This window comes from Phoca vitulina, unplaced genomic scaffold (genome assembly GCF_004348235.1).
Source record: "Phoca vitulina isolate PV1807 unplaced genomic scaffold, GSC_HSeal_1.0 scaffold126, whole genome shotgun sequence".
NCBI classification, from domain to species: Eukaryota; Metazoa; Chordata; class Mammalia; order Carnivora; family Phocidae; genus Phoca; species Phoca vitulina.
The window spans coordinates 71,585-215,462 of record NW_022589829.1 but is presented as its reverse complement, the minus strand read 5'-3'; the positions used below and the strand labels follow the sequence as shown (position 1 = coordinate 215,462).

Sequence of the window (143,878 nt, the reverse complement as noted above, 5' to 3'; positions counted from 1 at the left end):
TTTCTAGACAATTCCTCCATGCGGTCAACACTCAGCTCCTCTCTGAAATCTTCCCTGCCTTTCTAGAGGGGAAAAATGGATGCTTTTCCCCCTTCCTCCCATGGCACCCCGTGCTGTAAATATCTGGGTACATGTCTGTGCCCTCACTCAGGGTGAGCTCCTCTGACTCATCTCTCAAGCCCAGTCCCAATGAGAGAAACTGGAATACACAATGGAATTCTATTTGGTTATAATAAAGATGAGCAAACTACTAATTTATGCAACGATGTAGATGAATTTCACAGACAAATGGTGGAGCAAATAAAGCCAAGTATAAAAGAGAAGATCTTGTAGGATTCAGTTTATCTGAAGTTCAAAAGCATGCAAAACTCATCTGTGGCGATAGTGATAGAAGCCAAAATAGTGTTACCACTGTGGGCGGGAGGGTGGGGCTACTGCCAAGAAGGGGCAAGAGGAAGCCTACTGGGGGGTTGCAAATATTCTTTATCTTGATCTGAGTGTCTTATAAACATACAAATTCTATGAGTCATACAATAAAGAACTGTGCACTTTATTGTATGCATATTAGAGTTTGCAATACAATTGTTTTTAATTTTAGAGAAAGGCCACCAGTGCCTCCCATTAATGAAACCAGTTGGAAGCCAAAGGGCAAGGCACCTCTAGTGCAACCCCAAGGGTCAGCGTCCTGGAGCCTAGGGCTGGGCAAAGAAGAGCAGAGAATGGATTGAGGCTGGGGTGCGGGATAACTAGGGCAATGCCCAGTAAATGTTTGCTGAGTGGGAGAGCAATCATTATACCTTAGTATAAGTAAATATATGGGATTTTTTTTTCTAACAGTAAGCTTTCCTGGAAAGCAATATGGAAATAGGAGAATACTGGGCACTTTGACTATGGGAAGTGAAAGAAATTCTTTGCCTTACTGACAGTTCTGCAGAAGATGCCCTGGTTATGCGGTCAACAGAATTCGAGTTAGCCCCTTTCCAGAGCTCAATTTCCTTATCAGTGCCATAATAAGACCTAACACTTTCTAGTGCTTGACAGCTGACGATGTATTTCAAAAACTTATCTCATTCAACCCTCATTGCAACCCCGTGAGAGTTGGTAAGGAATACAGATGGTCAGGGATTACTTGAAATAAAGAAAGTGAAGCTCATAAGAAAAGCAATGCAAGGAAAACTTGCCCACAATCACAGAATCTGGACGTTGCAAGTCCAGGGTTCCGACTCAGTGTTCATTGTTTTATCCACTTTGTTGTAAAACACATGAAATCGGGTTAGATGCTTGCTCAAGTGTCTCTGAGCTTTAAGCACCTGTGTTCTCCGTAATGTCGTCCAGCTCCGTAGCAGGTTCTGACCCTTGGCTGGGAGCGGAAGTCCAGCTGGCCGTCACCTGCATCACGGTGGCCTTGGTCACCGCACTGACAGAGCCCTCTGGCGGGCACTGCGCCTGGGCAGCCCTTTCCTCACGGGACTTGATTCTCCCCCCGGCCTGATGAGAGAAAGAGCCCTGCACCTTTTTACAGATGAAGATTGTGGCCTGAGAGACATTAGGTGACCTGCCCACGGTGGCACTGGAACGCGGTCCGGCCAGGCTAGGAGCCCGTGCTCCAGAGCGGGTGCTCGGCCAGGACTCGGAGAGGGAGAGGGAAGGCCCACCTGGGAGAAGGAGACCAGGCTGCATGGACCCCCAGAGGGAGCCGGGGAGCCAGGGAGGCCAGCCTCTGGAAGCCCGCCCTGAGGCACGACGCCAAGGGGGCACCGCACACAGACTCTGCAGGGACTCTGTGGACAAACAGTGGCCGAAGTCCGCACAGAACACTGGATTTCTGATCTTGCGCGTTCTGGGAGCTGGAGTGATTGACATCACCAGCCTAGGCAGCGTGGCCAGATGGGCTGTTGGTGGAACATAGGTTGCACTGGAACATGGGAGTTGCTGAATAAAGGTGTATTAAATTATGTTGCCTGAGAAAGGAGCTTATCAGTGGAAATGTGCTAGAAAGCACTTTCCTCACGGCGGGCACATGCAGTCTCTCACCCACTTTCTTCTCCACGGTCTCCTGGGCTTGGCCGCCACACGCGGAGGAACAACACATGCCCCTGCCCTCCACTCCCTCTCCACACGCCCTCCTGGGACCACCCACCCACTTGTATGGCACAGGTCCCCACTTAGGAGCAGATAGGTAGCTGGCCAGCCTTGGCTTCCAGCCGGGTCCTCGCCCTGAGGGCCACCTGAGTGTGGGCCACGGGCCGAGGGGCCCACCCCGCATCTCTGCCCGGCACAGCCCACGGGCCAGTGCGTTTCAGCATAATGTCCATCTCAGCTACAACCTCGCTGCCCCTCCTGTGCTTCTCCTCCCAGTAAGGGCTTCGCTGCCTTGCCAGCTATCCGATCGGAAATTTTATCAGAGTCTCTCCAGCTGCTTTCCTTTTTGTCCATCACCAGGTCTTGTGAAATGTTCCCTGCCCCCTCTCCACCCCTTCCCCTCCCCCACACTGTCAGTGCCCTTGACATCTGTCACGTGGGTCACCTACAGGCCCCCTGGCCCAGTCCAGCTTCTGAGCCACCCCAGAGTGGTCTTCTCAGATCTACGTCTGAGCAGGTCACCCCACCACCTCTGCTGGTTCCCCACTGAGAGCAACGGTGGCTATGTGTTCGGAGCTGTGCAAATTCACTCCAGCATGGCTGCCCTGAGTGGTCACGGGGCATTCTCCTCTAGAAGTCCCCACACACCCACCCAGGATGCCAGACACGCCAAGCAATGCAGGATAGCACCCCCGTGCACCACATGCTCTCTCAAGCTTCAAGCCTCAGCTCCAGGGTCCCTTCCTGGACACCCTGCAGGCAGAAGTCAACATTTTGTTCCCTTTGTAATTTGCATTCACATATTACCATGAACATAGCACCTCATTCATCCATTCATCAGTCCTTAACAAGCCTACCCTAAGTGCCTTAACATCCAGATGCCTCTCTAGACCCTAGAAAGATGTAAATTAATTGCACCTATTCCCCTGATTGGTTATTGGTGTGTCAGAATCTCCTGTGATCTTAACCTTCACTGTTCCAGAACAGGTCTAATACATTTGTCTCTCAGGCACAAGAAAAGTGCCTTATACATAAGGTGGGGATGTTTGGGGAGCTTGACTATAGACTGAGTACTAGGTGTTATTAAGAGATCATTTTTATTTTGTTAGGAGTGCTAATGTCACTGTGGTATGTGTGAGAAGGTCCTTGTTTCTTCAGAGATGCAAGCTGAAGAATTTTATGTGAAGAGTTTCGATAAAGATACAGATAAATAACAAGCAAATATGTCAAAATGTTAGCAGTGCTTGAATCCAGGCCCTGGGCGTAAGGGTGCTCACGTAACGTTCTGGCTATATGTCCCTACATTTGAAATTTTTCACAATAAAAAGTTTTCTAAAAGGTGAATTGAGTTGACTTGCCTGGACCCTGTTCTCGTCTATCAGACCGGGGATATGCTTTAGTCCATGCGGGCTGCTATAACAACATACCACAGAATGGACAGCTTATCAACAGCAGAAATTCACTGCTCACAGTTCTGGAGGCTGGAAGCCTGAGATAGGGTGAGAGCTGGTGAGAGCTCTCTTCCTGGTTCATAGCTGGCACCTTCTTGCTGTGTCCTCCCACGGCAGAAGGAGCTAGGGATCTTTCTGGAACCTCTTTCAGAAGGCATTAATCCTACACGTGAGGGCTTCACCCTCCTGGCTGAAGCACCTTCCCAGAGTCCCACCTTCTAATACCATCACATTGGGCATTACGACTTCAATATATGAATTTGGGGGTGGGACACAAACATCCAGGCCACAGCAGGGTCTCAGTGGGAGGAGCCTCAGTCCCAGTGGCATTGAGCAGAAAACACAGCTCTGTGCTCCACAGCAGGCCCTGTGGAGTCCAGGACTCTGGAAGGACATTGCTTTTGGCTTCAACACCCCTTCAAGCAAGTCAAATGAGGTTTGTTGACCCCAGTGACCTTAAAGGGGAAGAAGTGTGTGCTTGTTTCCGTGAGCTGAATTGAGGAACGCCGACAGAAGGAGCCGTTTTGGGTGACCAAATCAGGGTGCTAAAACGGAGTTGAGTCAGGAGAAGGGCGGCGCAGGTCAGACTCCAACTCTTCGGGAACACCTCTCATAATAGGGCCACCAGCAGTTACTAATGATCTGTGGAGCCAGTCCCTCAACTCTGTGCAGGATAGCATGCACTAGCAACTCTACATCCTCGGAAGTGTCCACTTTTTAAAGGGCTGGAATTAAGGGACTGTTACACACAACAAGAGACTTCTGCTTTGGTTTTGTAGGTAAGAGCTCTGTGGAATCCCTGACAGGCTCCCTGCCCCCTTCTGAGGTCTAAAACAAGCCAGAGTGCCTCTTCTGGGATGGTTATTTGTGGCATCAGGACCTGAACAAAATCCCCCTCTGCCCTAGCTTGTTTTTCTCTTGCCTTCTTCACGCTGAGAAAGTCTCTTTTTTTTTTTTTTTAAGATTTTATTTATTTATTTGAGACACAGAGATACAGAGAGAGAGAGAGAAAGCATGAGCAGGGAGAGAGGCAGAGGGAGAGGGAGAAGCAGGCTCCTCCCCGAGCCAGGAGCCCGATGTGGGGCTCGATCCCAGGACCCTGGGATCATGACCTGAGCCAAAGGCAGACGCTCAAGGATCTGAGCCACTCAGGCGCCCCCACTCTCAGAAAGTCTCTTACCTATAGCTAAAAGATTGTTAATACAGTCCAGCGGTTCCTTTACCCCTCCGTTCTGAATACCCTTCCTACTGCCCCCAAATGCCCATGATACAGCCGTGAAGCAACCTAAAAGGAAGGGAGCCAAGGTTCCCCCAAGCACCTGAAGGGCTACGTGTCCTGGTGTCTACAGCAACCTCCTCACCTTGCCAACTGGCTTGCTGAGCTCGGAGCGGGACGTCGTGGGCTGCAGTTTGGGCGCCAACCCAGCGCGGCCCTGGGGGTAACTCATCCTGCACCTCATCTCCCCCATCCTGGCCTCTCCCCGCATGGCCTGGGTTTGAAAACAGCACATCTGCCTTTTCACAGTCAAAGCCACGCTGCCTCGGCTGGTGATGTCGCCAGTTACTCCCAACTCCCAGAACGCGCAAGGCAAACATAGACTAACAATGACCATCAGGGGACTCGCGGAGCAGCTGGGGGTCGCGAGTGGTGGGGACCGTCCTCTGCAGCGGTCTGCGAGAGCCGCTTTCCCCGTGGGGCCCCGAGGTGGCACGGACCCGGGCGCGCTCCCGGAAGGCCAAGCAGCGGCGAGCGCATTGCCAAGGTCCTCGCCCTGCGCGGGGCGGGCCGGCCGGGCCCGGGGCGGGGCTGGCGGCGGGGCTTTAAGAGGGCGCGGGCGGGCCGACGCCGAGCCTGTGAGGGGGACCCTGGCGATGGACGCCGCCCGCGACTACGCCGGAGCCCTCCTCAGGCGAGTGCGGCGCGAGCCCGGCTCAGGGCCACGCCAGCGCCCCACGTCCCCCCGCGCCCCGCATCCCCCTGGGCCCCTCGTCCCCTCTGCGCCTCGCGTCTCCTTGCACCTCGTGCACCCCGCATCCCGGAGCGTCCCGCGTCCCCGCGCCACACATACCCCTGTGCCTGGGCACTCTGCGTCCCACCTGCGCCCGGTGTCCCCCCACGCCCTGAGCGTTCTGCATCCCCGTGGGTCTGGCACCTCCGTGAGCCCCTCGTCTCGCCTGCGCCCGGGATCCCCCGGCACCCCCTGCGCCCCGCGACCCGGAGCTGCCCGAGGTCGCGTCCCAGCCTACGCACCCAGCCTCGCCTCTGTGCGCACGCCTTCGGGCAGCCGGGGTGGGCAGAGCCCGAGGCCGCCGCGGGGCTCCTTCCGCTCCTCCAGCTGGCCGCAGGGGCCAGGTGTGGCGCTCCCGAGGTGCGCGGGCATCCGCGGAACAGGTGACAGTGGTGAGGGCGGGAGTGGCTGAATTTCTTCCTGCTGCTGCATCCTTAGGTGCAGATCCTCGAGGGCCCCCGTCCTGGGAAACCCGGGCAACGCCTCCACGGTGCGCGGGGACAGGGCTTCTAGGGTACCTCGGGATCGCGACAGGAGCAGGGGCGCTGGTGGGGACACTGGGCGGCTTTGGGATGGTCCAGGCTTACCCCTAAAGACGAGGGAGGGCTCTGAGCTCCAAGGGGAGGATGGGCTGAGCCGAGAGCACCCCTTGGGCTCTGAATGCGCCCTGACCCCTGCTTGATGAATCCACCCAGGCTTGTAAGGGGGTGTTTGGGGAGAAGGCTCCCCCTCCTCGCCGCATCCGAGAGCGCCTTCCCTGCCCAGGGAGGGACCAAGGGCCCGTGGACGCCTGCGGAGTCTATCCCCTGTCCCAGGGCTTTGCCCCCCTCTGGGGGCTTGAAGGCACCGCAGCACTTACCCTCACCCCAACCCGGCTTCCGTTCATCTTCATATTGATGTAGGAAAGAACGTTAAGGTTGGAAACCTACGGCCAAGAAAAGAATTCTAGAGAGGTCTTTGATGCAAAAAGGTTTATTAAAGCACAGGGACAGGACCCGTAGGCAGAAAGAGCTGAGGGTCATGAGGAGTGGCCCATTATATACTTTCAAGATGGGAGGGGGTTAGGGATAGTGTAAGCCTCCCAGGATCCTGAGGGGGGCTAGCTATTGTTCGGAAAGGTCATTTATTACTGTTTAGTAGAAACTCAATCATGAGACCCTTCAGATGCATATGGGTGGGTCATATGCTTGGGGCATGATTGATAACATGTATCTTGGGCAGCAGAGCTAAAGGAAGTTTCCAAAGGAATTTTTGTATGTTAAAGTAGACTTACAGAATCCTGGGGGAGGTGGGGGGGTTGGGCTAGGATTGTCTTTTGCCCTTAGCAAAGTATTAACATTGAGGCAGTTGAGTCCCTAGAGGAATGTCACTCTGCCTCTTTCAAGGACTTGTCAATGGGCTGTAGGTAGTAAGGAAATTTAATAATTTCTTTTCTGCTTTTGTTTCCCACATCAATATCTTGACATACCCAATCCTGTCCTTGTTAATAAAATCCAAATATTGCATGGAAGTAATTTTTAAGTATAGATTTATGGAAGGGATAGTGCTTCTTTGAAGATCTTCAAAGTACTTCAAAAAGGATAGAAAAGCCCTTGAGTTCTTTAAAATGCAGGTTTTCAGAGGTGACTGATCCCATTTGTACCAAAGGGCAGAGGGACAGGGTAGGTTGAAAGGGAAGGATGGCAGGGACCGTCACTTTACAAAGCTAGTGTGATCTATAGGGGGCTGAATTTGCTGTGTGCAATACTCAAGGTTAGAAAAATAGCTTCCAAAATGTAAAGGTGGTCTGTCTGAACAGCACGGGCTTTCTCTTTAAAAACAAACAAACAAATCCCCCAAAACCAGAAGTCAAGTAGTAGGAACCAGGGAGGGTGAGAAACAGACTTGTTTCATGCATCTTCAATAACGCATGTAAGCATAAAGGTAAAGCCTTGGGTTTCTTTCCTTTTTTGTTCCTCACCTCCCCCACCCCCCATACAATCCCGCTCCAGGGGTAACAGCTGTTGACAGTTTGGAGTGCAATTCTCAAATATGCAAACACACCCATTCTGCAACTTCTTGTGAGCCCTAGGGAGGTGGCAGGCTGAGGTTTAAGGACTGGTAAGTAGGCACTAATTCCTAGCTGGGGTTGCCTGGAGCAAGAGATGCCTGCTGACCCTGCCTTTTCACCTACAACAGGCTACCCAGATCCAAAATGCATCGGTGTGAGGTTTCCATTGGGTCAAGTGTGTATGGAGGGGACTTGCTTGGGAAATGTTGGCAAATCAAAACATAAGGGAAGGTCTACTCGACACATTCTTCTGAGCTTGGCAAACTCTAAAAGTGAGTGACCATTTGTTAGGGACACACTATGCAGTTCTTTGAAAAAAAATCTACCTGCTTCCAAAATAAACTGGAAGAAAAACAATGCATACTGCTTGTTGAAAGGAAAACACTTCTCTTCCCTGTCCTTTAGAACCATGTCCAGGCTGAAGACCCACGTGAGCCACAGACAAGGTGATGGCCACGTTTGTTAGTTACAGTCTTGCTACTGTCTCCTCCGTGTTCCTTAATTTAACCTACATGGCCCTAACTCTGTCTTTCTTTAGTAGATGACTGCCTTTTGCCAAAGAAATAACTTAATCCACATACACATCTTTTATTAAGGTCAGCAATTCTAAAGTCTTAAACCAGTCATTAGTTTGTTAATCGTCTGTGATCCCTCAAGACCATAGTCATGGCGCAAGCAGCCTGAGGTCTCTTAGCAGAGCTCTGGACGTCAAGGATGCCCACAGCGGCGTGTGCTGTCATAGACAAAGCTGCTCAGCCTTTGTGTCTGTCGGTGAGTGAGAGCGTTCACACCGACCTTGAAGTTGTTACAGAGCTGACAGATACTATACTGGGCACAAAATTGCTGCTTTTGTGCTATTTGGTACAGCTTTCCTTTCCTTGAACAAGGATCTCTAGGTTGTATGTAGCTGGCATTTCAGGACACATTTCACCACCTTCTCACTAGTGACATAAACAAGGAATTGCATTTGCTACAAGTAAATCTCCCCGGTTCCTGACCCTCACTCCTTCGTGGGTCTAAACTGTTATTTTATTTATTTAATTTATTTATTTATTTATTTATTTATTTGACAGAGAGAGAGACAGCGAGAGAGGGAACACAAGCAGGGGGAGTGGGAGAGGGAGAAGCAGGCTTCCCCGCTGAGCAGGGAGCCTGATGTGGGGCTCAATCCCAGGACCCTGGGATCATGACCTGAGCCGAAGGCAGACGCTTAACGACAGAGCCACCCAGGCGTCCCTAAACTGTTATTTTAATAACATCTCAAAATGTCCAAAGACTTCATGGTCATACACTGAGTCCTCTTACTGCATCAAGCATTTCGATAGGTTGGTCAAGGCCCAGACGGGAGCCGGCACGATCCCTGTGGGGCCGTGGGTCCCCATGTGTATAAGCCCGTAAGGAGGCTCGGGCACTGCTGGGAAGGGGGAAGCATCGCTGAGGCCGATACTCCTCCAGCTGTGGCCACTGAGTTAGACCCCGACACTGTCCCTACCGCTCGCCCAGATCCAGCCAGGCCTGATGTCTGCTTTTCAATCCTGTCTGTCTCTCTGCACTGCTGTATTGGACATCACCACTTCCCTCCCTGATGTCCTCGTTGTCCCCAGGCTTTGGTGGTAGTGCTTGCTTGGTTGACTTGCCTACCCATGTCCGCGCTGACTTACTCTCAGGTGGGTTCCTCCTTTCCACCTAACAAGAAAACGTGGGGCCGCTCAGACACTGAAACATTCATTTCATTCTGGATGTTCCCCGGGGAGTCGCTTACACTGCCTTACAGAGCCACCTCATCACTGCTGACCCCAAAATGTTTCTCTCTGGGGGAGACTTTGCTCCCAGGCCTGCCCTATTCCTCCTCCTTCCACTTTTGGAAGAAACGTCAGTCCATCGGGTGGCATAAAAACATGCTTTTTTATGCTCGGGGCGGGGGGAGGCCTAGCTTCGTTTTCCTGGAGTAAAGCTCACATCTGCCCGCAGTCTGTGGCTCCTTGCTTTATTTGCCACACTGTTGTAAGTTGAGCCTCCTCAGTTCCCTCCGGGAAAAATACAAAGATTTCTCTGTTTTCCTCACTTCTGGGAGATATGCCCCTTCCCAGTTTTTAAGAATGTTCTATGAGGTCTGACTTCTCTTTTTGTCTCGATTTCCCCGAAACAATCTGTTTCCTTGAATAACCTGTTTCCTGGTTTTCCTTTTCCTTTTAGTGAGCTGTTTCCTTCCTGCTTCGTAGGCCTGTCTGCACTTTCCCAGGAATTAGAGGGTGACCGACGTGTGATGTATCTAATCCAAGGCTTCTCAGAGCTCCTGTCTCGACTTTGATACATTAAAATATTGAGGGGAGAATAGCAACACATTTTAGGCATTGCGCTGATAGCCAGTGACATAGATTATCCTCTTGGGAGGACCAGGAGTGAGTTGGATCAGTATGTTGCTTTGTTCACTTAGCTAGCTAGTTAACCCCGCTGCCCCTTTAGCTGGAGCAAAGTAAATACTCCTATAACAATTGTTAAATAGGTTTAGTGTACATAAAATTTCATTTAACCCCTTTTTATGTTATCCACAAGAGAGTCTCAATTTTATATAATTTGATACATCAAATCACTCATCCTGTTCCTTAAAAGGAATATAAGGATTTAATTTAATGTAACTTATTTAAATTAATTAAATAAATTTAATTTAATTTAATTTTCCGAGGATTTTTTGAGGTGCGCTCCATAAGCCTGTTCTCCGACAACGACCCAGTTCCCAGTTAGGAAAAGTAATGGGTAAGAAGAACATGGACTTTTTTTATTGAGGATGGCTATCTTGAGGGCAGCATGGAGAGGGAGGACCAGAGATCACTGCCAGCCCTTATCTTGTCCGAAGTTAAAAGACAATCAGGACTCTGTATAATCACCTATACTATGTAACTGGAGCACTGGTGCTTCCTAAGGCGTGAATGTTGGCATCCAATGAGGAGGTACAAGACCAGAACTAACTAGGTCAAAGCTGTTCGTGCCCACAAGGTGAGCCATTGGCCTCTGGCTCCTGGACCTGATTCCAGGACATGAACTTTGTTCTCCCATTTCTCTGATCTTGTTCTAGCCTGTCTTTTACTCAGTGAATAGACTGTGTGCCAACAGTAGGCTAGGGGTGTGGGGAAGTCAGAAAATATACAGACAGACCCTGGCCTCGGTGAGTACAGATTCTAGAAGGACTTCTGGTTCATAGCAATGATTTCCTGCTTTGTGAGGAGAAGAGAGGCTTTGCCAGAGAGGGTCCAGGGTTGCCCTGTCCCATAGGAGGGTTTGCACCCTTATAGGGCAGACACCGTGGTGCAAAAGTGGGAGCTGGACTCAAGCCACTGTTCTAGCACTTGCTAACTCTGACCTTATTCATTTCCTAACCTCTTGAGCCTCACTTTTGCTCATCTGACACACATGTCTTGTCAAGTTGTTAAGTAACACACTGATGTGCCCAGTGTCTGGCATTAAGTGGAATTAGTATCTTTCTCTCCTCCTCAGAGGGACTTCCCCCGGGAGTTGTAAGTTTCAGTGGCCATGAGTAGGTTGCCACCAAAGCCCGATCCTAAATGTAAAGCGTAATACGGAAAATCCTCGCTGCGCAGTCCACCAAATCGCTGGAGATGGAACTATGAGTGGGTTCTCTGCAGCGTCAGCTCAGCAGAATGTAGGCATCTTGTTCATCGGGTTGTGTAACTGAGGAACCTGGTGTAACCTCTTATAATCAGGGCAAAAGTTTGGAGGCTGTCTGCTGGCCTCACCGCTGTGTCAGTTCAAGGCTTGGATTCACTCATTGGGTCTCTGCTCAATCTAATGGGGCACCTGAATCAGAGGTCAGTAACCTGGCACAATCCCCTTGCAGTTGCCTCACTAGGAATAAATAACACATGGATTTTGCCAGCCTAGAAGGAAAAGGAGCTGTCTTTTCCTTCTTAACTGAGTGACCTTGAGAAATCACTCTGAGCCTCAGTTTTCCCATCTGAGAAATGGGGTGATACTTTCCCTGTAAAGTTGTGATGATGATTAGTTAACATGTTAAGAGCAAGCACAAGCTGGCCATAGTGAGGGCTCGGATGTGAGCAGTTAGGACGCGCTGATGTGAAGCTGGCTGAATACTCTTCAGATCAAATCCATGCTAACAATGCAGGCCTGATTCCTAGAACGCCAATTTGTTGCCGGGGCAGAGGGACAAGGTGCTGACACTCGCTATTATGGAAACCTTGCTGAAACTGGCTGATCGTGCTACGAGCATGAACTTAACCTGACAATTTTTGAGAGCTGGTTCATTATTATACTATCGGTTTTTCATATAGAAAATTACTTGTTAGGAGGCACCTGGGTGGCTCAGTCGTTAAGCGTCTGCCTTCAGCTCAGGTCATGTCCTGGGATTGAGCCCTGCATGGGGCTCCCTGCTCAGTGGGAAGCCTGCTTCTCCCTCTCCCACTCCCCCTGCTTGTGTTCCCTCTCTCACTGTGTCTCTCTCTGTCAAATAAATAAATAAAATCTTAAAAAAAAAAAAAAAGAAAATTACTTGGTAAACCATTGAATTTTCACGATGTCCATTTGTAGAGCTTCAAGTTAGACCACATATTACTTAAAACACATATGCCTAGTGCTAGTCTAGGCATTATGGGAGATACAACAGAGAAGCTTTTGTCCATAAGGAAATTCCAATCTGTTTGGGAAAATAAAGCATAGATAAATATATGACAATATATGTGTAGGTGTGTATGTATGTGTGTATGTATATGTATAAAATAAAGTACCAAATCCTAGGCAATAGGCATTCACAAAAAGTACAGAAGTCTCTAGAATTTTAGCCTTCATAGGGTTAATCTAGACAAGCTTTTACCAGTGTCAGAAAGCAGTGATGTCGTCACTTTGTATCTTCTACAAGGTTGCCCTAAAAATAAAGCCCTTTGTTTCATTCTTCTGAATGTCATTGTACAGACTATTTGTTCACATTGTCCACAACTATTTGAGCACCTGAAATCGGTAGGCACTGTTCAGGTGTGGGGAGAGCCAAGCTAGAGGTTCTATCACCTCAGGAGCTGCGGAGATTAAATGAGGTCACGTGTCACTTAGCACAGCACCTGACATGAAACGAGCTACCTGACACGTTGCTAACTTATGTTTATATTCTTTTTTTTTCTTTTACGATTTTATTTATTTATTCGACAGAGAGAGACACAGGGAGAGAGGGAACACAAGCAGGGGGAGTGGGAGAGGGAGAAGCAGGCTCCCTGCTGAGCAGGGAGCCCGATGTGGGGCTCGATCCCAGGACCCTGGGACCATGACCCGAGCCGAAGGCAGACGCTTCATGACTGAGCCACCCAGGCGCCCTGTTTATATTCTTTTAAATAATTTCTTTATGGATACATTCCTAAATATAAAACAGCCCCTAGTCCTGGGTGAAAACTACACATTGCTAGACTGGTCTCCAAGGAGACTGAAGCCCCGCCTAGAGCCACGGCAAGGCGCATCTGCTTCTCCTTACGGAGTTAGTTTTAAATAACTCCTTGCATGTTTGTTTAAAAGCATGCGGTAGTATGTCAGAGGCGGCTTTGCATTTCTTTAGTTGCTATCGAAAGCCTCGTATGTTCCCGAATATGCAAACTTGTCTTATTCTTTAGTGTGAGGCACCTAGATAACCTTTCTGAGGCCAAGAACCGGTGCTTGGGTCATAATCCCAGCTCTGGCTCCTACCAGCTGTGGGGCAGCTCTCTGGCCTGATTGCCCTCCTCTGTAAATGAGAAAATCAAGACTATATCACAGTTTTCTGAGGATTGAGTCAATATTTACAAAGCAAATGTTGGGGCCCTGGCTGGCTCAGTCGGTGGAGCCTGCAACTCTTGATCTCGGGGTTGTCGGTTCGAGTCCCACGTTGGGTGTAGAGATTACTTAAAAATAAAATCTTTAAAAACAAAAGTGTTTGTTAAATAACTACTAAAGCTGTAAGGTTCTCATTTATCCCCATTATATATATGTGTGTGTATTTGGACTATAGATACACATTTGTACATGTGTGTGTGTGTGTGTGTGTGTGTGTAGTATTTGCAGGTAACTAAAATTTGATAATCAAGGGTTGGAGATTATTTTCCTCAGAAAATTGTCTTGATTTGGTTTTGTTAGTTATTTTCCTTCTCCATGGTAGTTTTTCTAATAGTGAAATTTTGAATTAATTCTTTCTTAAATGTGGAACTTACTCCAAAGTGTCATGTAACGTATGACCCAAAGTTCTTTTCCTTCTTGTTATTCCAACCACAATTATTATAGTGTTCTGTTGTTCATCGTTTATTCTAAGTTAATTTCTAAAAATTAGTTTATTGCTCTAGTGACCAATATCTGGCTTTTCGATTCCTGGCTTAGTCTTACTGTACAATATGTAACTTTTGTGCACGTGTACCTAATTCTTTAACTCTGCTTGGCCACTTCATAGCCTCTGGGAATCTTCTTCTTTTCTTTTCTCTTTTTTTTTTAAGATTTTTTTCATCTGTAAAAGCCATGTTTGCAGCATAGAATTCTTATTTCTTGTTTGAGTTCGATACGCTTACCATTTCTTTCTCACGTAGTTACTACAAGGACTTTGAATGTTCCAGTAAAATAGGTGTAATAATATAATGGTTGTGTTTTTTAATTATATATATATATATATATATATATATACATATATAACTTGTTTGTTTTTTGGATATCAGGATATATGTGTATATATATAAAATTTTCAATAATCCCCAACTATTGATTTTCTTTCTTTCAGATGCAAATATTAAAATTGTTTTAATTTTGTGTACTTCAAACCTCTCTTTAAAGACTCTTTTTTGGGGCGCCTGGGTGGCTCAGTTGGTTAAGCCACTGCCTTCGGCTCAGGTCATGATCCTGGAGTCCCAGGATCGAGTCCCGCATCGGGCTCCCTGCTCAGCAGGGAGTCTGCTTCTCCCTCTGACCCTCCCCCTCTCATGTGCTCTCTCTCTCATTCTCTCTCTCAAATAAATAAATAAAATCTTTAAAAAAAATTAAAAAAAAAAGACTCTTTTTTGAAGATAACATCCAAGATATTTTTACTTTTCCATTTCCAGGCCCCTGACGTTTATGGGATCACAGACCAAGAGAGTCCTACTAACTCCCCTCATGCACTCGGCTCGCCCGTTCCGGGTCTCCAGCCATGACAGAAGCAGCCGGCGAGGGGTGATGGCCAGCAGTCTGAAGGAGCTCCTCAGCAAGGTGCCAGGAGCCACAGCGCCTCCCCACCACTCGCAGTAGGGCCCCTGACCACACACGGGGCTCTGGTCTTGGGTCCTAACCCAGTGCAGAGACAGAAATGTCACTGTCATGGCCTCAGAGACTCTAAGGGGAGAAGAAAAAAATGAAAGGGAACATTATTGCTTCTCTGTACCATAAAAGATTTAGCTGCAGAAACAAAGGCTTTAAAAACAGTCATCAACTGATAATGTAGCCTTTCTTCTTTGACAAGGGAGAATACAGGGAAGCAGCAGGCTTTGGAAATCTGTTTTCGGTTATAAAGCCCAGGGAAGAATAGTCCTTAATCGAAAACAGTGTCCTAGATCACCAAATAAGGAAGAATCACAGACTCTCTGGAGCCTGTGGAGTTGGGTCAGGGAGACATAACCCAGACGAAGACACCCATGGAAATAAGTGAGCATCCCACGTGTAGACGCTGTAGCAGGAGAGATGTTCAGATACGTGACGTGAGACTAAGGCTCTTTATCGTGTTGCTGCGTTATTCATTTTATTTGTCAAAATAAGTAATTTTAGAAACTGTAGCTATTACCCAGTGTCTTCATTTGTCTCATGTCATTGAAATCTCTGAAGAAGATAGATCCATTAAAAAATCTGCACTTCTCTTTTTCCAGGCAAAGACTAAGTCATAGACACCAGTGAAGGTAGATCTTTACCACTAAAATTTTAGGAAGATCAGACAGTATTTCTGAAACTATAACTTAATCAGTGGCTTTGAGTGGTCAAAATGGAATCTCCTGCTTTCTTCCATGTCTCCAACGCGTTGCCGATCTAGACGCTGGAAGCCTTAGTTATCACCAGCGGACTAGTCAGTTTGGTGCTGGAAGAAGACGGAACCGTGGTGGATACGGAAGAGTTCTTTCAGACCTTAGAAGACAACACACATTTCATGATCTTGGAGAAAGGGCAGAAGTGGACACCGGTAAGCAAAAACACTTTTTTTTTAAACAGGAGTTTATTATTTATTTATTTATGTATTTATTCATTTATTTATTCATTTGACAGAGAGAGAAACAGCGGGAGAGGGAACACAAGCAGGGGGAGTGGGAGAGGGAGAAGCAGGCTTAGCCGACTTTTTACGCACAAAAGTGCATTCCCTAGTTTGGTGTTGTCTTGCCCTCTTTCTACATACATACCTTGTGTTCACCTAATAACTGGATCTGCTACCCTCAACAGGTTGCTTTAAAGTATTCCTAGGAAACTTAGCATCTTAATGAGCCTGGGCTATATGATTTAAAGTAAATAATTATTTTTTTATTTAAATTCAATTAATTAACATGTAGTGTATTATTAGTTTCAGAGGTAGAGGTCAGTGATTCATTAGTCTTATATAACACCCAGTGCTGATTACATCAGGTGCCCCCCCCTTAATGTCCATCACCCAGTTACTCCATCCCCCCACCCCCCTCCCCTCCAGCAACCCTCAGTTTGTTTCCTATGATTAAGAGTCTCTTATGATTTGTCTCCCTCACTGATTTCGTCTTGTTTTATTTTTCCCTCCCTTCCCCTATGACCCTCTGTTTTGTTTCTTAAATTCCACATATGAGTGAGATCATATGATAATTGTCTTTCTCTGACTGACTTATTTTGCTTAGCATAATACCCTCTAGTTCCATCCAGGTGGTTGCAAATGGCAAGATTTCGTCTTTTTGATGGCTGAGTAATATTCCATTGTATATATGGACCACATCTTCTTTATCCATTTGTCTGTTGAAGGGCATCTGGGTTCTTTCTACAGTTTGGCTATTGCGGACATTGCTGCTATAAACATTGGGGTGCATGTGGCCCTTCTTTTTACTACATCTGTATCTTTGGGGTAAATGCCCAGCAGTGCAATTGCTGGGTCGTAGGGTGGCTCTATTTTCAACTTTTTGAGGAACCTCCATATTTTTTTCCAGAGTGGCTGCACCAGCTTTAAAGCAAATAATTCTGAGGAACAGGTTTAGGCCAGTAAGGAGCTACAGGTCCTGTTCAAGTGCGCAGATGTGACCTGGTGACCGTTCCCAGTCTCTGTCCTGAGGAGGCCAGCAAGCTAACATAGCCAGTGAAGTTAAGGAGGGGTGTGTGTGTGTGTGTGTGTGTGTGTGTGTGTGTGTGTGTGAATGTACAGTGATTTAGAAAGGTAAAGAAGTTGAATAAAGGTTTCTATATCCAGGAAAACTACAGATTATATATATCTTGGATCCCACTATAAAACACTTAAAAGTGTAAAGCAAAATATTAAAACATATCTTATATGCTTACTGACCTTCAAGAAGGGAAAATCCTCAGAGGCCAAAACTCTTATGGGAGCCAGAATCGAGAGAAGCAGCTTACCTGTGAGCATCTCACCTGTGGCCATCCACTCACCTCAGTGACTAAGGGCTGCAGTTTTGACAGGGGCTGACAGGACAGGAGACAAAATCTTGGGCTGACACAAGGTAAGGGGCCAGATTAGAGATGCCCACATAAAGCAGAGAATCTTAAAGTTCTCTCCTAAGAATCTATAGACTCAAGCTGCCCGCATGAGGTTTTAAGGACTCTTGATTCCAAAAAACATTCAAGCTGAGAGTTTAGTTTCCCAAGCCCTGGGGAGGGAAGCATCGATGGAAGGAGTTTATCCATTGAGTTCTCTTTGCTCAACTGGTCCCTCCATCCAACCCCAGTGAGGTGGGGTTGATTGTGTCCCCATGTAACCAGTAGGAGCAAATAGGCTCAGAATGAGCATTGATCCAGGCATCAGAGAGTTTCCATTAAGTTCCAACAAATGTGAGTTCACAGTCAGATCAATGTAAGGACTTAAGGCACTGTATGTGAGAGTAAGCAGAAATAATGAAGTCAGACCTCCAAAGACCTCAGATGTTGGAATCATCAGATAGAGAGTATAAAATAAGTGTATTTAAAATGCCCAAAGAGGGGCACCTGGGTGGCTCAGTCATTGGGCGTCTGCCTTCGGCTCGGGTCATGATCCTGGGGTCCTGGGATCGAGCCCCATATCAGGCTCCCTGCTCGGCGGAAAGCCTGCTTCTTCCTCTCCCACTCCCCCTGCTTGTGTTCCCTCTCTCGCGTTCTCTCTCTCTGTCAAATAAATAAAATAAAATCTTTAAAAATAAATAAATAAATAAAATGCCCAGAGAGGGGCACCTGAGTGGCTCAGTTGGTTAAGCGACTGCCTTCGGCTCAGGTCATGATCTCAGAGTCCTGGGATCGAGCCCCGCATTGGGCTCCCTGCTCGGCGGGAAGCCTGCTTCTCCCTCTCCCACTCCCTCTGCTTGTGTTCCCTCTCTCATGGTGTCTCTCTCAGTCAAATAAATAAATAAAATCTTAAAAAAATAATAAAATAAAATAAAATGCCCAAAGAAATATAAAAGGTAATCAAAAGTAAGACGGGACAAGAGGTAATCAGAAAGGACTCGGTAGTCTTGAAAGAATCAAATAGAATTTCTGGAAATTAAAGTAAATGGAGACAGGCAGCACTGAAGATACGTCTCAAGAAGGTTCCATGATGTAGCACAAGAAGGTAGAAGTGGAAAGCATGACAGAAGTTGGAGACATGACTGAGAAGGTCTCATGTATGTTTGACATCCTTAGGGTGTTTTTTTTTTTTTTAACAAGACAATGCATAAATCATTTTTAAATGATAAATTTCATTAAGAATTTTGTTCACCAAAAGATACTATAAAGTATGTAAACCAGTAAGCCACAAGTGGGCAGAAGGTGTTTTCAACATAATCCAACAAAGGATTAGTATTTGATAAATTTAGGAATATCACAGAAATCAGTTATGGATACAATGGACAATCTGATAGAAAAATGGGCAAAAAACAGGGACAGGTATCTGCAGAATGGACAGTAAAATATAGGAAAAAATCTTCAACCTCACTGGTGATTAGGAAAACACAGGACCACAATAAGATACTCTTTTACATCATTAGATTTAGTATTATTAGGCTTTCCATTTTTTTAAAGATATGGAGCAATGAACTCTCTACACTCCCACCAGCAGCTGTTTAAAACGGTGTGCCTTTATCCCATAGCATTGAAGCACCACCTACAACCCGGCCAGTCTTCTCCTAGACATATGCCCGGCACGCAGATACCCAGCCATGAGCTTCTATATCCATACACATAAAGAAACACTCCAGTGTTTCTTGCTTGAATGGAACACTCTTCAGCTGTGAAAATGCACCAAGTACGGCTATAGGTATCTCTGTGGATAAATCTCGTCAACTCTGTTGAGTGAAAATATCAGAATAATCCAGTAAGCAAGTGATCTTCAAATTTTTTACCTCAGTACGCCTTTACACTCTTAAAAATGAGTGATGACCCCAAATAGCTTTTGTTTATGTGGATTTCAATAGAATCTATAGATATCCATCAAGCAGAGGTTCTCAACTGGGGCCAGTCTTACCCCTTGAGAGGCATTTGGCAGTATCCGAAGACATTTCTAGTGGCCACAACTGGGGTGGAAGGGCTACTGCTGGATTGGAAGAGCATAGGGTGAATTAGACAAACCTTTTAAAAGGCAATCTTGAGCTGGACTACTTTTTGTTTGAGAAAGATGTTGTGGGCAGAATAACAGCCTCCCAAAGATGCCCACATCCTAACTCCTGGAGTCCATGAAGGTGTTCCTGTACTTGGCCAATGGACCTAGCGGGTGTGGTTAAGTTAAGGATCTTGAGCTGGGGAGATGGGCCTGGATAACCTGGGGACCTGTGCCATCCCAGGGTCCTTACAGAGGAACAGGAGGGTCAGAGTGAGGGCCAGAAGCAGGGGAAGAGGAGGGGAGATGTGAGGAGCCAACGAACGAGAGCACCTCCAGAAGCTGGGGAAGGCGAGGGGGCCCCGTCTCCCCCGGCAGCCTCCAGAAGGAACATCTCTGCCGGCTCACTGTGGCCTGCCAACCTCCAGATTGTTATGGTCTAAGTCTCTGTTGTTTCAAGCCACTGAGTTTGCGGTAATTTGTTACAAGAGCAACAGGAAACTAGCTCAGAAGGGAAGGGCAGTTTGTGTTTGTTTTTATAGCAGACACTGAGCTCGTGGGCCCTCAGCGCCGGTGGGCGCCGGGAGGCTGAGCCAGAGCGGGGGCGCTGAGAGGCCGTGGGCACAAATAATCCTGTGGGCTGGTGTGTTCAAGGGGGCGGGAGGCCTCGCAGCCCCCTAACGGCCTGCTTGACCAGCGACTTGGGGTCGGTGTCTTCTCTTGACTTAGGCCTTTCAACCGTCTTCCCTCCAGTGGAAATGGGCACCTCCGAGCTGATGATAAGGGGTAGGATCTGTCCTACCCCCTGTAGGTGTGTGGTTTTTGTTTGTTTTTTAATCAGTGAGGCCAGTTGTATTTAACTCCAACGAGAACGGCCCGCCAAGAAGTAGCCGCCAGGGGTCGCCCGTCTGCAGTCTGAGCGCTGGGAGGCCTGCGAGGCCTGGGAGGGCGCCGTAGGACCAGGCCGTGTGGTGAGCATTTCTCCTTCCTTGGCCGGCAGGTCGGAGAAACCCATGTCACCACGGAGCTTGTGAGGGCTTGATTTTGATTTAAGACCCGATCTTAAGGATGACTTTTAGGGGGAATAAGATACAAACTTCCATACGTCAGAAAGGAACATGAGGCAGTGAGAAAGAACAGTGGCCGGATTTTAGGTAAAACCCTCCTTTTCATTCTGTAATCTTCTTTTTATTTTTTTTTTTTAAGATTTTATTTATTTATTTGACAGAGAGAGAGACAGCGAGAGAGGGAACACAAGCAGGGGGAGTGGAGAGGGAGAAGCAGGCTTCCCGTGGAGCAGGGAGCCCGATGCGGGGCTCGATCCCAGGACCCTGGGATCATGACCTGAGCTGGAGGCAGACACTTAACGACTGAGCCACCCAGGCGCCCCCTGTAATCTTCTTTTTAAAAAAGATTTTATTTATTTATTTGACAGAGAGAGAGACACAGCGAGAGAGGGAACACAAGCAGGGGGAGTAGGAGAGGGAGAAGCAGGCTTCCCTCTGAGCAGGGAGCCCGATGTGGGACTCGATCCCAGGACCCCGGGATCCCAACCTGAGCCGAAGACAGACGCTTAATGACTGAGCCACCCAGATGCCCCTCATACTATAATCTTAATTTTTAAAAAAGAATGTTTCCTAGGAGTGCCTAGGTGGCTCAATCAGTTAAGTGTCCCACTCTTGATCCCAGCTCAGGTCTTGATCTCAGGGTCATGAGTTCAAGCCCCTGTTGGGCTCCACTCGACTTAAGAAGTAAAAATAATAGGGCCGCCTGGGTGGCTCTGTCATTAAGCGTCTGCCTTCGGCTTAGGTCATGATCCCGGGGTCCTGGGATCGAGACCCGCATCGGGCTCCCTGCTCAGAGGGAAGCCTGCTTCTCCCTCTCCCACTCCCCCTGCTTGTGTTCCCTCTCTCGCTGTGTCTCTCTCTGTCAAATAAATAAATAAAATCTTTAAAAAAAAAAAGTAATAATAATAATGTTTCCTAAATGCTGGACGGTTAATACCCCCTAAAGAGGCAGCAGGACCTCTTGTGCATTAAACAACAGGCTACCACCAGAATCTCTTGTTGCATATGTCCTGTGTGGGAAGAGGGGAGTGTGGCTCCAGCAAGAAGGGTCTGGGTACTTTTAGGGGAATTTATGTTTTACCTTCACATAGTCATTGTTGTCATTGGTGAATTGAACAGTTCTAGCCTCAACTACTCCCAACCCCAAGGGTTCCTGAGATGGAGTACCTTTGAATTCTGAATACTGCAAGGTCCGTGTGTGGAGCCAGCCCTTGGGAGAGTCACCCCTGGCACAGCTTGGTTCCCTTCTTGCTTTTTGCAAAACGTTCTGTGGGGAAGACGTTCTCGTGCTCTTTGTAAACCTAATGACTGACAGAGGTCTCTGGCTTTCTCCCCTGACCTGAAGGGTCTACTGCTATTTCAGGAGGACCTACATGGCGTTGGTAACCAAACAGCTTTCCGTGTCCCCAGGAGGTCCGCGTTCATCCAGGGCGGTGACTAGAAAACAGGGGCAGCACCCTGGCCCTTGCTTTAGCCACTTGATTCTGAAGCTTCCTGCCTGGCAGCCTCTTGTAAAATGGAAATAGCTGCCCACTCCTCTTTAAGCAGACCGCGCTATACTCATGAGATCGTCCACGTCAGTCAAGTCACCACGGGTGGCCCTAAGTGACTGGGCTGGATGTGCTCAGGACCTCATGCCAATAGCACAGCCATCCTACAGTCCGGGCCCCGGAGCCAAACTGCACTCATCCCAAGTCACAAAACTGGAAGTAGCTTAGGGAAGGCTAGTTTCTTGTGGTTTGGACACGGTAGCAATAGGAGCATATTGATCTGCTGAAAACAGGCCTCAAGTAAACAGCAGCTCAGTCACTAACAGGTTTTAAGCGAGCACAGTCAAAACTAACAAAAACCTAGAATTATGGGATTTGCATGTCACAGCTGGAGAGGCTCCTAAAGTCTCTCCCTCCCTTCCTGGTTCTAGGGTGGCAACTACATCTCAGCTCTCCAGCAGCCAAAGAAGGCGGGAATAGCAAGAGTCACCTTCGACTTGTACAAGCTGAACCCCAAGGACGTCATTGGTTGCCTCAACGTGAAGGCCACCATGTATGAGATGTACTCGGTGTCCTACGACATCCGGTGTACGGGAGTCAAGGCCCTGCTGAGGTAACCCTTCGGGGGTCGGCTGGGGTCTGGGAGCTGCGTGGGCACTGTCTGGGTGGCCCGTCCCCCGCTTGCTGCCCTGCCCTGTCCTGACCGGCGGCTGCCGACCTTCACTAGTTCCTGTTGTCCTCTGGGCATTTATGCCACAGACTTAATCAGAAAACAGAAAGTCCTGAGCCAAAATATTTTTTTTTCCTCCAGAGACCATTAAATACTACATGGAAACAGAAACTAAATAATAAATAGAGAGCAGAACCAAATTTCTTTTAAAAATGAGGGCTGTGCATTTGAAAGCCTTTATTCTAAGCAATGAATGACAGCTACGAGGGAGCCGTGGCAATTCTGCCCTGCTTTGCCCAGAGTGGCCACCCAGACCTGGGTGACGACTGTTCCGCGTCTTCTGTATTATTGCCGGCCTGAAGCTCCAGCCAGGGGGCACTGGAATGTTCCTTTTCCACACACTGCCAGGGCACCAGTACCCCACAGGCTGGGGCCAGGCTGACTGCACGGCCCCCGGGGGAGCCTGTGCAAGACAGATCCCCAGTCCGTACCCCGGCTCTATTTGAACACATTCTGTGTATCCCCCAGGAACACTCGGTTGTGACCAGGCTGGACAGCCCGCCCCCCACCCCCAGGCCTGAGCCCTGCATGAGAGGGCCCCCTGCAGTCCCTCCCAGGCTTGCCTCTGAGCAGCCGGCTGTGGGACTTTTAACACGCTGCTTAACCTCTCTGAGCCTCAGCTCCATCATCTTTAAAATGACAAGGATGCTTCCAAGTTCTTTATGATTGCCTGGGCTCTAAACACACCTACTTCTGTCCTCTAGTAAAGACGATTGATCCTCTAGTACCTAATTCCTGTGGAGGGATGGATGGAGAAGGAGAGACCGACAGCAGAGAAGGTCTTTGAAGCCAGTCTAAAAATGTTTCGAGCTGACAAACCGGTGCTCCCTGCACAGCCCCTCCGGGCAGGGGCCCCTGCTTCTCAGAGGGCCCTGGCTCCTTCTCGCCACTGGCCCCGTAGGGACCACTCTGGTCATCCCTGAGGCCAAGTGCAGGGCAGGAAATGCTCTGGAAATGAGATTGGTCTCCTCTGAGGGGGCCGCGGGCCCGGGCACAGAGTTGGCTCCCGCAGTGCTTCTGGGTGGCCTCTGTTTCCCACTCAGACCCATTAATGGCCAACTCGTAGACAGCTGTCACTGTCCCCGTGTTGAAATCTTGACTCCTAGGAGAGCTTCCTCCTTTGGCCGAGATGGGAGAAAAGAGCTTGATTGCTTGATTTTCCTAAAGTGAGACAGGAGAGTTATACCAACTTAGAAAAATATAATGAAGAAAGTAAACCTCATCCAAAATCCTGCCTCAGCAAAATCTTTCTTGAGAGGCAAATTTGGCCTTCTTGTCCCTAATTCTTACCATCTGAGATCTGATGGCCCCACAAGCAGCCACAGAAGTCATCCAGGCCCCCACATCAAAAGCATCGTGCCAGGGTCCTGTCATGGGACCCCGGGGGCAGGGGGCTCTCCAGAGCGGCGTGGCTGACCCCCAGGCCTTGTGAAGTGACAAAACTTTCAAAACTGGAATGAAATCCTTTTGCTTCGGACTCGGTAGAGAGTAAGAATTTGAGTTAAAGCCCCCTTTTTAGTCTGAAATAACGGGAATGCCAGGCTTCGCCCCAGGGCTTAGATGCCAGAACAGGGCCCAGTTGGGATGTCCCAGCCACCCTAAGCCACCTGGGCCACAGGGCCACTCTCCTTCAGCCTAGCCTCTCCTTTCACACCTGACTAGGCTGATTTTAATAACAGGTCCCACACACCTGAGGTGGCCAGAGTAAGCAAGCTGCCAAGGACAGGACACACTGTGTGCCTTCTCCGTGCTTCCTGACGACTGTACAACAGGCCACGTTTGGGAGTGGCCGGAGGAAAGGTGGCCCCAGGCATCCTGTGTCAGCATCTGCACATCAGGCAGTCCTGGCGGGCTCGGGGGGGACGGGTTCCCTACGGCATCACGTGTGAGCCGTGCCTCCTCTGCGTGCAGGTTTGGGGGTGGTGAGGAATTGCTGCGGGTCTGCCCCTGGCCGGCCCAGAACGCCAGCCTGACATGCACCTTTGTCCCCTTGTTGCAGGAGCCTACTGCGCTTCCTGTCCCACGCCGCCCAGGTGACGGGACAGTTGCTCATCTACACCGGCTCGTACATGCTCCAACTGCTGGGTGATGCAGAAGAGCAGGCTCCTCGCAGGTCACCCTCCAGAGGGGGGGTCATGTGCGGATAAGGAGGCAAGCTGCAGGGACCCGGGCGACTCTTGACCCAAACATTCCCTCTTGAATGATGATTTTAAAGATGCTTATGTTCTAAACCACATGCATTTGTACACTGCGGGTCACCTGGGCTCGGGGGTGGCACCCAGGGGAAGGAGAAGGAGTTGACGGCCATGAGATGGGGCTGCACAGCGGGATGCCCCGGAGGGAGGAGAAGTGTAGGGGCCTCTGATGGGGGAGGGGAGGTGGCTCCGGAGCAACACAAACATGCATTAGGCCTTTCAGCTCCTCACCTCCTGCAATAAACCAATCACCAGAGCTACTTTTCATGTGGGTAGATCTTCCTCGTGTCTCTTTTGTGTTCCAAACAAACAAAACTTCTATATATAAGCAAAACTCAGCCAGAAGTGCTCTGCTAACAGATATGATCACTTTTGAGTCTTTGTTAAACTAATGGACCCAGGACCCTGGGATCATGACCTGAGCCGAAGGCAGACACTTAACCGACTGAGCCGCCCAGGCGTCCCTGTGTTTTTGTTTTTTTCATTTTTTTTTTAAATGTAGGTCCTGAATGAGCCCAAAGGGACCCAAAAGCTTAAGAACCTGAAGTTCTGGAGGTCTTCAACCAATGCTTATAGCTTAAACACACACACACACACACACACACACACACACACACACACAAACCCAGACTTGATGATGCATGGCACTAGTGGACCATGTCTTCAGTTCCTAATGTCACCAGGGTTATCAGGTGGGACCCCTGGTTGCGAGTGGCAGGACGCTGACCCAGGCCACCGTGAGCCGAGAGGGGCAGCTCTAGTTGCAGGCACGGCCGGGTACAGGCCCTCCAGGGAGGTAGCCAGGAATCTTGTCCTGCTTCCCTCTGAGCTGGCGTCCTCTTAGGCGGCCCTCCCCACATGAAAATGAGATGCCAGGAAGTCCTGGGGCTGCGTGGTCCCCGGGGCCCAGGGGCGAGGGTGTGACATGCAGGGCCACACACCAGGTCCGGCAGGCACAGAAGGATAAGCCCCAACCACACAGATGGGCTGGGGGCAACGTGGCTCCCCAGAGGAAATGGGGGCGCTGCTACTAGAATAAGGGGGAACATGATTTGTCTCCTAAGATGGTAGGAGACAAATGTCCTCCAATTCAGATTTGTGATTTCCTCTTAGGAAACGTTACCCTGGAGGCCTTTCTCCTTTCCTGGCCGGCAGTTCAGTGAAAAGAAAGCCCAGCAAAGAATGCCCCGCACCGTTTCTGCAGCCCCTGCCCACGGCCCAGCCTTTCCCGGGGGCCTCGGCCTTGCTGCCCTTCACACACAGTCCAGAGACCCTCTGGGCGCTCGGCTCTGTCCTGGGCTCTCTCCATTCCTGAGCTGCCTGCTTGGAGAGGCTTTTCCCAGCAGGAGAGGCAAGAGTAAAGGAACCACACAGCATTCCTCAAGACACAGCCCCTGCTTTTAGCATCGTGACAAAACAGGCATTTTAACACCCTCTGCCCCCTTCTGCTCCTGTCTCCTTCCAGAGTAGGACGCTGCAGTGGTAGAGAGGCGGTTTCGCAGAGAAGGCTCAGATGCAGTGCCGGGCTGCCCCCCACAAGCCTCCCTGGTAGAAGGTTTCCTATATAAGGAGCTCTGCTGAGAAGCCTGCCCTCCGCGGGCTGGGGCTGGGGCTGCGGCTGGGGCTGGGCCGGGTGCTCCAGGAGGAAGGAGAGGACCCCAGAAACTGCTCACATCTCACTCGCTGAGCCGCCTTTCCAGCACCTTCGGAGGAGTGGAGCGCTGCCCCTGCGTCTCCCTGACTGAGGGCTTGCGTCACTTCCCGAGGATTCTGCAGTCCTGGAAAGAGACTGCCTGGCTTCCAAAAAAGGAATTTTCACTGATGGGCCTGATCCTGTTGACTCAGCTGGTGCCCTCCCTCTGTGTGTCCTTTTCCTCCCTGTGTCCACAGGGCACCCTGGCCTGTTTTGGGGGGAGGGGAATTAAGCAAAAGGACAATGTGGAAGTGCCGCCTCATCGTCAAAAAGGGGATCCATTCAGAAGGACTACTTGGAGTCTGGGGGCTCTCTTCCCCTTATCCTGTGTGGTGCTTTACTGGGATGGCCTGGGAAGGAGGAGCCCGACAGAGTTCTCAGGGAGGGCTAAACCCAGGCCTCGGGGCTCTAATGCTCAAGGCCTGTGGAAAGGGGAGGCAAAGGCTGATTTTGCAAACATCAAAGGCTTCCGAGGGCCCTTCATGAGGCTATTGATGGGAGAGAACTAGCAGAATAAAAACCTGCTCCATGTCTGGGCAGGGTCCCAACAGGTGCGGCTCCCTCTTGTCTCCGGTTTGAATTAGGCGACATGCATTCCAAATGTGACACTTTCTTGTTCTAATCTTAGTATCTCCACAACTCACATTTAGTCCACTGGCCGGGAGAAAGGTGTGGTCCCCGTGGTTAGCAGGAATGGCCAGGCTGCTCGGTGGAGCTCCACGCAGTGTGGACCCTGCAGAGAAAGGCTACAGGGTTTGGGATGTCACCGATAACCAAGTCACTAGCTGAAGCTGCTCCAGTGGCATGTGTCCCCTGCAAGGAGGGGACCGGGTCCGCAAGGGTTCAGGGTCTCTCCTTGTGCCCTTGATTTACTGACTTCTAGAGGCACTATTGAGAAAATGGGAAATCATCCCTATGCGCTCAGAGTTCGTGACCTCCTATTTCGGTGTGCACCCCAGTGTTTATTAGTGTGCCCCCTTTCTCGGTCACACACACACAGCTCCACGTCCCCACACATCCTGGCATCTCCACTGGGTAACCAGGCCTGGCATGGACTGAGAGCGTTAGCATGGCCAAAGACAGACTCTGGTTAGAATCACTCGGCTGTGAGCAGACTTACCTGTCACAAGACTCTTTATCTATACAGTTAGGATTAAAACGAGGTGGTCCGAGAATTCCCTTCCCAGACAGGTGTTCTTGGCACAGGCTTAAAAAATGTTAACAGAGCACCTTTTGTCAGCCTGGCACTTTCCAATTCACCACATTTCTACTCTTCTGCCCAGCCCCAGGGAAAGTGTCTGTGGCCTGCTCGCCCCGGGACCCCGTCAGTGACCCCAAGTCAGTGACCCTGGAGGCTTTGTCAGGCAAGGGCCTTAAAACCGGAATCCAGGTCCTGCAAGGAAAGTTCTTTCTCCTCGAACAGCCTGGCAGCGGTATGCTTTTCCTCCTACACAGCAAAGGTGAGCCGGGCCACCCTTCAGAGCTGCCTCCTCACAGAGAAGCCAGAGCCTGGCCCTGTGTCTGGCCAGCCTGGGGACATGGGGTTGCTTTCTCTCAGCGCCCAGACCTGGGAGAATGTGGCCTTTCTCCAGGAAGCCACCTGGTGTGCTCATGGCCCAGGGACGAGCCACAGACAGTGACCTGCCCCCACATCTGAGGAGTGCTCTTCCCACTCAGGGGGTCCTGCCTCGGGTTCCCAACTTCTCTCTAATAAATAAAATGTATGTAAATAAAGCTGTGGGGAGCATCCCTCTCTTTCTCTTGTAGGACTCCTGTTCCTTGCTACAATTATCTTAGTTTCTACAAGGGAGTTGGAAACACCCTCACGTGAACAGTTGCAAACACAGGGCTTGTTCTGGGGGTCCTTATGTTTGTCATACCCGGAGAAAAGCCCAGCTCCGAGGGGGCTCCTTCCCTGGCCTCAGAGAGAGGCCAAGGTCAAAACGTGTCACAGATAGGTGCTCTGGGGGCTAATATGTCAAGGCACCATCCAGGCTCATGTCCCACCCAGGCCTCCCCCAAGATGCCCACTGGCCTTGGAGCTCAGCCTGTGAAGGTCATACCGCATCTCCGCCGCCCCACCTGCACGGAGTCTTCACGCCTCCACTGCTCGGAACCAGGTCCCCCCGGGCCTGGCCAGGACCTGAGGGCCCCCCCACCGTACAACAGTTGTGGTGTTGGGGCTCCTGCTCTGTGCTAGGCGTGGACACCTACAAGGTGTGCTGGCTTCCAGGCTCCACCAGGAGGGGGAGTACAGATCCACACACGTGTCAGCTCCCCAGGCTTCTGACTCCAGGATCTAGGATCCAGGATCCAGGATCTGACCCTTCCAAAAGGACTCCACCTTTTCTAAGTGAGCCTAGCCTCTACTTCTATTACCCCCTTAGCAAGCACAAAGGCCAGGCTACAAACTCGGCACCCTCCCTGGAAGGCTCGGGGAGGGTGGGTGCACAGAGTGCCCATGCACTGAAATCACTGCTCTGGTCACGGATGCTGTGCCCCACATTCTCCTGTCCACCTGGACGTGATTCACGGGAACTCAGTGAGGGGACAACTGAGATGGGATGACACTCAAGCCTGCCAGCACCCGTCTCACTGGTGTATAGTCAGACCTCAAACGTACAAACAACAAAATCTAAAAGGATGTGACTTCCACTCGTTCCTGTACCCAATGCACCAGGGTGGATTACCACTCCAAATGGCATTTTGCTTTAGAAATGATCGCCTCTCTCCTCAAGGGCTGAATCGCGCCCAGATGAGGGCACTTGGCTCAGGAGGAGGGCCCCCTGAGGCCAAGCTGTTGTCTCAACCTGAGTCACAGATGTCCCCGTGTGGTGGGTGTATGCAGAGATCCTCCCACCGCACCCAGGACGTCGGTGCTCCGTCCTCGTCCTTGGTATGAACACTTTTAGTGGTTACATCCCTCACAAAGGCAGCTCATTCTATTTGTGGACAGTTTTGTTAGTTTTTTTTCTTTTTTTCTTTTTAAGTCAAATATCTGTGTCCCTAAAACTTCCGCTCACGGGTTCTACTTCTGTCCTCTTGAGTTATAGAAAATCCATCCTACCTACTTCCCTAGGCAGTGCCTTTAATCTCCCCGGGATGCCGGCGCAGTCCCTCCCAGCCTTCACCCAGGCGGCTCGGGGTCCCCCACGGCCCGGCCCCGCCCCCCAGCCGGAAGGGAGCGCTGCGCTCCTTTCTTCAACTGGGACTTGCCCTGCAGTCTCTGCCAGGGTGGCTGGTACAAGCTAATTGACAGTACAAGCTTTCGGAAGGGGCAGACCGGAAGCAGACGGTGTTGCTGATTTGGGGGTCCGGCTCAGAGTGCGAGGCCCGGGAGGGGTCTGGGGCCAGGGCCAGCGCGGCGCGAGCGAAGAGGGGGCGTCGTGGGGGGGGGCGTCTTGGGGGGCGGGGGAGGGCGGCCTGGGGCAGGCGGCGGGGCCTCTTGGGGGGTCTGAGCTGCCAGTGCAGGAAGGATATCTGTAGGATCCCTCCCAGGGCGACTTCTAAACCTTTGGGAGGGCGAGAAGATCCCCGGCCAGGCTCCTAGGTCCTGGGGCCCGAGTGCCTGTGGCTGTGCTGGGAACCCAGTGTGTGCTAATGTAGGCGTGTCCGTGCGGTGTGCACATGCACACGTGTGCATGGTGTGTGCGTGCGCATGCTGTCTGCACGGATGTGTGCCCCTGCTGTGTGCCTGCGTGCACCTGCGTTGTTAAGGGAGCGACCTGAAACTGCTCAAAAGTTCATGTGAGAGGTGGGGGGCAGGGAGAGCCCAAAGAAGGTCTGTTATTTTCATTACAACATTATTTGAATATGTACAAACATAAAATCAGACATGAACCCTTTATTCTGATCGCTTCTATACAACTATTTTTTCAAATTTACACAACATATAAACAAAACTGGAAACAGCCACTAAATTCGAGTTAACAACATCAATTTCATGTAGATGAGGCTTGCTGAAGTTAAACTGTGGCAGCGAGACTCTGACTTGCCTTTTGAGAACTCTGGGTTTGCTCAGATCACTGCCAAGCTTCCCCTCACAGGACGCCGTCCCCCCATCTGCCAGCACCTACCACAGCATCTTCACATAGAAAGTGCTCAGTAAGTATTTGTTAGTTAATAGGATAAATAAATCAAGGAAGGAAGTCCCCCTCTACTCTTTTCTTGGGAGAATTATTTGCCACAACCCAGTAATAAGCACAAAAAATACACAGAAGACTGAAATACACATATGATGCATAACATGATCATCTAAATAAAATACAATATAAAACTTCTCAGAGTGAGAATTCGATGCCCACTCAGAAGCTCAGCTTTAGTGGAAACTACAGTGTGAGGTCCTACACCGGAAGACCATCCTTCTCCCCTCCACCTGGCTGCCCACCTCCCATTCTGCCTGACTCAGGGCACAGCCTCCCTGAGCATCATTTTGAATCTGTATTATTAGAATAAAATATCCACTGACTCTGAATCAGATCTCAGGCTGATTGCAAGGGTGAAACTTCAGGAAGAATGTGAGAATGTTTTTTTAAAGTAATGGGAGCTATTCAGTCACAAAGGACTCAGGTTTGTAAATTCCCCATCTTGCTGGAGAGTGAATTTAAGAAGAAAGAAAGACAAGGGCGCCTGAGTGGCTCAGTCGGTTAAGGTTAAACATCTGCCTTAGGCTCAGGTCATGATCCCAGGGTCCATGGATTGAGTCCCACATCAGGCAGGGAGCCTGCTTCTCCCTCTCCCTCTGCCTCTCTTTCTCTCATAATAAATAAAATCTTTTAAAAATAAAATAAAATAAAATGTCTAATGCACCTGAGAAGCTGGGAACTGAAATAAGAAGACTGGTCAAGCCTTAATGGGCAGTCTCTAGGGCTTGAGCTAGAAAAGCAGTGTGAAAACTGCATCACACTTTGTATATTCACTGTAATGCACAACTGGACTGGAAGCCTTTAAAATTTTGGAAACGAAAACTATTAAAAAACATCTAAAAGAGAGATTTGGAAATTATAAATTATAGTCTAGGAGAAGTGCCAATACTTCTTTTGATTGCATCAGAAAGAACATTTTCAGTTATTAAAAATGACAGATTAATTCCATAAATTGTAAAAGTGACCAAATATTTAAAATAAACTGAGCTTGAAGGGGAAGGCACACTTGAAATGGAGGCACAGGAAACACCATTTGTCGATATACACAATGAACATCAACTCCAGGAGAAAACTATTTTTTCCCATTGATTATGTCTGGTCAATTACATTATAATGCACTTGCGGTTTGATGACAAAAGTGAAAAAACAGAACACTGTTTTTGTGTTTTTTTTTTTAAAGATTTTATTTATTTATTTGACAGAGAGAGACCAGCGACAGAGGGAACACAAGTGGGGGGGCGGGGGAGAGGGAGAAGCAGGCTCCCCGCAGATCAGGGAGCCGGATGTGGGGCTAGATCCCAGGACCCTGGGATCATGACCTGAACCGAAGGCAGACGCCCAACGACTGAGCCACCCAGGCGCCCCAGAACAATGTTTTACACTATTTCAGGTTATTGAATTATGTTCCATGGCTTGAAAATGAATAAAAGTCAACAAGATGAAGCCATTTACTAAATAATGGCATTCTAATAATGTGTTTTCACGGCTTGGTTAACGACAGAGATATTGTATAAAATCTTAGGCAGTGTTAGAGAAGTCTAGAAGTCCTTTGAGTGGAATTACTGTTGGTTTTGTAGAACTCGTGAATACCAAGAGCAATACCATTGATGTGAAGAGGAGTCTCCATACAAGTCACCCAATGTCTATCGATGTCACTCCCTGTGTCAGACCATGGCAGAGACAACGGCATCTTCTAGCTAGCAGCCACCAAGTTATACAGGGAGATCACATGAACATTTCCTAAAAATCAAAAAGTGATTGAAAATTACTAAAATGACTTAACAAATTATGCTACAAATTATATCACATGACTGGGAGTTTTATAATATATAGTTTTCTTGTTTTGTTTTGTTTTTTTTAAGATTTTATTTATTTATTTGACAGAGAGAGAGACAGCGAGAGAGGGAACACAAGCAGGGGGAGAGGGAGAGGGAGAAGCAGGCTTCCCACCGAGCAGGGAGCCCGATGTGGGGCTCGATCCCAGGACCCTGGGATCATGACCTGAGCCGAAGGCAGACGCCTAACAACTGAGCCACCCAGGCGCCCCTATAATATATAGTTTTGTTTAAGAATAAAAAGAAAGCATTTTGTATTTTTTATTTTATTTTATTTTATTTTATTTTTGAGAGAGAGAGTGTGTGCATGCTCATGAGGGAGGGAGGGGCAGAGGGAGAAGATTTCAAGCAGACTCTGTGCTAAGCTTGGAGCCAGACTTGGGCCTCAATATCATGACCCTGAGATCATTTCCTGAGCCGAAATCAAGAGTCGGACGCTTAACCTACTGAGCCCCCGAGGTGCCCCTCATTTTGTATTTTGATTGATTGATTCAAGTTTTATGGTACTAGTTCTTGCCATTTTTTAATATCACCCTATGTTTGCCAGACACAGATGTTTTCTTGAAGACTCCTACAATATTTAGGTGCTAGTTCCAAGTTCTGCTATTTTGCGAGCTGTGGTGGCCTTGGGGGAGTTAACTGATATTGCTAAGATTTAATTTCTTCATCTGTAAAATGGGTATAATGTTATTTTTCCTTCCCAAGAGCAGTGTTATAAGAGTTGAATAAGATAATCGCTGCTGAAACAGGCCGAAAATATTAATATAAACACAAACAGTAAGGTTCTATTAAATAATGGCAGGAATACACATAGTTCCTGAGAGCTGGAAAAAAATAACAAAAATTATAACAAAAATATCTAAGGCAGGTCACAAATGAGAAAAATAGTTTATAAAAACAGACACTCAGATGAACTCAATTTATCAGACATGAGCAACAATTTCCTCGCTGATCCTCTCAAAGCAGACTTGTCTCTTAAGCTCCTGGGGAGACGAGTTATTTTTCTCCCTGCTGGTACATAGAGTGTTGCTGGGTGCTGGAGCCCCATGATGGCGGGTTTGGTATATTCACACCAAGCCTGCAGTGTGTACGCCTGGCCTGCCCTGGGCACTCGCAGGGTGGTCAAGATGAGAACATGGCCGGGTAGCCCCTGCCCCTTCGGCAGGGCCCCAGGTACTGACCCTGCCCCACAGCCTGCAGCTACACGCAGATGACCTGCAGCCCCAAGCAGAGCTGCCAGCCAAGTGGCAGGGGGTGGGGGGTGGGGGGTGGGGGGGGCAAGAAAAGAAAAGAAATGCCCATTGTTCAAGCCACTGTGTTTTGGGGTGGTTGGTTGCGCAGGATCTTTCAGCAACAGCAAAGGCAACCCCCAGATGCCAGAGTCCGATGCTCGGCTCGGTTGTCTTGACTACGCGTTTCTGTGGCGGGGGTCCCTTCTCTCGGCACTGCATCCCTTCCTGCTCTTCAGGTGAGACAAACAGACCCTTCTTTGAGGAACAGCTGGTATTCGACTCTCCAATGTGTGGATGGAGCTGCCAAACACAAAGCCACGCATGTGGTCCAAGCGGCATCCGTGGTCCCTGCCACCTAAAAAGCCCAAAAGACCAACACAGAGACCAAACCTCATAGAAAGGAGAGGGAGAGCACAGGGGCAGCGGGATCGGGGCCGTCTCTGCTCCCATGGCCTCCCATGACTGTGTCCCCCAGTTCATTCTCTGAGTTGCCATTGCAGGCAGGGTTCAAAGCAGGAGGAACAGCCACTGTGGACAGCTCCAGCAGGGAAGGGTCCGGCGCAGGGAATTAGGAGCTCACGTCCTTGGGAGGCTGGAGTCAGGGCTGCCTGAGCTCTGGTGTCGTTGCTCCTCGGCATGCCCCCGGGGCCCGAGTGGGTGTGCTGGGGTCCTGCGAGGCGGCAGGAAGAGCAAGAGGGAGAGTTCTGCTTCGTGCCCTTGCCCCAGCCCCTCACTGGCCGTCGGCCATTTGCAACCAGAGCCCTTGCCGCAGGGAGGGCAAAAATTCAGTTCAATTGTCCAACCTCTCCTTCTAGAAGGAGGGCAGTTTTAGGGGCCCACAGAAAAATTCTGACCCCTGTTGGGTCAGTCATGTTCCAAATAACTTCTTTAAATTTTTTAATGTTTTTATGTTTACGAGATAGTTCCATAGTTTGAAGATAATTGTATTTGATTTTCATAACAATGCAGTTAAGATCCTCATTATCATGGTTACCCTGCAGATGAGGAAGCCTGGAATCTAGGTGCCTTTCTCAAAGTCCCACCAGTGCCAGCCCAGGGCTCCGGATGCCCTGATCCACCTCTTCCTGACCCCAGGAGCCTGATGGAGCACGCGGACCTGGAATGGGGTTTGGCAGGTAGCAGACATCATAAATGCCCGGGAAGGAAACATCCTTTACATTGAGGAGAAAGAAAGACGTAACAGAAATTCAATATACTGACCCATTTATTTTCCCATTTCTTCCTGAAAAAGGCAAATGAAGCCTTTACTATAAATCTGAGGTGAATACACCATTTTCTTTCTTTTATCAGGAAACAGGTGTATTGTCAAGGTTTGTTGAAGAAATGCTTCCACATGAATTTGAGAAATAAGACAGAGGATCATAGGGGAAGGGAGGGAAAAATGAAACAAGAGAAAACCAGAGAGGGAGACAAACCATAAGAGACTTTTAATCCCAGGAAACAAACTGAGGGTTGCTGGAGGGGAGAGGGTGGAAAGGGTAGGGTGGCTGGGTGATGGACATTGGGGAGGGTATGTGCTATGGTGAGTGCTGTGAATTGTGTAAGACTGATGAATCACAGACCTGTACCCCTGAAACAAATAATACGTTATATGTTAATTAAAAATATTTTTTAAAAAAGGGGCACCTGGGTGGCTCAGTTGTTGGGCATCTGCCTTCGGCTCAGGTCATGGTCCCAGGGTCCTGGGATCGAGCCCCACATGGGGCTCCCTGCTCCGCGGGAGGCCTGCTTCTCCCTCTCCCAATCACCCTGCTTGTGTTCCCTCTCTCACTGTGTCTCTCTCTGTCGGATAAATAGGTAAAATCTTTAAAAAAGAAAAAAAAGAAATGCTTCCACATGAAGCTGGGTTCAATATCTTATGTCTGATATGCATCTGTTCAAAATTTTCTGTATTGCAAAGAGGGCTTTTATTTTAAAGATCACGAACCCCTAGCTGAAGGCAGACACTTAACGACTGAGCCACCCAGGCGCCCCGCAAAGGGGGCTTTTATTGATTGGTTTGTAATGCTTCCTCCGTCCCAGGGAGCTATGAGAGAGGCAAACCCTTCCTCTAACCACAGATCTGACCACGGAAAAGCCCCGCCTGCCTCCATGTTGCCCCAGGCTTAGCTTTCAGTCAGGGTGGGCTGCAGGGACACCCCGGGGTCTCATTACAATGGAAGCCCGAGGCTTTCATGGAGCGCACCCCCTCCGCAGAGCGTCTTTGCTACGCTCTCTCCTCTGATGGCCCTGAGGTCAGCAGGTGGCCCAAACTGCTGCCCCACACACTGTACTCCGCGCCTGGCCCTGCCACCTGGGCCCTGGCAATGGCAGCACTGAACCGGCCTTAGCTTGTTCTAGAAATGGAAAAGGAACCAAGGGCCCCCACAGCACCCCCAGCTACGGCATGAAAAAACCTTTCTTTTTCCTCTTGGTACCCTTGCACCACATTTCCAGCGTCCCTAGAACAAGAGTCAGGGGCAGGGCTGGGCGTCCTCAGCTGTCTGGGCGTCACCCACTTGCTGTGGCGTTCCTCGGGCCTGTTGCTGCCTGCCAGGCCCGGTCCAGAAGGCAGATGGCCACATAAAAATAGTCGGGGAGCCCTTGAGGTGCCACTTCTCCAACTGCTGTGTTGAGTGGAAGCCAGATGAGAGAGGGGACGAGGCATGGCGTCTGTTTGGAGTAGAGAGACTGGCTGCTCAGTGTGTCTGTCCGTGGGTGAGTGCGGGCTCTCTTCCAGCAAGGATGAACGGGAAGGGCAGGGCCAGGGAGAAAATCTCAGCCTTGTGACCCCCAGCTCTCCCTGGAATAAACACCAGACAAAATAGGTCTTCCTGATTCATCAGTTTCCAATCAATTCTATTGCGGCTGAAACAGTTCTGTTGCATTATGTCAGTGTGGATACAGCCCCCGAGCTCCCGGCCCCGGTTTCTTGTTTAAGAAGCTAGGATCTGGGGCGCCTGGGTGGCTCAGTCGTTAAGCATCTGCCTTCGGTTCAGGTCATGATCCCAGGGTCCTGGGATCGAGCCCCGCATCGGGCTCCTTGCTCGGCAGGAAGCCTGCTTCTCCCTCTCCCACTCCCTCTGCTTGTGTTCCCTCTCTCGCTGTGTCTCTCTGTCAAATAAATAAAATATTAAAAAAAAAAAAAGAAGCAGCTAGGATCTAGACAATGGGGAGTTACTCATCAGCGCTATAAAGTTTCAGTTGAGCAAGATGAGTAAGTTCTAGACATCTGCTATCCAGCCTTGTATCTATAGCCAATAATGATACAGTGTATGCCTTGCTAAGAGGGTCGATCTCATCTCAAGTGCTCTTACGGTAATACAATAAAATGTAAAAGGAGAAAAGAAAAAGCAGCAGCTAGAGTCTAAGAAGGAGCCAGAGGCCGGGACAAGTTCCTTGGTCTCTCTCAGACTTGGTTTCCTCATCTGTAGAAGAGGGAATAAGACCTGCCTTGGAAAGGACGGCCTTAAATGAGATGTGTCGCATAAAGTGCGGTGCTCCCTGTTTTGGAGCACTGTGGACAGAGCACCAGATGGCTTTATCTCTCCTGATCAAGTGAGTGAGCCGTATAGCATATATTGGGCAGTGAGTCACAGATACACTTTAGGAGGGATAAGCTAAAGAACTGGGAGATGAGCCATCAGGGTGGGTGGAGAGGGGTGCTTTCTGAATCACCGGGCCAACTGAGAAGCGAGGGAGGGGCTGCCACGAAATTCCTGAGGACAGCTGAGACAGCTGGGTGCGGTGGGCTCCAGTTTGAACTGAGCTGAACTCTCCAAATAGCTGTCTCTTACTACAGAGAACGAACGATCAGAACGTCACATTGTTTTGGTCTGGCACTTTCGGGTCCGTAGGCACCTTCACGCACGTTACGTCAGGTGCTCCCAGCAAACCTGTCAGGTGGAAATACCCACCCCACTCCAGAGCTGTGGAACAGTGGCCGCAAGGCTTGTCCCCCGCCTTCCCAGATGCCCCACCACCTGCAGGAGCACCCAGGGCCACGGCCATGGCTAGATGAAAACTCAGTCCCTAGCTAGCCTGTTGGGGGAGAACTAGGCACAGAATTCAGGCAAGTAACTGGTTGATCATAATCAGTTGTAAACCATCTGATTCTGCTTTTAAAATGCCATCTGAATTTATATTTAATTCTGAGAAAACCCTGGTGGACACCTCTTTGTTCAGGGAGGCATTACTAAATTTTTCCTCATCTCCCATCATAATATTCTGGGTCGTCCCTTCAAAGTCCTCTGCATCGCAAATTTTCTTCCACTCTACTTTGGTCATTTACAAGCCTCCACTGGACGCTTGTGCACAGTAAGCAGTGCGCTGGGTGCTGCGGACAACATACAGGACGTCTAGTCTCCAACCTTGGGAACTTACAGTCTAGTCCAGGAGGTAAGACTTCTAAATGTGGGACAATGGACAATGTGATCATGGAGACAGTGAGCACATGATACTGGGGTTGGGGCAGACACACAGGGCAGACTGGAAGTTCAATGCTGACTTACCTGTGTGGTGATGTCATGTCCAGCTGGAACGTGGGACCAGAAAAAGAGCGCATCAGATTATTCCAACCCTGGGGTGGGGATGATGCACATTTACTTAATTTAATCCAAGCCACAGGGGTAAATAGCAAAAACCCAAACAGTCCCATTTGTGCTTCTAGTTGTGAAAGTGTAGCAGAACTTTAAACTATCTTTCCCGGCACCATTTCATTACAGAACAGCTCAGTGAGTGGTAGGAAGGGCTGGAGGACAGATGAACAGGTCCAAACATCCCGGTCGCGTCCCGGGGCAGGGAGGGGCCAGCTGACACATGTCAGCAGGAGGTGAGGGACGTGGCCTGAGGGGCTCTGACAGAGGCACAGGCAGAAGTCCCAAGGGCGGCTGGAGCACATTGCCAGAGCTCCAAGTAGAAGACACAGGTAGAGGTGACGCTGAGGGGGGCAAGAAAGAAGAAGGAGGGGCTGCACGGGGAGAGGCTCCAGCTCCTCAGGAAGCTCGGGCTGGGGGACCCAGAGCAGTGTCCACGTCACAGGGAGGTAAAGTTCCATGGCAGGAACCAAGGGTCAAGGTTCAGGGCAGCGATAAATTAAATTAAATCTTTTTTCTAGGAATCAATGGACACAAGTTCAGGCCTATAAGATTTTTATCACACAAAAAATGTATCTTGGCACGCATACAAATGCTCATTGGATTCATCATGAATGAGATGCTAGCAACTTTGGTCAACCTCAGGAAGAGAAGGCGGAGGTCGCAGGATGTCCCCAGGAAACTGTGTTTCCTGGGATTTGGTGCACAGGTCCACTCCTTGCCTGGAAGGTCAGAAGCATCATGTGGTCACCCTCACTGCTGGGGACCTCCCAGCCTTGTTGGGAGACCGCGAATCTTATTAAAACGGGCCCTTTGGGTCCTGGGCATCTAGTCGATATTCTCATGCTTTCCTGGGGAGGGGGGGTCTGCTCTGCTTGTGCAAATAAGTCCCATTGAAATTCTCCTTCCATGATGTTTCCCATATAACTGCCCTCTCTCACACACTTATGGGCAGAATCATTCATTCACTTCCATCACTTTCTTTCTTAATATTAATATGAAAAAAATGTTTCCAAGTCATTTAATAGTAAGAATGGTGGCAATCGCTATTTATTCCCAGCATATCACATCATTATAATTGTTATTTTTTTTTATCTGCTGCAGAGGTTACTAAAACTTGATGACAATTATAATTAGTCGTAGCCCACTGTCTGGGATGCAATAAACACTCAATATTTGTTGAAGAAAAGAGTGAATAAATCAATGAATCCTCAACACTCAAAATAGTATCCTATGACAGAACCAGACAGAACAGACTGATGGGGCTCTGACCTTGGAGCTTTGATCCCCCAGGCCCTGACAGGGAGCTGGTCCAGCAAGGCAGAGGGAAAGTCCTGGGACAGACAGGCCTGGGTGGTACCCCCAGGGGCAGATCCATCGGTGGAAATACATCGCCCATTTTCTCTATATTTCTCCTTTTCCTTTTAAGCATGGAGGTCTGTCTCTTCTTTTTTGTCCTCTTCCGGCCCTCTGCTTTCTCTTCCCTGACTAACAGATAGAATTGAACACTTACTGTTATATCAACTAGGTAAGTATTTGATGATAGGAATCTATCAAAATCCTAGAGGAGAGGGATGCCTGGGTGGCTCAGTCGGTTGAGCCTCTGCCTTTGGCTCAGTGTCCTGGGATTGAGTCCCACATCAGGCTCCTTGCTCAGTGGGGAGCCTGCTTCTCCCTCTGCCTGCTCTTCCCTCTGCCTGTGCTTCCTCTCTCTCTCTCTCTAATAAATACATAAAATCTTTTTTAAAAAAATCCTAGAGGAGAACACAGGCAGCAACCTCTGTGACCTCAGCCACAGCAACTTCTTCCTAGACACATCTCCAAAGGCAAGGGAAGCAAGGGCAAAAATGGACTATTGGGACTTCATCAAGATAAAAGCTTTCACACAGCAAAGGAAACAGTCTACAAAACCAAAAGACAACCGACAGAATGGGAGAAGATATTTGCAAATGACATATCAGATAAAGGGCTAGTATCCAAGATCTATAAAGAACTTACAAACTCAACACCCAAACAACAAATAATCCAATCAAGAAATGGGCAGAAGACATAAACAGACATTTCTCCAAAGAAGACATACAAATGGCCAACAGACACATGAAAAAGTGCTCCATATCACTTGGCATCAGGGAAATCCAAATCAAAACCACAATGAGATACCACCTCATACCAATCAGAATGGCTAAAATTAACAAGTCAGGAAATGACAGATGTTGGCAGGGATGCGGAGAAAGGGGAACCCTCCTACACTGTTGGTGGGAATGCAAGCTGGTGCAGCCACTCTGGAAAACAGTATGGAGGTTCCTCAAAAAGTTGAAAATAGAGCTACCCTACGACCCAGCAACTGCAGTACTGGGTATTTACCCCAAAGATACAAAGGTAGTGACCCGAAGGGGTACGTGCACCCCTATGTTTATAGCAGCAAGGTCCACAATAGCCAAACTATGGAAAGAGCCCATATGTCCATCGACAGATGAATGGATAAAGAAGATGTGGTATATATATACAATGGAATATTACTCAGTGATCAAAAAAATGAAATCTTGCCATTTGCAACCACCTGGATGAAACTAGAGGGTATTATGCTAAGCAAAGTAAGCCAGTCAGAGAAAGACAATTATCATATGATCTCACTCATATGTGGAATTTAGGAAACAAAACAGAAGATCATAGGGGAAGGGAGGGAAAAATAAAACAAGATGAAATCACTGAAGGAGACAAATCATAAGAGACTCTTAATCACAGCAAACAAACTGAGGGTTGCTGGAGGGGAGGTGGGGGGATGGGGTAACTGGGTGATGGGCATTAAGGATGGCATGTGATGTAATCAGCACTGGGTGTTTGGTTTTTTTTTTTTTTTTTTTTAAAGATTTTATTTATTTATTTGACAGAGGGAGAGATAGCGAGAGCAGGAACACAAGCAGGGGGAATGGGAGAGGGAGAAGCAGGCTTCTTGCTGAGCAGGGAGCCTGATACGGGGCTCGATCCCAGGACCCTGGGACCATGACCTGAGCCGAAGGCAGACGCTTAACCGACTGAGCCACCCAGGTGCCCCAGCACTGGGTGTTATATGCAACTGATGAATCACTGACCTTTACCTCTGAAACATACACTATATGTTAATTAATTGGATTTAAATTTTAAAAATAAAGAAGAAGTAATTAAGTATCTATTTCTCTATTTCTCTCTCTCTCTCTCTCACACACACACACACACACAACCTTCCAAATCACACAATCACTTAAATCGATTTCTATTTCATTTAACATAAACTTAATTTTTTATAGCCCTATGACTGCCACAAAACGAAGTTATCTTCTGCAGTTCTAGAAATGAGAGATTTATGCGTTTATATGGTACATACTTGAAGACAAACGTGCTGAGTGCCTGCTTTCAGGCAGTCTCCTCATCAAACGAAAAGGCCCTTTTACATACCCAATACACAATCTGCCCAACAGTCCGGTAAGGCTGGAGTATAACCCCCATTTCCCCATGTGGCAGAGCTGAAACTCAACCTACTCTGTCCAGTCTCAAAGCTCCACGAGGCACTAATCCCAGCCACCTCATTTTATTAGCAGGAGAGTTTTGTGCTCTAACATTCCCAAGGAGAGGACACTGCAGAAGTCACATAGAAAGGGACAGAGAACACTTTGCACATGAAACTGTCAGGGATCGAGTAGGACAGGTTCGAGTAAAGTGGCCCTGTGGGCTATATAGAGTTGTATTGGTGTGGCTCCCAACACATTAGGGCAGACTCCACATTAGGGCAGACTCCACATTAGGGTAGAGCCGGTGGGAATGTCCTTCCCTTTCTCAGTGACAGGCTGGGTCTCCCAGGGGCCACCTCCATCTCTAATCAGGGCAGGGCCCCATACCTTCATTCACACACACCAGACCTCAAAGCCCCTGCCAGCTGAGCCTCTAAGGTATTTCTTCTTTAAAGGAAAAGCACAGCCTTTGTCTCTCTCTCTCTCTCTCTCAAAGAATTCCAGGCATCCAGAGACCAGGAGAGGAGGTTTGGGGGTTGGTGAGAATCTCCCTCTTCACAAAGAGGTTCTCATCCTCAGGTTGCAATGAGCTCTTTCCTGCACTGCTTCTCTCTGCCTCTCTTCTGGAAAGAGGACTGACAACAGGGATTGGAATCCTTTTAATCATAGCGTTTGATCCAGTAATTCCACGTTTAGGAACCAATCTTCAATTCTAAATTCAAAAATATTTCATGCACAAAGACGTTTGTTGAAGCATTATTGACAGTAGTGGAATAGTGGAAATAGTAGTGGAAAATTGGAAATTAAGCCAGATAGCCCAACAGAAGGGAATAATTAGAATACTCTATAAAATATTGTGCGGTCATTAAGGATGGTTTTTATGAAGCACCATGCAAACGCGAAGAAGCTACGCTTACAAAGTTCAGTGTTTCAAAGCCCACAGGCAACGTGAACCTAATTAAGTTTAAGAAAACTAGTTGTAGGGGGCGCCTGGGTGGCTCTGTCGTTAAGTGTCTGCCTTTGGCTCAGGTCATGGTCCCAGGGTCCTGGGATTGAGCCCCACATTGGGCTCCCTGCTCCGTGGGGAGCCTGCTTCTCCCTCTCCCACTCCCCCCTGCTTGTGTTCCCTCTCTCACTGTGTCTCTCTCTGTCAAATAAATGAAATCTTTTAAAAAAAAAGAAAGAAAGAAAGAAAGAAAACTAGTTGTAGAGTAAGACTATCAGGAAGGGTTGCTGGAAGGGAGGAGGGCAGGGCATGGGCTAGGTGGGTGATGGGAATTAAGGAGGGCACTTGCTGTGATGAGCACTGGCTGTTGTATGGAGGTGATGAATCACTAAATTCTACCGCTGAAACTGATATTACACTATATGTTAACTTAAAAAAAAAAAAAAGACTACCAGGAAATGTGTCCAAATGTTAATTAGTTAATTAACTAATTAATTAATGGTGTTTTGGGGGTTGGATTTTTGTTTTTTGTTTACTTTTAAGTCTTTTCCAACTTTTGTGAAACTTGTCTATTACTACCCCACCCCTTTTTAAAATTATGGTTTTAAAAAAGTGCACACCATAAAATGTGCCATCTTAACTATTTTTAAGCATACAATTCAGTAGCATTCAGTATATTCACAGTGTTGTGCAACAAATCTCCAGAATTTTCATCCGGCAAAACTCATCTACTAGTTTTTAATGGGAAAATAATACAAAGATTATTTTTAAAAATATAAGCTGCCCAAGGCTAGCCCTGAACAGTGTCCTGCTTTAGCTGGTTTTATTTATTTATTTATTTTAAAGATTTTATTTATTTATTTGAGAGAGAGAATGCGATAGAGAGCATGAGAGGGGGGAGGGTCAGAGCTCTGAAAAGCAGACTCCCTGCTGAGCAGGGAGCCCGCTGCGGGACTCGATCCTGGGACTCCAGGATCATGACCTGAGCCAAAGGCAGTCGCTTAACCAACTGAGCCACCCAGGTGCCCCAGCTGGTTTTAAAAATCCCGGGATGAAGGCACCTTTCCTTCCTTCCCCTGGCCTCCAGCCTAAGTCACCTGGCAGGGACATTCCAGAGCCCCTTCTCCCCGGGCAGCTCCCCATCAGGACCTCTGCCCCTCCCAGCACTTCTCTCCCCTCCTCCATAACACCTGGGTGTGCTGGGGCCTCAGCCCCTTACCCCGCACACCCTGCAGTGTGTGTGCTCAAGATAAGGGGCCAGGGTGAGGGAGAATGAGGGGGGAAGATCCCCTGAGTATGGCCTAGGGGTGCTGGGGGAGCCCTGGATGTTTGGGCTCAAGGTCTTTGTATCTAGTCACTCAACCCCCTCATGTTGCTGGGGAAGAAGCTGAGGCTTGGAGGTCACATCGGGGATCAGATCCCAGGATTCTGTCACCTCACACAGAGCTCTTCCTTCTAGAACAGACTGAAGACTGTTATATTATGCACAGTATCAGAGAAAATGGTCAGTGTTGGAGCTGATTCCATGACTGGGAAAATACAAACACACTTAGGTTGGGCTGGGTAAAGCCATCTGACTACAGCAAGACATGCTGCCATTTTTGCCAAATTGCCACACAACATGGCAACAATTCCATCACCAGCAGGTAGACGTCAGGTCCTGTTGTTATAAAGTTGATTTGATACACTCAATGTCCCCACGAACGTCCCAACCTGCTTCCGGGCCCCCCTCATGGTGGACAGTGACACTGATGTGCAAAAAGTGGTGTCCCAGGGATGGCTGTGTGGGGGCTGGGGGGTCTGGGGTGTTCCCAGGAGCCCAAGAGGCCCTTCCCAGTGTGGGATGGAGTTGGAGAGGGAGAGACGGGGGCAAGCTGAGAGTTGGGGCTGGAGGCTGGAGGCCAGCACCCCCCTCCCCCACTCCTGATGCAAATCCCCAAGGCGTCTGAGAATCCTACACTGGAACCTGGCTTTCCAGACAGGAAAAGGCAGGAGGACAGAATGCACCCTTTAAAACTTTTGTAGGCTTGATTTGTAACTTGCACATTCTTAGACCCAGGTGTCCTTTTGCTCCAGCCCCATCGTTGTGAGGACCTTAGCCGTGGGCTGGAATCCTGTCACCCACTTGCCAGCAAGGTGATGCCCGCTCTGAGCGTCCGTTTTCTCATCTGCAGTAGCATCTGTAACTGTTGTGATGTTGTGATGAGTCCATAAGTTGTGATGATTCCATAAGTTGTGTGGAAAAGCGTGCGGCAATGAGCCCAAGTCACCTTAGTTACCCGCCCTCGTGATGTGGATGGTAGGCTGGGGTTCCGGTCAGCAGGGATTGTCCATTAGAAACTCTAATAAATCAACTTTGCGCCGTCGAATCCCGGTGACAGGGTGTTCCTGAAGCCGCTGACGCCTGCTTTCTTAGTCCATCAAATATCTCGGATTCAAATTCCCACCCAAGGAGTAGCATCGAAAATGTGGTTATTTCCACAAACCACCAAAGCTTCTGAAGTAGACACCTTTCTTTAAGCTACTTAGTGGCTTGATTCCGCAGGGGCTGTGTGACCAGAGCTGAGCAAAGTCTCTCCCAGGAACCCGAGGCCCTCCACTCCCCCAGCTCCCTACACTAGACTCAGTACCAGGAGACGGAAAAAGGGAGCGTTTACTTGGAGTCAGTAATTAAATTGAGCAATGGCCGCAAACAGCCTAAATAAGGGTGCTGGCTACTCAGAAGAGGACAGCCGGGTCACCTCAGGTTGAAAGTCTGATGACAGAGCGTGGGCAGGGCTGTGGCCCCTCACCTGCTTCCTGGCATCACAGAAGGTGCGGGAGGGGACCAGGGCCAGGGACCCAAAGGTTAAAGAAATTAATCCTTAAAATTGGAAACATTTGGAAAACTCCAAAAGAAAAAATATTTCAAGTTCTCTCCCACTTTCCAACCACACAGTCGTGAGGACTTTCCCAAAGTTTTCATATACCTAAAGAGAAACTACTGGTGCAGATTCCAGAGCATTGTCCCTTCCTCTTTGTGTGGCATTTCCATTTGGCCTGGGAGGGGGTGCAGTCCGGGCTTTCCAGAGTCTCCCCACCTAAAGTGCTCACACAGGGAAACTCATGCAAAAGTCTCTGGTGGATGTACATTCCAGCCAAAGGTGCCACAGAATCAGAGCCCCTAGGATAATCCTTTCATTTTACACATGAATAAACTGAAGCCCAGAGAATTGGAGTGAACACAAAGCTAACTGGAAACAGAACCAGAATTGAAATCCAAGTCACCCTGACTCACCACCCGGTGGTCATTCCTTTCTACCACACAAGACCGCCAGGAAGAGGGACTATTGCTCCCTGAGGGCCTAATTCATGCCCAGAAGTAACCCTGATTACCCCCCGCATACATTAAGTATCTGCCTCAGGAGTACATGAGTGAGTGAGCCCTGCCAGCTAGAAGCTTCCGTAGGAGTGAACCAGAAAGAGTTCTAGGTGTGTGGGTGTCCGTGGTGAGCATGCCGATGGAGAGGGCTGGCCGCAGAGGGGCCCAGGCTGGCTGGGGCAAACCGAGCGGGTGGGGGCGGAATGGGGGCAACTGAGCAGGGAGGGGTAAGGGGCCCGAGCCCAGAGGGCCCGGATGCCAGCCCCTAAAGTGAGGACTGTGTTACCTGCTGGAGGGTGTGAAGGGAACAGGTGCCCAGGAGGGGCCGCCCAGCAAACACTGGGAAACGGGACGTTTGGAGTTCAGAGAGAGGTCCGGGCTGCACCACGTTATAAAAGAAATATGGAGCCATGCTTTGCATGGGCACAGTTGTCTTCACGTCCCCAGAGAGGGCTGCGTTCATTCTGCGGCATCGGCCTGCCTTTCCGCGGCCCCTTGAGCATGGAGACGTGTCCGATGAAAGTTTCCCTCTGGCGTCCTCACTCCTCCAGCACTGCACTTACGTAAAGAACAGGCACACAGGCACCCCTCCCTCCGAACAGCAAAAGGGAGTCCCCGGCACCCAGGAGTAGGGAAGGTGAGGGAGCCGGCAGAGGTAGAAGCCAGCCCTCTGCGCCCTCCTGGGGCCGAAGAGCTTTTTCATCGCTGACTCCCAGTGGAGAGGCTGCGTAGACAACTGTGCAGGGGGTGTGCGTGCGTGTGTGCGTACAGGTGTGTGTGTGCGCGTGTTCACTGTCAGGTGCCGCCAGGTATTCACTCTAACTAAACTCCACCACAAACGTTTCGGAGTCGCGGGAATGGAAGGGTACCTGTATTTCGAGACGGACAGGCAGGAAAGCAAGGACGTAAGAACCAATACCCTAAGTTCAGTGGGGAGGACGAGAGTCAGAGTCACGCTGGAACACTCCACTTTCGTGTCCCAAAGCCTGTCTCCTCGCTGGGTTTGACCCCGCGGCGCGGGCGGGGTGCCGGGGGGGGAGTGTTGGGGTGGACAGTGCGCACCCACAGCTGCAGAGCGCCCCGGCCTGGCCCAGCCAGGCCCGCGCGGCCCCAGAACCCACCCCGGGCGGCTCCGGGTGGGACCCCGCCTGCCCAGGACGGCTCAGCGGGAACGGTCTCCCTCCGGGGAGGGTCAGCAACGGGGGGGTGCGGGGGTAGGGAGGGCAGCAAAATGACGGCGGGGAGGGGCCGAAGCCGCGTCCTTCCCGCCCGCCTCCCCACTTTTAAAGTCTCCAACGTCTCCCCCTATCTCCGCCCCCAAACCCGCTTCAGTAGGCGCATTTCCCGGCCTGACTTCCCCAGCAGGGCGTCCTCAGTTCCCCTTTCTGTTCTCCCTCCTGGGACAGCACCGCGTGGAAGCGGCCCGGGGAAGATGGCCCAGGGGGAGGCGAGCCGAGGTGGGGCGCCGGCAGCGGGGTGCTTGAGGAGGGAGGCCTGGGGGGCGAGGAGGGAGGCCCAAGGCCCGCCTCGACGCGAGGAGGCGCGGCCCGGGAGGGCGAGGCCCGGGGGTGGGGGCTCTGCGGGCGCTGGGGGGAGCGGGGGCGGCGCGCGGTCCGCGGGGGCTGAGGGGGCGCGGCCGGGGAGGGCGAGGCCCGCGGCCATTGGTCGGGGCAGCCCGGATGGGGGGTGGAGAGCAGGCGGAGGGTCGAGTCCCGGGGAGCGCGCCGGGGGCCCGCAGTCGCAGCGGCGGTCCGAAGAGCCAGTGCCCCGAGCGCAGAGCCGGCGCCGGCCATGAGGGAGATCGTGCACATCCAGGCGGGCCAGTGCGGGAACCAGATCGGCACCAAGGTGGGCCGGGCACTGGGCTCCCTGCGGGTGGGCAGCTGGCAGGCCTGGGGGTGTCGGGGCTCGACCCCTTGGTGCGGGCGCCCCGGTGCGCACCCTCTGTGCGCTTCGGTCCTCGGAGCCCAGCCCTGCCCTGCGCGGCACTCGGGAAGTGCTTCGAGGAGTGGCGCGGCCGAGGAGGGGGCGTCACAGCCAGGGACCCCCTGCCCCTCACCCCTATCCCCACCTCAGCTGGGAGCGGCCGCCGGCGGCTCAGGCGCGCCTGGAATTCGGCAGCCGGGCCCCGCGCACCCCGCCCCGCCGGGCCAGCCCTGGCGTGAGCCGCGGGGGAGGGCGCCCTAGGCTTCGGGTTCTGACCGTCTGTTCCTCCGCCTCGCCCTGCCCAAGTTTTGGGAAGTGATCAGCGATGAACACGGTATCGACCCAGCCGGAGGCTACGTGGGTGACTCGGCGCTGCAACTGGAGAGAATCAACGTCTACTACAATGAGTCATCCTGTGAGTAGCGCGGCGCCGCCGGGACTCCGCCCTTCCCCGTCGGACCCCGCCGTCCCCCTCCCAAACCCTCGGCCATCCCCGCCCGGACCCTGGCCATCTCCTCCTCAGATCCTGGCCACCCCCCTCTGGGGCCCTAGCCATCCCGTCCCGGACCCTCGGCCACCCCCGCCTGGACCCCGGCCATCCCTCTCCCGGACCCGGCCTTACCCCTCCGGGACCCCGGCCTTCCCGGGTCTTCTCCGACCGATCCAAGGTTGGCGCTCAGGATGCCGCCCTTGCGCTAGGGTAGTTTGCCCTCGGAAATTTTCCCGGGATATAGCAGGATGCCCGACTCCTTCCTCGCTTCCCCTGGGGCGGGAAATCCGCCGTCAGTTTCTTTCAAACAGCCGAATTTGGCCTATCACGGGGTCTGAACTCTTGAACTAGACAACCCGTTAGTGTTGTGAAATCCCTTACTGGGTCATGTCCGACTTTTTGTTTTGTTTTCTTTTTCAGTTTAAAATAGATCTCTTAATGGAGATTCTTGGCTAAAAATTTGAAAAGCACCCAGTTAAATGACTTTTCTGACCTTTTACCGACCTCCAAAAACTCTCTATGCTCTCTGGAAGCTGGAACTACTTCTGACAGACAGTTCTGGATAATTGGTGGAGTTCAGTACAAATTCCAAGCTGTGGTTTATCCAAGTTTGGGAATAACATCACCTCTGCCCTGGATACCTACATATATATTGTGGCTATATGTATACATTATTTGTTACAGTTTTTATTATAAAAGTGATAGGTGCCCTTCACAAAACAACAAAAAACTAAGACTTTGAAAGAACACCCAGAAAATGACAGATGGTACCCTTCCACATGCATGACATATGTCCCCAGAAAGAATTAATCTGGTTTTTGGAGTCACTTGCTGTTTGTCCACACAAGAGTTGTGAAGAGCAGGATACATAAGTCACTGGGTTTTATTCATTCAGCAGCTAGAAGAAAAGGTCTGGACAAGCAGGGCATAGAATATGAAATTTCTGGATAGCACTAAAGAAAATTCCAGTTATACATTGCATCTGCTGTTAACCTTCAGGTCCAGCTTGTTAACTTCCTTTCTTCAGTCTGGCTATGTGTGTGTAGCCGGACAGGAGTTGTAGGGTGCAATCCTATTAACCCCATCTTCACTGGGGAACAAGTTCCTGCCCACTAGGCATGAAAATGTGCTTGCTAACAAAAAAGCTACACAGCAACACTGGTTCATAAATGAGAGTGGATCCTGGCCACCCCCCTCTGGGGCCCTAGGAAACAGCCTGGAGCCCGGAAACAGCCCATGGGATCGTACCTATAACGAGGTGCTCAGGCTAAAGCTTGGATTCATGTATGTGTGTGCATGAGGGAGGTGCCAAAAAGTGGAAAGAATGTAGAGCAACACAGCAATTAGCTGCAACAGATACAGTTTATTTCCATGGAGCTAAAAAAGTAAAACTTCCCAACAGGAAAGAGGTGTCAGGGTGAAGTGGAAAATACAGAAGGCAGGAAGTCAGGAGACCTGATTTCTCATCCTGCTTATTCCTGGCACTTCCTCTGCCCATTCATGCTTGGGCTGGTTTCCTCATCGGAACAACTTCAGCTGGAACTGTGTTCCCCCAGGCCCCTCCCAGTGCTGAGGTTCTGGGGTCCTAAGAAAGCCGGGCCTGTGTCTGAAGAAACCCTGCTTCCTACCTGTCCAGGCAGCTGTGCTGGGGGGACTCGCTATGGGACAGTCCATGACTCTGGAGACCAGAAAGTGACCCTTGGGGGTGGGCTTTGTTCTCTTCCAGCTCAGAAATACGTGCCCAGGGCTGCCCTGGTGGACTTGGAGCCAGGCACCATGGATAGTGTGCGGTCCGGGCCTTTCGGGCATCTCTTCCGGCCGGACAACTTCATCTTCGGTGGGTTCCATCTCCTGCTTCCTTCTGCCTCTTTCTGTTTTTTTCACACATCAAACTACTTTAGGTGCAAGATTAAAAGATAAAAGCTTAGGATGGAAATGAGCAGTCTCCAGTGTCCAGGGTGCTGCCCCTTTTAGTTCTTGACTTTTCTTTAGGAAAGTAATCTCTGTCTCTCTAAATGAAATGCTTGTATTGATAGTTCTTGGTTTAACAATTTTTTAGACATTAACTTCTTTCTTGCCCTTATAAATTATCGTTAATATGATGATAATCATTTGTTTTGGTTCCTATGTTGCTCATCTTTTTTTTTTTTTTTTTTCCTTAAGATTTTATTTATTTGACAGAGAGAGACACAGCCAGAGAGGGAACACAAGCAAGGGGAGTGGGAGAGGGAGGAGCAGGCTTCCCGCTGAGCGGGGAGCCCGATACAGGGCTCGATCCCAGGACCCTGGGATCATGACCTGAGCTGAAGGCAGACGCCCAACGACTGAGCCACCCAGGCACCCCTGTTGCTCATCTTTTAATTGCAGTGTGTTTATACCTATATTTCTCTTTCATTACCTATAGACAGTTATTTTGCTTTTTTCCCAAAGGCTGGCACTGTGTGAATTTTGTTTTGTTAGAACTGAGCAAATCCTTCCCTCCCTTCTTCCACCTAAGACATGATAAAGCACCTGTCCATCCACACACTCCCAAAGAAAATTGTGTAACGTTAAATGAAGCGGCACCATTAGTACTACCAGCCTCCATCACCCTGTAGCCATGGTTTTTAGAATCAAGGTTACTTGACAAAATACTCAGAGAAGGAATATTCAAAATATGCAAGAAGAGACAGAATCCTGAAAGATTTTATGGATACATGACCTGATGACTCTCTAGTAGAGTCAGGTAGTGACCTGTTATAAGGGGAACTCAGCAAGATGAACGTTCACAAAGTTTATGAATCCTTTGAGTATCGTCCCCTTCCCCATCACCCTGACAACTTACACAACCAACGGGACAGGCAAAGTTTCTGATAATAACTTGTTCAAGGGTTGGGCCATAATTGGCCCCAAGCGAAGCCTCTTCTGGACTCTGCTGCCCAATGTGGTAGCCACTAGCCACATGTGGCTATTTAAAGTTCATAGAAATTACATAAAATCAATTCACTTCCTCAGTTGTACTAGCTACATTTCAGGGGCTCAATAATTAAATGTGGCGAGTGGCACCATATTGGACATACGGAACAGTTCCTTCATTGCAAGTTCTATTGGATAGTAGTGCTCAAAGCCTTAATAAACACACTCCACTAAATAAGGGGAATGAAAAGAGAAAACGGAAAGGCACTACACAAACACATGGCCATTCATAACCACTTCTACCCTAGGAGCCAAGGTAGAGCCTACAGGATATGTGGCGGATTTGAAGGTGTTCCATTTGACGATCATATTTTAATGTTAGATACCACACATTCACTTATGTTCTTTCTCAAAAATTACTGGTGTAATTGAGTAAGAAATATGCCTAGAGAGAAAAATATTACTTATCAACAAAAGTACCTCAATCAACAATAAGCACAATTTCCATGCCCGTAAAAGGTAAAGTGTCTTACAAGGAAATGAGAGACTCTTAAGGCTGATTCATGGCTTAAAGTTATTGTGGTATAGAAATTAAATCTATCAAAGATCTACTTTCCAACCCCTTCCTCAAAAGGCACCATGTGGAGATGATTTCATTGAGAGTAACAGATAATCCTCTGCTATTTAAACCCTATGTATCTAGAATATCTCCTACATAGTAAGTGCTTGATAAATATTAGCAACATCCTAGGAATGCAAGGATGGTTCAACTTTGAGAAGTCAGCTAATAGGGGCGCCTGGGTGGCTCAGTCAGTTGGGTGTCTGCCTTCGGCTCAGGTCATGATCCCGGGGTCCTGGGATCGAGTCCCGCGTTGGGCTCTTTGCTCAGCAGGGAACCTGCTTCTCCCTCTGCCTGCCACTCCCCCTGCTTGTACTCTCTCTATCTTTCTGACAAATAAATAAAATCTCACAAAAAAAGAGAGAGAGAAGTCAGCAAATAGATTAAGAAAGACAACATCTTAATAGGTGCCCCAAAATATTTGATAAAATTCAGTATGTGTTCCTGACTTGTAGAGGACAAAAACCCTTATGTGCAAGCTGGAAGTAAAAAAGATACTTCCTCTGTTTAAGAATTACCTACCAAATCCATAGCAACGTCACACTCACTGGTGAAACATTAGAAGTATTCCAAGCAAAGTCACTTATGAGAAAGAGATGTCCATTGTCTCTACTATTCCATGTTTTGAAGGTTCTAGCTAGTGCACGAAGACCAGAGAAAGAAAAGAGATACAGATCATTTAAAGGAAAAGACAAAATTGTTATTTGAAGGTGGAATGATTCTCTTGGATTTTCCAGATAGCCTGTCCAATGACCAGTGATTGGCACTTACAAGACCTCAATAAGGCAGTCACACACAAGATAAAGACTCAGACGTTATTGCTATGGGGTGACCAACTGTCCTGATTTGCCTGGGACTGGGGGGTTTCTCAGGACACTACCCGCTCAGTCCTGAAACTGGTCAAGTCCCAGGCAAACTGGGACAAATTGATCTCCTTAAAGGTAATAATCAATTATAAAATATAATGGGAAAATATCCTATTCACAATAGCAATGAAAGTTATAAATACCTAGGGACATAATTTACTAGTAATTGGGAATGAGGAGGAGACATTAAAACAAGACATTTTTCTCCCAACAGACAGGGTGGTACTTTAAAAACCAACAGCTGGCATTGGTGAGGTTGCTTGGGAGACTGAGTTGTAAGCATTGTCAGAGAACAGCTTAATGGATTCAGCAAATCTGGAATTTTGATTCAGCAGTTTCAGTTCAAGGAATTTGTCCTGAAGAAATGTTCGCACATGCATTATGGACATTGCGTACTGGTCTCTAGAAGAGCTGAACCCCTTTGCCCCCCCCCCCCCCCCCGCCCCCTTGCCCTTACTACCGGCTGGTGTCAGTCTCTGTCAGTTCAGCGGACTGCTCCCTCAGTTCCTGTGATGGAGACTTGACTGGGCGAATATTCATATTCTGTATGCCCAGAAGGAAAAAAGGACAACTCCCCTGTGGCACTGATCTTGACACAGATCAATGCCACCTTTCTCTTTCTCTTAGTGGGTATAGATTCTTCTTCTTCTTCTTCTTTTTTTTAAAGATTTTACTTTTATTTGACAGAGAGAGAGACACAGCGAGAGAGGGAACACAAGCAGGGGGAGTGGGAGAGGGAGAAGCAGGCTCCCCGCAGAGCAGGGTATAGATCTATACCCCTAAGCGGGTATAGATCCTTAGCAGCTGTAGACTCTTCTTGCATGCACCACCTCACTGGGTTACTGAGTTTGGGTCGCCAAAAAGAGAGAGCACTGAGGGGCGCCTGGGTGGCTCAGTCGTTGAGCATCTGCCTTCGTCTCAGGTCATGGTCCCAGGGTCCTAGGATCGAGCCCCGCATCGGGCTCCCTGCTCAGCGGGAGGTCTGCTTCTCCCTCTCCCACTCTCCCTGCTTGTGTTCCCTCTCTCGCTGTGTCTCTCTCTGTCAAATACATAAAATCTTAAAAAAAAAAAAAAAGAGAGAGCACTGAATGGGGAGAAGGGAGACTTGGCCGCTGATTTCCGCTCTGCTACCTCTCGTGTTATCAGCTCCCTTCCTGGGGCTCCTTCAGCTGGAAGGTCTGAGGAATGAAGGGCCCTCAAGCATCCAGGCCTCTGTAAGAATCTGAAGGAAGCAACGGCCTGTCTCCCCAACATGCACAGAAATATACTTCCACATAGAATTCTGCCCAGTTTCTTCCCTTGGAGGTTTTTGTTTTTGTTTTGTTTTGTTTTTAAGATTTTAATTATTTACTTGAGAGAGAGCGAGAAGGAGCACAAGCAGGGGAAGCAGCAGAGCTCGGAGAGGGAGAAGCAGGCTCCCCGCCGAGCAGGGATTCAATGCAGGACCCGATCCCAGGACTCTGGGATCATGACCTGAGCCGAAGGCAGACGCTTAACGACTGAGCCACCCAGACGCCCTTCCTTTGAAGGTGTAACTGATTTTTGGTAAGAATCTGAGAGGTAGCTAAGGTTTCTTGAACCTGAATTACAGTTGGCTCAATCTACCTCAGTCTCAGTAAACTTTACCAAAAAAATTAATAGATTTCATCATTAAGAAAAGTATACAGTTGACCCTTGAACAACACGTGGGTTTAGGGGTGCTGACCCCCTGCACAGTCCAAAATTTACGTATAATTTTTGACTCCCCGAAGACTTAACTACTAATAGCCTACTGTTGATTGGAAGTCTTACCGACAACATAGACAGTCGATTAACACCTATTTTGTATGTTCTATGTATTCTGTGTTCTTACAATCAAGTCAGCTAGAGAAAAGAAAATGTTACTAAGAAAATCATAAGGAGGGGCGCCTGGGTGGCTCAGTCGTTAGGCATCTGCCTTCAGCTCAGGTCATGATCCCAGGGTCCTGGGATCGAGCCCCGCATCGGGCTCCCTGCTCAGCGGAAAGCCTGCTTCTCTCTCTCCCACTCCCCCTGCTTGTGTTCCCTCTCTCACTGTGTCTCTCTCTGTCAAGTAAATAAATAAAATCTTTAAAAAAAAAAGAAAATCATAAGGAAGAGAAAATACATTTACAGTACTGTACTTATTTATCAAAATTCTGTGCATAAGTGGACCCACGCAGTTTAAGCCCATGTAGTTCAGGGGTCAACTGTCCTTGATTTTTGATGGGCAATGCATGGTAGGAAATTCAGAAGTGCAGAAGGCATGTACAGTGGGAAGCTGGCCCCTCCCTCCTCTGTCCACTTTGTTCCCTCTCAGAAGGGCGCTCCCGTTACTGACCTTGTAGGAGCCCTTCCTCGGGCATATGCATGTTAGAAGCGAATACATGAGTTTGTGAGGTTTGGTTTTGTTTTGTTCTAAGATTTTATTTATTTGTTTGAGAAAGAGTGAGCACGAGCAGGGTGGGTGGGGCGAGGCAGAGGGAGAGAGAGAAGCAGACACCCCGCTGAGCAGGGAGCCCCACGCAGGGCTTGATCCCAGGACCCCAAGATCAGCACCTGAGCCGAAGGCAGACGCTTAACCGACTGAGCCACCCAGGCGCCCTGTGAGTTTGAATATATAAACATCTGGTAAAGCTTTATTTATGTAAAATACATGGCTTTCCTGTTTCTAGGAAGGATATAAGACAACGTATAGTAAAGACAGCCATAAAACGTGGCCGTTTAAAACACAGGGTGAACTGTGAGAGTTAATTCAATTGCAGCTGAGAATTAATTTAAGCTCTGGGTTTCTAGCAACTACATTCAAAAAAGGAAGCCCAGGACACGATAGTCATCATCATAAGAAGCAATATACCACTCTTTTTTTTTTTTTTTTGAAGATTTTTATTTATTTTTGACAGAGAGAGTGTACAAGCAGGGGAAGAAGCAGGCAGAGGGAGAGGGAGAAGCAGGTTCCCCGCTGAGCAGGGAGCCCGATGTGGGGCTCGATCCCAGGACCCTGGGATCATGACCCGAGCCGAAGGCAGATGCTTAACCGACTGAGCCACCCAGGCGCCCCAGGAATATACCACTCTAAAAAGGGAGATCCCCCTTCATTCTACATTATTTGTATTTATTTATTTTGATCTTTACTTTGCTTTTTTCAACAAAAGCTAATATAGAACTGTATCATTAAAAATTAAGAACTAGAGTAAAAGAATTATTCTATATGATCATCATCACATAATCATCATTGGCATTGAGGTATATTTCTATCTTTTCTTTCTGTTTGCTGATTTTCATTATTTGTAAACACTATCAGATCTTCTTTCCCAGTGAATATTATGTTTAAGCCATATTCCATGTTAATATATAGTTTCTAAAATCTGTAAGTTTTAATACTTGCATAATCTGTAATTATTTATTTCATAGTGGCCAATAATCCGGGAGTCATTTCTTACCAGATTTTGCTCTAAGAAAAAATACAATATATGGGGGCACCTGGCTGGCTCATTCGGCGGAGCATGCGATTTTTGATCTTAGGGTATAGAGCTTACTTAATTAAAAAAAAAAAGAATATAGTAATATAGAATCTAGATGTTCCCATCTTGGTTCACATAAATTGGTCTGTGTTTCTAACTCTGATCACAGAATAGATCCTCAAAAGTAAAATTACTGGGTCAGAGCCTGTGAACATATTTAGGTCCATTACACATTTTGCTTCAGTCTTTGAGTGGGATTAATGCCACCAGCAGTGTTTGAGACCACAGCAGTTTTTGCTCTCCTTTTGCCTGAAATTAAACTTTTAAAGAAATGTATCAACTGAGGGACTCTGAGCAATATAACTGACAATGCTTTAAGAAATACTTCTGAGGAAATGGGAAAAGAACTCTGAACTTGGCAAGTGTGTATAAACTGTAGAAATTGTCAGTATAAGAAAAAGAGAGACTTACACTCCCATAAACAGGACTCACACATAGAGAAACCTGACCCAACGTTAAAATACAACTCCGTGAACCCTGTTCCAATGGGGACGGGTGGTTAGCTGAAACACACACACACATACACACACGCCCCTTATTGCTTCCAGAGAGAAAATAGAAAAACATTATCTAATTGTACATTGTTTAAGATGTTCAGACTCATTCTTGTTACCTTGGGCTTCATGCAACTTTGTTATGTTTTATTTCTTACAATGGGTGGTAGGTGTGTAGATATGAAGTCTATTTCACAGCCTTTTACATGCGGTGAAGTCTGTCCTGAGAAGTGTCGGCGTGGATGAGGCGGTGGCTCTTGTTGGTGCACTTGCTGGAGAAGGGTTTCTGGTAGGACTCTGGAGGCCCTGCACCTTCCCCCCCCCTCACTTGTGTTGAACCCAGCCCAGATGTCTGCTCAGGGTCAGGCCTCCCCTCAGCCACCACTCCTGTGCAGCTTTTTAAAGAGTCTTTACTGGGGGCGCCTGGGTGGCTCAGTCGTTAAGCGTCTGCCTTCGGCTCAGGTCATGATCTCAGGGTCCTGGGATCGAGCCCCGCATCGGGCTCCCTGCTCCACGCAGGAAGCCTGCTTCTCCCTCTCCCACTCCCCCTGCTTGTGTTCCTGTTCTCGCTGTGTCTCTTCTCTGTCAAATAAATAAATAAAATCTTAAAAAAAAAAAAAAAAGTCTTTATGAAACAAAAAATATACATTAAAAAAAGAGGCTTTATGGAATTGGATCAAACTATTGAAGTTGTGCTAAGCTGGTTTCTCATGGCAGCCGCTTCAGTGACGGTGGAAGTTTCCTTTGGTTTAATATATTTGAACTGAAAACTGAGAGAGCCTAAGAAAGGTCTGGACTCATCTTTCTAGCTATCAGTAAGTGGGACAAACAAGATTAAGAACAAATTCACACAGACCTATGGTGACCATTTAATTATCTAATCCACTGCCCTTGTAAACCTTCAAGAATGTTAGAAACGACATCTGGCTTTTAAACTGCCTTTAGGATTGCTTCTTGTATCTTTGCTTCTTTGTTAGAACATGCACCCCGATTTTTGATTCAGAATATTTTAAAATTTTAGCAGATTGTACTGATGTAAAATAGCTTTAATAGTAATATTTAAAGCCAACACTGGGGCGCCTGGCTGGTGCAGTCGGTAGAGCATGCAACTCTTGATCTCAGAGTTGTGAGTTCAAGCTCCACATTGCGCGTGGAGCCTATTTACAAAAAAAAAAAAAATTTAATTCAAAGCTGACACTACTCTTAATTAAGAACTATGAATTGTTTAAATGAATCTGCTTATTTTGTTAAATTAGCATGCTTGTTATGGGGAATGGAGAGGTGTCCAGAGTCTATAAACACAGTATATTGTTTTTAAGTCATTCTCTATTTAATGAAAGAGGCAGAATTGCCTAGGAGGTGGCTCAGCCCCTATAGCTTCAGAGCTCCCTGTTTCAGAGTTGGTCAATTACATACACCAGTATCATTCCACCTCTAGGTATGGTTTGAAGTGGTTTTTAAAAAAACACTGACTTGAAGTAATGTATCATTTTAAAAGTGAAAGTTACCTACGTTTAAGTTTTGTATGTGAATATACTTTAAAAAAACTTTTTCTTAACAAATTGCTGGTTATAGAGCATTCATGCCCAGAGACAGTGGGAGAGAGTTTTGTGAGAGAAAATGGAGCACCAGAAAGCGTCTTTCTGCGCATGTAACTTTCCCTTCCCGACTTGGGGCTAGAGGGGGTCAGGGAGCACTTAATCCCTCACCCGATGTGAGCAAGAGCAAGTAAACCAGAGGGTGGACTCTGAGAAAACCCTGGGGACCTGTTGCAACCCGCCTGCCAAAGCTTCGAGATTGCAGCCTTGTGTTCTACGGTCCTGAGCCGCTGATTAATGTCACAACATCTCATTACAGAGCATGTTCAACTCATGACCCCCAAATATTTAACTGGGAACATCTGTTGCTAGGAGACTGTGGCAAAATATTTTCAGAAGTCACTCGCTTCTTCCTTTTGTCAAGAGCAGAGAAAACCTTGTGGCTAATCATGCTGTAAATACTGAGGAAGCCAAGTGAGCGGTGTGAGCTGGGGAAGGGTCAAGTTCAGCAAGCTTGACTTGCTGCGGCTGCATGCCTGCCTGAAGCTACCTTCTTGTCAGTTGCTGGCTTCTACTCTGTTTTATAACATTTTTGTTTTAAAGATCTTATTTATTTATTTGACAGAGAGAGACACAGCGAGAGGGAACACAAGCAGGGGGAGTGGGAGAGGGAGAAGCAGGCTTCCCGCCGAGCAGAGCTCAATGCAGGGCTCGATTCCAGGACCCTGAGATCACGACCTGAGCCGAAGGCAGACGCCCAACGACAGCCACCCAGGCGCCCCTGTTTTATGACATTTTTTAAAAAAGATTTTATTTATTTATTTGAGAGAAAGAGAGCAGGGAGAGAGGCAGAAGCAGACTTCCCGCTGAGCAAGGAGCCTGATGCAGGGCTCGATCCCAGGACCCTGGGATCATGACCTGAGCCGAAGGCAGACACTTAACGACTGAGCCACCAAGGTGCCCCTCTACTCTGTTTTAATGAAATCATCTCTTAGCCTCTTTTTGACAGTTGCACTCGCATTCTTTCCTTTGTGAAGGTGTACTAGTCTACACTGAGCCCTGCCCTTGTTCCTCCCCCTGCCTCTGGTGCATCTGGCCGGGCCACTGCCTGCTGGGTTGGGTGGGGAGGGGTGGACAGGAATTAGTGGAGGGCATAGGAAGAACAATGGCCATTTTTGAGTCAGCTGGGCCAGAAAAAAGAGAATCTCTGTTTGTAAGAGAGAACACAGTCACCTCCCAGACAAGGAAATGGCCACCAGAGAGGGCTAAGTGGCCGGTGCCCTCGGGGGGTGCTTGGGGGGGGGGAGCTGCAAGCTTGGAGGAGCTTGCTCTTGCCCAGCCTGGGCCCCTCGTGGAGCCGCAGTGCTGCCACGCCCATCGTCTTGGGGCCTTTGAGCAGATGGGACAAAGACAGCAGGAGTGAGGGCTGAGCTCCCTTGCAAGGTGGGGCTAAGACAGCTGAGCGGGGGCCAGCTGTGTCTCATTCCGATGGGCAGTTCTGCCCTCCTGGACGTGTCACTATTGAATATTTAAATGTGTTTACTGTTTTCATCATAAAGTTAAAACTGCATATGTTTTCTTCAAACACACAAGTATGTAGTATAAAAATGGAACCTCCTTGGGCGCCTGGGTGGCTCAGTCGTTAAGCGTCTGCCTTCGCTCCGCAGGAAGTCTGCTTCTCCCTCTCCCACTCCCCCTGCTTGTGTTCCCTCTCTTGCTGTGTCTCTCTCTGTCAGATAAATAAAATCTTTAAAAAAAAAATGGAAGCTCCTCATCCCTTGTACAGATGACCCTGAGATTTTATTCACTGCAGTAACTAGTGCTAGAGCTGATGGCTGCTCGTGTGTTCGTTTGCATTGAAACCATCACTGATTTAACCAGTCCCCTGTTAAGAGATATTTAGGTTGTTTTCTTTTCTCTTTACTATTATTACAGACTGCTCAGCACATGTTTGTCTACGTCATTTTCCACATGTGCACATATACATGTCTAAGCAAATTTATAGAAGTAAAATTGCTGAGCCTAAGAGGACTAATTTTGTTAGATATGCTGAATTGTTCTCCATAGAGGCTGGTCCTTGTTATGCAACCTCCCCCACAGCCCCAATTCTGGCCAACAGGGTTTGCCAGCTTTTTGATCTCTGTCAGTTTCACAGGGGAGAAACTGAATCTCCTTGTTCTAGTGTACATTTCTCTTATAAGGAATGCATCAAATATTTAAGTTATTTGAATTTCCTTCCCTGTGAACTGTTTATATCCTTTGCCCATTTTCCTAAAAGTTACTGTTTTCCTTACTCATTTGTAGGACGACTTTAGGTATTTAAGGAGGGTAGTAGACCTTTCTTTGTATGTGATACAAGTCACTAGTAGCCAATACATTTTAAACTTACTGAAGAGCCTCAGGATTTTGGCTGTTTTTCTTGTTTTACAGATTTCCACTTAACACCCACAGTGTTTGGCACTGATAAATGCTGTGGAAGACTCAAGGATATTTGAGATGAGACACATTCCTCCAAAAGTAGGCCCTTGTGTGAGGCCACACCACAGTACAGAATCCGGGGGAGGGGGTGGTGGGCCAGCAGCAGAGCTCAGTAAGAGGGCCCCAGCCCGAAGCGCCCGAGGGCCTCGCATCCCCTTGTCTTACCTGGTGTAGCACTGGGCCACTGTTGGGAGGCAACTGGAGCTGTGTCACTGGTCTCCAGCTCAGCTTCCCACTGGTGTGCCCCGTGTGGGGCATGGAACTGCCTGCCCAGAGCAGAAAAGCTGGTTGCTGGATGGTGGTTGTGGATTGTTGCCACCAGTTAAGTGTAGACAAAAATCAAGTGAACATCTTTGGAATAAGTGGAGAGAGGTCCACACAGTAGGATTCCAGCACTGTCTTAGCTCTGAGCGGAAGAGCAAACAACCCTGGCATCTCTGCTTCCTCTCGTTTTTTTTGTCCACTTGACACATTCGGGTCACTTGCCCAGCTCCTATGGTGCGTCCTGGTCCTTTTCATCCGATACGTAGGGAAAGTTTGATAGGGATGCTAACGAATTTATTCTTTAATTATACAATCTTTTTAGAACCAGATTTGATATATACCAATTTACTAAATAAACACAATGCCTTTTAATAATCTTCCTCGCTTCTTAACTAACTTATAATTTTGGCTATATATTACATTGCCTTCTACCAGTTAAAATCATGAGCAACAGCAGTGCCTTGTTTTATAGTTTATTACTAAATGGATACATTATCTCTTGCCATCAGGGGGGCACAACCAGGCATGGAGGTGGGGGAAGGGGACCATGTTCATCATGAGCTTGCAGAGGTCAGCACTGAGCATTGACTTTACTGCTTTTCATAATTTACCCTACAGTGTGCTCTAGAATTTAGTTCTAAGTGGTTTTTCTAATAATCCTTGGAATGTGTATTACCATATTGATTTGGATTGAAAAAGTCATGGTTTTCTGACAGAAAATAAATCCAGGGGCGGTTGGGTGGCTCAGTCGGTGAAGCGTCTGCCTGGCACTAGGGTCACGATCCGGGGGTTCAGGGATCAAGCCCCTCCTCGGGCTCCCTGCTGAGGGGGGAGTCTGCTTCTCCCTCGGCTCCTCCCCCTGCTTGTGCTCTCTGTCAAATAAATAAATAAAATCTTTTTTTTTTTTTAAAAAGAAAGTCCAGTTTGGAGGATTGCTCTGATAATTACGGCTGTCTTTGTCAATTAGAGTATATATCTTACATTTTCTATAACCTGAATAAGCTAAGCTTCAACCTAAAAATTCTTTGCGGTAAAAACATAGTTAAAACATTTAATTAAAAAATCATATTGGCAGAGTTGTACTGGAATTAATATTTATATTTTCCCAACTCTTTCCAAGTCTATTTGATTAAGACAAGCGCCTCTCAGTAAAAGAGGCAACATTTGGTAAGTCCTGGTGGCAAAGCCTTTTGATTTCTCCCAGAAACAGAAGAATGAGCCAACTCAGGTTGTTTCCAGTGCTGCTTTCCATAGAATTGAATCTGGCGCTGAAAGATGTGTTTTTTCATCACCGTCTTAAAAGTATGAATAAGAGGGAGCTCCCTCTTCCCCCTGCCCCCGTGCCGACCTACTGAAATTGTGTGCCACTCTCTTGTGCTTTGTCCCAGGACAAACGGGCGCAGGCAACAACTGGGCAAAGGGGCACTACACGGAAGGGGCCGAGCTGGTGGATTCGGTGCTCGACGTGGTGAGGAAGGAGTGTGAGCACTGCGACTGCCTGCAGGGCTTCCAGCTCACGCACTCGCTGGGCGGGGGCACGGGCTCAGGCATGGGCACGCTGCTCATCAGCAAGATCCGCGAGGAGTACCCCGACAGGATCATGAACACCTTCAGCGTCATGCCGTCGCCCAAGGTGTCGGACACGGTGGTGGAGCCCTACAACGCCACGCTGTCGGTGCACCAGCTGGTGGAGAACACCGACGAGACGTACTGCATCGACAACGAGGCCCTGTACGACATCTGCTTCCGCACGCTCAAGCTGACCACGCCCACCTACGGCGACCTCAACCACCTGGTGTCGGCCACCATGAGCGGCGTCACCACCTCTCTGCGCTTCCCGGGCCAGCTCAACGCCGACCTGCGCAAGCTGGCCGTGAACATGGTGCCCTTCCCGCGCCTGCACTTCTTCATGCCCGGCTTCGCGCCGCTCACGGCCCGCGGCAGCCAGCAGTACCGCGCGCTCACCGTGCCCGAGCTCACGCAGCAGATGTTCGACGCCAAGAACATGATGGCGGCGTGCGACCCGCGCCACGGCCGCTACCTGACCGTGGCCACCGTCTTCCGGGGCCCCATGTCCATGAAGGAGGTGGACGAGCAGATGCTGGCCATCCAGAACAAGAACAGCAGCTACTTCGTCGAGTGGATCCCCAACAACGTCAAGGTGGCCGTGTGCGACATCCCGCCGCGCGGCCTCAAGATGGCCTCCACCTTCATCGGCAACAGCACGGCCATCCAGGAGCTGTTCAAGCGCATCTCGGAGCAGTTTTCCGCCATGTTCCGGCGCAAGGCCTTCCTGCACTGGTTCACGGGCGAGGGCATGGATGAGATGGAGTTCACCGAGGCCGAGAGCAACATGAACGACCTGGTGTCGGAATACCAGCAGTATCAAGAAGCCACGGCCAATGACGGCGAGGAAGCTTTTGAAGACGATGAAGAGGAGATCAATGAATAGAGGCGCATCCCAGTCTCAGATACCACACATCAGATGTTGTTTAACTCCGGAGCATCGTGACCCTGATGGCCACCACATGGTGCTCTGCTCTAAATATGTGGGTATAGGCCCCTCACCAATGCAACAAAATTGCACTATCAGTCATCTGGAAGGAAGGAAGTACATCGGAATAGCAGAGAATCGGCAGTCCTACCCAATCAAAAGATCAGACGACAGATCTTCTACTGGAGGACTTGAAACAATAAAGGGGCCATCAAGGAAGAGCTACATGAATTGACCTCACCTTCTGTCAAGTGTTCAACCATGCTGAGAATTAGCAAGGAAGTTAGAAACAGTGTTTTTCATCCTTTGTGATGAAACCTGAAGCTGTGCAGTGTTGCCTTATATTGAAAATGCAATATGGAACTTTAAAACAACCAATTCATAATAAAACACTAAAACCATTCCTTTGCCTCTTCCAGCCTGTTTCCTGATAGATTTGTTTGCGTTGTTATAATGGTTACTTGGGTACCTTGTCTCTTTCTGGGGTGAACTGTCCCTGCCACTCAGTGAATGAACTCAGAGGAAAGGCTTTCCTTGAACTGCAGACCTTAAGGGTGGCAGCCAGAATTCTCCTGAGCATCAGAGTAGCACACATGTAAATAAAAGCCCGTTGTCCCCTTTTGCAACCAGCACTTAGACCTTCCACAAAATCTTTCATCTTCCAGTGTCACGTCCTGGGCTAGTTAGTCCCAACCTTCCCTGACAGCTGGGCTAAGATTTGCCAGAGGAGCTACAGAAAATGACCTCCAGGCTTCCAGCCAGAGCCAGGGGGACATGCAAGCTCTTGGTGGGTGAGGAGGGACCTGGCAGGGTCGGCTCTGAGAGCTGTGTGCTTCCTTCAGGAGTACTCAGCCTCAGTGCCAAGGTTGAGGGCTATTTTCTATGTAACAAATCATCACTTTACAGTTTCTATAACTTGACACAACTTCTGTAAGAGGTCTTGTAAAGTCAAACTCCATAGGACATGACCAGGCTAGTCCTACTAGAAATTAGCAGACATTGCCGTTCACCAGTGTTTCTGGTTTCTCCTTTCTGCCCCTTTGAAGTTAACTGTGAACATAACTTTGCTTCAGCCAAAAGAATGTGAGTAGCATGTCACTTCCAGGTGGAAAGGTCTAAATGCTAGTGCTCAACCCTCACCTCTGCCTCTGCTGGATTCCTCCATCAGTCTGGGTCCCGGTAACTGCTGAGCACAGCCCCCTCTGACCTTTGTTGGACAAGGAGCGAGAAAGAAATGACTGTCATTTGGAGCCATTCTGGGGTTACCCCACAGTGTAACCTAGCTCCCCCACCTGACAGAAGGCCTGAGCTCTGTGATGCCATGGCTTACACCCAGTAACTATCCTGTGCCGAGCCCCAACCTTGGGTAGATGGAAAGGGAATCACTAAACACAGCAGCATGACTTGAACTGCAGTGAAAACGGACCCCATTTCTGCAGAAATCTGCACTACACTTTGTGAGACTACAGTAAAAATAAGTATCTTACCATCCACATCTAACCTGGAAATATGCTAGGTTTGACTGACCTTGGAAGAAAGGATGAGTGCTGTGAACCCCTGGTTTGAGTCAGGCTCCATGTGGGAGCCAGCATGAGCACTGGTCACCACCGTGCTGTGGGCCTCCTTGTGCAGGTCAGGAAACCTGAGGATGGCTGTGGTAGCTATTCCAGGCCACGCTGGCTGCCTTCTCAAGACTCCACAAGCTTGAATTAGAAGTGCAGATGTGAGTTACCATCTGACCAACCATCTCACGCACGGCTTTGTCCCTTTTCTTACTGAGTCAAACCTGACTCAAGTTTGGCACCACCCACTTCATTCCACTCAGGAGGCCTCACAGCAGAGGGCTCCCAAACCTCCGCACTTGCCGCGCCCCTCCTCACAGTGGTTAAGGAAGTACAGTCTTATTGTCTACGGATCGTGTGGGGAACAGCACAGACATCCTGATGGCCAAGTGAATCATACAGCCTTCAAACAATTCTTCACTGAATCACCTCCCACAAACATCCTCTGAGGAAGGGAGGCAGTAAGTCTGTTACATCTGCAGGTCACTGGGCAGAGCAGCTGAGAGACTGCAGGACGAGCTGAGGAAGGCTCCCATGCTCCTGGAACACTGAGTTACTGGCATCCACACAGATGGCTCTGTGGTCCGGTGAGCTGGAGCTCGGCATCTCTGGGCCACCTGGAGGAGTGGTCCAGGGTCAGAGCAGCCTGCCCATACCACCTCCCTCCCCATCGGTCCAGCGCTGTTCCAGGGATGCCATCTGAATCTATGTCTGAAGTCTGAGAAGTGGTTGTTCCCACCACATACTTAACCGCATCAAGAACACACAAGGCAAGCTGAAGTAACTGAGATCCAATGTGCTGGTTTGGGACAGCCTGCCGGACCTGCTATGATCACACACTGACTTCTAGACCCAGATGCCAGGACCAACGTCTGGTCACGACCAGCCTAGGGAGGATGTAAGCTGATGCCATCATCAGATTCTTGCACTGACTTTGTATCAATGTACTTTATATCCAGAGTTCATCATTCCAGAATGTACGACTCTAGAAGTTCACAAGCCTCTTGTGGGAGCTGGTAACCAGCAGGAGTGAGGTTTTAAAGGATTCCTCTCTCCAAAGTTAGAACACTTAATTCCTTTCCATTATGTTTTCTAAAAGAAAATACCCCAAGGGGCACCTGAGTGGCTCAGTCGTTAAGCGTCTGCCTTCGGCTCAGGTCATGATCCCAGGGTCCTGAGATCGAGCCCCGCATCGGGCTCCCTGCTCCGCAGGAAGCCTGCTTCTCCCTCTCCCACTCCCCCTGCTTGTGTTCCCTCTCTCACTGTGTCTCTGTCAAATAAATAAAATCTTTAAAAAAATAAAATACCCCAAGCATAAAACAGTGACCCTTTGTTGAGTTCAGAAGGAAAAAAGTACAGTACACTTTATTTTTGATGTAAAGAAGCCGTATTTACATAATACATTCATATCTGTAGATCTGTTACAGCTCTCTGTAGAAAACCATTCCATTAAAACAGCAACATGTGATCTGGATTCAATCTTTAAAGTATTACGCCAACTTAAAATATTCTTATCAGGACTCCAATGTAATTTCACAGCTCATCCACAGAGGGAAACTCTGAAGGGAAGCAGGAATGAAGAGTGGGTGATGGGACGAGAACAACACACCTCTTCCACACCAGCAAGCCTCCACGGATGGTTGGTCGGTCCCCGCCACACATCAGCTGGCACCACAGATGGTGGAGGGAGCGGCGCTGGGTGCCCTCTCCATGCTCCCGGCCGCTGTCTGAGAGCCTGGCGGGCTCGGGGAAACATTCTCCTGGGCCTTCCGAAAGTCACCTGCCACCCAGGCTGTGACTCCAGAGGCTGAGGACTAAGGACTCCTCTTCCCACCATCTCAACCAGGTCAGCAGATGGTTATGATCAGCCCCGCAGTGTCCTTATTCCTCTGAGAAAGCCAGAGTCGACCTTGACAAAGGCACAAGCTAAAATGGTCTCCCTTCTCGGATCTGGTTGGTGATTTTCTCATCCCGGAGCTCCTCTTTCTCCTTCTCCCGTTCTTTGTTCCAGTCCTTAAGGCCCTCTGGAAGTGAAGTGTCCTCATCCAAGCTGCCAGTGCCTTCTACAAATTCTTCATAGGTAGACTTTTCCGCAAATGGCCTGGGGCCCAAAAGTTCAACCATATCATTCTTATCTAACACTTCTTTTTCTAATAATAGAAGAGCAACCTGAAATATGAACAATTTCCATTAAACACAATTTCTTAGCAAAGTCTTTGCAAAGCTAATGATTTTTTTATTTATAGCTAACCCCACTCCAAAATAGGATTTAAGACCACTGAAAAGATATAGACAAGGTCCCAGGATTTTAGAGTAAAATAAACAAAATATTGGAAAAAACAAATGTCCACCAGTAAGGGAGGGGCTAAATACATTTGGATACATTCACACAATGAACAATTATGCACCTGTAATGAAGAATCTGTTATATATACATCTTGGAGAAACATATTCAGTGAGAAAAGCAAGATGCACACCCTTTATGGTATGCTACATTTGCCTTTAAAAAGAGAGGAATATAAATCTTTTTATGTGCTTACATGTACATAAAGAAGTTCTGGAAGGATACATTACAAACTTAGAAAAGTGGCTGGGAGGGCAAGCTGGGGGAAAGGGGAGAAAGAGGTAAGCAAGAAATTTTAAAAAAGTTAGTTGAAAAAATAAAGACAAGGGCAGAGATACAAAAGGAAGCCAGGAAGGTTTATACGAAAACATGTATCTTGAAGTTCTAGTCATTTCTATGCTTGAACCACAAATTTGACAGTACACATCTTTTTTTTTTTTTTTTTTTTAAAGATTTTTTTATTTATTTACTTGAGAGAGAGAATGAGAGAGAGAGAGAGAGCACATGAAAGGAGGGAGGGTCAGAGGGAGAAGCAGACTCCCTGCTGAGCAGGGAGCCCGATGTGGGACTCGATCCAGGGACTCCAGGATCATGACCTGAGCCGAAGGCAGTCGCTTAACCAACTGAGCCACCCAGGCGCCCTGACAGTACACATCTTAACAGGACACTGGGAAAGCTGACCAACTATGTGTATGGAGGTGAGTGAGGGTGTCAGGGTGGAGCAGGACAATGGCTATTAGAGCATCTGACCATTACAAAGACAGCAAAGCGGGTTAAAATATCAACTGATCTCATAAAATAGATTTAGTTTCTAAGGTAACTCCCTACTTAGAAATTTGACTTATCTGCGCTTTTACACTAGAAACCCTGTTTTTAAAGATACCAAAAAATAAATCAATTTTATTCTGTTTTATCAGTTTATGGAATACTGCAAATATGCACAAAAGCAGAAAATGGATAACGAATCCCCATGCAGCCACTATTGACAGTCCTCAACTTAGAGCCGTTTTTGTCTCATCTACTCCCTAGATTACTCTGAAGAAAATCCCAGCTGTCATATTTTATCCATATATATTTTTGTCTCTAAGAGATAAAAACTCTTAAAAACATAACCAGGTTGTCTTCTTAGACCACCATTAACTCTCAATTTGTCTATTTACACATTGTGCATAACCACTTACATTGCAATAATACATTTTATTTAACCCAATATATCAAATGCAGTATCATTTTTCACAAAGATTTATTTATTTTAGAGAGTGAGAAGGGGGGGCAGAGAGAGAGGAGAGAGAGAATCTCAAGCAGACTGAGCTGAGTGCAGAGCTCAACGTGGGGCCCGATCTCATGACCCTGCGATCATGACCTGAGCTGAAATTAAGAGTCGGACACTCAACTGACTGAACCACCCAGGTGCCCCCAAACACAGTATCGTTCTAACATGTAATGATATAAACAATTACTGAGATATTTACCTTCCTTTTTTCATAGCAAGCCTTTAAAACCCAGTGTGCTCAGAGCACACTTCACTTGGGACTAACCACATTCAACAGCACAGGCTTGGTCGGAGGTTAACGGGAAGGGCTCTGCAGACAGGACATGGGGTCCAAATCCTGGTCTTGCTGCTTACCAACTGTATGACCTTAAGCAAAGTTACTTAACCTCTCCCTGTACTAGTTTCTTCTTTTGTAAAATGGGATGATAGTGTTTCCACCTCCTAAGGCTGCAGGGAGCTTTAGAGAAGTTCATGCATCTTAAGCGGTACCCGGTACACCGGGTGGATGATAGGTGGATGCTAGCCACTTACTCTTATTCTCCTAAAGCTTAGCCCTTATGTATTATCCTGTCCAGCAGAGGAGTCAACTGAGGCCCAGAATTTGGAGGACACTAGTCCTAGCAGGAAAATCTCCAGCCACCTCTCCTCTTGATGGCTCCCCATCTCCTGGCTGGCTCAACATTACTCTTTACAGATTTAATTTTCTCAAATGGGCCAAACAGTACTTCCGGACTCCGCAGTGTTTCCAGATCCTCACTCCGCTGAATCCATTTCCCTTTCCCACACATGTCTTTGTTACCACTGTCAGTACATGCACTGTACGTTCAGAAGGCTAGATAACTGGGTCCAACTCCCTGGACCTGTTTGGCATCTATGGTGTGCACATGGAAGCTTCCTCTTGAATCCATGAATGCACACTGTCCTCCTGCAGCTAGGGGTCTCGAGTGAGCTCCTCCACGGTCCTCCATGGCTCAGGTCCTTCTTTTCTACATCTGGCTATGGGGGGACCACCAACAGATCCTATCTCCAGCCTGGACTTGCTGTCCACATTTCATTCACAAATGCCCACTGCTCGTGTCCTCTTGGGTTTAAGACTGATCCCCACCCTCTGTGTTTGCCACCAGGAGTCATCATCTCAAGGGCTTTCTTCTCGTTCACTCCGTGCATTTAACCAATAAATCTCAGTTTTTTTCAGATCTGCCTTTGCCCTACTTCCAGTGCTAGCCCCAGCACTGTGTCCAACTGAGTGACCCGCACCAGCCCCTGAGCCAGTCTCTGCCACTCCCTGGGCTGCCACACTCCCGCAAATGATGAACTTCTTCATTTCAACACTCTTTAAGGACTCCTTGCTATAAAACAAAGGGCTGGATCAGATCATTTTGAAGGTCACTCTTATTTCTAAAACTGTGTTTCTAAACTTCCTAGCTAGCTTTTGAGAACCTGGGTACTGTAGCTCCCTCCCCCCAACTATCTGCTCAACCCTGCCCTGCTCCCCACACACCTCCTGCTCACCAGGCCTCCACACCACCCTCTGCTCCCCCCTCAACTTGTTCACTGTAACGTGACTACCCTTCTACATAAAATCTAAGTTCTATCTTCTATACGAAGCCTTCGCTGACCACTCTGATCTTCCTTTCTCAGAGCTCCTGTGTGTGGGGCACCAACTCTCTCCGCCTGCACTGGGCACTTTCGTGAAAAGACATCACAGATGCTTCTGGATTGCCTTACTGACGGAACAGCACATCTTGGAATATTCTTTTATCTGTGTCAATCCCTCCTAAAAGGCTTTCTCATTTGTGCTCTAGGAGTGTGGAATGTTCAAAGAACAAAAAATTCTAATTTTGGTTGCATGGATTCAGAATAATTGAGTTTAATGGATGCAAGAAATCCACCGAATTCAGAAGGAAACCCTCCCTTTGGTAGGTGCTATCATATGAAGTAGGACAGAAAACACAGAGCATGTTTATTCGCAAAGCTCATAATTAAGCCAAAGGTAATTTTCATGTGCCAATTTCACGTGGGCTAGCTTTTATTTGCACTTTCATCACTACCTGTTTATGCCAGAGGTGAAAGACAACGGTAAATCCCTGTCAGTCCGCTGTGTTCCTTACTGAGGAGTACGGGTAAAACACACGGAAGGGGGGAGGGATGCCTCAGTTGCATATTTTGTGGTTATTCGCAGATTCCATGAATCCTGCACTCACACTGCTAACAGCCCCAAGAGCCAGGACTGTGTCCTACTGTTGCTCACTACTGCACTCCCACCCCCTCAGAGACAGAGCAGACACAGAATCAGAATGAGTTAGCCTGCTACAGGAAATGCTCAAGTCTATAAACTAACCCAGTCAATCCATCACTTTAACCTTTCTTTTTTTTTTTTGGCAAAACCATGTAGAGAATTATTCATACGACTAGCACCTACCTTCTCCACATCAGCTTTCTTCTCTGTGAGGAGAGCCACTGTCCTTTTATAAGCATCATTAATAAGTATTCGTACTTCGTCATCTATCAGTCTTGCGGTGGCTTCGCTGTAAGGCTTCTCTAAAACCATATCACCCTGACGTGGGAGATCAAAGGAGATTTGCCCAACCTTTTCATTCATGCCAAACTGAACAATCTGGAAAAGAATACATGATTAGTAGTGGGCATCGGTTTTGCTGACAGGCTGACTTAAAAAATGGCAGTAAGTCTTTATAATGGCATTAACTCCACACATTTCATTGTACTACCACTCTTTAACCTGGCAAAATCTACATGGCAGCCTTGGGTTGGCTGAATGGACAAGGGTGTTCTATGTAGACAGTGCAGCAATACTCAATTAGGGACACAAGACAAGAAGCCCATGGACAACATCTATGAGACCCGCAAGATACTTCTCCCTGCGCGAAGGGAAGCAGAGAAGCAAGAAGGATCTGACAGACCCAAGAGGATAAAACCCATGCCCTCCAGGCTCTTCCTGGAAAGGGCAGTGTGCCAACCTAGAAGGGAGTTTGCATTTTCCTGTTCCCTCAAGCCATGGGGTCTGCCCCTCAAGTCTTTCTTAAAGACTTTTTTTTTTTTTTTTTTAAGGGGCACCTGGGTGGCTCAGTCCGTTGAGCGTCTGCCTTCGGCTCAGGTCATGATCTCAGGGTCCTGGGATCGAGCCCCGCATCAGGCTCCCTGCTCAGCGGCCAGTCTGCTTCTCCCTCACCCTCTGCCCCCCCCACCACTCATGCTCTCTCGCTCGCTCCCTCAAATAAATAAAATATTTAAAATAAAAATAAATAAATAAAAATAAACAAGTAAGTAAAAAAGACTGGAAAAGGTGACAGACCAGAAGAAGAGGTGACATACGGGTTATAGGAGTTTCCAGAGAAAGTCATTTATATGAAGTTCTGAGACAGCAAAACTCTATTGTTTGGGGATGTATGTACCAGGGATAAACAAGGAAAATGTGGGTATGACAGTAACAAGTCAGGAGAGTGGCTGGTCCGTCAGGAAGGGAGGGGACCAAGAAGGGATGCTCTTAGGGACAGCCCAGAGTACAAGCAGTGTTGCACTGTGGGATCACAGAGGCTTCTAACAGAACTTTAAACTCTGCATACCCACTTTATAGACTCTTAGTAATATAGGTATCCCCTGCCTTTCATCTTGTGTCACTTTGCTTTTATGAAAGACCTACAGCAGTACGTGCTTGCGCTAACCGAAAAGAAACTGAAAGAGGACTTTTTTTTATGAAAAGAGGTGAGAAGAGCACTCCGCATGTGTTCTGCAGCAAGCTGGTACAGAGGCAGCCCACCCCCCGGGCAGTGAGCGGCACTGCAGCCTCCATTACAAGATGTGTCCCAAGGTAAAGCAGTCTACCAGACGTCAGTTTTGGGGTCTGGGAACTTTCAGAAATTTTCCCATATCAATTAACAGTAAGTGCTTCTTTGCTTTGAGCCATTTCAGCTTCCAAACGGTTTCACAGGACTGCTCGACTTTCAGATAGCAGGAGAAATCTGTAAACTTTATTTTTTTTATTTCTTAAAAGATTTTATTTATTTGACAGAAACACACAGCGAGAAAGGGAACACAAGCAGGGGGAGCGAGAGAGGGAGAAGCAGGCTTCCCGCTGAGCAGAGAGCTCGATGCGGGGCTCAATCCCAGGACCCTGAGATCGTGACCTGAGCCGAAGGCAGACGCTTAACCGACTGAGCCACCCAGGTGCCCCGAAATCTGTAAACTTTAAATATACTACCAAAAAAAAAAAGTTCCTTTTAGGAATTACTTCTTGCCTGAAAAGTCTAAGCCAGTCAAACACAACACAACAATAGCCAGTCTGCTGCTTCAGGGCCAACCACAAACGCCCATTTCTGGTGCAAATGTGAGAGAGCAAGGAAGAAACCCTCCATTTCATACACTCACTTGAGCATAGGCACTCTGAGTTACTTTCCTCAAGTCGTCTTGAGCGCCGGTTGTAATTCTCCCGAAGAAGATTTCTTCCGACACCCGGCCACCCAGGGTCATGCACATCCTATCCAAGAGCTGCTCTTTGGTGTACAGGTATTGTTCTTTGGGTAAATACTGAGCATAACCTAGTCCTTTGCCCCGCGGGATGATGGAGACCTGGCAAGCAGAAAACATACAACATGTTGAGTATCCCGCCACCAAATGTTGACCATGAGGTTTACCTATATAAGCTCGCCGCCGAAACATAAGCATAGCAGCTGGGCAACCCGTCAGCCTTGGCAAGATGAGGTCTAGCAGTTGACTGTTCAGAGGGAGTATTTTCTCTTAGAATAACTTCACCTTAGAGTTCTAGAAAGTATTTCTTGTCTTTTTGTGATACACACTTGAAATTATTTAATCTTGACGAAAGGACAGCTGGTGAGTGAGGACTCCTTCTGGCAGCTCAAACGTGGCCTAGTTGCCATTCAACTTCACAGAGTCCCAGCCACATCCTCCTCTACAGGACGAAGGGGAAGGCAGACCTAGATGCTCAGCAGCCTTCATTTTCTTTCCTAGTGCTTTTTGCAATGGAGTAAATTCCTTAAATTTTTAAAAAATCAACTTTATTGAGGGATAGTTTATATTCAGTAAATACACCACGTTAAGTGTACAAGTCCAGTGAGTTTTGACAAACACAACCTCCTACCACAACAGAGACAGAAAATCTTTTCTTCGTCCTGCAAAGTTCTTTTGTATCCCTTTCTGGTCAGTCTTACCTACCCGCCCCCCCAACCCCCTTCACTCCAGCCCCAGCTGGAGATATGTGACCAATCCATAGGGACTTAGTCACAATTTCTGGAACTGCATATAAATGGAATCATACAGTATGTACTTTATTTTGTTTGGTTTCTTTCACTGTTTCTGAGATTCGCCCACACTGCTATGTGTATTAATAGTTCATTCATTTTTACTGCTGGGTAGCATTCCATTGTATAAACATACCAAACATCCACTTCATTCTTGAGGGACATCAGGATTGTCTCCAGTTTACTGCTATTATGAATCAAGCAGTAAAAGTCTTTGTATGGACATATTTTTATTTCTCTTGGGTGATTATGTAAGAGTGAGACTGTTTGGTTGTATGGAAGCATTTGTTTACCTTTATAAGAAACTACCAAACTGTTCTTCAAAATGGTTATACCATTTCACATTCCCATCATCAATGGATGGGAGCCCCAGCTAGACTGACATTCACCAACACTCAGGACTGACTTTTTAATTTCAACCATTCCAGTGGGTATGTGGTGGTATTTCATTGTAGCTTAATTTGCACTTTCTGATGACTAATGAAATTGAGTATCTTCATGTGCTTAATGTCCATTTGTATACCTTCAGATCTTTTGCCCATGATTTCACTGGGTTGCTTATTTTTGAGTTTTAAGAGTTTTTTTTAACGTATTCTAGATTCAAGTCCTTTGTCATACATATACTGCAAGATTTTTCAAAATATGTGGCTTGCTTTTCATTTTCTTAACAGTGTCTTTCAAAGACAAAACATTTTCAATTTTGATGAGATCCCATTTATCAACTTTTTCTTCTGTGGTTCATCCTTTTTGCGTACTAAGACATTTTTGCCTATCTAAGGTTACAAAGATTTTGACCTATGTTTTCCTCTAAAAGTTTATTGTGTTTTAGCTTTTACAGTCTATTTCAAATTAATTTTTTACATATGATCTGAGAGTTAAGGTTGGCTTTTTTCCCCCGTGACACTGAGTTGCCAGAATCATTTGCTGGTAAGACAATCTTCCCCACCTTGAATTACTTTGGCACCTCTGCTGAAAATCAATTAATCAGTTATGTGTGAGGGTCTATTTCTGGGCTCCATTCCATCCCACTGATCTGTTTAGTCCCTTCTGCAATACTAGTCTTCATTACTTAGCTATATACAAGGTATTAAAGTTGGCAGTGTAACCCCTTCAAACTTCACTGTTTTGGCTATTCTAGTTCACCTGATTTCCATATAAATTTTAGATCTGCTTATCAATTTCTACAGAACAAGTCGGCTATGTTTACCACAGAGACTGCACTGAAACTATACATGAATCTGGGGAGAACGATGATCATAACATTGCAGGGACACGGTATATCTCGCTCTTTTTTTTTTCTTTAAAGATTTTATTTATTTGTTTGAGAGAGAGACAGAGAGTTAGAGCACGAGAGCAGGGTGAGGGGCAGAGGGAGAAGTAGACTCGCCACTGAGCAGGGAGCCCGATGCGGGACTCCGAGCCGAAGGCAGACACTTAACCGACTGAGCCACCCAGGGGTCCCTGTATCTCTATTTTTATTTAGGTCTTGTTTCGTTCAGTGTACAGATCCTACAAGTACTTCAATAAATGTACCCCTACATGTTTCGTGTTTTTGGATGCTGTTGTAAATGAAATTGAATTTTTAATATTTTATTTTCTAATTGTTCATTGCTAATTTACAGAAATACAACTGATTTTTGTATATGGATCCTGAATTCTGTAACCTTGCTAATTTCACCTACTGGTTCTAGTGGCTTCTCTATAGATTATCTAGGGTGGTTTTTTATTTATTTATTTATTTTCTAAACTCTACCCCAACGCGGGGCCTGAACTCATGACCCCAAGATCAACAAGAGTGGTACCCTCTACCGACTGAGCCAGCCAGGCACCCCTATCTAGGATGTTTTCTGCACACTTTATGTTACCTTTTCTGTGGTTCCCTTGCTTCAGGGGCTCCCCCTCCATTTCCAGTGGTCCCCTGACATTGCAAATCAGATTGCGGCTTCCTGTGGTTCGTGCTGCACCAGTATGGGGACTGCACTCAGTTGAAAAAGCAAAAATTTACCAATCTCACTTGATGCACCCATCTTTCAGGAGATTTCCCTTTGGTCTCTTTCTTTTTTGCCAGGCTCTCTGGGGTCTTCCTGTGCAGGCATAGTTTAGTGGTCAGCCAGGGAGCCGAGGAGTTTCTACTTGGACTTGGGTCTCATTCCTCTGTAGCTTTCTTGCTTCCAGGATTTTCCTGTTAAATTTCCAATATTCTTCAAATCCCAAATTCTTTCCTCTGCCACCTCAATATGATAGACCAGCCTTTTCCATCACTGTGGCCATAGAAAAAACCCTCAGGCAAGGAAGCCACGAACTCCCAATTCTAACCCATTGCAGCTACTCCTTTTCAAAAGGAAATTCTCCAGCTTTGGTCTGCTTTGGACACTGTTCGGTCCCTTTAAATAGCAGTTTTCTTTCTAAACTTTGTAACTTCTTTGCAGGAGGGTTTGCATAACCTCTTCATCCCACCATCATTACCACACTTCTTGACCAAATTTTATATACCTGTCCTTTGTGGGAATGCAATTTTCTTCTTAAGTAATTGCTCACAGGATCAGTTGGCTTGCCTACTGTTCAACACAAACTGCTTTACCTTTAAAAGTGGGTCTGCATGTTCCAGATACCACCCGGCAACTGCATGACCTGCTTCATGGTAAGCCACAGTCTTTTTCTCCTCGGGCTGCAGAACCTGGGTTTTTTTCTCTAAGCCTGACAAAATAATAACAAGTTAAAATCAAAATCACTGCCTCAGTGGCACCGACATAAAAAGACAGTTATACAATCTATACACGCCTCATCTAAAAGGTGACTTAGAGACTAAGCTGCCTATAATTTGGAAATTCCCAACCACGGTCAGACTAAAAGTAAAGGACCAACTCCAAAATATACCCAGCTACTTGCAAAATGCATTCATTACCCCCAGGTCCACTAACTCTCTAACTCTCCCACTCTTTTGAGCCATATATCTTGTTCTGGGAAAGAGAAATACAAAATAAAATTCAGCACTTAGGTCAATTTAAAACATAAAATTCAGAAAAGACAAAGAGGTGTGGAATGATCTCCTTTTTAATCCAGGTACTTGGAATTCTCAAGCACTGGGTAAACAACATGCATGAAACTGCCTGCTGTCTGTTCCTGATGGAAAGCATACGAGAGAGGAGAACCGAGCTGTTTGAAGATCTGAAAATACCTCGCCAGCGAGTTGGCTAGGCCAGTGCTACAGCACCCGGCACACTAATCAACTGGCCCAGGGGGTTCCAAGAGCTAGCAGCAGGGTAGACCTGAGAAAATAAACCCAAGAGACGCCCCTGTGTTGGGCCCATGTGTTGACTACACAGCTGGGGGACTCCTAGTCCAAGTACGAGTCTTCTCTGGCCTGGATCAAGGTGGATACTAAACCTCCTCTGCCCCTTTGTACCACAGAAACAAACTACATAGTTTGTACTAACACAAATCGTCACACTGTGACAAATTGTTGTGTTCAAGGTAACCCATCTGAGAGAATTTCTCAAATGATAACATATTAATGAGTCTGAAAGATTAAAAAAAAAAAAAAAGAGTTATGTTCCCAATGACATAACCCAAGACAGTAACAGAGCTGGAAGGGTGGAGATTTACGGCGGGTGAGTTACTAAGAAGAGTTGAGCAGTTCTTGCTTATATGAGAAAACAAGAATCCTGCCCCCCTCCCCCCCGCTTGATCCCTGAAGTTTTCAGTTTCCCAGTATGCTTACTACAAACCAACTGCTCCTGGCTGGTTTATAGTAGCTGAGCTGTGAGCAGGTGAGTGTCTGTGTACCTCAGAGCGAGGACCCCTCCTGGATGTGCCACCCTGATGTCTTTCACACTGAGCACTGACTGTTGCCCCACCTAAAAGGCACAGACATGCAGCTTTCAGCTGCCCCTACAGTGAATTGCTTTAATCCCACTTACAACTCTATCATCTTAGATTTTTTCCTCTCAGTAACAAACTTCTAGAATAAGTAGTCTGTTATTCGTTCAACAGTTACTGATGTAGCACCTAATCCAGGTTAAACACATTGCTATACTAGCCTCTAGCATCACTTGATCCTGCTGACGAGTGCTTTATAAACGTGTCTTTGCCCTTATCCTCCATCTCTGGTAACCTCCTGGGTTTCCTTTAGTGGCATCTATTCCTTGTCTTACTCGCTGATGCACCTTGTGGGCCTGTGGCGACTCCGCTGGCTCACTCTCCTCCCCTCTGCTACCACTGCAGGCGGTGTTTACCCTGTGGGCCCGACCCCCGGAGCCCTCTCACCCACCTCCACACCACAGGAACCACAGCCTGTGGCACGTGGTGCTGCAGAGTTCCACGTGGATAGCTCGCCCCGTCTCAAATTCTGCCCAGCCAGCTGCTTCTTGAAGCACCCTGTTCTTCCCAAGGCCTGTAAGGCTGTCCGTTTTTGTTTTTGCCTATTACCACTGGGACTACTTAAGCTAAAATCCACTATCTCACATTAATGACTACAAAGTTCTCTGCCTTCTGATGCTTCCGTCTTCTTCAGTGTCAGATTCCTTTTATTAAAATATCACTGATTATCATGCTACTCGATGACTCAAGAAAAATCCCACATTAGTTCAATACTGGCCACAGGACAACAGTTTAAAAAGCCCTTGAGCTTAACATTCAAGGCTTTCTAAAATCTAGACTTAAGCAATTATTTCCAGCTTTGCCTTACTTCCCAAAGGAACTTGAATCTGACCGGTTTACTTTCCCTCCCTGAAACACAGGGTGTTAACACTGCTACCAAGCACCTTCTGTTCCTGCCACTCTGACACCAACCTCCTCTTTCAGTTGAGCCCGGTTTAAATCCCGCCTCTTCTGTAGAGCCCTGCCTGACCACAGCGCCCTTCCCTTCTTTGAATGCCCAAGTTCTGGAACTTCTAGTTATCTTTTTATGGGTGTTAATTATAAGCTCCCTGGAAAACATGTTATATATTTCCCCATCCGTGCTTGTGGGGTGAGCATTTCCTGGCTAACCAGGTGTTACAGCTGTTTATCCATCACCTCTACCTAGCAGAGAGCACATTTAATTCATGCAATACAATTTCTGGAAACAGGAAGGTTGTGAGCATTTTCAAAACACTGGACTGGTATAATTCAGGGCAAGACACCTTGCTGCTTGCTGCCCATGTGAGTGAGGCGTGGTGTGGGATGCTGTCTGTCTCAGACTCACCCAAATCAACAGCATCCATCTCCACAAGACTGTGGCTGAGGGGGGTGGGGGCGCCCTCACAGCACTGAGGGAACACAGCAGGTGCATGGCAACCCCAGGCTGGGTAGATGGACTTTTCTTTGCTTCTACATCTTGCCAAAACAGAGAAACCCATGGCCTCAAACTCATTTTATCAACCTTTCGACTTGAGTTACATTCAGTTTGCTTACCACCAATCACTCGCTCAATAGCTTGTTCGAAGTGTTTCTGATTTATGGAATCTGAAAGGTGTCTCGCAGCAATGAGAGCCGCTTCATTACAGACATTAGCAACATCAGCTCCTACAAAATCAATGTACAAAACAGCTTACCCACCAAATATACTTGAACTGATTAGCCACACATTATGGATGACCATATCCACAGTCAGTTTCTCAACCAGCAGTAGACTGAATAAGGGTTTAGCATAATATAATTCAGTTTGATTCATGTTAACCCTAAGCTGTTCTAGCATTCAGTAGCAACCTGGTACAATCCTGGCCCTTTGAACTAAGATGCAAGTATTATTAGTAGTAAGGAGATAATTATGGGCAGCTACCTTTACAGGCAATATAGTTCATGTAACAGTGAACTAAGACAGTCTTTAAAAATGCCCATTAATTAACTTAGTTCTATGAGCTCTGTTGGGAGAGTGACTAATGCGGATATTAGGCAACATGCTGAAATATAATGAAAAACATAAGCATTAAAATAACTCAGTGCATTCGGTTAAATAACCAAAGTTAAATATGTGAAGCTTGCCAAATGCTTTCTAGATCCATAAGTCTTTTTTTTTTTTTTTTAAGATTTATTTATTTATTTAGCTGAGAGAGAGAGAGAGAGAGAGCACAACTGGGAGTCGGGGGGGGTAGGCTGAAGAGGGAAAAGCAGACTCTCCACTGAGCAGGGAGCCCGACGTGGGGCTGGATCCCAGGACCCCAGGATCATGACCTGAGCCGAAGGCAGATGCTTAACCGACTGAGCCACCCAGGCACCCCATAAGTCTCTTTAAAATCACTTTTCAGATAAAGTATATGGTAACTCAATAAACACTGAAATGTGATAAATTCCAAAGTTTAAAGATAAAAAACAAGTAAAGTTAGGACCCTGGGACATTTAAGATGCCTATCTTCTTCTAACCATACACTTATGTATAGAATTCCTTTTTAAGAAAGGCTCACATTTTACATTTAAAAACTCTTGGAATAAGCATATGCAAAGATGCTCAACATCATTAGTCATTAGAGAAATGAAAATCAAAACCATGAGATACCACCAGGGTGGCTACAATCACAAAGACAAGCGATGACAAGCATTGGCAAGAATGTGGAAAACTGGAACCCGCATACACTGCTGGCGAGAACGTCAAATGGCGCAGCCACTTTGGAAAATCACTTTTTCAGAAAGTGATTCAGCAGCACTACTCCTAGGTATATAACCAGAGAAATGAAACGTATGTCCACACGAAAATCTATACACAGACGTTCATAGCAGCATTATCTCTAATAGCCAAAAGATGGAAACTACCCAAATGATGGATAAAGATGTGGTCTATCCACACAATGGAACATTATCCAGCCGGAAAAAGGAATAAAGTGCTGACACATTCTGCAACATGGGTGAACTCTGAAACCACTATGTTAAGTGAAAGAAGCCAGGCAGAAAAGATCACACGTTACGTAATTCTTTTTATATGAAATGTCCAGAATAGGAAAACCTACAGAAACAGAAAGTAGGTGAGGGGCTGCCCAGGGCTAGGGGTGGAGGGAGTGGCTGCTAATGGATTCTTCTGGGGTGATGAAAATGATCTAAAATTAGACTACAGTAGTTACAGTGTAACCCTGTAAATATACTGAAAACCACTGAATCGTACACTTGTACAATTCACAGATGAATTTTATGGTATTTGAATTTTGTCTCAATAGAGTTGTTTTAAAAAAACCTCAAGAGGCACCTGGGTGGCTCAGTTGGTTGAGTGCCCAACTCTTGATTTCAGCTCAGGTCGTGATCTCAGGGCAATGAGATCCAGCCCCATGGCAGGTTCTGTGTTCTTTGGGGAGCCTGCCTGAGATTCTCTCTTCCCTCTGCCTGCCCCCTGCCTGCTCAACCAAGGGCTTATGTGCACTCTCTCTCAAACAAATAAATGAACCTTAACAAAACAAAACAACTAAAACCCACATACAAATAACCGAGAGGCAGGAGGAAAAGGGTAGGGTATATATAAAGGTTCAACATGAATTAGTAATTGTTCCTGAAGCTAGGTGATGCATGCAAAGGGGTTCATTATACTATTTTCTTAACTTCTGCAGATGTGTGAAATTTCCTACAATACAAAGGTAAAAATATACACTGAAGAGGCCCCAAGGTGAGAGGTAAAAGTAAACTGGTACCTGGCAAATGTCACTGACCTAAAGGACTTCTAACAGAGAGAGCAGGCTCTGTTCCACTCACCTGAAAACCCTGGAGTCAAGGATGCAAGTTTTCTTGCCAGTTTCTCCTTTTCCAGGGCACTGTCCAGTTTTAGTGGTCTGAGATGAACTTTGAAAATAGAAGCTCTTCCTTTTATGTCAGGTGGTCCTTGAGAAATTATTTTTAAGAGGGGAAAAAAAAAAATCACAGTGAAACAGTTACATCTCTGCTCAAAAGAACTGGGCTGAACCCAATGAAGATCATCTCACCAATAAAGATTTGCCTATCAAAGCGCCCTGGCCGCATCAGTGCTGGATCTAGAATATCTGGTCGATTGGTGCCTGCCAAGATGACGACGTTTGTTGTTGTGTTAAAACCTAAAGAGACAATAACAAAAATGCAAGACTTAAAGCTTTAATAAAGCATTTTTTTTTTTAAGATTTTTTTTTTTTTTGACAGAGAGAGAGAGAGACCGTGAGAGAGGGAACACAAGCACGGGGAGTGCGAGAGGGAGAAGCAGGCTTCCTGCTGAGCAGGGAGCCCAGATGCGGGGCTCGATCCCAGGACCGTGGGATCATGACCTGAACCGAAGGCAGGCACTTAACGACTGAGCCACTCAGGCGTCCCCCGTAAAGCATCATTTATCTTTTTTTTTTTTTTTTAAAGATTTTATTTATTTTTCAACAGAGAGAGAGACAGTGAGAGAGGGAACACAAGCAGGGGCAGTGGGAGAGGGAGAAGCAGGCTTCCTGCTGATCAGGGAGCCCGATGCGGGACTTGATCCCAGGACCCTGAGATCATGACCTGAGCCGAAGGCAGACGCTCAACGACTGAGCCACCCAGGAGCCCAAGCATCATTTTTCTAAACACAAATACCAGAGATTTTAATTTATGTAACTATAAATTGAGAATATGTTGCCCATTTTTTAAATGTCTAAAAAAAATTTTTTAAAGACTTATTTATTTGAGAGAGAGAGCACGCATGAAAGAGTGAGAGTGCATGAGTGGGGGGAGGGACGGAAGGAGAGGGAGAAGCAGACTCCCCACTGAGCAGGGAGCCCAGGGTGGGGCTTGATCTTAGGACCCCGGGACCATGACCCGAGCCGAAGGCAGACGCTTAACCGACTGAGCCACCCAGGTGCCTTCATTTTTAAAATGTTCTAAAACCAGTGAGATTAGAGGAGCCTGGGTGGCTCAGTCGGTTGAGCGTCAGACTCTTGATTTCAGCTCAGGTCATGATCTCAGGGTCCTGGGATGGAGCCCCAGGTTGGACTCTGCGCTCAGTGCAAAGTCTGCTTGAGATTCTCTCCCTCTGTCCCCTCCTCCAGCTCAAGCTTGCTGGCTCTCTCTCACAAATAAATAAAATCTTTAAACAAATAAAAATAAAATCAATGAGATTAAATTTGCAAACAATGTGTCTAACCTCCCTGGGTCACAGGACAACCCACTGAATATTTGATGACAAGTATCAAACTCCACGTCCAACCTCTTAGCCAGGCTCAGCTTGCTGGGTGCTACTTGCCACTTCTCAAATGTCAGTGCCTTGGCTATAGAGCCTTCCCCCTCAGGACCCTGGCCCCAGAAGAGCTGTGGTACTGGGACCCCACAAAGATGGCTCTACATGGACTGACCAGCACAGAGGGAGGGAAGAGCTCTACCTTCTTAATGTGGATATAGGCAGACCTCGCTTTACTGCTCTCTGCTTTACTGCACTTCATACATACTGTGTTTTTTACAAATTGAAGGTTTGTGGCAACCCTATGTTGAGCAAACCTATCAGTGCCATTTTTCCAACAGCATTTGCTCACTTTGTGTCTCTATCACATTTTGGTGCAATACTTCAACATTTTCATTATTATTACAATACTTTATTTCATTATAATTACAATACCTCAACATTTTCACTATCATTATTATTTAAAAGATTTATTTGAGAGAGAGCGAGAGAGAGAGCACAAGCCAGGGGGAGAGGCAAACTCCCTGCTGAGCAGGGAGCCCTATGCGGGGTTCGAACCCAGGACCTGAAATCATGACCTGAGCTGAAGACACATGCTTAACTGACTGAGCCACCCAGGCACCCCCTTAGTTGTTATTTTTTTAAAGATTTTATTTATTTATTTGAGAGAGAGGGAATGTGAGAGAGACCATGCATAGGCGGGGGGGGGGGGCGGCGGGGAGGAGCAGAGGGAGAAGCAGACTTGGGGCTCGAACCCAGGAGCTGAAGGCAGACATTTAACCAACTGAGCCACCCAGGCAACCCCATTTTCTTTTTTTTTTTTTATTTATTTATTTTTTTATTTATTTATTTGACAGAGAGAGAATGAGAGAGAAAGCACATGAGAGGGGGGAGGGTCAGAGGGAGAAGCAGACTCCCCGCCAAGCAGGGAGCCCGATGCGGGACTCGATCCAGGGACTCCAGGATCATGACCTGAGCCGAAGGCAGTCGCTTAACCAACTGAGCCACCCAGGCGCCCAACCCCATTTTCATTACTGTATTTGTTGTGGTGACCTGTGATCAGTAATCTTTAATGTTATTATAGTGTTCGTTTTAGGGCACCACAAACTGCACCCATATAAGTGAACTTAATTGATAAATACTATGTGTGTTCTGACTGCTCCAGCGACCGAGCGTTCCCTGTCTCTCTCCCTCTCCTTGGGCATCCCTATTCCCTGAGACACGATATTGACATTAGGCCAATTAACAGCCCTACAGGGGCCTCTAAGTGTTCAAGTGAAAGAAAGAGTCGCATGTCTCTCACTTTAAATCAAAAGCTAGAAATGATTAAGCTCAGTAAGGAAGGCACATTGGAAACTGAGATAAGACTGTAGACTGAAAGCTAGGCCTCTTGTGCTAAGCAGTTAGCCAAGGAGTGAATGCAAAGGGAGAAAGTTCCTGAAGAAAATTAAAATGCTACTCCAGTGGATACATAATAAGAAAGCAAAACAGCCTTACTACTGATACAGAGAAAGTTTGAGTGGTCTGGATAGAAGATCAAACCAGCAACAACGTTCCCTTGAGCCAAAGCCTAATCCAGAGCCAGGCCCTAAGTCTCTTCAATTCTGTGAAGGCTGAGAGAGGTGAGGAAGCTGCAGAAGCAAAGTTGGAAGCTGCCACAGGGTGGTTCCAGAGGTTTAAGTAAAGAAGCTGACATAAAAGTGCAAGATGAGAAGCAAGTGCTGATGATGAGAAGCAAGCTGCAGCAAGTGATCCAGAAGGTCTAGCTGAGATAGTTCAGAGTGGCTACACTAAACACCTTCTGATGTAGATAAAACCGCCTTGTACTGGAAGAAGATGTCATCTAAGACTTTCATAGCTAGAGAGGAGAAGTCAATGCCTCCCTACAAAGCTTCAAAGGACAGGCTGACTCTCTCGTTCGTTGCTAATGCAGCTGGTGACTTTAAATTGAAGCCAGTGCTCATTTACCATTCTGAAAATTCTAAAGAATTATGCTAAATCTGCCTGTTCTCTAGAAATGGAACAACAAAGCCTGATGACAGCATATCTTTTTACAACATGGTTTACTGACTATTTTAAGCCCAGGGTTGAGATAGCTGCTCAGAAAAATATTCCCTTCCCAATATTACTGCTCACAGACAATGCCCTGGCCACCCAAGAGCTCTGATGAAGACGCTGAGATTAACGCTGTTTCGTGCCTGCAAACATAACAGCCATTCTATAGTGCGTGCATCAAGGAGTAATTCGGACTTTTAAGTCTTATTTTTTAAGAAATACATTTCGCAGGGCTGTAGCTGCCATAGATAGTAGGAAGGACTCCCCATGAAGAACATTTGTGATGCATGGGAAGAGGTCAAAATACCAACATTGCCAGGCGTTTGGAAGAAGTTGATTCCAACCCTCATGGATGAGTCTGAGGGGATCAGGACTTCAGTGGAGGTGGTAATGTGGTAGAACAGCAAGAGAACCAGTATTAGAAGTGGAGCCTGAAGAGGTGACTAAATGGCTGTGATCTCATGATCAAACCCTCATGGATGAGGAGCTGCTTATGGATGAGCAAAGGAAGTGGTTTCTTGAGATGGAATCTATTCCTGGGAAAGTTGCTGTGAAGACTGTTGAAATTACAGTAAAGTAGGGCACCTGGCTGGCTCAGTTGGTGGAGCATGTGGCTCCTAATACTGGGGTTATGAGTTCGAGCCCCACGATGGGAGCAGAGATTACTGAAAAATAAGATCTTTAGAAAAAAGGGGGGGGAGGGGGCGCCTGGATGCCTTCAGCTCAGGTCATGATCCCAGGGTCCTGGGATCAAGTCCGTGTGGGCCTCACCACTCCACAGGGAGTCTGCTTCTCCCTCTGCCTCTCCTCCTGCCCCACTTGTACTTTCTCTCTCAAATTTTTAAAAATTGCCACAGCCACCTGGCCTTCAGCAGCCACCACCCTAATCAGTCAGCAGCTGTCAACACTGAGGCAAGACCCTCCACCAGCAAAAAGATTACAAATCACTGCAAGTTCAGATGATCGTCAGCATTTTTCAGCTATAAAGCATTGTTTAATTAAAGTATATACATTTTTTAAAGACACATACTGCACTTACTAGACTACAATATAGTGTAAACATAACTTTTATATGCCCTGGGAAATCAAAACATTCATTTAACTCGCTTTATTATGATATTCACTTTACAGCGGTGGTCTGGAATGGAAGGCTCAGTATCTCCAAGGAGTGCCCGTACAATGCCCAGCTCAGTCACATAAAGCAGTTCAATACTCAGCACTGTACTACCCTCTCTGAGCACACGACAGCATCCATGTATCTTACAGCAAGCAGCATTCTTAGATGCTACAAACTGGCTTTCCTAATAAAAGAAAAAGCTGACTAATGTGGAAAGATTGCTACTCTCTTAGTAGGAGTATTCAAAATCTGCCAAATTCACACTTGGTTGTGTATGGGTTTTCCTGATGCTTCAGAATGATAAATGGTTTTAAGAATGAGACTTGGGGCACCTGGGTGGCTCAGTTGGGTTAAGCGTCTGACTCTTGATTTCGGCTCAGGTCATTCAGGGTTGTGAGATCAAGCCCCGTGTCGGGCTCCCTGCTCAGCAGGGAGTCTGCTTGAGACTGTCTCTCTCTCTCTCCATCTCCCTGTCCTTCCCCCAACTTTGTGCTCATGCGCTAAAATAAATAAATCTTTAAAAAAAAAAAAAAAAAAAGAGGGGCGCTGGGCTGGTTCAGTCGGTTAAGCATCTGACTCTTGGTTTCCACTCAGGTCATGAGCTCAGGGTCGTGAGATTGCACTCCATGTTGGGCTCTGTGCTCAGCTCAGAGTCTGCTTGAGATTTTCTCTGCCCCTCCCCCTGCTCTCTCTCTCTCAAATAGATAAAATCTTAAAAAAAAAAAAAGAAAAAAAGAATGAGACTATAATTCTTTTGTGGATCATTTCCCCAATTTTTCCCTTATTCAATACCAGGTAAAAACACCACCTTAACACCAATATTAAGTTATGGCAGGCTGCTAAGTAAGAATATTTTGCTATTCTCTGTACTGGTACAGAAGAGCCTTGAAAAAGGGCTGTTTTAGAGAACGCTTTTTAAAAATTTATACTCTCAGCATAAGGATTCTCACTTTAGAATATGGAAAACAATTAGAAAGTGTAGTTTAAAATATGAAAAGACCTTCAAGATGGCAGTGGCTGGGTGGCTGAATGGCAGAGAGAGGTGAAGGCCCCTACGAGGTAGAAGAGGCCGAGAATCGTCCCCTCCCCACTTCTCGCAGTCCCAGGGGCCCAGTAGAAGTGTTGTTTTTTTAATGAACAAGTAAACCATACAAGTTGTCAACATGGGATGGAGATCTACATCATCCACCAAGAGTGGAAAATTTATGAACCCCACAGACCAAGCCCGAAGAGAGAGTTAAAGAACAAAAAACTGCATGATGGTACGAGCTGCAGTTTTGAAGATGAAGGATCCCAAAGAGATTATTCAGGACATGGAGAAACTGGCTGAAATGGGGTTTAGCCCAGCGCAGCAACCACAGTTAAATGCGAAGGTGCTAAAAGACAAGTGTAAAAAGCTGCGTGAGACCTGTGAACTTACTATTCTACGACTCTACGAAAACGAGAATCCAGATATTTACAAGAATTGAGAAAGCTGGAAGCAGAGTATGAGTAGAAGAGGGCTCAACTTAGCCAATATTCTGACGCTGTCCAGAATGCTCAGCCTGTGGAAGCGGAGAGTATTCCCCACCAGGGACGCCACAGGCTCCTTCCAACATCTAGATCCGGGACATTCCACTTCCTGGTGCCCAGCCACCCTCCATCCTTAAAAAGACCTCAGCCTATGGGTCTCCAACACAGGCAGTTTCTATACTTCCTCTTCTTGGACATGGTGTGCCACGTTTGCCCCCTGGCAGAAAACCTCCTTGTCCCCCCCCAGTCTACCACCTCCTCAAGTCTTGCAAATGTATGCCGTAAAGGGGGCTCTGCCCTAGAGCTTCCCCCTTGTAGGCAGGATGAAGAGATGTTATATAGCCCGGAATGCTCAACGGGCTCCTGATGATGATGTTTCCAGCACAAGTGAAGATGATTACATCAAGATAAGCATGATGACCATACTGATGACAGTGACACTGACAGATCAGATGCAGAGAGTGAAGGGGGTGAATTCGTGCACCATGATGATCACGAGAGAGACAATAAGGAAGAAAAGAAGTCAGGTCTGAGTGTAAGATTTACAGATATGCCTGGAAAATCAAGGAAGAAAAAGAACATGAAGGAGCTGACTCCCTCTTCAAGCCATGATGCTTCGAATGGCAGGTCAGGAAATCCCTGAGGAGGGACGAGAAGTAGAAGAATTTTCAGAGGATGATGACAAAGAGGATTCTGATGATTCTGAAGCAGAAAAGCAATCACAAAAATGGCAGAAAGAGGAATCTCTTTCTGATGGCACATCTACTGCTTCTTCACAGCAGCATCTCCCCCCGCCCCCCCAGTCTGTTCTTCTTTCTCAGATCCAAGCACCTCCCACACCAGGACCACCTCCAGGAGCTCCTACATTCCTGAGACCACCTGGAATGCTGGGACTGCGAGGACCTTCACCTTGACTTCTGCCTGAAGGCCCACCACCAGACCAACACCCTGGCCCTCCCCCAGGTCCACCTCCAGGTCGGCCTCCTGGCCCTCCTCCTCCTCGGGGACCCTCACCAAGGCTACCTCCCCCTGCACCTCCGGGTATCCCTCCACCTCGTACCGGCAGAAGTGCCCACCTTTGGTGCCTCCACCTTGACCTGCCCCACTTTTTCCCACCAGCTCCCTTGCTGACCCCAGGGGGTGTTAAGTTCTCCACCTGACGATTCAGCGACCCAAGGCGGATGATACAAGCACAGCCCCCACTGAGAAGAAAGCCATGACAACCATCAGTGCCAAGCCATAGGTCACTAATCCCAAGGCAGAGATTACTCGATTCATGCCCACTGCGTTGAGGGTACATCGGGAGGATAAAGGGGCCACTGCTGCTCCCCAAAGAAAGTCAGAGGATGATTCTGCTGTGCCTCTAGCCAAAGCAGCTCCCAAATCTGGTCCATCTGTTCCCGTCTAAGTGCAGACTAAGGATGATGTTTCTGAAGCTTTCACGAAGGGATGGAAGAGATCCTGCAACAGTTTTTAATGCCACAGCAGGTTTCTGTTCGCCTCAGTGGTTCATGGGGAAAGAGGCTTTTACTAAATTTAGTGAAGGAGCGGCTTTCACTGTCAAGGTATTTTTAAATTTCAGTTCAAGGAATATCCTAAAGTTTAAGCCTTGTTCAGAATTTATTGCATCTAAGAGAGGATTACTTCATTCAGAATAGACTGGTTATTGAAGCAGTGCTAACATCCATTCCCTTTCATACCACCATTTTCACCCCCTTTGTTCCCCCTTCTCCAATTCTTTGGAAACTTGTGATCGGGGGTGGGGGGATCTTTGTTATTTATTTGTTTTGATTCTCTTCTTGTGTACAGTGGGCACTGGAGTAGAGATTTCTGAAAAAAAAAACAGTTTATTTTACCCCATCTTGCCTTTTGTGTTTGAGTTATTTTAGTATTTTCTTGCAAGTATTTTTGCAATCCATTAGTGAAATGGATCACAATGTCATTTACTAATACAAAGTAAGATATGTGGGAAAAAAATGTACAATCCTTTGATTAAAATTATTTCCCACTGACCTAAACTTTGAGTGTTTCATGGACTAAATGTTCTACACCAAGAAAAAAAATAAAATACAAAAGACTTGAATATTCACCATCCATTTCCACAAGCAGCTGATTGAGTGTATTCTCCTGCTCACTCTGTCCCCCAAAGTTGCCTCTTCCTCTTTTCCTTCCCACGGCATCTATTTCGTCAATGAAGAGAATGCAGGGGGCGTTCTTGCGAGCAAGGGCAAATAAGTCTCGGACCTGGATAAAAGTATATACATTAGAGTCACTTGACAAGTGAATATTATTTCCCTCCTACTAAAATAAGCATCATGCTTCCATCCAACAGGAAATCTTTTTGTTACATACTGTACTGTACAGCACATATTTAAAATGTTATAAGCAAGGAGGTGGCAAATGAAGTTGGTGGGTAACTGATTTAAGGTGAGCAAACATTATTTCTGTAATATCATAAGACTAACAATATCTGCTATTTTTTTATAGCAACTTATTAATGCTACACATTTTTGCCCTATAAAAAGATAACACTGTAGAACTGTAAACTTTATATTCAGTTTAGAAGTTCAAACTACTCTGGGGTTTGCATTTCATGCCCAAGGCAGCTGTTAACAAGCAGACACTTACTAAGAGATGTAGGCAGCACATACACACACAGCAAAGGCAGTGACTTACCCACGCCCCCCCAGTGATCACCCCAGAGCATATGACAGACAGTGCCCTGCCTTCAGCCCTGCTGCTACAGGAGGCCCCCATACCTATATTCTGTCCTACCAAACATGTCCCCTCAGGCCACTAGTTCAGGTGGGTTGAAGGACTGGCCGTCCCCATACCTCGCCACCAGCGAAGAGTTCAGAGTCTCACACTAAGAGATCCAGAAACAATCTCTTATGACTCACATCCCTCTTCACCTCACTCACCAAAGTCCAAGTCTCCCTGTCACCTTTCCTGCCTGGACTTCCAGGTTTTCATTGCTATACTTCTCTGAACACATCCTCTAGGGTAACTCATGTCCCTTCAGGGTCTCCCCCTCTGAACTCTAGATCTGTGATCAACGGACACCCACCCTCTCACACTCTTCCCTAAACACCTCCTTCACCCTCTTGCCTGAACTCAAATTTGTCTGTCCCTGCAAAGCTCTCAACTAGAAGGGGTTTTTGTCTTTCCCTCAGGGCCCATGGGAGTTGAAGTCTATCTCACATGCCATGACTACTGCCAAAATAATTCTGCTGAAAAACCCCTGCTCGTGGAGGCTCTCATCGTGGGGCAGACACATCACCCTCCTTGTTGCAGTACTCCTTGGGCCTGATTTCCCACTCTTCCACCCCACCCCCACTGGACACTATTTTCTCAGTGGTTCCTGGTCGGTCGGTCCCCTGAAGCACCTATTTCAATCACCTTCTGTTCCGCTCTGCCAAGGTTTCCCTACATAACCAGCTTCCCAGTCTACTCTGACCCCCTCCTATCGATCTGGCCTGCTCATGGGCTCAAGCCTCTCTGACAGCTGGCTCCTCTTAGGTCTCCACCCCATTAGATTCACTGCTTTCCCACGACCCACAGCCCCTCTCCTGTCTTCAGTCACCCCCACTGCTCCCGCCCATATTAGATTCCACAGTCCAACGTCATTAACTCCTTCAGACTCCCCTAGCTGCCTGACAAGACTCGTATGAAACCACCTACTCTACCTAAGATGCCATCAGTGGTATGACGCATCATTAATACATTTGCCACTGACAAAAAAAAAAAATGCTGCCAGTTGATGACACAACACCTAGTCATTGATTATATGCTATATCCTGATGTTTGGAAAAGCAACTGTGATAGCACTTTACCTCTCTGAGGTGTTAAAAAAAAAAAAAAAGTCAACATTTAATGAAATACACAAGAGTAAAAATTTAAGTGCTGCTTTAAAAACTAATCCATACTCTCACTTCCTGATTTCGAAACTTACTACAAAGCAACAGTAATCAAGACTGCAGTACTGGTATAAAGACAGACATATAGGGGCGCCTGGGTGGCTCAGTCATTAGGCGTCTGCCCAGGTCATGATCCCAGGGTCCTGGGATCGAGCCCCGCATCGGGCTCCCTGCTCTGTAGGAAGCCTGCTTCTCCCCTCTCCCACTCCCCGTGCTTGTGTTCCCTCTCTCGCAGTGTCACTCTGTGTCAAATAAATAAATAAAATCTTTAAAAAAAAAAAAAGGCAGACATACAGGGCAACAGGATAGAATTGAGAGTCCAGAAATAAACCCGTGTATCTATCTATGGTCAAAAGTGCCAAGACCATTCAATGGGAAAATCGTCTAACAAATGGTGCTGGGAGAACTGGATACACACATGTGAAAGAGTGAAGATGGACCCTTACCTTATGCCATATTAACTCCAAATGGATCACAGACTTAAATGTAAGAGCTAAAACTATAAAACCCTTAGACGAAAACATGGGAGTAAGTATTTATGACCTTGGATTTGGTGACAGATTCTTAGATAGGATACCAAAGTCCAAGCAATGGCAAAAAAAAATGGATACACTGGACTTCATCAAGATTAAATCCTTTGTGCTTCACTATCAAGAAAGAGAAAAAGCAAACCACAGAATGGGAGAAATTATTTGCAAATAATGTATCTGATTAGGATTTAGTATCCAGAATATACAAAGAACTCTCACAACTCAATGACAAAAGGACAACCCGATTAACAGACTACACTAGTCTGGGCCAGGGCCATCTTTAGCAACTCCATATTTGGGGGGAAGCTCAGGGGGAGAGGATGGAAGCTGTGCCATCCTAACAGAACAAAAGACTTACTCTAGCTGGACCCACACCAACAAACATCTCCAAAAACTCAGATCCACTAACGGTGATGAAAGGGACGTTGGCTTCTCCAGCTGTGGCCTTAGCCAGCAGTGTCTTCCCAGTGCCTGGAGGACCAGTGAGAATGGCACCCTTCAGATATAAAAAAGGAAAAGTATCTTTAACTAGAATTTCAGAAAAGTAAATTGCATATCCATAAACAATTCTGAGATAGAAACCTGTCTAAAACTCTATTGACATATACTAAATGTTCCTTAAACATCTGAACTATGGCAAAACATTTTTGTATTAGTAAGAAAAGGATTATTAGAGACTGGTTTTAAAAATTTAGTAAGAATGTGAAATCTTAAATACTTCACTTATTTAATAAGATTTTTAGTGTTGCTTTTCAGACCTTTAGACTTAAACTGAATATCTACTAATAAACCAACCGAGGTTCACTTAAATAAGTCAAGGAGACACAGAACACCACACTCCCAAATTACACTTTGCTTACTTTCTTCCCTTTAAAATTTCACAAATGAAGTAAAAATCTAATGACCAATTGTGAACATAGTTAAAAAGAGAAAATGTGCTTGCTCAAACAGTATAATTATTTAAGCTGTGGAGATGCTTAGGCATGATGTGCAAACAGCAAATTATAAAATTATCAAATACAACTTTTTATCCATACAGTCAGGACATGGAAATCAAGGAAATGATGATTTCCTTTACAAAGGATTCCTTTAAAGTAAACTTTATTAATGGATTTTTTAAATAATTAAGCATTCTTGATTCATTTACTTAATGACTGAGCCTGGCCCTCAGAATACAAAGATGAGTAAGGCCAGCCCATCACCAGCAGTGGGCATGGGGATGTCTCCTTGGCGGGGGGGGGGGGGCGCTAGAATTAGTGTTGTCTATCTCTTCTCCACCAAATCCTGTGCCATGAGTCTGAGTCCCAGGTACAGGCAGAGTCTGCTCAAATTTGCTCAGGGAGGGATAACTGGGTGACAGCAGGGGGCAATATGCTCTGGTGCACACTTGCTGAGAAATGGGTTATCTAGATCCGACTGAGGGAGAAGAAAGGCAAATCAGGGAAGGCTTCCAAGGGGAGAGAACACAATCTTTCCAGGAATATACACACTATATGCAAGCAGAAACATTCCTACAGAATAAATGACCTGAAAAAACCCTGGAGTAAAAAGCAGACTGGTAAGATAGAAGGAGAAAAATACTTTATCATAAGTAATCAAACTTCATTAAAATTATAACTTTAGAGATCAAGAAGTAATTCAAAAGATTTTTGGGTTAATCAGTTGAAAATAATCTTCTGAAAATTCACTTTACCTTTGGGATTTTTGCTCCTAGATCTTGATATTGCTTTGGGTTTTTCAAGAAATTCACAAATTCCATTATCTCTAGTTTGGCCTCCTCGCAGCCAGCCACATCTTTGAACTTCACATCTATCTCATCCTTCAAGACTTTGGCAGTGGTTTCTCCAACACTGAAGAGTCCACCCATCCCCCGGCCTGTCCGACCAATCCCAGCAGGCCCTCTCCGGATAGTGTAGAGTAAGAAAGCGATGATGAGCACCGTGGGCAACATGCTCAGGAGAAACGAGCTAAAGGAAACCACAGATAATACTGACATGTTTTTAAGTCTGTTAACCTTTGGCTTTGTAAACGTTTTGCAAGATATACTTTTTGGTAACTACTCAGGATATAACTGTATAGATATTCTATTTTTAGAAAACCGGAATATTCTAATATTTTGTCTGAGGCACAAAGAGAATCCCAGTGCCTCGATATCACTGACATAGAATTGCAGAAGATGAGACCAAAGAAAAAACTGTTCTTTATGCACTGTCTACTGAGATTTTCTCTCTATCCCCATAATTACCATTTATGCACAATACAGACCCAACTGTAACTTACTATCACTATATCTGCAGTTCAAAGAAATTTCTTTTGAATTACTCACTTAAAATTTTTAACATTTTTAACATGATCTGGTGTTAGCCTGGGCAGAAATTCCAGTTCTCTTACTGGAATGCACTGACTTATTCTAAAGAGATGTCTTCCAAATATCAAATCCTTGCTAAGTCAACAGCAGATCAGCCTCCAAAGTTCCGTGTACAATGGGGACAGCTATCTCTTGGTGAGCACTGCACAGGCCGCTCTGTGCAGACTTAAGAGACTGACTCCCAGGGCAGCAATCATTTACCCTTCAAACTCGTGCCTGCTCTGGAGGACACTGCTCAGATAGGACGTAAAGCCGGGGGATACCTTTTGCCTGTCTTAGTAAATTTCAATACAATCATGAATATGGATACATACTCGCATTGGTTAATATAATGCAATTTAGCTGAACTTATCCTAAGAAATTTGAATCAAAACCTTGTGGACAGGTTAGCTCAAAAAACAAAACAAAAAACAAAACCAGGATCAACTTTCTAAGTTTTCATCTTTTACAATATTTTAAATGCCCCTACAGCAGGCAGTAAGAACTGTGAGAACTTTACCTTTAGTTTATTTCTGGAGAGAAAAAAATAGACACCGACAGTAAAAGTTCAAGGAATGGTGCAACAAAATTTTCCGTAATGTTTCAGCAGCAAAGTTAACCGATTATACGACAGCCCCGGGGGCCGAGGGACATAGCGTATGTGAAACCACCTCGATAGCTCTCTGGATCTAAATACGGAGGGAGACTGTACGTCTACACAAACTGAGGTGCAAAAAAGTCTCTAAAACAGAGTACCACTACCAGCTCGATTAGCACACTAGCAATCTGCTTTTCTGCTCTTTTACATAGTCAGAAAATTTAAGATTTCTTTCTACTTTTGCTCTTGAGCTGGTAACTCTACAGTGAGGTACACTTCGATTCGAATGGAGTGACTGTGAGGAAATCCACCTCAGTGTAGTATGCGGGTGAGTACCCAAAGACAATATAATCCCCACAGAACTGAAAGACAAGAGATTCTTGAAATCAATGGGCCCTTCTTGAAAGACTCAGACTTGTAAATGGTCTTATTAAAGACAAATAATCCCTAAGAGAAGAAGCAAGTTCTGACAAGAAAAGAAGAGTTACTTAAAATTCTTGGGAAACTCTGAAACATAAATGTAAATGATGGTTAAAAGACCAAAATGTCACTCTTTCACACAACGGGGCTCTTGATGCTAAAATCCTACTAAAGGATGGTCATACCCCAATTTATCGCTTAATCAAAGATAAATACAAATACGTAGAAAAATCAGTCATGAGCAAAACCCAGTAAATTACCAATGATTTACAAGAAGTCTGGCTACACCAAGAAAGGCCTGTTTGAGAATGTGGTCTGTAACCTGCCACCTGGTGATGGAACACACAGTGAGCCGTGCAGGACACAGTCAACAGTCTTCTTACCCATCACTTTCAGCAATGTAGACAACAGGAACCCGATTCTCCCCTTCTATGCCCAATTCCTGCTGTAAGGTTTCCAGATTCCGCTCAAAGGTGTCCACACTGCCAATATTAAACCAGACGTATTGCTATAAAAACACAAAAACAAAATATCCTAAGAATGAAAGCAAAGTTTAATTTACTGGGAGGTTCAACTTTTAAAGAATTTCTCAGAAATACTGAAAATTCAGAAATTGAAAAAAAAAAACCAACAATAATAAAAAAGTGGTTTTAATGATGCAGCAATTAAGTTTCACTCAATGAGAACACTTGGCAATCCTTGCAAATAAGCATTTCTTAAGCAATATTCCTTAGTGGTTCTACAACTATAAACTCAAATGAAAAATCTATTTAAAAAGACAATCCTTTTCGTAAATATGTGTCCTTCTCCTCTTCTTCATTTCCCACATATTTCTCAGCTGCCTATTTCCAAACTAAAAACTAATGTGACACAGTAACAACAGCTAAAGTTTACTGAGCACTTACTGTCAGGCATCGTTCTTAGTCCTTTATAGACATGAACTCTTTCAATCTTCAGAACCACCCTAAGAAGTATGTACTGTCACCAGAAGTCACATTCAAAATCTGAACATTAGGAAGGCATCCCACCACCCAATGACAACAGAAGCATTCCTCGCTGTGCCAGACATTACTCTTCTATTCACCTGATCTGGGGAGTTACCGAGGCCCTAGGGAGAACAGCTGAAGGGTTTGAGGCCACGGCTACTTACCCAGCAGCTCTAGAACGTGAGTATTCCCGTTGCTCTAGCTGTTTACTGGGTGAAGATCAGCCCTCTTACCGTCCCCATCACCCCACAGATGAGAAAACTACAGGGGTGACTTCACTTGCCCATGGTTACAAATCTGGTAAGAGGCTGGATCCGAACCCAAGCAGTCCTGAGCCAGCGACCCTAACTGGCACGTCACACTGCCTCTCTTCTACAACCACACACATACTTACCACAACAACTCACACTTAACGCAGTTTCTAATATACACTCTAAGCACTCAGCGAGTAGTTGCATTTTATAGCACAAAAAGACCCTGTTCCTCCTTAAACCTGCAATTGCTTTTAAAAGATTTTTTTTTAATCAAAACAATAAATCTAGGATATAAAACTTCAGACAATTCACAGAAGAGAGTAACATGTCATCCCATATTCCTCCCACCAACCAGTGCTACTGAATGGAGGATATCACTCTGGTATTTCTCTCCAAGTATCCCAAAACAAAAGATGGAGAGTAAGTTTTGTAATACATGTACTTTTTCTTAAGTTTTATATTATATAACAACAGTCCTTGCTGAGTTGTTCACTGTCAAAGCTACAAAATTCCTGTGGTTACAAGCCCGCAAACAAGTCAATAATAGGTTAACCCCATGTGACTGAGCATTCCCTTACTTAGCACCTACTATCAGCTGGACACTGTGCTAGCAGTAGGACTCACATAAGAGATTCGGGGCAGATAAAGGCCCAGCAGCAGATTTGGGGACCAGATCTAGTTAAGAGCCTCTGAGGGTGGGTCCTAGCTCTCCAAGCGATTCTTAGACATACTGAAGTTCGAAAACCCCCACTGAGGTTCATGATCTCATTTAGCACTAAACCCTAAAGAGTTGTTATTGCTGTTCTGATCTTAGCTATAAAGAAATCCAGGTTTAGGGGACTTAGGCCATATAGGTAGTAAAGAGTAGAATTGATCCGAAGCGGAGTCTGTCAGACTCCAAAGCCTGTGCTTATACTACGCAACAACTAACATTGCTACTCTGTAAGCAGGACACTGGAACTCTTCTGTTTCTGAGAGCTCAAAATAAAGTTTTTTATTAAACATGCCCTCTGTAGAAAACTAAGGAAATATAAAGAAAATAAGCATCTATAACCTCAACACCCAGGGACACACACTATTAGCAATTTTGATGCCATTCCTTCAAGATTTCATAATATCCCCTTTACAATCTTGAAACACATGCACAATTTTGAAATTGATATAAAACCTTAACTGCAATATAAAGGAGAAACAAAAAGAAAGCAATTTATAATAAAATAGTATGAATTTCGATACATAAATGTGTGTGCACGCCAATACTAGATGGAAAAACTGCCCTCTAGGGAAGAGGACTGCCCCGCTGAGCCACTACTCTAGCAACGAGGTTAAAGCAAGGGAAATTAGGAGCCCCTAACATTAACCAGGTGCCTACGGTGGACATTTATCGATTTCCAATTTTCCGCTCTAGAAACAATGTTTTGGAGGACATCCTTGTATAGACACCTTTACATGCACCCTTAACTATTTCCCTAGCATACAGTCCTAGAAGCAACATTACTGTGTGCGTACTTTCAAAACTGCTGATATACACTGCCAAATTGTCCTCTTGAAAGGGAGTGCCAATTTAATTTCCAGCACTAAAACTCTGAGGAATAGTTCTGGGAAAAAAAAAAAAGTAGCGTGGTTATTAATGAACATTTCATCATAAGGTAAAGAGAGTGGGGAGGGGGGCAGAAATGAAGGCAGGTAAAAGAACTTACTCCTACAAGTGACTGAAATACCAGAGCCACACAGCTTTACAGATACTCCTCTATTTACTGATGTGCTTCAGACAGAGGTGGTCACCATCAGTTCTAGTTTTCCTTAAATGTTGCCCCATTCAGGTAGGATGACTAGGAAACTGTTAAGCAAAATCATCTGGAAGGAGGGATGCAACCTGGTAAAGAGGTCTGGCCCTGGGGGAGGGTGGTAAGACAGTAGGACACCAAGGGATTAGGGACAGTCCTCAAGGGGCAGGCCTGGGAAAGGCTGGGGATCCCCTGGGAACCTCATTTGCCCCTCTGCTGCCCTCCCCCACAATCCCCTCAATCCGGTCTAGGGTATCTGGAATAGGGTTCAAACTGGTTGGACCGGATACACAAATTATTTTTGAAATGGGAAAAGAAATGTAAGTTAAAATAATCCAATATCACATAACAGCTGGGAGAGAGAGGATCAGAATGCTTCTTAAACCAACTTGAAAAAAGCTACCGCAAAACATAGCAATGCAGATTTAACAGTCTTTCCCTAACCAAACAATCGTTTTCTCAGTCTTGAAAAATCATAGACGATACCGGAACACTGAAAACTGGGATTTCACGGTTTCCTAAATGTACAGCCAAATGATTACCAAAAACCAAACCAAAACTGACCTAGTCTTCGTAACACAACTGCATACACAGCGTTCACATTCTCACCCATGTTAGTGAAATTGGCAAGTGCTGTGCTGCCTAATTCTGGTATCCCCAGTGCACAGACCTACTGCAATGTGAGGAATGCTTGCTTTTCAACTCTAGATCTGAAGTTAATTTATAGCTAATCCACATCAATTAATAAAATCATTTACCCCATCAACGGGAGTTTTTCCTGGTGTAAAAGTCACTCGAACAAAACGCTTGTTGACGACTTCCAGTCTGTCTACCTGGAATTTTAAAAAGTTAAATATTTAGACACAAATTTACAGAAAAGACTTGAGATATTCTCTCAAGCACATTAAAACTGCACATGGTATTTTAGACACACAAAGAAGAATGACAACATAGGGACTCTAGGATCCATGCTCCCCTCTCTGGGTTGAAAAATAAAAATGTCACAAACACTGTTGAAGCCCCCAGTCATGTCCTCTTCCTAGAGGTGGCCATTCTCGGCATTAGGTACTGACTGTCCCAAAGCATGTCCTGGTGCTTGTGCCACGCACAGACGTAACCCTAAACATACACTCACTGTTGCCTGTTTTTAGGACTTTATTTATTTATTTATAGTTTTTAATTTTATTATATTATGTTAGTCACCATACAATACATCATTAGTTTTTGACGTAGTGATCCACGATCCATTGTTTTCGTATAACACCCAGTGCTCCATGCAGTACGTGCCCTCCTTAATACCCATCACCGGGCTAACCAATCCCCCCTCCCCCTCCCCTCTAGAACCCTGTTTGTTTCTCAGGTCCATAGTCTCTCATGGTTCATCTGTTTTTAGGACTTTAAAAATGGTCCTGCTTGGTATATATTCTTCTATAACTTTTTTTCCCCTTCCTATCCTATTTGTGAGGTTCATCCTTGCTGACATGTCAGTTCTGCACAGTATTCCACTTTATGAGCACACCCCAAGTTATTTATCCATTCTCCTGTTAACAGACACTTAGGCTGTTTCAAAACATTGGCTACCACTAACAATACTGTTATGAACAGTCCTGCCACATATAACCTCTTGGGCACATCTTCAAAAATTTCTCTGGACATGTACCTGTAGATAGATACAGTAAGGCTTGGGTTGCAAGATATACGTACTTTACTAGACACTGTGAAACTACTCTCCAAAGTGGCTCTCCAATTCACACTGCACAACAAAATATTCCTATTGGTCTACATCCTCACTTGCTATTAGAAGACTTTAATTTTTGCCATTTTACGGGTATAAAATGATATAAACTTATTTTTTTAATGTCCTAATTATACAGGGTTTTTAAGAACACTAAAAACCTCATTCCAAAGTTCTGAGTTGACTTGGAGCATGAGCCCTTTGGAAGAGGCTTGTTTCCTGCTGTCATTAAGTCTGCTTTGGCAGAAGTCTGAAAGGTACAAGTCAAAATTGGAAAGTGAGGGAGCCCTGGGTAATTCCAGGAGGAGCCTGATTTCAAAGAACCGTGGGTCCAAAAGGAGATGCTTCTCTGCAGAATCTTCCTCAAAGCCCTGTCACCACACTCGAAGGATGGCTACGGCCCCCTCCATACACGGACACAAGTTACTTCTTAGAAAAGAAGGCTCTCCCAACAACTGGGATACATACATAAATATCTTGGCTTCCACAAGAAAACATTTGCCTCAAAAATCCGAGTAAATAATCGATTCCATTTTTTCCATCCTCACCTTACTGTACAACCTTTAAAAATAACTTTTGAGGGGCACCTGGGTGGCTTAGTCAGTTAAACCTCTGACTCTTGATTTCAGCTCAGGTCATGATCTCATGGTCCTGGGATCCAGCCCTGGGTTGGGCTCTGTGCTCAGTGCTGAGTCTGCTTGTCCCTCTCCCTCTGCTCCTCCCCCTGCACACTCTAATAAATAAATAAAACCTTTAAAAAAAATAAACATAAAAAATAAAAATAACTTTTGATTCTTATGCTACCAGTAAGTATTACTATCTCACCTTTATTTTATCCATTTCAATGATGAAAAGCCCCGTACTGAGTGGTTAAATAATTTCCCCACAGTGACAGAGCAGCTTGGTTCTCTCACTATCACTTCACTTCATCAATTCTAAGGTGGACATTTTTCATATTTTAACTTCTGAGAAATTAGGATATGTTTGACAGTTGGTATTACTTTATAGTTTCATTGGCAGCTTACTAAATTTTTCTGAGGAATACATAAAATAACGTGTCTTACAGTCCACAGCATCTAAAAGATACTGGAGTAGAGGCTCACTGGGTAAAGACCTGCTGGTAGTGACAAAGGCTCCTAGGCAGCCCTGCCTGGGCCCCCACTTAGAGCCCATCTGCTCTCACTTTCAACATTTATCACTTATTTACCAATTCCAAGCCCCTGGGAGATTAAGAGCCCTGGAGGCATAAAGGAGCCGGAGAGGGTGGCACACTCCAGCAGGGGGAAGAGGTGACCAAGAACCATAGGAAAATGATAAAATGATGAAACTAGATGGAGGATGGTGGGAGCAAGTCAAAAGCTAGGTTCTAGTAGAAGTGAAAGAAAAGGATTTTGTGGTAAATGTGGGGACAGCTGGGCCAAAACAAACAGGGTTCTTGGTTGCAAGTACTTTCTCCAGCATTAAAAAAATTCAAGATGAGGGGTGCCTGGGTGGCTCAGTCGTTAAGTGTCTGCCTTCAGCTCAGGTCATGGTCCCAGGGTCCTGGGATCAAGCCCCGCATCAGGGTCCCTGCTCCGTAGGAAGCCTGCTTCTCCCTCTCCCACTCCCCCTGCTTGTGTTCCCTCTCTCGCTGTGTCTCTCTTTGTCAAATAAATAAATAAAATCTTTAAAAAAAAAAAAAAATCAACAGGAGAAGCTCGGTAACTAGTTGACTGTTACTTTATTGGTGCAATCTACTGAATTTCACCTTTAGAACCACTATAAACCACCCATCCCATAAAATACTTACTACTCCTTTGGAAAGATAGTTATTGACAAAGTCCTTCCATGTGATTTCTCTCCCGGAGCTCCTGAACAGGAAGTAAAACATGACTCCACCCCAAAATAGAGCAGTCCAGAGAAAGTACATCCTGAATTCCTTGTCATCCCATGGAAAGTCACCCTGGGCAAAGAAGGAGACAGTCTCTGTCAAGAATGGAATGTCACAGTATGATCTAGGCTATATTGGACACAAATCCCTCCCAACCTCTCCTGGCCACCCCAGACCCTCCAAATTAATACACAGCCTGGAATCACACCTTCTGGAATCTGGACCACCAGTGAGAATCATCTTTCTTGCCACCTCGTTTTCCACCGCCACCAACTCCTCCTCCAGAAGGGCGTGGGGTAGCAGCTGGCTTTGAGTCTGTTCATCAATAGAGAGCACACAGAGCAGCACCGCAGAATTTCAACTCTCTCAACAAAGTTCTCATTACTATGGTTTAATAAATGACTTACTACAAAAGCTCTCACAATAACTTGTTAATCTTTTTTCATTAAGATATATCCAGAGCCAACTATTAATAGCTGTGACCTCTTTGTTGTATTATATGCTTAGAAATCAATGTAGGCCTTTTATTTCTGGGAATCAGGAATAGGAAACTCTTCAACGCCCCTTGTCTCAGCTACTCATCAACCAGCAATTCTGGGAATCAGCCTGTGTGTTACAGTGTCGTGACAATACTCAGTATTCAAAGTTTGGATGACTTTGAAGGAAATACTGTTTCACTCTGTTATAACTCACATACACGTCTTTGATGTTACTATAAAATAAGGAGGCAGAGTTTCATCAAGCACACACTAAATGTTAGCTTCGTTATTTGATAGTTACATCGGGTCTTTGTAAGGCAATCCAATCCTGTACCTCAACAAGATTTAAACCAAGTATAAAAGTCACTGAGCACAGAATAGCTATCCTCCTGGGAGACAAAAGCATCAATTTTGTTGTTACTGTGGCTTTAGAACAAGTTTTGACCTTGACTGAGGAATCAGAAGCATATCTAGGATTGGAATCCAGTTTTTCTTCAAATTACCTTGACACCTTGAGATTTTACTTAATCTCTTTGTGCTCCTGACAAGTAGGAACAATAACATGTGAATAAAGCCATCTTCCCTATTTTATAGGGTTGTATCAAAAATGAGAGGGAAGTTCCAGTCTTTGAAAACAATCAAAACATTATACAAATCCAACAAAAAGGTCTTCTTGTGAAATAGCTTATGGCAACTCATCAGTCTGCTATGAGCAAGGAGACTAACAGAGAGTTAGCATTCGAGGGAGCGTGCCAGCACTTTACACACACTATCCCGTGATACCTGCACAATACGCCAACAACCTGGTAAGTATGCTACTATACTCATTTTACAGATAAAATGGTGTAGCTTAAGAAACTTCGTAAATAACTGGTTGCAGTGTTAAGTGACATTGAGACAGTGACAGAGTTGTGTTTGAGGTGAAGGTAAACGAATTCCTGAATGCCCACTTGAAGGTAAAAAGGAGGTGCTCCCCTTTCCCACTCCCATGAAGTGAATACTGTAACAGTTTCTTCTGTAAGCGAGGCATGATTTTGATAATGGACTACCAAAAAACCAAAACAAAACAAAAAACCCCAACAACCAAAAAATCTTACCCACATAAAATTAGTTTGTAAGAATCTGAAAATTCGTCACTGTTACAGGTTGGTATGTGTTCTCCCCCAAATTTATATGTTGAGAGTCCTTGCCCACTGTCATCTTATTTGGAAATAGGATCTTTAGAGAAAAATAATCAAGTTTAAAATGAGGTCATAGGGGTAGATCCTAGTCCAATATAATTGGCATTCTTATAAAAAGAGTAAATTTGGACACAGAAATGCACAGAGAGAAGGGAGGCAAGGGAGAAGACAGTCACCTGTAAGCCAAGGAGTAAGGTCTGGAACAGAGCCTTCCCTGGTGACCCTCAGAAGAAACCAACCCTGCCAACACACTGATCTTGGACCTCCGGCCTCCAGAATTGTGAGATGCATGTTTGTGCTGCTTAGGACGCCCAGGTGTGGGGCTTTGTTACAGCAGCCCTGGGAAACCAATATGCCATTAACGCCCTCCACCCCCCCACTTTTCTCCCCTTTGACAGAATCACAAATACTACTCTAACATCTTCAACTATGGTGAAGCAACCCCTCTACCGTGCAGGATGAGAGACTGCAGCTACCTAGCACGGAGTTCCTGACGTGTTCACCCCACCATGATGCACACAAGGAGCTTCTGCACCCATCTTAGGTGAGGCAGGGTCTGAGAGAGGCAAGCCCTACCTGAAATGAGGCGCAGGGCTGGGAAACAGAGTACAGCGCATTTCTAAAGTTGTTTGACAAGACTCCCTACTACTGGGACAGGACAAAGTAACACATATGCAAAAAGTATGCAATAGGCTATATTGTAAAAATGGACCTATTATCCTTAATCTGCCCCTAAACCAAGATAAAAAGACGAGCCACCATGCCCCTGGGAAATCCTGTACAAACTGCCCATGTCTCTAGGCAGGCCACACTAGCGCTTCTCCCTTCTCTTAGCCCCTAGCCTTGCTTTCACTCCCTGCATTCTCTGAGCATGTATTTGTCTCTCCGACTAGATCCAAGTTCACTTAAAAACAAGGGCTGTATTATAGTTTTCCTTACATTTCCCTAAAAACAAAGATGCCAACTAAAATGTGCCGGGCATTGTGCTAAATGTTATCACATGTGTGAAAGGGGGACAGGAGACTCAGGGCCTACACAGTCCTCCCAGCCACCAAGCTCTAAGAAACCCTATCTGAAACCCTAAGCTAAGACAGGCTCTGAGGAACAATTTGAAAAACACTGCACTATATCAAAATATGTGCCAGATAAAAATGCATGTATTAGGTTTCTAAGATTTTTCTTAACGATTTAGATGTGTAAAATACATTGACCAAATTTGGAGCTAAATATGACTGGTCATCTCTAAGGTGAACTTAATTCAATTTGAAAAATGACAAGAAAATATGAACAGAAAAATTAGGTGAAATGAAACACAGGGTCTGTAGAACTTTGCATGTACTTGTAACCTTCCACTTCAGAACTGCCTTAAGAGAACACTTCCTTTGTTCAGCAAAAACGATCGGCAACATCATATACTAGAGGAAAGTAGTAAGTTCAAACATAATCTTTTTAAAAGGTACCTTTTTTTTCTCCGGTAACTTCTTTAGGTTCACTAGCTTTTTTCCCATTTTTTCCATTAGGAAAGTATTTTTCAAATCCTGTTAGAAAAAGAAAAAAAATACACACCCTCAAACTAAAATTCATTAGGTTTTATGTTTGTATGTTCATTTTTGAAGCTGATACCTCATTAAAACGCTTATGCTCAAAGTATAGCATTTCTTGTGTAGAAGTAATTCAACGCTTAAATAACCAGAGGTGTTAAAGAAAAAAGCCTCATTTGCATGCCAATTTCATTACCTACAAAAGTGTTATAATTGAAGGGGATACATTTTCATCACTGCAATCAGATAGAAGTAGGTAGGGGGTGGTTTACAGGAGACAGAAGTTTAGTCAACCTGAAACAACAGCTATGCATCTATTAGTAAACACCTGCTCCTGGTACATTTTTTATTTTTAAGATTTCATTTATTTGAGAGAGAGTGAGAGAGCACTAGCAGGAGGAGGGGCAGAGAGAGAGAGAGGGAGAAGCAGACTCCCCATTGAGCAGGGAGGCCGATGCGGGGCTTGATTCCAGGACCCCAGGACCATGACCTGAGCCCAAGGCAGCTGCTCAACCGACTGAGCCACCCAGGCACGCTGCTCCTGGTACATCTTTAACAAGAATATATAACATTATGATCACACTGAGTGTGTTTACCTTTTGGAGGTCGAGAACAGAATCTTTGATAAGCAGCAATTACATCTGTCAGAAGAGAATTTCTGCTGGTTGTTGCCTGAGTTGTAGCATATCGATAAAGCTGCAACATGACATATAAATAAAAGCATAAAAATTATATCAAGATAAAACATTTAAGAGGACTTCTCCTAATATCTCAAAGTGAATGACATGTTTCTCCCCTCAACAGGTGGTTACACACTAGCATAGGGGATTCCCCCTTTAAAAGGGAGGCCTCCAGTTGCCCAGGACTGTGCCACTCTATTCCAGCAACCGAACCAGGAGACATAAATTATGATCCAGAAGACAAGAATACTTCAAAATCCTGCCTAGGTTAGAACTGTGGCCCAATTACTATTCTCCACCAACACATTCACTTTGGCATTGTTTATCAATTTGTAGCATTCAAAAGACAAACTGACACAGAAAATCTGCTCCTTCATGCTGTCTTGTTTGCAGGGTCTATAAAACTACAAGACTATTCACCTGAAATTACAACAGCACTGCTTGCAAACATAATACTAAATTCATCTTAGTTCCAGGATAAGGAAGTTATGGTCCGACATCACTGATAATCCTTAAAAAAAAATCCTTACACTAGTAACATTTGCTAAAGGTATTTGATATATTGTCATCCTGGTGAGAATGCAGGTTATTCAAGTCCCATTACAGACACATCTCTGCTTTAAGTAACGTATGTCGCTATAAAGTTATTTTTTAAATACAGTCTAGGTAAATTGAAGTATAACATAAACAAACTGAACAAGCTCCCTATTAAATTTTTAGGTTCACAATTAAAAGCAAGGTGCATTGAGGGGATACATCTGAATTTGGCAGTGAAAAACTTCAAGTTATCCTATCCCTTGGCAAAGTGAAAAATCATCACCATTTCTGGGGAGAACAAACTTTTAAATACAGATGAGAATGTTTAAAGAGAAGTTCATCTGTATTAGTATCCACCAGCATTGCCCCATTTATGGTCTGATGAGGAAAACAGAACATCACAAAACCACATCTGTCAGGATGACTATAATCAAAAGACAATAAAAAGCGCTGGTGAGAATGTGGAGACTGTGGACAAAGCGGAGCCCTGGGGCACTGTTGGCGGGAATGGGAAGCAGTGCAGCCACTTTGAAAAAGTTAAATGCAGAGTTACCATGTGATCCAGTCAGTCCACTCCTACTCAAGGAAATGGAAAACATGTCCACACAAAACCTTGTACATGAATGTTCATAACAGCATTATTCACAAGAGCCAAAAAGTGGAAACAACCCAAATGTCCATCAAGTGATGATGAAGAGATAAATGTGGTATACTCAAACAATGGAATATTATTCAGCCATAAAAATGAATGAAGCGCTGATACATGCTACCACATGGATAAACCTTAAAAACATTATGCTAAATTAAAGAAACCAGACACAAAAGGCCACATGTTATATGATTCCACCATTATGAAATGTCCGAAACAGGCAAATCCAGAGACTGTAGATTAGCAGTTGCCTAGGGCTAGAGGACTGGTTGTAGAGAAATGGGGAGTGACTCTAATTTGATTACAAGGCTTCTTTCTGGGGTGATGAAATGTTCTGGAATTAGATAGTAGTACGGTTGTATAACCATGTGAATATACTAAAAAGCACTGAATTGTACAATAAAAATGATTAATTTTACGGGATGTGAATAAAAAAGTCAATAAAGAATAAAGTATGAGTTGATTTAACTTCAAATTAATATACAATTCTACACAGCAAAATAGGACAGAAACACTGACACTGATCTTGGTTGACAGCAATGCTGGTCTGACAGAATTTGGAGCTTCTGTTGTGTTAGGCCCTCCCTGACCCCTGGGAACACTTGGCCTATGAAACCACCACTGATAATAAATAAGAATGTATCGTAAGTGAATAAAGCTTTTCCAATACCAAATCCATAAAGGGTACAGATTAAAATGACCTGCTAGTCAAGGTGGATAAGATAACAAGTCACACTGATCCACTCAGCCATCTATCCAGGCCACACACTGGTAAGTGGTGGGGGTCTGGAGGTCAGAACCAATCCCTACCTCTAAGAAACTCAGAAGTGCAAGGGAGAGAGTCCTGAGAACAAACCCATTACAGGATGGTATAATACACAGAGCAATACAAAACCTCTAAGTATATGCGACAGAGGTAGCACAGAGGAAGTGATTACATGTTCAAGGGACCTACGGATGTTTTAAGAAAAGCAACATCTAGGCCTGGGATTTGAAGGACCTGTAATCACTAGGCAGACGGCGTCAGAACTTTTAATTTTGCTAAAGCTAGAAATCTGAATTTTTTGAACGACACATCTCATATTAGGAACTTCAGTTACACATCTGTAACGGGAGAAAACAACTAGTTCCCAGGGATGCCACCATGAGGATCAAATGTAATAATGTATGTAGAAGCACTGTTAAAATCGTACGGTGATACCTAGATTTAAATTACCACTCCCAATTATTCTGAAAGCCACTGGAGAGTAAGGGTTCTTTACATCACCATATAAAGTAAGTCTTTATGTCACCGTAAAGTATAGAATCGGGCCCAAGGTATGTACTCCATAAACATTTATTGACCGATAAACCTTCTATTTTCAAATTGTGTTGACCTGGAATACCTCTAGCAATAATCCTGTAACTGCTTTTAACTCTGAGGTTATTTTCTCTAAGGGCACCATCAATGAAATTTTCTCTGCTTATCTAGTCCAAACCCACTCAAAGGATAAGATAAAAAGTATCAACTCACAAAATTTAAGTTTAGAGTACCTCATGTTAGAGGATTAGCTTTTATGTTTGACAGTATGAGCACTTTTTAGCTGCTTTTTCATCAGTCCTTATTCCTCTGAGCATAAAACCTGAGAATGACATCTCATACCAAAATCTTTTCTCCAGAAAAACTGAGAATCCTCCTTCTGTGTCCGACCTTAACAGCAGCACAAACCTGAAGGCAAATCTTTCAGACTCCCCTGCTACAGGTAGCACAGCAATGCCCTAGCAGCCCCAGAGAGATCTTCTAAGCAACACCAGGGAATGTGTCACAGACCCTCCAATCAATCAGCTACTGCTATCAGCGCAGGAGACTTCCTTATACCTCAGCATCCAAGACTCACAGGACAACAGTGCCACTCAACATAGAAAGGGGGTTCGGAAAGGATTCCTGACATCCTAACTGCAAACTCACAAGGCAGATCCCTATCTGTTTCTTGTCTGAGTCCAATATCCACTAGGGACAAAAGGAGAGGGCAAGGTAAGATGGCAACACGAATGCAATGCAAATGTGAGGCCTAGTGCAGGGCAGTAGGGTAAGAAAAAGATGAAGATACTCCAAGATTGGCAAGACTTTCAAAGAAAATCATGAATGCAGGTGCCATTAATATCCCATTTTAAGTGGAGAGGCTGAGATAATTTCCCCAAGGGCATCTGGCTAGTAAGTGACAGGTTCCTGTGTTCCATGTTCTTTTGCCCCTATGCCCCTAAGTAAACCAAAGCAAGGCTGGTCTCTAAAAAACCGGCAGACAGCAAGAGACCGTGTGGCTGAAAAAGCTGATATCGACTACCCACCCTTTACATGAACCTTTACTTGACAGATTACTGCCGCTGTTCCGTGAGAACACATTATCATCACTTCAGAAAAACGTACTACCGTAGCCCACACGTTGGAGCCCTGTATCTGCTCGTTACCACCAACAGAGAAATAGCCGCCTACTAAAGACAGGCCTTCTTATGCAACAAAAAACACTTTCTCTACTCTGAGGAGGTGATGTTGTTAATAATCATAGTTAGTATGTATTATCTACTATGTGCCAGACCCAGAATGGCAGCAATAGCCCCATTCAACAGATGTAGAAATGGAGGCTCAGAGAGGTTGAGTAGCTTACCTCCAAAACCTGTGCTTTCATTAAATCATGCTCACGTTGCCAACCCTTAAAACACATGCACGACAGCTGCTATTTTCCAGTACTATGAAAGCAGGTGAAAGAAAGGCAACCTATACTGGTGATATGACAGACAAGTTCCTTAACGTTTCTAGGTCTCAGCTGCTCTATCTGTGTATGTGCTGCCGAAGCGAGCACTCAGCTGCTCTATCTGTAAAATGGGTTCGTCCTTAATGAAGTCAGAGGACCCTCCCAGATGATCTTTTTGAAGCTTCCTGACGCACAAGTATCTGATTCTGTTTTCAAAAATCCAATTCTATACCCAGGGTTTGACACGCACAGCGTGCTTACGGGATAAATGATCTGAAACGCTGGGGCGACCCAGCATTTAACACGCAGCGCACGCGGCCTCACGAACCCGCCCCGGACGCCCGGACGGGCGCGAGGGTGCCCGGGGGCCGGTGACCTTGACACCCTGCTCTCCCGGGCCGGAAGCAGGCCCGAGGGTCGGGCCGGGCCGGGGGCGGAGGACGCTGGGCCCCCGGGACTCACCGTCCGGAGGCAGGAGCGCTCGGTGGGGCCCATGCGGCCGCCAGGCACGAGCAGTGGGGGCAGGCCGCGGGGCCAGCAGCCTCCCCGGCCCCAAAGCCGCAGGCAGCGGTGCGCCATGGCCGCCGGCGCCGCCTGCTCGGGCCGGGGACGCTGCGCAGTCGCGGCTCTGCGGCCGGCGGGCGGGCAGGCGGCAACGGACGGCCTCGGGCCGCGGGAGACGGCTCGGAACAGAGTCAGCGAACCGCGCTGCTGGTCTCCGACTCACAGGCGAGCTCACGCTCTCGACGCGCGCGTCTTCTCCCGGCCCCACCCCTCCCGGCGTGCTGACGTCAGCCGTACAGCGGGCGCTTGGGTCGAGGGCCGCTCCTACGCCTCCGAAGCGTCCTCGCTCCACTGGAAGCGGGGTCGAAGGAGGAGCGTGGAGGGCGAGGAACGGCGGTGGGCGGGGCAGAAGGGAAAACGCAGGGGGTGCAGGGTTGGAGGCGGGGCTTAAGGGAGGCGTGCGGAGGGAGGGCGTGAAGATGGGCCTACAGGGAGGAGCGTGAGGATGGCGGGCGGGGCAGGAGAGGAGCGCCGGGGCGGAGCTAGAGGCGAGGCTGAAGGGAAGGAGGGCGAGCCGAGGTCGGGCTGGAGGGCGGGGCCAGCCGGGACCTGCGGGGAGAGAGCCGCAAAGGCTGCTGGGGCCCAAGATAAATGGACCTTTCCCTGTTTGGGTTGGGCACGAGGCCATTTTCTCCATTTTAGGCGTTCACCCTCGGTGTGTCACTCGTGAAATATTTTATTGAGCGACTAATCAGTGGCGGCATCGTCCAAGGTTCTGGAGATGCTAAAACACATACCCCAACCTTAGGAGAGCAATGGAAATAATCACGAATCAGTGAGCTAAATGCAATAATAAAAGTGCTGAGACTGTGACATCTAGCTTGGGCCCATCGGGAACCATTTCAAAGAGAAATGATTCCCAGATGAACTCAATGGAACTGCACGCTGTTTCGCACACTGTGACTGTGGAGTAGAGAGAGGACTTTGGAGCCAAGTTTCACATCTCACTCTGTTTTCTAATAGCTCTGCCAGTAGTATGTATGATATAAAAGGTAGCTGATGTTATGGATGGGGAGGAAAAGGAAAGGCAGGAGATGAGCCTGAGGAGGGGTACAAAGGTAGCATCAGAAATTTATTGACATATGCACATATACAGATACGAAAAAACTGGAAGAACAGACACTAAAATGGTAATGAAATTTCTTACCTGTCACAGGGGCAAAATCCAAAATATTGACAACTCACTCTACTGGCAGGCATTCTCAGAAATAACTGGTGGGCACAAGAATGACAGTGGATAGAAGGGAATTTGGCAATGTCTGCCTAAATGTCAAATGCATGTGTTCTTTAACCCGGATATTCCATTTATGGAAATGAACCCTAAAGACGAGCCTGCACACATATAAAATGCTGTGAGCACAAGGGTAATAATTACAGCATTGTTTGTAGTCACAATTATTGGAAATAACTCGAATATTCATCTATAGGGGACTGTTTAAAACAATGGTAAATTCGTATCATTATTAAAATTTTTTTATTGAAGTATTATTAACACAGTATCCTGTGAGTTTCAGGTGTACATGATGGTCAATATTTTTATACATTATGAAATGATCCCCATTAATCTCATTACCATCTATCACCATACAAAGTTATTACAATATTACTGACTATATGATCTATGCAGTACATTATATTTCCATGACTTATTTTATAACTGGAAGTTTGTACCTCTTAATTCCCTTCACCTATTTCACCCACCCCTCAACCCTTCCCTTTCTGGTAACCAACAGTTTGCTTCCTGTACATGAGTCCGTGTCTGTTTTGTTTTGTTTGTTTTCTTCTTTTGATTCCACGTATAAGTGAAATCTTCCCTGTCTGCCTTATTTTACTTGGCATAATACCCTCTAAGTCCAACCATGTTGTTGCAAATGGTGAAATTTCATTCTTTCTTATAGCCGAATAATATTCATATACATATATATACCACATCTTTATCCATTCATCTATCAATGGACACTTAATTTGCTTCTATATCTTAGCTATCATAAATAATGCTGCAATGAATATAGGGGTGCATATATCTCTTCTGATTGGTGTTTTGCTTTCTTTTGATAATACCTAGAAGTAGAATTGCTGGATCATATGGCATTTCCATTTTTTAAAAATTTTTTAAATTTTAATTTTTTTTAAAGATTTTATTTATTCATTTGTCAGAGAGAGAGAGCGCACCCAAGCAGGGGTAGTGGCAGGCAGAGGGAGAAGCAGGCTCCCCGCTGAGCAGGGAGCCTGATGCCGGGCTCAATCCCAGGACCCTGGGATTATGACCTGAGCCAAAGGCAGACACTTAGCCGACTGAACCACGCAGGCGTCCCTCCATTTTTAATTTTTGAGGAACTCCACACCATTTTCCACAGTGGCTGCACCAGTTTACATTCCCACCAACACTGTACAAGAGTTCCTTTTTCTGCACATCCTCACCAACACATATTATTTTTTGTTTTTTTGATAATAGCCAATCTGACAGGTGTGAGATGACATCTCATTGTGGTTTTGATTTTCCTTTCCCTGACGATTAGTGATATTGAACATCTTTTCATGTGCCTGTTGGCCATCTGTATGTCTTCTTTGAAGAAATGTCTATTTATGTCTTCTGCTCATTTTTAAATCAGGTTATTTGGGCTTTTTAAATATTAAGTTGGGTAAGTTCCTTATATCTTTTGGATATTAACCCCTCATCAGATACGTGACTTGCAAATATCTTCTTCCATTGAGTAAGTTACCTTTTCATTTTGTTGATGGTTTCCTTCACCTTGCATTTTAGTTTAATGTAATCCCATTTATTTATTTTAGCTTTTGTTGCCCTTTTGCCTAAAGGGACAGGTCCAAAAAATTATTGCTGAGGCTTATGTCAAAGAGCTTACTGCCTCTGGTTTCTTCTAGGAGTTTTATGGTTTTAGGTCTTACATTCAAGTCTTTAATCCATTTTGAATTTATTTTTGTATATAGTGTAAAATAGTAATCCAGTTCATTCTTTTGCATGTAGCTGTCCAGTTTTCCCACCACCATTTACTGAAGAGACTGTCTTTTCCCTACTGTATATTCTTGTCTTCTTGAGTTGTTTTTTGGGGGGGCTCTTTGTTCTATTCCATTGATCTATGTCTGTTTTAGTGCCAGTACCAAGCTGTTTTGATTACTATAGTTTTGTAGTATACTTTGAAATCAGGGATTGTGATACCTACAGCTTTGTTCTGCTTTCTCAAGATTGTTTTGGCTATTTGGGGTCTTTGCGGTTCTATACAAATTTTAGGATTAGTTATTCTTTGTTCAAAATGCTATTGGTATTTTGATGGGGATTACATTGAATCTGTAGATTACTTTGGGTAGTATGGACATTTTTTCTTTTTTTTAAATGTTAACTTCAGTATAGTTAACATGCAGTGTTATATTTGTTTCAGCTGTACAATATAGTGATTAAACACATCCATACATCACCCAGTGCTCATCACAGCAAGTGTACTCCTTAATCCCCATCACCTATTTCATCCATCCCCCCACGTAGTCTGGACATTTTAACAATATTAATTCTTCTAATCCATGAGCATGAAATATCTTTCCATTTGTGTCATCTTCAGTTTCTTTTGTCAATGTATTATAGTTTTCAGAGTACAGGTGTTTTGTTTCACTTCCTTGGTTAAATTTATTCCTAGGTACTTTCCTCTTTTTGGTGCAATTTAAAATGAGATTGTTTTCTTAATTTCTCTTTCTGATAGCTCATTATTAGTATATATAAATGCAACCAATTTCTGTATGTTATTTTTGTATGCTGAGACTTTACTGAACTCATTTATTAGTTCTAATAGTTTTTTTGGTGAAGTCTTTAAAGTTTTCTATGTATATATCATGTAATCTCTAAATAGTAGTAGTTTTACTTCTTCCCTTCCAATTTTGTTGCCTTCTATTTCATTTTTTTTCCTAATTGTTGTGGCTAAGACTTCCAATACTATGTTGAATAAAAGCAGTGAGAGCAGCATTCCTGTCTTGTTCTTCATCTTAGAGAAAAAGCTTTTTTAGCTTTTCCCCATTGAGTATGATGTTAGCTGTAGGTTTGTCATCTATGGCCTTTATTACATTGAGATTCATTTCTTCTATACCCACTTTGTTTCTTCCATACCCATTATGTTGAGGTACATTTCTTGTATACCCACTTTATCATAAATTGATGTTTAATTTTGCTCTTTTTCTGCATTCATTGAGATAATCATATGATTTGTATCCTTCATTTTTTTAAATGTGGTATATCACATTGATTGATTTGTACATGTTGAACCACCTTACATCCCTGGAATAAATCCCATTTGATCATGGCGTATGCTTCTTTTAATGTATTGTTGAATTCAGTGTGCTAGTATTTTGTTGAGGATTTTTGCATTTATGTTCATCAGGGATATTGGCCGGTAGTTCTCTTTTTTTGCATGGTGTCTTAGTGTTGGGTATCAGGGTAATGCTGGCCTCATAAAATTGAGTTTAGAAGCCTTGCTTCCTCTTCAGTATTTTGGAGTAATTTGAGAAGAATAACTACTAATGCTTTTCTTAACGTTTAGCAGAATTCATCTGTGAAGCTGTCTGGTCCTGGACTTCTGTTTTTCAGGAGTTTTTAAATTACTGCTTCAATGTCATTACTTGTAATTGTCATTACTATTCAGATTTTTTATTTCTTCATGATTCAGTCTTGGGAGATTGAGTATTTCTAGGAATTTACCATTTCTTTTTGATTGTCTAATTTGTTGGCATATAATTTTTCGTTGTAGTCTCTTATAATTCTTTGTATTTCTGTGGTGTCCATTATAATTTCACCTCTTTCGTTTCCAATTTTATTTGTTTGGTTCCTCTCTTTTTTTTTCTTGATAAATCTGGCTAGAGTATTACCAATTTTGTTTATCTTTTCAATGGACCAGGTTTAGTTTCATTGATCTTTTCTATTGTTTTTAAAAATATTTATTTCTGATCTGGTCTTTATTATTTCCTTCCTTCCACTAATTTTGGGCTTTGTTTGTTCTTCTTATAGTTCCTTTAGCTGTAAGCTTAGATTGTTTATTTGGGATTTTTCTTGTTTCCTGTGCTGGCCTGTATCATATGAACTTCCCTCTTAGAACGGTTTTTGCTGCATCCCATAGATTTTGGAAAGTTGTGTTTCCGTTTTCATTTGTCTTACAGTATTTTTTGGTTTCCTCTTTCATTTATTCATTGACCCATTTGTTGTTCAGTAACATGTTATTTAGTGTTCATGTGTTTGTGGTTTTTCCAGTTTTCTTCTTGTAATTGATTTCTAGTTTCATACCGTTATGGTGGGTAAAAAGATGTTTGATATAGCAGCAATTTTTTTAAATGAGAGAAACTTCTGCTCCCTTACAAGAAGGAGCAATAGAGCCTGAAACAACTGGTGGGGAGGAAAGCAAAATATATGAAATACAATTTTTAAGACATTGAACATCAGGCAATGAAAGACAGTAATCACCGAGAGATAGGGGACAAACAAGGTGAGCCCTAGGATTACCCCACCTTATTACAGGAGACAGTCTCCAGGCAATGAAGCACAGAGGGGAAACAGGCAGAGCCCAGTGGTCTTTCTGAGTTGAAAATATGGATCTAGGAACCTGGGAAGACCCATAATGAGGAGAAAAACTAAGCAAAGAAAATTAACCCCAAAATGACACAGGTGATAGAATTGGTAGACAAGGACACGTAAGAGTTATTATAACTATTTTTTTGTTACAATTTTATGTTTCTTGCTACATCTGCAAGAAACAAGAGGAAAGATTGAACATATTAAATAGACACTTGGAACTCAGAAATATAAAAATTAAATTGAACAGGGGTGCCTGGGTGGCTCATTCATTAAGCGTCTGCCTTCAGCTCAGGTCATGATCCCAGGGTCCTGGGATCGAGCCCCGCATCAGGCTCCCTGATCCGCGGGGAGCCTGCTTCTCCCTCTCCCACTCCCCCTGCTTGTGTTCCCTCTCTCGCTGTGTCTCTCTCTGTCAAATAAATAAATAAAATCTTTAAAAAAATTAAAAGATCTTAAAATCATCCATAGAAGGAAAACAGGTACAGAGGAACAAATATAAGGATGATAGCTTGTGGGGAACAATAAAAGCCAAGAGACATCAAAGAACAACATGTTGAAGGATTTTTTTTTTTTTTTATTGTCAACTGAAAATTCTTTATCTAGTGAAAATATCTTTAAGAAAGGCAAATTGGGGCACCTGAGTAGCTCAGTCGTTAGGCGTCTGCCTTCGGCTCAGGTCATGATCCCAGGGTCCTGGGTTTGAGCTCCGCATCGGGCTCCCTGTTAAGCGAGAATCCTGCTTCTCCCTCTCCCACTCCCCCTGCTTCTGTTCCCTCTCTCGCCATGTCTCTCTCTGTCAAATAAATAAAATCTTTAAAAAAAAAAAGAATCAAAGGCAAATTAAGGACTATTTCAGGCAAACAATAGCTGAAAGAATTCATCATAAGATCTACTAAAACAAATAATAAAAGTCCTTTGAGCAGAAGGAAAGGTGTTCTCAGATGGAAATCTAGATCTACACAAAAGAATGAAGAGCACAGGGGAGGGTAACTACGTAGTTAAATAAAAGAGGGTTTTTTTCTTATTATTTAAACCTTTTTAAAAGATAGTCTATTGTTAAAGTAAACACAGTAAGAATGTATTCTGGGTTGTATAACATACATAGAAGTAAAACGTATGGCCACAAAAGCAGAATGGCCAGGAGGTGAAAAATGGTCATATAATGTTGTAATGTTCTAATACTATATGCAGAGAGGTATATTATCATGATATCATATTGTGGTAAGTTAGAGATGTATACTGTAAAACCTAAAATAACCACTAAAATAACACAACATGGAGTTATAGCTAAAAAGTTAATAGAGGAGATAGAATAGAATAAAAGAATACTCAATTAATCCAAAAGAAAGGTGAGAAAGAGAACAAAGAACAGTTGAAACAAAGAGAAAGCAAATTGCAAGATGGTAGATTTAAAATTAATCATATCAATAATCACATTAAATGTAGATTGTACAGCCTAATTTAAAGGCAGAGATTTTCAGGATGGCTAAAAAAAACCAAAACCAAACAAACAAAAAACCATATCTGCATGTAGAAACCCACTTTAAATATAAAGACAAATAGGTGAAAAATAAAAGAATAGAAAAAGATATACCATGTTCACACTAATCAAAAGAAAACTGAATAGACAAAGTAGATTTCAAAGAAAAGAAATAAAGGACAGGGCGCCTGGGTGGCTCAGCTGGTGAAGCGACTCCCTTTGGCTCAGGTCATGATCCTGGAGTCCCGGATGGAGGCCCACATCAGGCTCCCTGCTCAGAGGGGAGTCTGCTTCTCCCTCTGACCCTCCCCCCTCTTGTGCTCTCTCTTGCTCTCTCTCTCTCTCTCAAATAAAATCTTAAAAAAAAAAAAAGAAATATAGGGGCGTCGGGTGGCTAGTTGGTTAAGCAACTGCTTTTGGCTTGGGTCATGGTCCCAGGGTCCTGGGATCAAGCCCCGCGTCCGGCTCCTTGCTCAGCGGGAAGCCTGTTTCCCCCTCTCCCGCTACCTGCTACTCTGCCTGCTACTCTCTCTGTCAAATAAATAAATAAAAAATCTTAAAAAAAAAAAAAAAAAAAGAAAGGAAAAAGTCAATTTCAGAGCAAGTAATATTACCAGGGATTTATAAAGAGTATCATTTTGTAAGATAAAGAGGTGAATTCATCAAGAAGACATAATAATCCTAAACATCTTTGCACCCATTAAGAGAGCCTTAGAATGCATGGAACAAAGACTGACAGAACTACAACTTAACAATTATATTTGGAGCCTTCAAATCTTTCTTTCAGGGACGCCTCAGTGGCTCAGTCGTTAAGCGTCTGCCTTCAGCTTAGGTCATGATCCCAGGGTCCTGGGATCGAGCCCTGCATCGGGCTCCCAGCTCAGCAGGAAGTCTGCTTCTCCCTCTCCCACTCCCCCTGCTTATATTCCCTCTCTTGCTGTCTCTCTCTCTCGCTGTCAAATAAATAAATAAAATCTTAAAAAAAAATCCTTCTTTCAATAATTAACAGTACAATTAGACAGAAAATCAGTTAAGTATAGAGACGACTAGAACAATATGATGAACCATTTTAATCTATTTGACATTTATAGGAAACAGCCCTCAACAACAGCAGAATACACATTATTTTGAAGTGCACATGGAGCATTTATTAAGTTAAACCATATTCTGGGCCAAAAAAAAAAAATAATTAAAAGGAATCAAGTCATACAAAGTGTATTCTCTGACCACAATGGAATTAAACTGGAAATCAGTATCAGGAAATATATCTGGAAATATATCAGGAAAATACTTGGAAACTCAGACATACTTTTGATAACACAGAGGTCAAAGAAGAAATCAAAAGGGAAGTTATAACATTTTTAAAATTGAATAAAAATTAAAGTACATCAAAACCTGTGGGATAAATCTAAAGCAGTAGGTAGATGGATTTTTATTGCCCTAAATGCTTGTATTAGAAAAGAAAAAGTTCTCAGATCAATGATCTCAGCTTCTACCTTAAGAAACTAGACAAAGGAGAGGAAATAAGGCCAAAGAAGAAAAAAGAAAGGATAAGACAGAGTAAAAATCAATGAAATTGAAAATGGGGTGGGAGAGCAGGGAGAGAATGAATGATGAATGAAACTAAAAGCTGTTTCTTTGAGAAAATCAATAGCCAGACTTATCAGGAAAAAGACATAAATTGTCAATATCAGGAATAGAGAGTTGACATCACTTCAGTTTCTATATACATTAAAATTATAATAATGGAATACTATGAACAACTGTAGGCCAATAAATTTGACAAATTAGATGAACTGGACAAATTCTTACAAGATACAAGTTACCAGGGCACCTGGGTGGCTCAGTCAGTTAAGTGTCTGCCTTCGGCTCAGGTCATGATCTCAGGGTCCTGGGATCGAGCCCCGCGTCAGGCTCCCTGCTCAGCAGGGAGTCTGCTTCTCCCTCTCCTTCCCACTCATGCTCTCTGTCACTATTTCTGTCTCTCTCTCAAATAAATAAAATCTTAAAAAAAAAAAAAGATACGAGTTACCAAAGCTCACTTTTCAGATAACTTAAAAACTATATATTTATTAAAAGAATTGATTTGTTAGTTAAAAACCTTCCACAAAGAACAGTCCGTGTTAGATGGTTCGATTAGGGAATTCTGCCAAACATTTAAGGAGGAAATAATACCAGTTCTACAGAAAATTCAAATGAGGAAATACTTCCTAATTCTTTCTACGAAGCCAACATTACCCTGATATCAAAACCAAAGACATTCCTGAAAAGAAAACTAGGTACTAATATCCCTCATGAACATAGATAAAAAAATTCCTAATCAAATCTTGACAAATTGAGTCCAACAATATAGAAAGAGCATAATACATTATGACCAAGTGGGGTTTATCCTAGGAATGAAAGGTTGTTTTAACATTCAAATCATTCGTGTAATTCACCATAGTAAAGCTAATATACAAGAATACCATATAGTCATCTGAATAGATGCAGAACAAAAACATTTGACAAAATCCAATATCTATTCCTGATTAAAATCAAACAAACAAAACAAACTTCTCAGCATACTGAAAATGGAAGGAAACTCCAAACTGATAGAAAAAAAAAAAGCTATGAAAAACTTAACAGCTATCATCATAATTAACAGAGAAAGATTGAATGTTCCCCCCTAAGATTAGGGACAAAAAAAAAGGATGTCCATTCCTAACACTTTTGTCCAATGTTGTACTTGCAGTTCTAGCCAGTGCATTGAGGAAAGAAAAGAAAAGAAGGCAGATTGGAAAGGAAGGCATAAAACTATTTTTATCACATATAAGGACATGATCTTCTATATAGAAAATCTGATTGAAGCTACTAGTAGCTACAGAAGCTACTAGAATAATTGAGTTTAGCAAGGTTGCAGGATACAATAGCAACCTGTAAAAATCAATTGTACTTCTATCTACTACCAACAAACACTTGAAAATTGAAATTCAAAAGCAATTCCATTACAATATCAGAAAAACATGTGAAATAGGGATAAATATAGCAATATGTAAAAGACTTCACTGTGGACTGAACTGTGTTCCGCCAACATTCATATTTGAAGCCCCAACTTGCAATATAACTGTATTTGGAGATAGAAGATGATAAAGGTTAAATTAGGTCGTAAGGGTGAGGCCCTAATCTAATAGGGCTGGTGCCCTTACAAGAAGAGGAAGAGACACCAGAATTTTCTCTTTCCACTATGTGAGGACACAGCAAGAAGGTGGTCATTCACAAGCCGAGAAGAGAATTCTCATCAGGAATTAAATCTTCCAGGTCTTTCTTCTTAGACTTTCCAGCCTCTAGAACACTGAGAAAATTAATTTCAGCCACACAATCTGTGGTATTTTTTATGGCAGCCCAACTTGACTAAAACCTGAACACTGAAAGCTGCTAAACATTGCTAAGAAACATTAAAGACCTAAATAAATGGAAATATATAGCACGTTCATGGATTGGGAAACTCAATATTGTTAAGATGTCAATTCTACCCCAAATTAATATATCTGTTCAATGCATACCCAATCAAAATCCCTGCAGGATTAGAAATGCCCAGGAGGGTTACAAATTGACAAACTAACTCTAAAATTAATTAGAAAGGCAAAAGGCCTAAATTAGAAAAACTTTGAAAGAGAACAAAGTTGGGGAACTAATACTACTTAACTTCAAGATTTATTTTAAGGGTACAGTAGTCACAATGGTGGGTAGTGGTGACAATATAGACAAATAGATCAATGGGATGAGATAGAGTTCAGAAATCCACACATGCATGCTAAATTGATTTTCAATAAAGGTATAAAGCTAATTCAGTGGAAAAAGAACAGACTTTTCAATAAATGGTCCTGGAAAATTTGGATATCCACATGCAAAATGAATGGAATTTGAATCATAACTTACAACATAATGAAAACTTGACTCAAAATGGATCATAGATCTAAAACCCCAAATTATAAAACTTCTAGCAGAAAATACATTTTGAATCTTTGTAATGTTGGATTAGGCAAAGATTTCCTGGGTACAACATCAAAAACATGATCCAAAAAAGAAAATTTAATAAATTGGCCTTCATCAAAATTGAGAACTTTGGATCTTTGAAAGAATGAATGGATCATTAAAAGAATGAGAAGACAAGGCATGTACCAGGAGAAAACATTAGCAAATCACCTAACAGAAACCATTCCTTAAGAAGCCCAGATGTTGGGGGCACCTGGTTGGCTCAGTTGTTTGAGTGTCTGACTTTTGATATCAGTTCTGGTCTTGATCTCAGGGTTGTGAGTTCAGGCCCCACATTGGGCTCCACGCTGGGTGTGGAGCCTACTTAAAAAAAAAGAAAAAAGGAACCCAGACATTGGACTTACTAGACAAAGACTTTATTTATTTGTCCTTTATTTATTTATTTATTTAAGATTTATTTATTTATTTGAGAGAAAGAGAAAGAGAGAGAGAGAGAGAGAGAGAGAGAGAGATAGTGGGGGGGAGGGGCAAAGGGAGAGGGAGAGAGAGAATCTCAGTCAGACTCCCCACTGAGTGTGGAGCCCTATGTGGGGCTCGATTTCATGACCCTAAGATCATGACCTGAACTGAAATCAAGTCAGATGCTTAACGACTGAGCCACCCAGGTACCCCTTTTTCTTTTTTTTTCTAATTTAAATTTTGAATATACAATATGCAATATTGGTTTCTGGAGTAGAATTCAGGAATTCATCACTTACATACAACACCCAGTGCTCATCACATGTGCCCTCTTTAATACCCATCACCCTACCCACTTCCCTCCATCAACCCTCAGTTTGTCCTCTATCATTAAGAGTCTCTTTTGGGGGCGCCTGGGTGGTTCTGTCAGTTAAGCATCCGACTCCTGATTTCAGCTCAGGTCATGATCTCAGGGTCATGATCTCCATCTCCTCATGGAGCCTTGTGTTGGGCTCTGCGCTCAGTAAGGAGTGTGTTTGAGGATTCTCTCTCTCCTAGTGCCTCTGCTCTTTCTCCAATAAATAAATCTTGAAAAAAAGAAGAGTCTCTTATGGTTTGCTTCCCTCTCTCCTTTTTTTCTTTTCCCCCTTCCCATATGTTCATCTGTTTTGTTTCTTAAATTCCACGTGAGTGAGATCAGGTGGTATTTGTCTTTCTCTGACTGACTTATTCCACTTAGCATAATATACTCTACTCCATCCGCGTCATTGCAAATGGCAAGATTTCATTTTTTTGATGGCTGAGTAATATTCCGTTGTATATCTATACCACATCTTCTTCATCCATTTATCAGTCGATGGACATTTGGGTTAATACCCAGTAGTGCAATTGCTGGATCATAGGGTAGCTCTATTTTTAACTTTTTGAGGAAACTTCATACTCTTCTTCAGAGCAGCTGCACCAGTTTGCATTCCCACCAACAGTGCAAGAGGCTTCCTCTTTCTCTGCATCCTCACCAACAACTTTGTTTCTTACGTTAATTTTAGCCATTCTGACAGGTGTGAGGTGGTATCTCATCATGATTTTGATTTGTAATTTCCTGATGATGAGTGATGAGCATCTTTTCATGTGTCTGTTAGCCATCTGGATGTCTTCTTTGGAAAAGTGTCTATTCATGTCTTCTGCCCATTTCTTAACTGGATTATTTGTTTTTTGGGTGTTGAGTTTGATAAGTTCTTTATAGATCTTGGATACTAGCCCTTTATCGGATATGTCGTTTGCAAATATCTTCTCCCATTTTGTAGGCTGCCTTTTAGTTTTGTTGATTATTTCCTTTGCTGTGCAGAAGATTTCTATCTTGATGAAGTCCCAATAGTTCATTTTTGCTTTAGTTTCCCTTGCCTGCAGTGTTGTATCTCGTAAGAAGTTGCTATGGCTTGAAGTCAAAATGGTTTCTGCCTGTGTTCTCCTCTAGGATTTTGACAGTTTCCTGCCTCATATTTAGGTCTTTCATCCATTTTGAGTCTATTTTTGTGTATGGTGTAAGAAAGTGATCCAGTTTCATTATTCTGCATGTTACTGTCCAGTCTTCCCAATGCCATTTGATGAAGAGACTGTCTGTTTTCCACTGGATAGTCTTTCCTGCTTTGTCGAAGATTAGTTGACCATATAGTTGTGGGTTCATTTCTCAGGTCTCTATTCTATTCCATTGATCTATGTGTCTGTTTTTGTGCCAGTACCATACTGTCATGAGGACTATAGCTTTGTAATAGAGCTTGAAATCTGGAATCGTGATGCTTCCAATTTTGTTTTTCTTTTTCAGAATTGCTTTGGCTGCTCGGCGTCTTTTGTGGTTCCATACAAATTTTAGGATTGTTTGTTCTAGCTCTGTGAAAACTGCTGGTGGTATTTTGATAGGGATTGCATTAAATGTGTAGATTGCTTTGGGTAGTATAGACATTTTAACAATGTTTGTTTTTCCAATCCATAAGCACGGAATGCTTTTCCATTTCTTTGTATCCTCTTCAATTTCTTTCATAAGCGATCTATAGTTTTCAGAGTACAGATATTTTACTTCCTTAGGTTTATTCCTAAGTATCTTATTGTTTTTGGTGCAATTACAAATGGGATAAATTCTTTGATTTCTTTTTCTGCTGCTTCATCATTTGTGTATAGAAATGCGGGGGCGCCTGGTGGCTCAGTCGTTAAGCGTCTGCCTTCGGCTCAGGTCATGATCCCAGGGTCCTGGGATCGAGCCCCGCATTGGGCTCCCTGCTCTGCGGGAAGCCTGCTTCTCCCTCTCTCACTCCCCCTGCTTGTGTTCCCTCTCTCGCTGTGTCTTTCTCTGTCAAATAAATAAATAAAAATTAAAAAAAAAAAGAAATGCAACATATTTCTGCACATTGATTTTATATCCTGCAACTTTGCTGAATTCATGTATTAGTTCTAGCATTTTTTTGGAGGTGTCTTTTGGGTTTTCTACATAGAGTATCATGCCATCTGCAAATAGTGAAAGTTTGACTTCTTCCTTGCCAATTTGGATGCCTTTTATTTCTTTTTGTTATCTGATTGGAGAGGCTAAGTCTTCTAGTACTATGTTAAATAGCAATGATGAGAGTGGATATTCTTTTTTTTTTTAAGATTTTATTTATTTATTTGAGAGAGAGAATGAGATAGAGAGAGCATGAGGGGGGAGGGTCAGAGGGAGAAGCAGACTCCCTGCTGAGCAGGGAGCCCAATGCAGGACTCGAAACTGGGACTCCAGGATCATGACCTGAGCCGAAGGCAGTCGCTTAACCAACTGAGCCACCCAGGCGCCCAAGAGTGGATATTCTTTTCTTCTTCCTGACCGTAGGGGAAAGGCTCTCAGTTTTTCCCTATTGAGAATGATATTAGCTATGGCTCTTTCATATATGGCCTTTATGATGTTGAGGTAAGTTCCATCTATCTCTATTTTGTTGAGGGTTATTACCAAGAAAGATGCTGTATTTTGTCAAGTGCTTTTTCTGCATCTATTGACAAGATCATGTGGTTCTTATCCTTTCTTTTTTTTTTTCAGTTTTTAAAAAAATTTTATTCTGTTATGTTAATCTCCATACATTACATCATTAGTTTTTGATGTAGTGTTCCATGATTCATTGTTTGCGTATAACACCCAGTGCTCCATTCAATACGAGCCCTCTTTAATACACATCACCAGGCTAACCCATCCCCCCACCCCCGTCCCCTCTAGAGCCCTCAGTTTGTTTCTCAGAGTCTATAGTCTCTTATGGTTTTTCTCCCCCTCCGAATCCCCCCTTCATTTTTCCCTTCCTACTATCCTTTTTTTTTTAAACATATAATGTATTATTTGTTTCAGAGGTACAAGTATGTGACTCATCAGTCTTATACAATTCACAACGCTCACCATAGCACATACCCTCCCCAATGTCTATCACCGAGCCACCCAATCCCTCCCACCCCCCCTCCACTCCAGCAACCCTCAGTTTGTTTCCTGAGATTAAGAATTCCTCATATCAGTGAGATCAGATGATACATGTCTTTCTCTGATTGCCTTATTTCGCTTAGCATAATACTCTCTAGTTCCATCCACGTTGTGGCAAATGGCAAGATTTTGCTGTTTTTTTCTTTTTTGATGGCTGCATAATATTCCATTGTGTATATATACATACTCATGTATATGTATATATACCGCATCTTCTTTATCCATTCATCTGTTGATGGACATCTTGCCTCTTTCCATAGTTTGGCTATTGTGGACATTGCTGCTATAAACATTGGGGTGCAAGACCCCTTTGGATCACTACATTCGTATATTTGGGGTAAATACCCACTAGTGCAATTGCTGGGTCACACGGTAGCTCTATTTTCAACTTTTTGAGGAAGCTTCATACTGTTTTCCAGAGTGGCTGCACCAGCTTGCATTCCCAACAGTGTAGGAGGGTTCCCCTTTCTGCGCATCCTCGCCAACATCTGTCGTTTCCTGACTTCTTAATTTTAGCCATTCTGACTGGTGTGAGGTGGTATCTCATTGAGGTTTTCATTTGGATTCCCCTGATGCCGAGCGATTTTGAGCACTTTTTCATGTGTCTGTTGGCCATTTGGATGTCTTCTTTGGAAAAATGTCTGTTCATGTCTTCTGCCCATTTCTTGATTGGATTATTTGTTCTTTGGATGTTGAGTTTGATAAGTTCTTTATAGATTTTGGATACTAGCCCTTTATCTGATATGTCATTTGCAAATATCTTCTCCCATTCTGTCTGTTGTCTTATGATTTTGTAGACTGTTTCCTTTGCTGTGCAAAAGCTTTTCATCTTGATGAAGTCCCAATAGTTCATTTTTGCCCTTGCTTCCCTTGCCTTTGGCGATGTGTCTAGGAAGAAGTTGCTGCGGCCGAGGTCGAAGAGGTTGTTGCCTGTGTTCTCCTCTAGGATTTTGATGGACTCCTGTCTCACATTGAGGTCTTTCATCCATTTTGAGTCTATTTTTGTGTGTGGTGTAAGGAAACGGTCCAGTTTCATTCTTCGGCATGTGGCTGTCCAATTTACCCAACACCATTTGTTAAAGAGACTGTCTTTTTTCCATTGGACATTCTGTCCTGCTTTGTCGAAGATTAGTTGACCATAGAGTTGAGGGTCCATTTCTGGGCTCTCTATTCTGTTCCATTGATCTATGTGTCTGTTTTTGTGCCAGTACCATACTGTCTTGATGATTATAGCTTTGTAATAGAGCTTGAAGTCTGGAATTGTGAAGCCACCAGCTTTGCTTTTCTTTTTCAACATTCCTCTGGCTATTCGGGGTCTTTTCTGGTTCCATACAAATTTTAGGATTATTTGTTTCATTTCTTTGAAAAAAGTGGATGGTATTTTGATAGGGATTGCATTAAATGTGTAGATTGCTCTAGGTAGCATTGACATCTTCACAATATTTGTTCTTCGAATCCATGAGCATGGAAAAGTTTTCCGTTTTCCATTTCTTTGTGTCTTCCTCAATTTCTTTCATGAGTATTTTATAGTTTCCTGAGTACAGATTCTTTGCCTCTTTGGTTAGATTTATTCCTAGGTATCTTATGGTTTTGGGTGCAATTGTAAATGGGATCGACTCCTTCATTTCTCTTTCTTCTGTCTTGTTGTTGGTGTATAGGAATGCCACTGATTTCTGTGCATTGATTTTATATCCTGCCACTTTACTGAATTCCTGTATGAGTTCTATCAGTTTTGGGGTGGAGTCTTTGGGGTTTTCCACGTAAAGTATCATATCATCTGTAAAGAGTGAGAGCTTCTTTGCCGATTCAGATGCTTTTCATTTCTTTTTGTTGTCTGATTGCTGTGGCTAGGACTTCTAGTACTATGTTGAATAGCAGTGGTGATAGTGGACATCCCTGCTGTGTTCCTGACCTTAGCGGGAAAGCTCTCAGTTTTTCCCCATTGAGAATGATATTCGTTGTAGGTTTTTCATAGATGGCTTTTATGATATTGAGGTATGTACACTCTATCCCTACACTCTGAAGAGTTTTAATCAAGAAAGGATGCTGTACTTTGTCAAATGCTTTTTCTGCATCTATTGAGAGGATCATATGGTTCTTGTTCTTTCTTTTATTAATATATTGTATCACATTGATTTATTTGCAGATGTTGAACCAACCTTGCAGCCCAGGAATAAATCCCACTTGGTCATAGTGAATAATCCTTTTAATGTACTTTTGGATCCTATTGGCTAGTATTTTGGTGAGAATTTTTGCATCCATATTCATCAGGGATATTGGTCGGTAATTCTCCTTTTTGATAGGGTCTTTGTCTGGTTTCGGGATCAAGGTAATGCTGGCCTCATGAAATGAGTTTGGAAGTTTTCCTTCCATTTTTATTTTTTGAAACAGTTTCAGAAGAATAGGTATTAATTCTTCTTTAAATGTTTGGTAGAATTCCCCTGGGAAGCCATCTGGCCCTGGGCTTTTGTTTGTTGGGAGATTTTTGATTACTGCTTCAACTTCCTTAGTGGTTATGGGTCTGTTCCGGTTTTCTATTTCTTCCTGGTTCAGTTTTGGTAGTTGATACATCTCTAGGAATGCATCCATTTCTTCCAGATTATCTAATTTGCTGGCATAGAGTTGCTCATAATATGTTCTTATAATTGTTTGTATTTCTTTGGTGTTGGTTGTGATCTCTCCTCTTTCATTCATGATTTTGTTGATTTGGGTCATTTCTCTTTTCTTTTTGATAAGTCTGGCCAGGGGTTTATCAATCTTGTTAATTCTTTCAAAGAACCAGCTCCTAGTTTTGTTGATCTGTTCTACTGTTCTTTTGATTTCTATTTCATTGATTTCTGCTCTGATCTTTATGATTTCTCTTCTCCTGCTGGGTTTAGGCTTTATTTGCTGTTCTTTCTCCAGCTCCTTTAGGTGTAGGGTTAGGTTGTGTACTTGAGACCTTTCTTGTTTCTTGAGAAAGGCTTGTATTGCTATATACTTTCCTCTTAGGACTGCCTTTGCTGCATCCCAAAGATTTGGAACAGTTGTGTTTTCATTTTCATTTGTCTCCATGAATTTTTTAAATTCTTCTTTAATTTCCTGGTTGACCCATTCATTCTTTAGTAGGATGCTCTTCAGCCTCCATGTATTTGAGTTCTTTCTGACTTTCCTCTTGTGATTGAGTTCTAGTTTCAAAGCATTGTGGTCTGAAAATATGCAGGGAATAATCCCAATCTTTTGGTACCCAATGAGACCTGATTTGTGACCTAGGATGTGATCTATTCTGGAGAATGTTCCATGGGCACTAGAGAAGAATGGGAATTCTGTTGCTTTGGGATGGAATGTTCTGAATATATCTGTGAAGTCCATTTGGTCCAGTGTGTCATTTAAAGTCTTTATTTCCTTGTTCATCTTTTGCTTAGATGACCTGTCCATTTCAGTGAGGGGGGTGTTAAAGTCCCCCACTATCATTGTATTGCTGTCGATGTGTTTCTTTGCTTTTGTTATTAATTGGCTTATATAATTGGCTGCTCCCATGTTAGGGGCATAGATATTTACAACTGTTAGGTCTTCTTGTTGGATAGACCCTTTAGGTAGGATATAGTGCCCTTCCTCATCTCTTATTATAGTCTTTGGTTTAAAATCTAATTCGTTTGATATAAGGATTGCCACCCCAGCTTTCTTTTGATGTCCATTAGCATGGTAAATGGTTTTCCACCCCCTCACTTTCAATCTGGGGGTGTCTTTGGGTCTAAAATGAGTCTCTTGCAGACAGCATATCGATGGGTCTTGTTTTTTTATCCAATCTGATAGCCTGTGTCTTTTGATTGGGGCATTTAGCCCGTTTACATTCAGGGTAACTATGGAAAGATATGAATTTAGTGCCATTGTATTGCCTGTCAGGTGACTGTTACTGTATATTGTCTGTGTTCCTTTCTGGTCTATGTTATTTTTAGGCTCTCTCTTTGCTTAGAGGACCCCTTTCAATATTTCTTGTAGGGCTGGTTTCGTGTTTGTAAATTCCTTTAGTTTTTGTTTGTCCTGGAAGCTTTTTATCTCTCCTTCTATTTTCAATGACAGCCTAGCTGGATGTAGTGTTCTTAGCTGCATATTTTTCTCATTTAGTGCTCTGGATCTATCCTGCCAGTCCTTTCTGGCCTGCCAGGTCTCTGTGGATAGGTCTGTTGCCAATCTAATGTTTCTACCATTGTAGTTTACAATGGACCTCTTGTCCCGAGCTGCTTTCAGGATTTTCTCTTTGTCTCTGAGACTTGTAAGTTTTCCTATTAGATGTCGGGGTGTTGACCTATTTTTATTGATTTTGAGAGGGGTTCTCTGTCCCTCCTGAATTTTGATGCTTGTTTCCTTCCCCAAATTAGTGAAGTTCTCTGCTATAATTTGCTCCAATATACCTTCTGCCCCTCTCTCTCTTTCTTCTTCTTCTGGGATCCCAATTATTCTAATATTGTTTCATTATGGTATCACTTATCTCTCGAATTCTGTCCACATGATCCAGTAGTTGTTTATCTCTCTTTTTCTCAGCTTCTTTATTCTCCATCATTTGGTCTTCTATATCACTATTTCTCTCTTCTGCCTCATTTATCCTAGCAGTTAGACCCTCCATTTTTGAATGCACCTCATTAATAGCCTTTTTGATTTCGACTTGGTTAGATTTTAGTTCTTTTATTTCTCCAGAAAGGGTTTCTCTAGTATCTTCCATGCTTTTTTCAAACCCAGCTAGTATCTTTATAATCGTCATTCTGAACTCTAGTTCCCACATCTTACTAATGTCTATATTGATTAGGTCCCTGGCAGTCGGTACTGTCTCTTGTTCTTTTTTTTTTTTGAGGTGAGTTCTTCCGTCTTGTCATTTTGTCCAGAGGAGAATAGATGAATGAGAGAACAAAATGCTAACAGGGTAACAACGACCGCAGAAAAATATACACTAAACAAATCAGAAGAGACCTGAAACCGGGGGAAAAGAAAGGGAAAGAAAAAGAAAAAAAAAGAATATGATCAAATATGATCAGGCTAGTGAATAAATCAGTGCCACACACTAGATTTTGGGTGTATTTTGGTCTGTTAGAAGAAACTGCTTCCCAATATTTTAAAAGAAAGAAAAACTTATATGTGTACAAAAATAAGGGTAAATATGATGAAGGGATGGAATATGACAGTAAAGATGAAAATTATAAAAGATTTTATAAAAGGAATTGATAAGATAAGAAGTTGGTTGAAAAAAGAAAGAAGAGAAATTAAAAAAAAAGGGGGGGGGAGAGAATGTGATAATGTGATCAGGCAGGAGACTAGAACAAAGCCATACACTAGAGAGTTAGGGTATATTTTGGTCTGTTAGAAGAAACTGTATCCCAAAATTTTAAAGAGAGAACAACTTACATATATATACCAAAAATAAGTTTAAGTACAATGAAGGAATAGAATATGACTGTAAAAATGAAAAATAAAAAAGATTTTTAAAAAAGGGATTGATAAGATGTTGGTTGAAAAGGGGAAAAAGAAAAATTCAAAAAAGAAATAGAAAAAGAAAAAAAGAAAATTATAAAAATTAACTTTGAAAGACTAAATAATCACGGGGAAAAAAAGCCATGAATTCTATGTGCAGTATTCCCCTAGCGCTGGAGTTCTGCCGTTCTCATTGATGGGTAAACTTGGTCTTGGCTGGCTGTTCTCGCTGATCTTCTGGGGGAGGGGCCTGTTGCCGTGGTTCCCAAATGTCTTTGCCGGAGGCGGAATTGCCCCGCCCTTGCCCGGGTCCGGGTTAAGTAACCTGCTCGGGTTTGCTCTCGGGAGCTTTTGTTCCCTGCAAGCTTTCCGTACAGCTTTGGAGGCGGAGAGTGAAAATGGCGGCCTCCCAATCTCCGCCCCGGAGGAGCCGAGAACTCGGGGCCCCACTCCTCAGTGCTCCCCCAGAGAAAAGCAGTCAGTCACTCCCATCTCCCTGGTCTCCGGCCGCACTCCGTGCTCATCCGGCCTGTGACCGAGAGTTTCTATCTCTGGCACCCGACCCCGGGTGGAGTCTCCAAACCCAGCAGATCCCTGCGGTGCACTCCCGCACCTCTCCTCCTGGGGGAGGAAGGGGAGTCTCCCTGGATCTGCCGCTTGTTGGGTCCCTGCTGGAGGAGCAGTGGCCCGACTGGGCCCCGGATCACGGTTTATGGCAACCCCGAGCTGAGAGCCCGCTCCTCGGCTCTGTCTCTGCAGTTGGCTTCCCTGCTCTGATACCTGGGAGCTCTGCCACACTCAGGCACCCCCGGTCTTTCTGTGACCCCGAGGGTCCTGAGACCACACTGTCCCACGAGGGTTCCACCCCCCGCTTAGCCACCGGAGCGACGTCCTTCAGCAGAGTCGACTTCTAAAAGTTCCGATTTTGTGCTCCGCGGCTCTATCACTTGCCAGAAGCGGCCGACGGAGGCTCCCACCCCCTCAGTCTATCTTCCTGAATATCGCCCCGGATTCACTTCTCCGCACGTCCTACCTTCCAGAAGTGGTCGCTTTTCTGTTCAGAGAGTTGCTGCTATTCTTTTCTTTGATCTCCTGTTGAGTTCATAAGTGTTCAGAATGGTTTGATCCCTAGCTAGCTGAATTCCTGGGAACAGATGAAATCCAGGTCTCCTGCTCCTCCACCATCTTGCTCCTCCCCCTGGTTCTTATCCTTTCTTTTATTAACATGGTGTATCACACTAATTGATTTACGAATATTGAACCACCCCTGCAGCCCAGGAATAAATCCCACCTCATCATGGTGAATAATGTACTGTTTAATTTGATTTGCTAGTATTTTCTTGAGAATTTTTGCATCCATGTTCATCAGGGCTATTGGCCTATAATTTTCCTTTTTAGTGGGGTCTTTGTCTGGTTTTGTAATCAAAGTAATGCTGGCTTTGTAGAATAAGTTGAGAGGTTTTCCTTCCATTTCTATTTTTTGGAACATTTAGAGAAGAATAGGTGTTAACTCCTCTTTAAATGTCTGGTAAAATTCCCTCTTAGGACCACCTTTGCTGCATCCAAAAGGTTTTGGACTGTCATATTTTCTTTTTTTCCTTTTTTAAGGATTTTATTTATTTATTTGTCAGAGAGAGAAAGTGAGCACAAGCAGGGGGAGTGGCAGGCAGAAGGAGAAGCAGGATCCCCACTGAGCAAGGAGCCTGATGTGGGACTCAATCTCAGGACCCCAAGATCATGACCTGAGCCAAAGGCAAGTGCTTAGCTGACTTAGCCACCCAGGTGTCCCTGAACTGTCATGTTTTCATTTTCATTTGGTTGCATGTATTTTTTTAATTTCTTCTTTGACTTCCTGGTTAACGCATTCATTCTTTAGTAGGATGTTCTTTTTTTTTTTTTTAAGATTTTATTATTTATTTGGCAGAGAGAGAGAGCACAAGCATGGGAAGCAGCAGGCAGAGGGAGAGGGAGAAGCAGGCTCCCTGCTAAGCAGAGAGCCCAACATGGGGCTCGATCTGACGACTCTGGGATCATTGAGCTGAAGGCAGATGCTTAACCAACTGAGCCACCCAGTTGCCCCTAGTAGGATATTCTTTAATTGCATATATTTGAAGTCTTTCCAAACTTTTTCTTGTGGTTGACTTCAAGTTTCATAGTGTTGTGGTCTGAAAATATGCATGGTATGATTTCGACCTTTTTGTACTTGTCGAGGGCTGACTTGTGACCCAGTATGTAATCTGTTCTGGAGAATGTTCCATGTACACTCGAAAAGAATGTGTATTCTGCTGCTTTAGGATGAAATGTTCTGAATGTATTGTTAAGTCCATCCAGTCCAGTATGTCATTCAAAGCCATTGTTGATTTTCTGCTTAGGTGATCTGTCCATTGCTGTAAGTAGGGTGTTAAAGTCCCCTACTATTATTGCATTATTACAAATGAATTTCTTTATGTTTATTATTAATTGATTTATATATTTGGGTACTCCCAAGTTGGGGGCATAAATATTTACAACTGTTAGATCTTCTTGATGGATAGACCCCTTAATTATGATATAATGCCCTTCTTCATCTCTCATTATAGTCTTTGTTTTAAAATCTAGTTTGATATAACTATGGCTACTCTGGCTTTCTTTTTATGTCCATTATCATGATAGAGCATTCTCCATCCTCTCACTTTAAATCTGCAGGTTTCTTTAGGTCTAAAATGAGTCTCTTGTAAGCAACATATAGATGGGTCTTTTTTTTTTTTTTTTAACCATTCTGATACCTTATATCTTTTGGTTGGGACATTTAGTCCATTTACATTCAGGGTAATTATTTATAGATAAGAATGTAGTGCCATTGTATTGCCTGTAAAGTCACTGTTTCTGGAGATTTTCTCTGTTCCTTTTTAGGCTTTGTTGATTTTGGTCTTTTTTTCCTCTACTCAGAGTCCCCCTTAAAATTTCTTGCAGGGCTGGTTTAGTGGTCACAAACTTCTTTAGTTTTTGTTTGTCTGGGAAACTCTTTATCTCTCCTATTTTGAATGACAGCCTCGCTGGATAAAAACCTCTTGCTGCATATCTTTTCCCATTCAGCACATTGAATGTTTCCTGCCATTTTCTTCTAGGCTTCAACGTTTCTGTGGACAGATCTGCTACGAACCTGATCTGTCTTCCCTTATAGGTTAAGAACTTTTTCCCTTACTGATTTCAGGATTCTTTCCTTGTCTGTAGTTTGTAAATTTGACTCTGATATGCCTTGGCAATGGTTGGCTTTTGTTGAATTAAATGGAGTTCTCTGTACTTCTTGGATTTTGATGTCTACATCCTTCCCCAGATTAGGGAAGTTTTCAGCTCTAATTTGTTCAAAAAAACCTGCCCCTTTTTTGCTTTCTTCATCTTTTGGGACTCCTGTGATATGAATGTTATTATGTTTTAATAAGTTGCTGAGTTCCCTAAGTCTACCTTCGTGGCCCATTACCTTTCTTTCCCTCTTCTTTCCAGCTTTATTATTTTCCATAATTTTGTCTTCTATATCACTGATTTGCCCTTCTGATTCACCCACCCTCATTTTATGGTCTCAATTTGGGATTACGTCTCAGTTTATAGCACTTTTAATTTTGTCCTCACTAGATTTTAGTTCTTTTATCTCTGCAGTAACAGATTCTCTAGTGTCTTCTATGCTTTTTTAAAGCCCAGCCAGTATCCTTATAATTGGTGTTTTAAATTTTAGTTCAGACATCTTATTTATATCTATATCGATTAAATCCCTGGCCATGACTTTTACTTCCTGTTCTTTCTTTTGGGGTGAATTTCTCTATCTCATCATTTTGTCCAGAAAAGAAAAGAAAGAAAGAAAGAAAGAAAGAAAGAAAGAAAGAAAGAAACCCATAAAACAAGGAAAACAAAACAAACCCCCCCAAAAAACCAGCTCCTGGGTGTGTTCTGGCCTGATTGTTAAAAGAATCTAGATCCAGGGGCGCCTGGGTGGCTCAGTCGTTAAGCGTCTGCCTTCGGCTCAGGTCAGGATCCCAGGGCCCTGGGATCGAGCCCCACATCAGGCTCCCTGCTCCGTGGGAAGCCTGCTTCTCCCTCTCCTACTCTCCCTGCTTGGGTTCCCTCTCTCACTGTGTTTCTATCTGTCAAATAAATAAATAAAATCTTTGAAAAAAAAGAATCTAGATCCCAAAATTAAAAAAAAGAAAGAAAGAAAGAAAGAAAGAGAGAAAGGGGGAAAGAAGAAAAAGAAAAAAACCTGAAAATAAAAAATATATACGAAGTGTGTATAGAGGGGCACGTGGGTGGCTTAGTCAGTTAAACGTCTGCCTTTGGCTCAGGTCATGATCCCAGAGTCCTGGGATCGAGTCCCCAAATCAGGCTCCCTGCTCAGCAGGAAGCCTGCTTCTCCCTCTCCCACTCCCTCTGCTTGTTCCCTCTCTCTCTGTCAAATAAATAAATAAAATCTTTAAAAAAACAAAAAAACAAAGTATGTATCTAAAACTAAAAAATTTTAAAAAACAATTTAAAAAAGGGAATTGAAAAAAAAAGAAAATGAATGAAAAAAATAAACATAGAATAAAAGTAAAAAGGAAGTTAGATCCTATTTCGCCTAAACCTGAAGCTTTGCAGCACTCTATGATCAGTAGACTTGGAGCATGCAAGTTGTTTCTGCTGGTCTTCTGGGGGAGGCGTCTGCTGTGCTGATTCTCAGGCTGACTTGTTTCAGTGGAAATGCACCTCCAGGGCCACGGGGGTGGGGCTTGGTGTAAGCAACTGTGGCTCCACTAGGTGATGCTCTTTCACTCCCCAAAGGCTTTCAGCGCTGATGGGCAGGATGAATATGGTAGTGACTCACTCTCTAGCCTGGCAGTTGAAAGTTAACGGCCCCCACTCTTCAGTGAGCCCTCACAGAAGCCAAAGACAAAGAGATAATCTTGAAAGCAAAAAGAGAGAAGCAACTCATCACATACAAGAGCTCATCAATAAGATAAACAGCCAATTTCTCATCAGAAACCATAGAGGGTAGAAGGCAGGGGGATGATATATTTGAAGTACTGAAAGAGAAAAGAATATGTTAACCAAGAATTCTATATCTAGTAAAACTGTCCTTCAAAAATGTAGAAGAAATTAAGTCATTCCAGAAAAACAAAAGCTGTGGGAGTTCATTTCCACTAGACCTATTCTACAAAAAATGCTAAAGGAAATCTTTCAGGCTAAAATGAAAGGACACCAAACAGAAACTCAAACTATATGAAGAAATGAAGATCTCTGATATAGGTAAATAAATAGATAAATGTAAAAGTCAATATCATGGTATTTTTTATTTTTAACTCCATTTTTTATTTCCCACATGACTTAAAAGACAAGTCCATAAAACTATAAATTTGGGTTCTTGGGCACACATTAAATAAACATGCAATTTACGATAACAACAACATAAAGAGGAGGAGGATGGAGCTGTAGAGCAGCAGTGTTTTTTGTTCTTTGTTTTTAAGATTTATTTACTTATTTTAGAGAGAGAGAGAGTGTGAACAGGGGAGCCTGATGCAGGGCTTAATCCCAGAACCATGAGATCATGACCTGAGCCAAAGCCAAGTGTTGGCTACTTAGCTGACCCTAGCCACCCAGGTGCCCTGAGCAGCAGTTTTTGTATGCTAATGAAAACACAACATACAGAAAAAAATAGTAATAAAATAAAAATACATAAATAAATAAAATAAAATAAAAAAAGAAAACACAACATACGTGGCACCTGGGTGGCTCAGTTGGCTAAGTGTCTGCCTTCAGCTCAGGTCATGATCCCAGGGTCCTGGGATCGAGTCCCGCATCAGGGTCCCTGCTCAGCGGGGAGCCCGCTTCTTGCTCTCCCCTTGCTCCTGCCCCCGCTCATGCTCTCTCTCTCTCAAATAAGTAAATAAAATCTTTTAAAATTTTTTTAAAAATTAAAAAAAAGAAAACACAACATACCAAAATTTGGAATGTAGTGAAGACATTGCTCAGAGAGAAATTTGTAGCTGTAAATACCTATATTTTAAAAAGAAGAAAGACATCAAATCAATAACATAACTAGAATTTCAAGTAAAAATGCACACAAAAAAAAATCAGTTATGTTTCTACATATTTGCAATGAACAATACAAAAAGGGAACTGGGAAAGCAATTCCACTTATAATAGCATCCAAAAGAATAAAATACATAGGAAGAGATTTAACCAAGGAGGTGGAAGACTAGCACACTGAAAGCTAAAAAACATTGCTGAAAAGAAAGTCCCTCAAAATGGAAGGACATCCCATGTTGATGGAATGGAAGAGTTAATATTGTTTATTTTTAAAATTTTTTTTTTTTTAAGATTTTTTTATTTATTTGCGAGAGAGAGAATGAGAGACAGAGAGCATGAGATGGAGGAGGGTCAGAGGGAGAAGCAGACTCCCTGCCGAGCAGGGAGCCCGATGTGGGACTCGATCCTGGGACTCCAGGATCATGACCTGAGCCGAAGGCAGTCGCTTAACCAACTAGCCACCCAGGCGCCCTATTTTTTAAATTTTTAAAAAAGATTCTACTTATTTATTTGAGAGAGAGAGAGCGCGCACTAGAGAGAGCACAAGCAGGGGGGAGGAGTAGAGAGAGAGGGAGAAGCAGACTCCCCGCTGAGCAGGGATCATGACCTGAGCCCAAGGCAGACGTTTAACTGACTTAGCCACCCAGGCGCCCGATTTAATATTGTTTAAGTGGCAATACTGCCCAAAGCAATCTACAGATTCAGTGCAATTCCTATCATACTTCTAGCGTTTTTTTTTTTTTCAGAGTTGGAAAGACCAATTCTCAAAATTCATATGGAATTGCAAGCGGCCCCAAATAGCCAAAACAACCTGAAAAAGAACAAAGTTGTTGGGCTCATACTTCCCAACTACACAACTTACAACTGGCATAAGGATCGACACATGGGATAGAATTGAGAATCCAGAAATAAACATATACATCTATGGCCAACTGAATTTGGCAAAGGTGCCAAGTCCATTCAATTAAAGAAAGAATAATCTCTTCAACAAATAGTGCTGGGACAACTGGACATCCACATGCAAAAGAATGAGTTGGAACCATACCTCACACTATCTATAAAAATTAACTCAAATGGATCACTGACCTAAGGATAACAAGTAGAACCATAAAACTTTGAGAAGAAAACATAGAAATAAATCTTTATTACCTTTGACTTGGAATGGACTCTTAGGTATGACACCAAAAGCACAAGCAACAACAAAATAAGTTGAATTTTATCAACATTAAAAACTTTTGTATATCAAAGGTCATTAACAAGAAAGTGAAAGTATAACCTACAGAATGGGAGAAAATATTTGTAAATCATATATCTGATGAGGGTTTAATATCCAGAATATATAAGTAACTCTTACAACTTAGTAGCAAAAAGACAAATAACCCAATTTAAAAATGGGCAAAGGATTTGAATAGATACTCTTCGAAAGAAGATATGCAAATGACCAATAAGCACATGAAAAGATGCTCAACATCATTAGTCACTGGGAAATGCAAATTAAAACCATAATGAAATACTACTTCACTCCTACTAGAATGGCTATAAGAATTAAAAAAAAAAAAAGTGAGAATGTGGAGAAATCAGAACCCTCATATATTGCTACTACATTCCTACATATAGGAATGTAAAACGGTGCATTTGTTGTGGATAAGTTTGGCATTTGCTCAAAAAGCTAAACATAGACATACCAGACAATCCAGCAATTCCTTTCCTAGGTATATACCCAAAAGAATTGAAACAAGGATTCAAACATACTTGTATAGCAATGTTCATTGCAGCATCATCACAATAGCCCAAAACTGGAAATAACCCAAGTGTTACGGATAAACAACATGTGGTCATATACAGATAATGGACTACTACTCAGCCATAAAAAGTAACAGAATTCTGATACATGCCCCAACATGGATGAACTTTGAAAACATCATGCTACGTGAAAGAATCCAGACACAAAAGACTATATAGTGTATGAACCCATTTATATGAAATGTTCAGAATGGGCAAATCTATAAAAACAGAAGTAGATTAGTGGTTGCCTAAGACTGATGAGGGGAGGGAAAGAGATTAGGGGGGCAATAGCTCAAGGGTATGTGTTTCTTTTTGAGGTGATGAAAATGTCCTAAGACTGGTCGTGATGGTTGCGCTACCACTCTGTAAATGAACTGAAACCATTGATTTATACACTTTAAATGGGTGAATTATATGTTAGGTGAATTATATCTCATTAAAGCTTTTTAATGGGCAAAAGACTTAAATAGACATGCCTCCGAAGAAGACAGACGAATGGCCAACAAGCACAGTAAAAGATACTCAACATCATTAGCCATTGGGGAAAATTAAATCAGAATCACAGTGAGATTTCAATTCACATTATAGGATGGCTGCAATAAAAAGAGATAGTGGGAGTTGATGAGCGGGTGGAGAAATCAAAACCCTCATCCTGGTGAGATAGTAAAAGGGTGCAATTGCTTTGGAAACTGTCTGGCAGTTATTTCCTCCGAAGTTTAAACATACAATTACCGTATAACCCAGCATGTCCATGCTTAGGTATAAACCCAAGAGAAATGAAAACATATGTCCACACAGAAACTTACACACAATTGTTCATGGTAGTGTTATTTATAACAGACAAAAGTGAAAACAACCTAAACGTCCATCAACTGATGAATGGATAAACAGCATGCGCATATCCTCACAATGGATTATTACTCAGCCATAAAAAGGAATAAAGTACTGACGCATGGATGAATCTTGAAAACATTATGTTTGGTGAAAAAAGGCAGTTCCAAAAGACCACAGATTGTATGCATCCATTTATAGAGAATGTCCAAAATAGGCAAATCCATAGAGATCTAAAGGTGGATCAGTGTTGCGGGGGGCTGGGGGCTGGTTAACAGAATACACATCCAAGAAATTAATGAACGCGCTTAATTACAGGTGGCAGGATGGCCTGGATATTCTGAAACTTAGTGTGAACTTTTTCATCCTGCTGTTTGTTCTTGAACCATAAAGTTTCCAAATAAAATATAATAAAACTTAAGAACATAAAAGGAGGTTATATCTCTCAGTGCTGAAGTTACAAGTAATTAAAAAAAATAATTAATGCTTATTTCTATTTTCTAAATATCTTATAGTAAATACATATTTGTTTTATAATCAAGAACAAATAAAACTTGGAAATATAAAAAGTTTAGGATAAAATTTTTTTCAATCAGTATATAAAGTTACAAAATGGAGGGTAAAAGTCTCTGAACCTCTTATTCCTACTGCTTAAAGCTAACTCTCTAAAAGTTCTTTTTCTGTGTGTATCTGTCTATATATTTTATATGTATTTACAAGCATATAAAACATATATAAAAAGTATGAATAGAATCATACTTTATGCACCTTGCTTTTTAACATACAGTTTTGTATGTTAATAACACATAATTCCACCCCATTCTTTAATCAGGTCCATTGTATTCTGTGCTAAAGATATAACTGGTTTTAACCAAGGGTTGTTCAGACTGTTCCCAATTTATTTGTACTTCAGATGCTACAATGAACATTCTTATTGATGTATCTATATCCATATCCATATCTACACACCTATATGCCAGTATCTATTCAGAGGATGATTTCCTAGCAGAGAGATTGCTTGGTAAATACTACCTAAAGAAAATCATTTGTAAGTGTTTTGGGACCAGGACCTGGAGACAGTTCATGCAGAGCTGTACTGCATATTTCCCACTAGGTGGCAGGAGAGGTCTACCAATCTCTGAGACCAGCCGCATTGTGAATTTCAGAAACTTGGTGAAGGAACCTCCAGACATAATATTAATATCTCCTAGATGATAATGAATAAAAGAAGGAATCATGACATCGACTCAAGTTATAGCAGTGCAAGTCTCATGAATGATAATAGCAGAACATTTAGAATCTTCCTAATTACCACTTTACTTGATAATGATGAAATCTTTTTCTTTTTCTTTTTTTAAAGTAGGCTCCATGCCCAAGGTGGGGCTTGAACTCACGACCCTAAGATCAAGAGTCATATGTCCCACCGACTGAGCCAGCCAGGTGGCCCAGTAACGATCAAATATTTTTCTAAAAATCTTGGCCACAAGAGTGTATGCAAATCTAAAGTTCCTAGATTTTTCCCAGTCATGTCTTCCTGTGAGAAAACTGATGACTGTTTTGGACACCACCCCCTTAGTCATAAGCCATCTTTTGCAATGCCAGCAGGTATAATGGGAAGGGGGTGTGCAAGCTGGAAGGAAATGGTATCTTCTGTCTCTAGTGAAAAACTGTGTAAACTGTATGGGATAAAGTGCCCAGAAGCAGAAATAAGGAGCAAAATTTAAGATATATATTTGAGGGACTTATTTTGGAAATTGTATGTAGGGGTTGAGAAGAGGAATTAATTATATAATAGAAACATATACCATAGAAATTAAAAGGTCATGGGGATATCCTCTATTTTAGTAATGTGTTAGAATATCTCAGGTGTGTTAAGGTTCAGGATAGTTCTGAATTTAGTTAGAGAACATGTCTTCGGATTCCAGTGACACTCTATATGTAGGATCTTAGAAAACCTAGATGCTAATGGCCCTCTGCCATCTTGTTCTGACAGCACGGCAGTGTGAAATCTCTGTAAATCCAGTCTTTCCTGTCACTGTATTTGAGGATCAATTAAACCTCAGAGCCTAATGAGCAGCGGGTGATGTATGGAACCGTTGAACCTCTATAGCCTACTCCTGAAACTAATATAACACCGTATGTTAACGACCTGGAATTAAAGTAAAAACTTACAAAGAAACCATAGCCTAAATTTTGTTATAATCCTGGGATAATGAAGCCATATCCATGGCAAATGGGACAGAAACAGCTCCAAAAGTTCTTCAAAACTTCCTACCTCCTGGGAGATTGATTTTTCTCTCTACATTAAAAAACTGTTCTGCCATGGCAGTCTTCAGACTTAACTTATTTTTAGCATCAGACTCCTGTAAAAATGAAATTTTGACACAAGATCTCAATATATAGAATTCAAACTGATAAACTGTCAGTTGAAAGCCTCTCAAAAAGAGGCCGTAGGGTTTCCGGGGACACTGGCCTGCAGGGCTCTGCCAGTGAGCCCCACCTGTTCCCATGATCAGGCCACTCCCAGCTTCAGGACGGCCTCCGAGTCATCCCTGACTCACAGAACAAGCAATTATCAAGTGCTTACTGTTTGTCAGGCCCTGGGATGGATCCTGGATACACAGAAATGAGTAAGGCTCTGTCCTCATCCTTGAAGAGCTCACAGGCATGTGGAGGACTCCATTCCACACTTCAGGTAGCCTTATACCTGCCTAGGCTGCTCATCAAAAAATGCCTATTTCTGCCCCCCCCCACCCCGAGATGCCAATTTAAAAGGCAAGAGGTGGAGCCCAGAAATCTGCCTCTTTAATAAGCATCAATCTAGTGGGAGAGGCAGAAACACAAACAAGGAGAGTCATCGTGGAACAGCGTGCTGAGAGTCATGGTGGAGGTGTGCAGGAAGGACAATCAGGGGAGGGCCAGGGAGTGAGGAGTGCCGTGGGTGTGTGTGTGTGTGTGTCAAACATAGCTTTGGCGGGGGTGCGACATACACTGATGACACGAGAGTGACATTTAGGCACGGGGATGGCACCATTCTGAGGGGCTGGCTGGGCGGCTGTGAGACCAGCCAGGGGGCCATTAGAGTAATCCAGAGGTGAGGTGGTGAAGGACTGGGCTGGGTCAGCGGTGGCAGGTGGTAAACCAGTACTAACAATGAGAACGGCTGACACTTGTTACTGCCCACCAGTCCCTGTGCTAAAGGACTTGCCCTATACTCTCATTTAATTCTCACACATCCTACAGGGTAGCTACGCTAGTATCCCCATCTCATAGATCACGACATGGACGTTTGGAGAAGTCAAACAATTTGCAGAAAGGGAGCCAGAATGGGCACCCAGGTTTGTTCATCTGCAAACCTATGCCTTCAACCACAACTACTAAATCACACTGGCTCTTAAAGCATATAGAAGAATGAATGGATTAAAACAGTCTGTAAGAGGTAAATTCTAAAGGACTTGATGATTGGTTGGATGTAGGGTGTAAGGGATTACTTTAGCTTGGGGCACCTGGGTGCTACCATGACCCTGGACAAGTGAATTCTGGAAAGGAATCTGCTTACAGTGGAAGATGCTTGTGCCCTGATGACCCAGGGAATATCCTGTGGGTAACCGGATAGATGGGTGTGAGGCTTGGGGTTGAAATGAGATGGAGATACAGGTTTGGGAGTTAGTAGAAACCATGAATCTCAGTGAGTTCACTCAGGGAGAAGGTGTAGAGTGAGAAGAACAGAAGGCAGAGGGGGGAGAGGAATCTGCTAAGGAGACTGAGAAGGGATATGACAAGCAATGAGATGTCATTGGAGACAAGGTAGCAGAGTTTCAAGGAGACACCGCTCAGTAGTTCAAGTGCACTAGAGAGGTCTAGGAATGGGGCTGAACAATGGCCACTGGATTGGAAAATGTGATGGCTTCTGGTGACCCTAACGAGAAGAGTCTCAGGAGCCGGTCACAGCATGTGGAATATAATAAGTAGTAACAAAGCGGGAAGGGCAAACGTGGACTCTTAAAGACTGAGAAGAGAAGTGGGGAGAACAATTTCATAATACTTATAGGGGAGTGTAGTAGCCGGAAGATAAGTTTCAACTGCTTTACACACACAGCTTTGGCATTTACCACCATAAACTTCTAGGAT

At 44.8% G+C, this 143,878-nt stretch overlaps 3 protein-coding genes and 1 pseudogene across 4 annotated transcripts; 3 read left to right on the top strand and 1 right to left on the bottom strand.

Annotated features, from left to right (window-relative positions):
- The first annotated feature begins 5,849 nt into the window (after positions 1 to 5,849).
- Positions 5,850 to 24,975, top strand: CIDEA (cell death inducing DFFA like effector a). Its single transcript, XM_032399051.1, has 5 exons — positions 5,850 to 5,925; positions 14,666 to 14,810; positions 15,622 to 15,768; positions 22,297 to 22,478; positions 24,595 to 24,975. Exons 2-5 carry the CDS (start codon positions 14,679 to 14,681, stop codon positions 24,740 to 24,742), a joined length of 609 nt encoding a protein of 202 aa, XP_032254942.1. The 5' UTR covers positions 5,850 to 5,925; positions 14,666 to 14,678; the 3' UTR covers positions 24,743 to 24,975.
- A 22,799-nt stretch (positions 24,976 to 47,774) lies between these two features.
- Positions 47,775 to 64,620, top strand: TUBB6 (tubulin beta 6 class V). The gene is made up of 4 exons (XM_032399050.1): positions 47,775 to 47,933; positions 48,318 to 48,426; positions 50,228 to 50,338; positions 62,565 to 64,620. The coding sequence occupies exons 1-4, from the start codon at positions 47,877 to 47,879 to the stop codon at positions 63,626 to 63,628; spliced, it is 1,341 nt and encodes a 446-aa protein (XP_032254941.1). The 5' UTR covers positions 47,775 to 47,876; the 3' UTR covers positions 63,629 to 64,620.
- Positions 64,621 to 66,600: 1,980 nt separating this feature from the next.
- AFG3L2 (AFG3 like matrix AAA peptidase subunit 2) lies at positions 66,601 to 110,808 on the bottom strand. Of its 2 annotated transcripts, XM_032399042.1 has the most exons (17): positions 110,582 to 110,808; positions 106,118 to 106,217; positions 105,441 to 105,518; positions 102,529 to 102,635; positions 102,240 to 102,392; positions 99,474 to 99,548; positions 96,072 to 96,196; positions 94,017 to 94,290; positions 92,682 to 92,819; positions 89,967 to 90,120; positions 82,006 to 82,113; positions 81,779 to 81,904; positions 79,520 to 79,630; positions 76,707 to 76,822; positions 73,236 to 73,436; positions 71,272 to 71,466; positions 66,601 to 67,401 (listed from the first exon to the last, which is right to left on the bottom strand). In XM_032399042.1, the coding sequence occupies exons 1-17, from the start codon at positions 110,696 to 110,698 to the stop codon at positions 67,159 to 67,161; spliced, it is 2,421 nt and encodes an 806-aa protein (XP_032254933.1). In that variant the 5' UTR covers positions 110,699 to 110,808; the 3' UTR covers positions 66,601 to 67,158. The 2 variants fall into 2 exon arrangements, with proteins under 2 accessions (XP_032254933.1, XP_032254934.1); XM_032399043.1 differs by lacking the exons at positions 106,118 to 106,217; positions 110,582 to 110,808 and having other exon boundaries at positions 102,529 to 102,637; positions 105,442 to 105,514.
- Positions 87,051 to 89,958, top strand: LOC116628735 (annotated as a pseudogene).
- Positions 110,809 to 143,878: the final 33,070 nt, after the last annotated feature.

Coding starts and splice junctions, on each gene's coding strand:
- CIDEA (XM_032399051.1), top strand. CDS start 14,679: ATGGGATCACAGACCAAGAGAGTCCTACTAACTCCCCTCATGCACTCG. Junction 14,811..15,621: donor TGAAGGAGCTCCTCAGCAAG/GTGCCAGGAGCC, acceptor TTGCCGATCTAG/ACGCTGGAAGCCTTAGTTAT. Junction 22,479..24,594: donor GGAGTCAAGGCCCTGCTGAG/GTAACCCTTCGG, acceptor CCCTTGTTGCAG/GAGCCTACTGCGCTTCCTGT.
- TUBB6 (XM_032399050.1), top strand. CDS start 47,877: ATGAGGGAGATCGTGCACATCCAGGCGGGCCAGTGCGGGAACCAGATC. Junction 47,934..48,317: donor GGAACCAGATCGGCACCAAG/GTGGGCCGGGCA, acceptor GCCCTGCCCAAG/TTTTGGGAAGTGATCAGCGA. Junction 48,427..50,227: donor CTACTACAATGAGTCATCCT/GTGAGTAGCGCG, acceptor GTTCTCTTCCAG/CTCAGAAATACGTGCCCAGG.
- AFG3L2 (XM_032399042.1), bottom strand. CDS start 110,698: ATGGCGCACCGCTGCCTGCGGCTTTGGGGCCGGGGAGGCTGCTGGCCC. Junction 102,636..105,440: donor AGTTACCGGAGAAAAAAAAG/GTACCTTTTAAA, acceptor ATTGATGAACAG/ACTCAAAGCCAGCTGCTACC. Junction 99,549..102,239: donor ACTATCTTTCCAAAGGAGTA/GTAAGTATTTTA, acceptor TTAAAATTCCAG/GTAGACAGACTGGAAGTCGT.